This window comes from Triturus cristatus, chromosome 10 (genome assembly GCF_964204655.1).
Source record: "Triturus cristatus chromosome 10, aTriCri1.1, whole genome shotgun sequence".
In the NCBI taxonomy this organism is placed as follows: domain Eukaryota; kingdom Metazoa; phylum Chordata; class Amphibia; order Caudata; family Salamandridae; genus Triturus; species Triturus cristatus.
In genome coordinates, this window is record NC_140593.1 from 1050468914 (window position 1) to 1050613092 (window position 144179).

A 144179-nucleotide genomic window follows, 5' to 3' on the forward strand; every position below is an offset into this window, starting at 1 on the left:
TTCTGCATGGTACAACATCCCTATCTTTATAATGCAATATTGTTCAAGCCACAGCCTGCTCTGATAGCGGTATCCCAATCTCATTCCTTTGATACCTGGGCCTCAATAAAGGCCTGAGGCATCTGGTTTCATTCTTGTAGACCTCTTTTCATCTACACAATTACCATCATTCTCTTCTTTTCTGCCAGTGCTCATTGATTCACATCTACCACAGGTCTGTCCAGTAGCGGATCACTCTTTTGCAGCTAGGGTATTATGGGACACCTCTTTGCCAGTAATAAGCACATTTTCACAACTTTGGGCCTAATTACAATGTCGGTCGGAGTGGCCTCCGACCAACACCATTTCGTGGAAGGAACCGACCGACCATGCAATTAGGATGCTTCTCTTTTTCAATGGGAGCTTGTGGGGCGGGCTGAAACCGCCACAGCCCAAGCTCCCATTGAAAAATTGAAGTTTTTAAACATCCCTGTATCGTGTGGCAGGCACCTCACAGTGCAGGGATGTTGTGCCCACTAGGGACAAATGTGGAGGGCCAGGGGAAAAGGGGGCCCTGCTAGGGGCCCACATAGTCAGTTTCTGACAGCCAATCCATATCGGAAAGGCCGACATGGATTGGCTGTCGAAAACCGACATTATAATCCCAACGGCGGAAACACAGTCCTTAAGGGATAATGAGGGTTTTTCCGACTGGCCGACGGGCTCCTTGAACCCGTCGGAACCACATCGGATTCCCCAGGTGGTTTAAACTCCGACCGCCGTCATCATAATAAGGCGGTCAGACTTTAAACCTACCATGAGGGTCGGGAAGCCTTCCGACCGACAGCAGAACAAGGCCCTATTTGTATATTTTTTTTTACGCTTGGGGTGAAGTTCTAGGGACAGCTTTTTAGGCTCTAAATTCCCCACAGTCCTTTTCAATTTATTGATCACCTCAGACCAGTAGTGTAAAAGAATTTACATTGGATGCACATACTGGATAATTCAGTTGTGTACAGCAAAGTTGTATTCCAAGAGAAGAGTGGTGTGTAAATGGTAGATATTGGTCTGCGAGCCTCTGTCAGCCTCACTAGGCCCATAAGCAATTCGGATGACTTCAAGGGTCTAACCGAGAAGCCCATCCACAGCACCTTAATCTTCCTCATAAATCTATCACAGAATAAGGATTGTCCTGTCTAGACCCCAAATGCCTCTCTCCCCTCCTCAATGTCATCTGTTGGTCATCCCTCTACAGTTACCATAGCCTTGTGCACCCACCTTGAACCCAACCCTCCCATTATGAGGGTTGGTGTTTTTGTGCCCAAAGGGCTTGATGTACAAAGCCATTTTGCAATCGCCAACATTATGATTCATAAACTCACTGCTGTTGTGACTACAAAATAGCTTCTCTCTAGTTACTAAGTACAGTTTGAAAATAAGTTTATGATCCTTTCCAAATCAAACTTAGAAGGAGGCATCAAAGGGACATGTCTCCCCAACTGCGAGTTACAACGGTAAGTACCAAGAGTTTGAAAAGCATGTGTGGTCGCAAACCATTGGTAAGTTACTGACATCTCAAGGGTCGTGGTGACTGATTCACTAAATGGAAGGTGTCCGTGGTGAATCCTGTGTGCGATTCTGAGGGCAGGAGGCCTTGGGCACTGCTTCAGGGTATCATTGGTTGCTCTTTCCGATTTAATACCAAATGTCAATCATGTTTTTTAAAAGCAGTGCCGTTTACTTTACGGAGCGCAGGCTGCTTTTCAAAAAATTAAAAATTAAAATGCTTTCCGGTTTGGGAATGCTAAAACAGGGATAGTGATCAGCTGTGCCTTTCATGTCACCATGCCTGTGTTTGTAGCCATTTGTAGGGGGTCGCAAATAACACCCAGGCCAAATTAATATTCATTAGATGAGTCATTCTGCGGCACCCCTCCGCCTGGAGATTTTGCATAGTGATCGAATAGTACATAGGTAATATCATAAAGTCAGATAAAGGTTGTAAAATGTTGGTGCAAAATTTGAGATTACCTTTTGCATTTTGTGTCATAGTACATCGGGCCCTTAGACCTGGATAGCTCCATAGGGACATGTCACAATGAAATGGTGTGCATCTCAGTATTCTGGCTGTGAAACAATTCCAAGCATCCATCTTTTGTTGCATCAAATGTAAACATTTGATCTAGCGGCTCCTACAGTGGCATCAGGAGCACCTCCTCTGTTATGGCGTAGTAGCGTCACCCCATTACTGAAAGCAGCAGATCAAAACGTAAATAAAACGATAATAAAGCAATTATTAAAACAGCTTTATTATCATTTTATTTTCCCTGTAGGAGCCAGAGCCATCATCCAAGTCTTGGGGGAGGGGCCATCAGCAGCAGAAGTGGTGGGCACTGGGCACAGCAGTCAGTGCTCATGTTGGTTTGGCCGGCCGTCTCTGGACGGCCAAACCGACATGCACACTGACATCTCCCCAGCCAGAGCTGCATTGCCGGGTGGAGAGAACAGCAGGTGCAGACTTCCAGTCCCTTTAGAGCGGAAAACAGGCCCGCTCAGGCCAACCCCAGAAAAGAAGCACTGGGATTGGCCAAAGGGGAGTCTACACCACGCCCCGTGCAGGAATTGGAGCAACGTCACCAAAGAGCACCTCAACCCTACTCTCAACCATGCTCCCCCTCCCGCCACGACCTATGTCAGCTCTGCAGCCAATGAACTCCACAGATGGATCACCGACTGCACAGACAAGTTCACCCCCCTCCGCCCCACGATAGCCACCTGGTTCAGCACTGCCCTCTGAGAATCCAGATGCACCTGCAGACGTCTCGAGAAAGTATGGAGAAACAGCAAAACCCCGGAAGCACGGACCAGCTACAAAAACGCCATGATAGAACACCACCAACGCATCAAATCCACTAAAAAGAACTTCATCCAGGACAAGATCCTCGCCAACTCCAGCAACTCAAAGAGCTCTTCAGCATAATATGGGAATTCACCAAACCCTCCAGTGACGCCTCGGATGTCATGCTCTCCCAGGACCTCTGCAACAAACTCGGCTCCTACTTCCATCTCAAGATCAAGTCCCTCTACGACAACTTCAAAGAACACATAGGCACCAAAGCCACACCTACCTCCAGCAACGCCAGCCAGCCTACCATCTCCGCCTAGACCCGGTCACTAATGAAGACACCACCACAACCATGAAGAGCATTCACTTAGGAGTCCTCACGGACCCCTGCCCGCCACACATCTTACACAGAGCTGCTGCCACCATAGCACCCAAACTACGACGCACCATCAACGCCATCTTCGAAACTGGCACATTCCCCGATGGCTGGAAACACGCAGAAGTCAAGCCCCTCCTGAAGAAGCCCTCCGCAGACCCGAGGGACCTAAAAAACTACAGACCCATCCCGCTCCTCCCCTTCGCAGCCAAAGTCACTGAGAAGATGGTCAACATCCAGCTCACGAACTTCATCGAAGCGAACTCCATCCTCGACTCCTCCCAATCCGGATTCCGCAGCAACCACAGCACCGAGACCGCCATCCTAGTTGCCACAGACGACATCCGCACTCTACTGGACCAGAGCCACACGGTGGCTCTCATCCTACTAGACCTTGCTGCAGCCTTCAACAACGTCTCCCACCACACACTCACCTCCAGACTCCACAACGCTGGCATTCAGGGTGCCGCCCTCGACTGGATCCGCTCTTTCCTCACCGGCCAAACCCAAAGAATCAGACTCCCGCCCTTCCTCTCCGAACCCACAGAGATCAGCTGCGGAGTACCCCAAGCATCATCATTCAGCCCCACGCTCTTCAACATCTACCTGGCCCCCCTCGCCCCCATCGTCAGACCGCATGGACTCAGCATAGTATCCTAGGCCAACGACACCCAGTTTATTTTATTTATTTTTTATTTATTTTATGTAGTTTGTAGAGCGCACAGCTACCCCCGAAGGGGTGTCCCGGCGCTAGAACCTGAACCTCCAAAGGAGAGGAGAGGAGCAAGAAGGGGAAGTAGCGTAATAAATCAGAGTCCAGAGAAGAGCCAGGTTTTGAGTCTGGCCCGGAAGATGGATACAGAGGGACAGAATCTAAGATCGACTGGCAGTGCGTTCCATAGTTTAGCCGCAATTACACTGAACCCTCTGCCACCCATTCTGGATAGTCTGAAACGGGGAGAGATCAGAAGGCGTAGGTCATTGGATCTCAAGGATCTAATGGAACGGGATATTAAGACACGTTTTTTCAGGTAGTTAGGTCCGCGATCGTTGATGGCTCGGTAAGTGAGAGTGAGGACCTTGAACTGGATACGGCTGGCCACAGGTAGCCAGTGCAGTTCCTTACGATATGCGGTTACTGATTGACGGTAGGGAATATTGCCAATCAGTCTGGCTGCCGCATTCTGAATAATCTGCAACCGGTCAATCAGGTATTGGGGAGCACCCGCATAGAGGCTATTGGCATAGTCCAGGTGGGACGTGATGAGGGCATGGGTAACTGTACGGCGGGAGTCCAGAGGGAGATAGGGAAGTATTTTTCTAATCATGCGCAACTTCAGGAAGCAGGCAGAGGTCACTTTATTAATCTGAGTCTTGCATGAGAGGGAGTCATCAAACTGGAAACCCAGGTTGCGGGCCGAGTGGACGGGAGAGGGAGCGGGATCAAGTGCCGCGGGCCACCACCAGGAGGATGGGATGGAGTTTTTCTGGTTAAAAAACAGCACCTCTGTCTTGTCTGCATTGAGTCTAAGATGGTTTTCAGACATCCAGCCACTGATGTTGTTGAGGCACTGGCGAAAGTTGGAGAACGCGGAGTCAGAGTGGTCTCTAAAGGAAAACACAAGCTGGGTATCATCAGCATAGGAGACCACCCTGACTCCGTAGGACTCCACCAGGCCGGCCAGTGGGGCAAGATAGATGTTAAAAAACAGAGGGCTGAGGGCAGAGCCCTGTGGCACACCGCAAGACAGGGGTTTTTCCTCCGATTGAAAAGGCCGCAACAATACCCTCTGACTTCTTCCTGAGAGGAAGGACTTAATCCAGCCAAAGGCAGTGCCGCCAATGCCAATCTGTTTTAGTCGGTCAAGGAGGATGGGGTGAGAGACTGTATCGAATGCAGCGGACAGGTCGAGGAGGACTAGCATGGCCTCCTCGCCCCTGTCCACGCACTCCCGGATTGTCTCCGATACTTCCAGCAGAGCCGTCTCTGTGCTGTATCCCGCCCGAAAACCAGATTGTGAGTCGTGCAGTAATGAGTTGCTTTCCAAGTACTCCGTGAGTTGCAACTGCACGGCTTTTTCCAAGACCTTTGCGGGTTTGGGGAGAAGGGAAATGGGGCGGTAGTTGGAGAAGACAGCAGGATCAGCATCTGCCTTTTTTAGAATGGGGATCACCAAGGCTTCCTTCCAAGTGGTAGGGAAAAAGCCATGGTGGAGGGAGGCGTTCCAGATGGTGAGGAAAGAATCGGCTAACGAGGGGGCCAGCTCACCCATGAGTTTGGCAGGGACAGGGTCAGAGGGTGCGCCAGAGTTACAATGAATGAGTAGTCTGATGGCATCCTCCTGGGTGAGTTTATTAAAAGCGAGAAAGGGCAGTAAAACCGGGGGACTAGTGGACGGAGGCCGGGATATTGGCCCTTTAGGGAAAGAGATGCATAGCTTGTTGATTTTTTCAAGGAAAAAGTCCGACAGTCCTTCGCACAGGGTCTGACTAGCTGAATTCTGAGTGGCCCTAGCCGGAGGATTGATGAAATCTTTAACGATGGTGAAGAGGGTTTTTGAAGAGTTTTTGGCCTTGGCAATTTGAAGCGAGAAATAATCTTTCATGGTGATTTTTTTGTGTTTAAGAAATGTTTTCAGGGCATCTTTGTAGGCAAGCTTAGCTTCAGGGTCGTAATTTAGTCTCCACTTCCGTTCAAGTGCTTTGCATCTACTTTTTTCCTCACGGAGAGAGGTGGAGAACCAAGGAGCAGAGGGGCGAGATCTAGTAGAGGCAATGATTTTCAGTGGAGCAATGTGGTCGATGGCATTGATGAGGGCGGTGTTAAGCCTGGTGATATTTCCGTCGATATCAGAGGATAGATGATCCGTCTGGAAGTGGAATACCGGGTCCAGGGTGGCGCATGTTACTTTGTGCCACTTCCTTCCCAGCTCCTTCCTGGGTGCAGGAGGAACAGATTTCCGATCTAAGGCCACAGAAAAGGGGATGAGGTAGTGGTCGGACCACGTAAGGGGGAGGGGGGGGAAGACAGTGATAGTGGAAAAGTTGGCGAAAATAAGATCTAAGGTGTGACCAGCCACGTGAGTAGGGCCGGTGACTAGTTGAGTGAGGTTAAGACTACCCATGATTTCCAGCAGATTATTCGCTTTCGCGCAGAGAGGGTTGTCAGCGTGAAGGTTAAAATCACCTAAAACTAGAAAGCATTGATGTTTAAGAGATAGGTCGGCCAGCTGGTGGATAAGAGCGGTAAGGGAAAGGGAAGCAGCAGTGGGGGGGTTATAGATTAGTGAACCAGCCAGTATAACTGCTGCAGAATCGGATACAGAGAAGTATAGGGCTTCAATTATACCAATGTTGGTGAGTTTGGTAGTGGTCAGCTGAAGACAAGATTTGAAAATTACTGCTAGTCCGCCTCCCGATTTACCTCCAGCCCGGTTAATACATTTTATGTCATAGCCTGAAGGAATGGCCAGATAGATGTCCGGAGAGGAGGAATCAGTTATCCAGGACTCAGTGAGAAATAAAATATCCCACTCGTCGGAGGAGATCGACAGCCAGATGTCGTTGGCATGACGGGGGAGAGACCGGCAGTTGACCAAGCCTGCTTTCAGCATCCGGTGGTTAGGTGCGGGGAGCTGCGGCGTGGGATGAGAGAGAGAATGAAGAGGATAGGGAGGGAGAGTGAAGTTGCATTGAGGGCAGTGAAAAGGAGCGGATTCTAAGTGGATAGGGTTGCAGGGGGTTGTGGCCGCGCAGTGTAAGGGATTGAGTGAATGCAGTTGGGAATTAGTCCAGGACGTGCGAGCGGAATCAGCGGAACAGACAGGGGGACTAGCCCTGGGCCCGGTCCAGGCCCGGACGGGCCCAGACGGGCTTGCCTTTGGCGCGCCTTCGGCGCGCTGACGGCGCGCCCGCTGCGCCCGTCCGCTGCGCTTCCTAGCGAGGCACATAGTTTATGCCTGAGTGGGGGGGCGTCACGGGGGCGTGGCCAGCTGAGGTGGGCGTGTCAGGAAGCGCCTCGCCCTCAGTAATGGCGATGGTAGGGATCGTTGCAGCGCTGAAAACGCTGTTCGTGACCAGGAGGTGAGTGGATAAGTTTTTAAAAACAGAGAAATACACAAACAATTTTAAAAGATTAAGGCTCACTCCCGGCTTCCGCCTCAGGAGACTCGTGGTTCTGTTGTGTCGCGCTATCAGCTGCGCGCACTTTATAGCCGGTATCAAGGGGCGTGGCCAGCTGAGGTGGGCGTGTCAGGAAGCGCCTCGCCCTCAGTAATGGCGATGGTAGGGATCGTTGCAGCGCTGAAAACGCTGTTCGTGACCAGGAGGTGAGTGGATAAGTTTTTAAAAACAGAGAAATACACAAACAATTTTAAAAGATTAAGGCTCACTCCCGGCTTCCGCCTCAGGAGACTCGTGGTTCTGTTGTGTCGCGCTATCAGCTGCGCGCACTTTATAGCCGGTATCAAGGGGCGTGGCCAGCTGAGGTGGGCGTGTCAGGAAGCGCCTCGCCCTCAGTAATGGCGATGGTAGGGATCGTTGCAGCGCTGAAAACGCTGTTCGTGACCAGGAGGTGAGTGGATAAGTTTTTAAAAACAGAGAAATACACAAACAATTTTAAAAGATTAAGGCTCACTCCCGGCTTCCGCCTCAGGAGACTCGTGGTTCTGTTGTGTCGCGCTATCAGCTGCGCGCACTTTATAGCCGGTATCAAGGGGCGTGGCCAGCTGAGGTGGGCGTGTCAGGAAGCGCCTCGCCCTCAGTAATGGCGATGGTAGGGATCGTTGCAGCGCTGAAAACGCTGTTCGTGACCAGGAGGTGAGTGGATAAGTTTTTAAAAACAGAGAAATACACAAACAATTTTAAAAGATTAAGGCTCACTCCCGGCTTCCGCCTCAGGAGACTCGTGGTTCTGTTGATCCTCTCCCTCACAAAGGAACCTGACACCACCAGACTCAGCTTCCAGGAAGGAATGAAAGACGGTGCATCCTAAATGAGCAGCAGCTGCCCTGAAGCTCAACTCGGAGAAGACAGAAGTCCTCGTCCTCGGGCCCACCCCCTCCACATTGGACAACACCTGGTGGCTCAATGCCCTCAGCAACCCCCCACACACGCGGACTATGCCCGCAACCTCGGCATCATACTCGACTCTTTCCTCAACATGACCTAACAGATCAACGCCTTCTCCTCCAAGTGCTTCAACATCCTCTGCATCCTCCGCAAGACCTTCAAATGGATCCCTGCCTGAATCCAGAAAGACCGTCACCCATGCACTCATAACCAGCAGATTGGACTAAGGTAACGCCCTCTACAGTGGAATCAACAAATCCTTGCTCCAAAAACTCCAGACCATCCAGAACACCGCTGCCAGACTTGTCCTCGGCATCCCACGACAAGACCACATCACCCAGCACCTACGAGACCTCCACTGGCTCCCCGTCGAGAAGAGAGTGACCTTCAAGCTACTCACTCACGCCTACAAATCCCTCCACAACACCGGACATCCATGCCTCAACAAAAGAGTCTCCTTCTACGCACCCAAGCGAAACCTCTGCTCCGCCGATCTTGCCCTTGCCGAAACCCCATGCATCCGCAGAGCAGGACGGGTGGAAAAACATACTCCTACATTGCGGCAAAGACCTGGACCGAACTCCCTCTCAGCATCAGACGTTCACCCACCTTGTAAGCCTTCAGGAAGAGCCTCAAGACCTGGCTCTTTGGGTGAGACGGAGCTGCAAGATTTTCCCCGAGCCTTGAGACACTCACGGGTGAGTAGCGCGCTCCACAAATACCTGATTGATTGGCATGCTGTGCTCATGGGAACTGCAGTTCCTGGAGCAGAAGAGTACCGAGGCACAGGAGAAGAGGATCATAGAGGCGGCGGCCGGCAGCAGCAATGTAGGTTTTTCTAAAAAAAACAATTCCCCCTCGCTGCCCCTGCACTGGCCCCCCACTTGGTATCTCTATCTATGCTGAGGTGCCCCCTTTAACGTAAATCTAAGTCTGGGAGGAGGGCAAAAACAACCGTAAAGTAACAAGATGCTCCCACATGACCTATAGTGGTTTCATTGCGGCTAACACAAGCTCTAATAGGCTCCCTGAATTATACAGGTCAAAATCTGCTACCAAGTTTCATTTGAACATTTTATTCAAAACATATTTCTTTTCCCATTTGAGTATTTTGTTCAGAACATATTTTTTCTTTTTTAATCAAATGAATATTTTTACTTTAAAGTGCACTTTTTTTAGTAGATATAATACATAGTAAAACATCATTTTTATGAGTATAGTGAAAAAACTATATTTTTACATATATACAATTAAAACATGACAGATATGTGAACAACACATTTCATGATTCAAATTACAATGTACATAAATATACTTTTACTAATGTAATGATTCTGTCTTATCCACAAGAAGTGTGGTAAATAAAATACCGGACTGAATTTCATACGGAATCCTAAAATAAAGTAAAATAGCTCAAAATAACAAGAGGCAGAATCCGTGGTATAAGAGGTTTTCTAAATGGGCTTTATTCCATTCAAAATGGCCGACTCGAGTCGCGGCCTTCAGGTTCCGTCACCACGAGGGTTCAGGAAGTGAAGTACAATAATTTATTGACAGACATGTATTTTTATAATAAGTGCATTACAATGAAACGAATGTAGAAGGCGTAACATTTGATAAGAAGAGTGACAAGACAGGTACGTAATCGAAACTAGGCGTAATAAGGAATAAAAGAAACATGATTGGTTTGCATTATCAGACATAGGTGGATCTATAAGATAATACTTGGCATAGATGCGCGCGCAGCAGCATGACGTGTAATTGACGTGCAACTAGGGGGTGAAGGGGACTTGACATTTAGCTCTACATGTGGAGACGAGAAGTCTGGGGGGTCAAGTCAACCTAATCCCAAATCATATCTACCATCCTATGTTTGGAGAACTATGTTATCCACAAGGAAGGACTCTCGGACAGAATCTATTCTATACTAACTGTGTGTGCGTGTACAAGCGTCTAAGTGTCTATATGAGATGCGAGGGGCAGAAAACTTTCCATGGCAGCAGGGCTATGAATCACTTGCAGGAGGACGGAAAGGCTGAGTCCTTGCTTGTGAGCTAAAGGAAATGTTTACCTAAATCACTTGACAGGAATGCATCGGCTGAAGAGCAAAATAGATAATTCGAAGGTGAAATACAACTTCTTGGCAGGCAGGCGAAAACTGGCCGAGGCAGACATTGTTAGCTGCACAGGGAGTAGGACAAAGTTCATGGATACAGATGCGAGCTCAAGCTGAAGCTGTCAGAGACAGAGAGCAGGGAAAGGCTTTGAGGACAGAATCGGGCCTACTTGCCTGAACTGTAAAAATGGAGTAACTTAGCCATATAAAGTCGGTGGCCTTTCATACTTAGGAATCGAATATCCAGCCCATTGATGGCGGATCTGACAGAGAACATGTCGACGGAAGACACACATATGTTTGCGTCTTAGAAACTGGAACTGGAGGGAACATACATGTACTTGTAACATGCATATAGAACCGTTGGGGTCCAAGATAGGGGACATAACTGATCAGGAAAATCCACATTTCCACATTCCCTCCTTGTCCCCTTCTTGCCCTTCAAGAGACATCAATCTTCATCATTCCATCGATTTGCTCATGGAGCATCATTTCTTCTTCCTTCTTCTTCCGGCATTCTGAACGAGACCTTGGTGGTGGAATACACGATGTGGCACACAGACCACAAATCGCTGGTCCACATTGTAGACATAGACAGCAGCTGAATAGTATGAGAAGGCCAATACCTAGGAAGGATAGAACTCTCCATCCCCAGGCTGATATCACACTCCAAAACCACCCGGACCACGTCCAAGTGCCTGGATTCTCGTGTATCTGGCTTACAATTTGATATAGTACCTATATAGGGAAAGATACCTTTATTGAAATCTACATATTTGTCCCATGCTGTCTCAGTATAATCGACAACTGGGAGATCTCTTCGCTCTCTATTGTGTACTAAATGAACATTTCGATAATAATCAGGGGGAGCTAGGAAAACAGGTGGCAAAAGGAATGCTATGTAACAGGTACCATCCCAATCTAGAGGCAGACGCATATATGCCGTTTGGCCACATATGAAGTAAGAATGGCGAGAAGCTCTAAATGAAGATTTACCTTGATCACTATATTCTACTATAGTAACGCATTGGCTATGGCCCATATGTATGGAACCAACTTTTCTCACACATAATTCACCCTTAACTGGAAATACTGACATAGTGGGCAGAATTAGTTCAACTTCGGATTTGACATTCAAAATCATAAGATTAGGCGTAAAATTACCTAATTTATACACTTCATTTTCTAAATCAGTTCCTGTTCTACTGGGGTGACCCTCCTTATTAGGGTGACAGACTTTGAATAAAACTAGATTCAAATTTCCCCATATCCAGTGTTGTTGATAAACTGCTGTGTCTGGGTCTATGGAATTTAATAAACTAAACCATGCTCCACAGGAGCCATTGTGTGTGAACGGATGTGGAAAGAAAGGCAGAACTCCTTTGGTATTCTGATAGGGAGGGAGTCGGCCACACACCCAACAATTGGTGGCATTACTAGTCTGATGGAAATGATGTAACATACTAATGAATGTGTTATTACGCAGCGCAAGTCTATAGGACAACTCATGTGGGGGTAAGTCACTAAAAGAATGTTCATCAGTTATATTGAAAGCACGTTTAGAAACAGGATAATACATATGCAACAATATACTTGCAGTAACTATTAAAAAACTCAAGAAAAACAAAATTAATAAAGTCACAATACAGTGGCTACGCAGTGATTTACAATAAGCATGTCGTTTCATTATGATTCTGGACTCTACATGATTCAGACCTAAGGGATACATGTCGGGACAGATTCAACCGCTTCACCTTGGAGAGGACTTAAACAATCAAATCGTCCGACAGTTTAGATCTGGACCTGAGTTTCTGTTTATAGAGTTCGGTGCTACTGGCCTCAGCCAAAGGTAGCTTTGAGTCAATGGGGGAAGACACACGGGGAGTACTGTTTGTGTCAGGAGGAAGTCCATGAAATTTTTTTATATGGCTGGAGTGCACCCAGCCTTTCCTCCCTTCGATCTTCACAGCTGTTCTGGTCGTCAGCAGGACCAACTTAGGAAGCCTCCACCTTGGCTCCAGTTGGGTTTTCCGATCAAAATTCCTGACGAGAACATAATCGCCGGGAATTACGTCATGAGGTTTCACCTCGGTGTTGTCAGGAAAAGCTGCGACTACCTGTGAACGACAAGATTGTAGTGCAGACATCAAGGAAGCCAGGTAATCTGTCAGCATATTACAGTCAACATCAGTTATTTTACGGGGTATAGGCGTCCCCCACATATTCGGTGGCCTACCAAAGATCACCTCATAAGGCGATAGCCCTGTTCGAGAGTGTGCTACCATCCTCATGTAAAATAGCGCAACTGGTAAGGCTACTATCCAGTCCACACCCTTTTCCTGACATATTTTAGACAATCTGATTTTTAAAAGTTGATTATGTCGTTCCACGAGACCTGCTGCCTCGGGGTGTCGGACACAGTGGAATTTCCACTGATATCCCATGTTTCATTAATTCGGATGAGAAAGGCTGACCGTTATCTGAATATACAACACGTGGTAAACCGTACCGTGGGAAGAATTCTCTAATTAGCTGCTTGGCAGTAGTCGGGGCAGTGTAATCTGATACGGGATACGCCTCTGTCCAACGGGAGAGAGCGCAGACAACTACGAGAACATATTTGAATCCTCGACAACGTTCCATCTGAATATAATCCATCTGGAGGACTTCAAAAGGATGGTCAGGAGGCTGAAATCCACCCTGCTCTACGGGAACACTCTTTCCTGGATTAAACTGACAACATATCATACAGGTACGAACTTTTTGTTTAGCTGCTGCTCGTAAATGTTTATTGAACCAAATGTGCTGAATGCTGTCTAGCATAGCCTTCTCTCCTAAATGTGCTGGACTGTGAACTGTAGCTATAATGGCTTGAACCATGGAATCAGGGAGAAACCATACAGATTTCTCCTTCGTCATCCATCCTTGATCTGTCTGGATCCCTCCTAGTTCAGTCCACTTCTTTATTTCTTCTGCTGTGGCATGTGTCTGTATGTCAATTACGTCAAGTGCGGGGTCCTTAATTGTCATACACTGTGTTGGTGTCTGAACTATTGGCTTTGTCATGTCTAAGGTGCGATTCTGAGCAGTCTGTTTAGCTGTTTTGTCAGCTAAATCATTGCCTTGAGAAATGGTATCAGTAACCTTCGTGTGTGCTTTACATTTCATAATCGATATAGCAGTGGGTAGATGTATTGCGTCTAACAAAGCATGAATGAGGGGTCCGTGCTGAATGTGGGCACCATGGGAGGTTAAATAACCTCTCTCTCGCCACAGCACGCCGAAGTCGTGTACAACTCCGAATGCATAACGTGAGTCAGTGTATACATTAACTTTCTTATTTGTGGCTTGAATACAGGCTTGTGTTAGAGCAATAAGTTCTGCTGCTTGGGCTGACAAAGTATCTATACAATTTGTTTCAATAACTTCAGTGTCTGTTGTGACTGCATACGCGGCCACTAAATCTCCTGTACTTGTTCTCATGCACGATCCGTCTACATACAACGTCAGGTCTGGATCTAACAATGGAACGTCTGTCAAGTCTTGTCTAGGTTTCGTCTTTATTTCAATGATTTCAACACAATCATGAGCTAGTGGGTCTGTTCCAATTACAGGTAATAGTGTAGCAGGATTCAATGTATTACACCGTCGGATCTCTATGTGTGGTTGAAACAATGTCAGTTCATAACCGGTAAGTCTTGCTATGGTCAAGTGTTGTGTTTGTGTTCGGTTCACAAGAACCTCTACTGCATGTGGTACTTGTACTGTCAATGGGTGTCCTAATACTATGGCATCGCTTTGTCTGATTGCTAAAGCTGTCGCTGCCACTGATTTCAGGCATGCAGGCAAAGCCTGAGCTACGGGATCTAATGTACTGGAAAAATAAGCACATGGCTTGCATGATCCTGCTTGATCCTGAGTGAGTACTGACAAGGCAGTACCTTCGCGTTCTGTAACAAAAAGTGTAAAATGTTTGCTATAACATGGCGTTGCTAAAACAGGTGCTTGACATAAAGCTTCCTTTAGGCTTTCAAAAGCTTGTGTATGTTCCTGAGTCCAAGGGAGAACAGTCGATGTGGCTGCCTCCTGTGTGGTTAACTGAATGAGTGGTTTTGCTAGAAATGCGTACTGAGGGATCCACTGCCTACAATATGAAGTGAGGCCTATGAAAGCCCGCACCTCCTTCTGTGTCTGGGGTATTGACATGTTAGCAATTAACTGGATGCGATCTGGTGTAAGCTGCCTTCCCTCCTTGGACAGCGAGTGACCAAGATAAATAACTCGCTGAACACAGAATTGCAGCTTAGAAGGGGACACCTTGTGCCCCTTGTCGGCTAGGAAATGTAAAACTGTCAGAGAAGCCTTTTCACATTCTGGCTCGCTTCTTGCGGTGATCAGCAGATCATCGACATATTGAAGCAGTGCAGTATTGACTGGCATGTGGATACTGTCAAGTTCTCGTTTCAGTGCTTGGCTATAGATGCTGGGGCTTTCTGTGAATCCTTGGGGAGCGCGTGAGAATTTAAAGCTGCGCCCATTTAAACTGAATCCGAACAAGTATTGGCTTTCCGGATCTATTGGGACGCTGAAAAAAGCATTCTTGAGATCAATTACAGTAAAGAATGTTGCTTCGGAATCAATTGCTGTCAACAATGATGATATATCAGGGACCACAGGGAATTGTGGTACAATACACTTGTTTAGTTCACGCAAATCAATAACCAATCGGTATACTGGTGGGGCAGTAGGGTCAGTTCGTTTAAGAATCGGAATTATCGGTGAATTACATATATTGGAGTCTGTTTCTATAACTACTCCCTGGGCAATCAGCTCATCAATGATTTTCAGCAAAGCCACTACAGCATCATGCGGTAACTTGTATTGTCGCATTCGTGGTAGTACCACTCCTGCTTTCAATGTAACTCGATAGGGTGTAATGTTCATGCAGCCAACATCCGTAGGGCCTTGTGCCCATAGATGTACTGGTAAAGTCTGTAGTCGGGGATCCATGTCTCTAGACACATAGTGACCTTTAAAATCCCGCAAAAACAACCTTACTCCTTCCGGAGAACAACATATTATGGCTCCTAGTGCTTTCAGAGTTTTAATTCCTAACAGATTTTCTGGGCATGATTTAGTAAGCAATAAATCTGTAGTTCGTGTCAAAGGTCCTATCGTAAGTGGTAGAGGCTGTGATACTTCATTAACAATAGGTTTTCCCGAAAAACCAAGGGAAACATTTTGAGAGCCTGAGAGGGGTGCCCCTGGAACTTCACTACGTTTTATAGTTGTTCGACTTGCCCCTGTATCGAGTAAGAATTTTCTATCTTGACCTAATAATTCACTATGTACATAAGGTCCTTCTTGATCTACAGGAATCTCGATAAGCGGTAAGTCAACTTCCCTCTCTAGGCTGGTTCATGCGTAATGCTGATATTCAGGGTATTCATACTGTGCAGTCTGATACATTTGTCGTGTTGTTGTTTGTGTGGCAGGAGCAGGCAACGGTGGTGCAGCTGGCACAAACTGTATGGGTTGCTGTGAGGCTGGCATGGACTGTTGCTGAACTGGCATGGACTGTCCATGCTGCATAGCTCCTTGTTCATTCTGATCTTGTCTAACTAATCGTGGTCTCTCTTTTGCAATACCCGTAGCTATATTACGTTTCAGGACTGGACAATCATGTACATAATGGCCTAGTTGTTTACAGTAATTGCAGGTTCCTTTTACAGGAACTGCAGAATCACCAGAATGTGTCACACCCTTTTTGTGACCATCTGCTGGTACTGTCTGAGAAACTAGCATTTTCATTTTTGTATCCTTCATGCGTCTATGCTCGTGTTCTTGTTCATCCCTAATTCTATTGTGATGATACTGTAACATTTGTAGCATTTGCGACGGAGTGTTACTTTGCCAGGTACTCTCGAATTTCAATATTCTATTCTTCACTGGAGGCAATGCATTTTCCACCAATTTTGTCACAAATAAATGTGGATATGAGTCACTACTTGCTTTTATACCACTATTTATACCAAAACATTTTTCAAATCGAGCATAATAATCGCTTGTGTCTTCATCTTGCTTTTGTTTGCAGGCTGTGATTGCACCCCAATCTTCCTTTTTTGTAGTTAATAAACGTGGCAGTACCTGTACTAGTAAACCTGGTAACAGTTTAACTTTATCCCCGAGCCCCGAACCTGCAGTTCGGCTCCTTTCTTCCTCTGCTAATGCTGTCCAGTCTATCTTTTGGTCTCCTACTTCCCACTCTTTTTCTTTCAGTTTTTCATAAATGCCAGCAGGCAAAAGCACCTTTAATATCGTCATAATATCAGGAAAGGTGTACTCTCCCATCAGTAACATGTCTTTAATTTCTCGGTGGAAACCCGCTGGGTCTTTGTCATGACTAGGTACTACTTTCTTCATTTCTAATAATTCCATTTTTGATATGGGTGTGTAAACAAATACACGGTGAAACTCATTGTCTTCGCCTTTTATTGGGTGCACTTCTCGTAAAGGATTTTGTCTATCCATATAGTACGGCGTTCTTTCTCTGTGGGGCAGCGAGAGAGAATCCGGACTTACAAAAAGGACATACTGTTTACGTGACACTAATATCTCTTTAATTAGCTTATTACTAGAACCTCTCCATCTGTTTGTGAGTAGTTCCGTTAATATATCAGGTAAAGGACCAGGGTCAGCATGTTGGCACTTATATAATATGAGGAGTTGCTGAATCATATAGATTCCAGCTAAGCGTTGTTCATCTGTACTGAGATTGAGAAACGTGTGTGCTACGGTCTCATCACCGTATTTTTCAGGACTGTCAATCCAGTGAACGGCTGATCTGGCTAATTCTTGCTCATCCATGGAATCGAGGAGGTGGTAACCCCTTCGTTCTCGTAGTATCTTATCTGCGGCTTGAAACGAATGTTCAGGAGACTTCAGATTTATTACAGGCGTCGGATACGTTCTGCTGTTTTTTGGGCATACAGAATGTATTGGGTCAGGAAAACATCTAGTATTTTCACAGGATCTTCCTCTGCCTACATAGGCTATGGTCTCTGACTGTCTTGCGGAATTCCCTGATTCGGACACTTCATCTTGCTCAAACTCGTCTGTTCCCAATCTTTCTTCATGAATACGCTCTATTTCTTTACGTATTTTTCGGCACATGGCTATTATACAATTTTGCTTATCGTGTCTCCCTTCTGATATATTCTGACTCCATCTTGTAAGAATAAGCATTGCATTCGGGTCTACCCCCGGACGATCTTGATTTCTGATCATACAGTTTATGAGGAAACGTAACAGTTCCCCCTGTATCTCTACTTTCTGGAATTCCATAGCTCTGTTAATACATCCTGGATCTCGTCCTGTTTGAACAAAATGATATATGTTATCCAGATGCGTAGTCATCCCTGGTAACCTCGCTAAATACTCTGCGGCTCGCCTGATACGTAATGATGCCAGGACCATTTCGTCCTCTTTACCAACCACCGGGTCATATCTACAATTTACAAGGAGTTCCTTAAGCGTACGTTCACTTACGAATTTAGGTGTACGTGAATGTGCTGACTCTTGAAAGACAAGTTTATTTATTCTAGGTGGTGTAAAAGTACTGCTAGCACCTCCCGTGGCCCTATCTGGGGCGTCGGGTGTGAATGGGTTCGTTGAACGTGACACAGCAACTATGGGTGTCGATACCTCTGTAGAGTCGACTGCGGAGACAGATGCGGAAACAGATGTGCTTGCCGACGCTTGTGTCGGAACTTGCTGTTGCACGGGGACAGATACCTGATCCTGACGTTGAACCCCTCCGCCAGACGGTCTATGTGGTGCGGCGTTAGCATACTCGGGAGCTGCGTCATCTAGATATGAGGAAAGAAAAACATCTTCTGCGGTTCTGGGAAGCCCCTTTGGATGTACCTTAATTGGAAATAATGGGGGTGGCAAGTCTTTTGGTATCTCTGGAGCAGCCTTAGGTAATCCTTCGGCTAGTAGGGGATACATACCATTCATAAGAGCATTTCTTTGTCTATTTACTTGTTCTGATCTCACTCGGATACCTTCCTCAATTAATAGATTTTCTTGAACTTTATTTGAACTTTCTTTACTCCTCTCTTCTTGTCTACGTGCTTTTTCTGTTCGTCTATGAGATTCTTTACGCCATAACTCAACAGCGTCTTTCTGTGACTGTCTGACCTTTCTTTTCCATAACTCTTCCTCCACTTTCATGATGCACTCTGCATCCCAGGTTCCCGCTATGGGCCACCTTTGACTTTCCGGTAATCCCTTGGTATAATCTACCCATAGATCAAGAAATAATATGGCATCTAAGCCATGTTTATGGTACATAAAATGCCCTGGAGTGTCCCTAGGAGGAATAGGAACTGCTTCTTCAAGCACCCCTTTTCTGGTAGTAATCTGTCTTAACTTCGAGAAGAGCGGCATATTTACAACTGATCTGATACTTACTCTTGAATTTTCTTAATACGAAAAACACAATAAATGAACAGTGAACAATGAACAGTCATTCATACTACAATATTTTGAACACTTTAAACATTTAAACATTAAACATTGTAACAATGATCGACAATGATGACAGTCTGCCTAACTAATCACCACGCTGAATTCTTGACAATAACTGAATTCTTCGGAATACTTGATATACTGCTAAACAGTACATATACACTGCTAAACAGTGCAGACCGGATTTGTGTACCCAAATCCGTCTTGACCGGCACAACCTATGTGCGCGTCAACACGCCTCCCCGGCGATGGTACTCACCGAGTAGCTCCTTGAAACGGAAGGCCTCAGAGAATGGACAGGACTCGATGACTGCGGACAGCGGACCCTCTGGACATCGGGATTTCGGAAAACCTGGTGGGCCTCTGTATACCTCGGATCTTGCTCTCTCAGCTAGGCTCTGGTCGGGATACTTCGCACTTCTCACCGCCTCGTCTGGGTTGATCGCAGCCTCAGTCGCCCCCGCTTGACCGGAGGGAGCTTACAGGAAATCCTGCTGGTACGCGTTTATGGTCCGTCCAGCTGTGGCAGGAGACCGGGCCTGCAACGCACCGCCGGCGCGTGAGATGAGAAAGTGTCCCTGTTCGGGCGCCATTATGTGGTAAATAAAATACCGGACTGAATTTCATACGGAATCCTAAAATAAAGTAAAATAGCTCAAAATAACAAGAGGCAGAATCCGTGGTATAAGAGGTTTTCTAAATGGGCTTTATTCCATTCAAAATGGCCGACTCGAGTCGCGGCCTTCAGGTTCCGTCACCACGAGGGTTCAGGAAGTGAAGTACAATAATTTATTGACAGACATGTATTTTTATAATAAGTGCATTACAATGAAACGAATGTAGAAGGCGTAACATTTGATAAGAAGAGTGACAAGACAGGTACGTAATCGAAACTAGGCGTAATAAGGAATAAAAGAAACATGATTGGTTTGCATTATCAGACATAGGTGGATCTATAAGATAATACTTGGCATAGATGCGCGCGCAGCAGCATGACGTGTAATTGACGTGCAACTAGGGGGTGAAGGGGACTTGACATTTAGCTCTACATGTGGAGACGAGAAGTCTGGGGGGTCAAGTCAACCTAATCCCAAATCATATCTACCATCCTATGTTTGGAGAACTATGTTATCCACAAGGAAGGACTCTCGGACAGAATCTATTCTATACTAACTGTGTGTGCGTGTACAAGCGTCTAAGTGTCTATATGAGATGCGAGGGGCAGAAAACTTTCCATGGCAGCAGGGCTATGAATCACTTGCAGGAGGACGGAAAGGCTGAGTCCTTGCTTGTGAGCTAAAGGAAATGTTTACCTAAATCACTTGACAGGAATGCATCGGCTGAAGAGCAAAATAGATAATTCGAAGGTGAAATACAACTTCTTGGCAGGCAGGCGAAAACTGGCCGAGGCAGACATTGTTAGCTGCACAGGGAGTAGGACAAAGTTCATGGATACAGATGCGAGCTCAAGCTGAAGCTGTCAGAGACAGAGAGCAGGGAAAGGCTTTGAGGACAGAATCGGGCCTACTTGCCTGAACTGTAAAAATGGAGTAACTTAGCCATATAAAGTCGGTGGCCTTTCATACTTAGGAATCGAATATCCAGCCCATTGATGGCGGATCTGACAGAGAACATGTCGACGGAAGACACACATATGTTTGCGTCTTAGAAACTGGAACTGGAGGGAACATACATGTACTTGTAACATGCATATAGAACCGTTGGGGTCCAAGATAGGGGACATAACTGATCAGGAAAATCCACATTTCCACAGAAGAGAGAGAAAACAAACAATTATATAAAAGAATCAAATCATACCGCACCTCTCACTCCATTCTACCGTCATTCATACTAAACATGCATACACACTTTCACCCTATCTGTTACCACCAGGCTTTAAAAGACGTGCTACAACACTACATGGCAGAAGTCCTATTTATCCATCCATGGCGTGGCCTTCAGCCGGGGATGTATATAGCCAATGTACATTTCGGTGGGTTCAATTAGTTAGTGTCCACCTTCCTCAGGGCCATCCACTTTCTATTCTTACTCTCACTAGTGGAGGTGCGTTGAGAGAATCCTAATAGGGTGATCACAAAGTTTTCTTTTCCTGCAGTCCGCTGTATTTGTGCCAGCCAGGAATCGTACCCTAGTATGTTTGCCTCTTATTAGTTAGATAATTAATTTGCACAGATAACATGATTTTTCCTGTATCTCCGCACTATATGGTTGAGATGTCCTGGACTTTTATGAAGGGTAAGTCTTATGAGATGATATCATCCAGAGTGGTACAAATTAGGCCTTGGAAACAGGCTCCAGGTTCGATCGATCAGGCCGCATTAATTTCTTTGGACGGTCCTTCTGCGTCGCATCTGGTGATTCTGTATACCCACTTGGTATCGGCAGCAGCCGCCACTGCGTGGCATCAACTCAGTAGCTGTTTTTCTTTTAATGAAAAAAACAGCTGGTGTAGCTGTGTTGCTGGACATTAGTTTTCTAAGTCTGGTAGCGCTAGACCCAATTTATCAAAGGGAATTTCCAGAGTCCCTAGTCTGAATCTAGGCCTCTTTGCATTCCATATAAGGGAGTTAAACATACTAACCCATTCCTTAAAAAACCTTTTGAGTTGTTTTCAGAATCTTCCCTGGATGACAAACATGCATTTGTGTAGTGCTTTCCCCCCACCCCCGCAAGGACCGTGTGCCAGTACATCCTCAGGGCTCCAAGCCACTGTTATGCCTAGATATCTGAAGCCAATCAGCTGTGATTATGATCCCAGATCAGGGAGGTACATGTTTATATGTATGCCAGAAACTAACTCAAATTTGGCCATAACACATAGTATGTGAAGTGGATTTATAAATATATAAGGGTTTTCTCTGCTTTTAATGACACAACATGTATTGTGTCCCAGACCTCAATTCCCCATCTCGACATGTCCCAACATAACATCTCTGCCAGGGGGTCCATGGCCAGAACAATGAGAAGCAGTGACAAAGGTCATCCTTGCCAGTTGCAGCAAGACCTGCTTCTCCTAGACAACCCTTACAATTCTAACTCTCAACATGGGGCATTACTTACAAGTTTTTTCCAGTTAGTGAATGTAGGACCAAAGTTTAATTCATCCAGAACTACAAGTTAGTACTCCTAGCCGACTGCATCAAATGCCTTCTCAATATCCAAGTCTGCAGCTGTATACATCTGATCATTCAATCTGCTGTATGTATGCCAGTCCTCTACATTTCCTCACATATTTCTGTGTGGAATAAAGTCTGACTGGTTAGGATGGATCAGGCGAGGACCCCCAGCACCCAGTTAGTCAGGGTCTTACTCTGTATTTTTACATCTACATTGAGCAGTGACAGGAATTAGTAAAATATACACTTAGATGGGTCGTCATGTTTTGAGGCACTGTCTTTTCGATCCTGCCTCACAGAAGGGAGCGTTTCTCAAGAACCTACACGATGACCTTGTGTTGTGGGTCTAACAAGATATGTTAATTAGGTTTAGATTATTCGAGGGGATACTGACCAGTCCAAGGGACTTTGCCTCTTTCATGGTCTAGAGGACCCTGAGTAGCTCCTGCATCTTCAAAGGCACCCCCAAGTGCAGTCCTTGGTCATCAGGGAGCCTGGGAAGTTCCATGCCTCTCAATAATTTTGGGATCCGTTGGGTCTTTGGGCACTGGGTTGTAAATTCTGTATTGTATTGAGTATTGTATTCATATAGTGCTTATTACCCATGACAAGACACTGAAGTGCATTGCGGTGAGTAGCATCCTACTCCGGAACCAAGAGCTAAGTTAAATAGTTAGTAGATAAGTAATATGTGCTTCCTTTTTTCCTTGTATATTAGTTGTGGTAAGTTTGTTAAGTTTGTGCGTCAAGTTCTAATGCATTTAATAGTGTTTTGAGTAGAGATAGAATAATGGAAATCGATTGGAAAAAGGAAGTTATGAGTTGTTTCTAGGAATAGTGGACATGTGCACCTGTTAGTTGGGTGAATTGGATGAAAGGATGGAAAAGTTTGAAAAGGCTGTTTGGGAGTTCATAGTGGTCAGAAAAGATTGAGATGAGTTTGAGAGAGGAGAGATAGGATAAAGGTTGAAGGAATCGACATTTTTATTTATTTTTCTCTAAAAAACAAAGTGATGTTATGGTTAGCTGAATATATCAGTGGCAACATTAACCTTTTGAACAAAAAAACCATACAGTAATTCACCAGTTATAGTTGGCAGAGCGAACTATAACTTGTACCAAAGCCATACACTGATTATGACCTCACATATTACATCACTCATAACAAGTTCTATGGCATCATTTATAGCATCAATGACAACTCAAATGACATTATTGATGTCACTTTAACCTTTGGTTTTTCAGTGATTTCTTTTTACGTAAGTAATATTTTATAACCATATGTAAAGGTAAACCCTCGCTGCACATGTACAGATTAATTTTTATTATATATATATATATATTCACTTAAAAAAGCATAGGTTTCACACATGTTATAGTTAGCTGGACATTTCACTCGTGAAAAACCATTGAAATTCCCCCGTTATAGTTAGTGAAGGCAACTATAACTCACGCGACCGCAATCCTCTGCTGATGACGTCAGATATTACATCACTGTATTTAGACACTTATTTACCCATGTCTTCTTCCATTAATTTTTAGCTATACATATATTATAAATATTTTTTTTTCAGAAAGACACATATGTCATCAGTGATGTAATATCTGACGTCATCAGCAGAGGATTGCGGTCGCGTGAGTTATAGTTGCCTGCACTAACTATAACGGGGGAATTTCAATGGTTTTTCACGAGTGAAATGTCCAGCTAACTATAACATGTGTGAAACCTATGGTTTTTTAAGTGAATTTGCAAGGTTTTTTAAATGCTAATTCCTAACTATAAAGTGTGTGAAACCTATGGTTTTTTCAGTGAATTTGTACGGTTTTTTAAATGCTAAGTTATATATTTATTTATTTTTTTAAGGTTTTTCACCGTGCGCGGAATTTTTCCGTTTCTACCGTATGCGCACGCTACGCGTACTCCGCGATTTTTCGTAAAAAAATTAAAAGAAATTTTGGCCCTTGGGGGTCCTTCTGGGACCCCCTGACAAAGGCTAGGGGGGTCAGGAACTGTCCACCCTGCCCCCTTTTCACGTTCTCCACGTTTGTTTTTCACCCCCTCAGACTGCGAGAGACAAAATGGCGGCCGACACTTCCTGGTTTCGACCGATTCAAATGTTTACTAAGATCTAACAACCAATCAGAATCACGCTCGCGCACGGCAGCGTGCACGCACGGTAAGTTTTACCGTACGCGCACGGAGCGCGCCTATAGATATATATATGCTTTTAAATGCTATTTTCTCAGGAAATACTGAACAGATTTACACCAGACCTGCAAAAGGCACATCCCTGACCTGAGGACTACCTCTCTGCCAAATTTCAAGTAATTCTGTTCAGCCGTTCGGGCTGTAGCTTGGACTAAAGGTCCTATGGAAAAATGCATGGGGAAAACGTGTTTTGGAACCCCCCCTTTTTCTCAGCCCCCGCTTGACGAATCCCCCCGAGACTTTCAGGGAAGGAGCGGAGCGGAGCGGAGCGGAGCGCCCCACCTATTTTGAAAATTTCGCAAGGATTCGTCAATCGGCGCCAAAGTTATTCCAAATAGAATGTTGCGGATTTCCTATGGAAACACGATCCTAAATATAACTATCAATTATACCTATTGATAACAGTGTCATCCCTACACAAAGTATAGATCCGTATGTCTCAGTTTATGCAAATACATATAACGATGCCTCAATAGATAAATGTCCATATATGCGTGTAAGGATATAACTACGCATATTGTATATACACATGCACACACCCATATTGCTTAAGTATATATTACACAAACACACACATGCTGGAATTTTGAGATGGGTGCATTCTAGGGTGTAGGTTCCTTTGTTATATGGATTTGGTGATTTTCTTCCTGATGAAAATGGTCCTTTGTTATGTATTGCTTTTTGGGTGATACAAAGCAGCTTGAATGAGGATCTTCTGACAACTGGAAACCAGTGTAGGGCCCTCAAGGCAGTGGAAATGTGTGCTTAGACGTAGGAGCATTCTAGCAGTGGAGATCTGAGTTCTGTGTAATCTTATCTTGGTTGATAAAGGTGATCCGTGACATAGAACATTAGTGTAATCAAGTTTTGATCTATAACTGCAGAGCTGCTTAAAACTTCCTGCTTACTGAAAACCATAAACTGTGTATCTATCTCTCACACCTCATTATCCACCACACTGCTGAGCTTTGTATCCCAGAACACGATAACTGCAACTGAGTTGTAATCACGCACAACATGCAAACACTTCCCGTATAGGATCACAAAACAAAGACAGTCCCCATCCAACCACACACCCTAGATGGCCTAGCTTGCTGCCCATGTAGGCAAGTGCTACAATGCCCCACATAAGCATTGGTGGCCGCCACATAACAAAAGTGGGGGCGGGGGGCGGTAGGGGAAGGGGAGAGGACAGGGAGATTGAGGGTAAAAATAAAATATAAAAAAAACTTACCTCTCACTAACCCGACGCCGACGGCCGTCTCGGTGCTTCATTCCCGGCAGTCTCTGGGAAGGCACAGGCTGCCCAGTCAATCCAGACGCTGCTCTCATCCTATGAGAGCAGCGTCTCGATTGACTGGGCAGCCTGTGCCTTCCCAGAGACTCATCCTATGAGAGCAGCTCTAGGATTGGTTAGAGTGGCCTGGACTGCTGCTCTGACACAGCCTCTGAGCCTGTGGCTTTTCTCCAACCCGGTTGTGAACACAGCTGGGTTGGAGAAATTAAAGTGCGCATGTCTGTCTGGCTGGCCTTAGCCATCCGGCCAAACTTACATGCGCACTTCTAAGTGTCCACCACTCCTACCACGAACCGCCCGACCCCGGATGCAAGCACCATCAGCCAGAGCCCCTCACAAAAAAATATAATTATATTATTGTTTTAATGTCATTTTATTATTCTGTGACGGACTCTGACCAGTAGGACGGCACTCCTCCGCCATTAAGGAGGAGCCGCCCCTGCATATAAGGATTGTAAGCCCTAAAAACATGCAACAATTCAATACAATGCAAGTGATGGCAGCAAGCCTGCCTTCCTCAAGAGCTAAAATGCTATAGTTTCTGAAGAGGTACTCAAGAAGTATTCCAGTAATTACATAACTAAATCAATTTAGCAGCATTTATGTCTCAAAGGGTCAGGGGGTTGTCATCTTGTCCAGAAACAATATTGAGCTATTTTCAAAAGCAGAACAGAAAAACATTGCAGTTAACAATAAAAGTAAATAATACCTCAAACAACAGAAGCAACACATGACTCCTAATTCTAATTATGAACTGTCACTCAGGATGTGTGTGCCCTAAGTTCAGGTGTTAAGAATTGGACCATATTATTTACCTTTCCTAAATCACACCTTTTTCTATGCCCGTGCCTGTCTGAAAAAAAAAAACCAAATAGTTACGTCATCACTAAATAGTCATTCCTTACCCTGTATATGTGGCTCAATATCACTAATGAATGCATTGATTAGTATCAGTCCAATGCATTTGCCTGAGTGTCACATCTTTAAAATGGATCTCAACCTGTTGTACCACTTTGGGTCTTGTCACAAGGCTGATCAAGTCCATCTGTCATAACCTACTCCTTCAATGTGCAGTGATGAATCAATAACACTTATCTGCCATGGGCATTTGCTGGTTAATCAAAGCTGTACTGGTTTGCACAACAGTATGCCAAGTTTGGGGAATATGCTATAGCCGAGAGCCTTTATGGAGTACGAAGGCCTTTTACAGCCGATATAGCCCACGGCAGACTGGATGTAATGCTATTGGAACATTTGGACACATTAAGAGTGGCATGTTCTGAATTAAACAAAGAAAAACAGAAGGACACACATTGGAAAGCTGGTGATGAAAGTCTATAGCTGCCACCATCCACCATTGGCCTCTCCATTATCTTCACAGGAACTCTCAACATTCCAATGTTACAATGAGGTGCAGGAAACCACAGCCATTATTTACCCACCACTGGGGTTATGATCCCCAACCTGCCCATTGTGTTTTTATATCTTGCCCTTTCCAAGTAGATTTTCATGAATATTATCCGACTGATAATCTACTTGGAAAACACATAAGGGGGCAAAAATGAAAAGAAGTTAAAGGTCTAAGGGAAGGAGAACTCTACATAAACGTTGAACTTGAATGGAAGGCTTTGTGAAATTAAATATCTAGATTGCTCCCATTGCCTGTAAATCCTATCACATATTAGACGACGTGGTGATAAACCAAATCTGTGCAATGCACTTGAACCTCTTTTTAGGTTTGACCTGTCTGGCGCTTGAGCCATTCAAGGCAAATATATTGGGCCCGATTCACAAAGGTAAAATGAGACGAAAGTCTACCTTGACGACTTTCGGTATTCACAAAGGGTATTTACTACTCGTAAATGCCCTTTGTGAATACCAAAAGTTGTAAAGTTTAACTTTTGGTATTCACAAAGGGCAATACCGAAAGTCGTAAAATTATACGTTCGTCACATTTGACCTTTGTGAATCGGGCACCTTGTTTTTTAGCCAGCCCTTGAAGGACTCCTCAACCCTTGGCTTGCTCGACTCCGAAAGCATCTGCCAATGGCTTCAGATACTGTCAATCACATGTGCCATCTTCCCACTTCAGTTATTTAGTCTTAAGACCTGATTTAGTGTTTGCAGACATGTACTCTGTCACAAACATATATCACGCCCACCTTACTTCAAGTGTATCGTATCCTAATGCACGTGTAATAAGCCGGAGGGGATATCTGTCACGTTTTTGACGGAGTATCCATCTGCCAGACTCTAAATTAGACACCTATTGGTTTTATTGGCTATTTGGGTGTGTCCTTGCCCTTCACTGTAATGCGCAAAGGACTACTTTACATCCAAAGTCAGTTAGTGAGTTACCAGCAGTGCCCTGGAGCAAATGCTGCCAAAAGCATCTGAAAAATCGATGTTACAGAAAATAATGTAGCTTTTTTCTGCAGCATCCGTTTCCTAGCTGCTTTAGGTTTGACATTTTTATGGCTTGTACACACTTATGGGCATATGTACAAGCCCCTATCGCCACCACAACTTTTACCGACGTTGTGGTGGCAATAGGGGCTGCGCCTCATGTACAAGGCAGCGTTAGGCCACTTAACGTGGCTTAAAGCTGCCTTGTATAAAGGCCCCCTTTTATGCTATGGTTAGTGTGAAAGGGGTTTGCAGTGGGTGTGGCGTTGGGCGTTCCACCGCAACACCCATTTATTTTGACGCTGCCCTCTATGTACAAGGGTGGCGTACAAAGGAGGCAGCGCCAAAATTAAGACCAGGTAAATCCTGGTCTTAAGTTGGCGAAACGAGGAGAAATGCATTATTTCTCTTCGTTTTTGCTTTTTTCCATGTGTGCTGCCTTGTGCAGCACACATGGAAAAAGCAAAATGCCATGGTTTGTTTATGTACAGGAAGGTGTCCCTTCCTGTACATAAACAAACCTTTTTAAAAAATGCCATTTTGTCACTTTCATGTGTTCTGTATAAAGCAACACACATGAAAGTTACAAAATGGCATTTAAGAATTGTGTATGTGTAGGAAGAAACACCTTCCTACACATTAACAATCCTCCTCTGCACGCAGATACCCTTGCACTATGGTGCAAGGGTGCCTGCAAAGGCGCTAAGTTCCTAAATGTAGCTCCATCGCAGGGGGAAATGCAAGGCTGCACCACATTCTTGTAAATATGGTGCAGCCCTGCGTTTCAAAAGTGGCAATGCGCGGCGTTAAGCCAAGGAGGCTAACGAGCGCTCCACAACTTCCTTGTACATATCCTCCTGAATCCGAACACCGTTACCTACAAACTTTGCCAATGTTTGCCCAAAATGTTCTAGTATGATAGAAGGGTGGAGAATTTCACCCCACACTGCACAGATGCACCAGTCCCATGTGGACGGCCTGGCTCTCACAGTAGGCCCGTGAGCATTTTAAGTTTTTCTTAGACCATTTTCAAAACTGCCTCTAAAACCTTTGTCCCTTATGCGCGCTGCTTGCTCGACTTTTAGTAAGGGGCTTCAGAAAGCTCCCCAAACTCACCTCGTGCATGTGTTTTTTTTCTTCCTCACAGGCTAATGGGCTTTGCGTGCGTCTTTCAAATAAAGACAGCACGCAATTGGGCAAAGGCAGGTGCATGTCCCGCCTTTGCTCCGCCCACGGCCTATTGCTTGCGGTTACCCGCACAGGCCACGTCTGTTTTCAATTATCGTGCCCAGACACGGGCGTGATAATTGAAAACAGATCGCTCGCTGTGGAGCACACACCACTCTTTACATGAGCACCAGTTGAATACTTCCGTGATTCTGTTCTGAATGAGTCTTGTTTAGATTTCTGTATTTCGATGCTTCGGACAGGGAAATGATAAACTAAAAACTCCGCCACAACTGAGTCACACTACAAACTTTCACCACTAACTCACCCACCTATGTACAAGCGTGAAGAATTTATATGCACGAGGTCAAAATGCGATGCTTTACACAGCATAAAATAATTAAATATTGTGTTTTCATTATGAACACTGTGTTTTCAGCGGATGTTGTTTTCCTATAGGGCTTTCTGCGTTCTGCGCACTGATTCTGTTCTGTTTCTTGGATTATGTTGTTAAAAACTAGCAACCAATGCACGGTTACACGTTGTTATGGCTGGAAATACCGCTTGGAATCAGAGCTAATCGTGCGTCTTTTTCGTGTTTCTTCACTGCGCATGCCCTGTGACGGTGCAGATGTAAATTGCTTACCAGAAATTAGCCTCTACTTTCTGAGAATACGCATGCCCAGTAGCTGCACGATGTCTGCGCATATGCTGTGGTGTGACATTTTTTATTTACGCAAGCTCTGTTAGTGCCATATATCATGCATAAAGTTTTCACTGTGCGCGTGCACTGTACATTAGTGTCTCCCTGACATGTCCATGGTGTTCCGGGTTTTGTAAGAGATTGCAATTCACTGCTTCTTTGGCCTGCCGAGAAGCCAGAGGCAGCAAGCTACCAGGGAGTTGCGGGAGATGTTCAAGCAACAGGAAAGTCTCATGGGAAACAGGCATGGTAGACAAGAATCATTTTAAATGGCGGCTGCGCGTCTCGTTGCGGGTGTCTCACCAAACTCATTTTTCTTTTATTTACATGCTGAATGGCACCCGTGCATCTCTTTGCACGCGGCTCAGCCAACTTATTCTTTTTTTATTTTTTTTATTTGCTTGCTAAATAATGGCAGCCGCAAGACCAATGGCAGTGCAATACAGGGGATGCTGCCGGTAAGGGTGTGTGTGGGAAGCTGAAGTCAGCTGCGTGGTAACTAAAGGCAAGGAAGTTTATTTATACGCTTGCTGCAGTAGAAACCCTTCCTCTACTCCCTTCAGTTAAAGCAAGCATTTGCAATGCAATAAGTCTCACATTTACGAGAGTTTGAGCTATTGGCATTGTAAATGACAATTCCAATAGCTTGAACTCTCGCAAACGCGAGACCTATTGCATTGCAAATGTTTGTTTTATATGCATGGACAAAAATGTTTGCCCATAATTTATATATTCTTGTTTCTAACAAAATTGCCAGGCCTTTGAACTTTGTGCTGGCCTTTTTAGATTTTGGGCGTAAAAAGCAGTTGAATATATTCAGTTCTTCCCGTGACTGCAGACCGATGGTCAGTGGTCCTTTTCCAGAATCAACTCACTACTGGCCATGTAAACACTATGTAATAGATCCTGCTTTTGCATTTGAGCTTCTAAGCCACTCTGCAGATGCCCGGCCAGATTTACCAGTATCTCCCGCAGCACAGTGCGGCAGCCGCAAATGCTGCGCTGTGTGAGAAGGAGAGAGCAGGAGAGTGCCATATTTGCAAAAATATGGCACTCTCCTCCCCTTTCTATAGCGCCGGTGCTGAAATCAGCTGCCATGCGCCATGGAGACACCTTTGCACCATAGTGCAAATGTGTCTCTCTGAGTCCAACATTGGTTGTGCACTGAAAGGATACTGAGGGTTGACTAATTTTAAAAATGTTCCCACTTTGTATTTGTGCTGTACAGTGCAGCACACATATGACGTCGGAAAATAAAGGAGAAAAAAGTATTTCTCCTACATAGCGCCTTGTTCAAGTATGCACTATTTTTTTACACTAATCCCTGTCTACTTTTTTTTGTAAAGTAGGTTTAGCATCAGAAACCTTGGGCGGGGTGCAATGGAACGCCCATACACCACCCATGGTACGCCCCCTTGGCGCGACGTAATATAACATACTTTCACATTATTTCCAGCACTAAACAAGTTTAGCACTGGAGAGTAAATCAGAAAAGAAGATTTTGAGCTGATTTGCGTCATTTTTGTGTGTGATGCAAAGATGAAGTAAGATCTTAGTAAATCCGCCCTACAGTCTCTTACATTTTATGTCATTTCCTTAGAGTGATCAACGTGCTATGTAAGTAACTGAACGGGATGAATTTAAAGCAGGAATTACTGGGTATTCGGTGAGTGTTTGCCGAAAATTTGTTCCAGATGTTGTCATCCATTTCTCCTACCAAATCCATCTCCCACTTGGCTTTCAAACCACTCAGTGTGTCTTTTGTCATATTAAGGGGCACCTTGATAAACCTTGTTACTAATTGTGTGCCATCTTTATTGCATGCAGTAGTTACAGTACCTCAAGGAGATTTATAAATTCTTGACCAAGGATGACCATGGTTTAACTTTCTCAATTTATTTGGGAATTGAGACGTAAAACGCACCATTTAGATACATTTTCTTCTAACGTTGCTTAAGAGGAGCACACTGTGAACCTCAGAGTGGCAAAGACCCCGATCTATCACTAGACTTGCTCGGCTTTGGGCTAAATTATGTTCCATCGATTTAACAAGATCATCAGCTGCCTGGGCTCAAGATACCAGGGAGAATCGTTCAGTGGATCACAAATGGGACCAAATGTATGAAACACTGGTTGTAAAACACTGTTTGCACATTTCAGCCACTATGTTTTTCAACTAGTGTTGAGTTTTGCAAACCGACGTGTGTACTAATAGGTCAGTTCACAAAATTCCGAATGGTAGTGAGTTGCAGTCTAACCTACCGTGTCCATCTTCATCAGCTAGGTCACAGATTGCTTCTCTCTACGATTGGTAGCCATCCCAGGAATGGTGGTCTGTGGGGTTAGCAGACCACAATGTCTGTGGCTGCTTTTTAACCCATTTTTTGATGTTGGCTCTGTTCCAAAAAGAAAGCCGGTCTGTTTACGAGTAGACAGAGTGCACCTTCCAAACAGGAATTCCTTGTCCATTTCTAACCCATTTTAGGACTCGGAAAAAAGCTACCAACTCCGAAAATGAGTTTAGTACATAGCAAAAAGCCTTTGTGCAGTGGCAAGCTTTTGAGGCCATGACATGTTTGGCACATCTGGTCCTAAGTGTCTCAACTTGTAAATTGCAGCTTCAATAGAATGTGAGGTACCAGTGACAGGAATTTGGTTTAGTTTTTGCAGTTTTCTTTCTAAGAGGCATTGTGGAACTGATGCTGTGAAGCAGAAGGAAAAATGTGGACTTATGCAAGGGATGGAGGGGAGAGAGGGCTTGATGTCAGCGTGATTTAATGTGACTGCCCTTTACCGTTAAGGCAGCAGAATTTAAATCAGGCCTGGGTCGCAGGCTAAAAGGTTAATTGTGCACTAGTCTGCATCGTAAAATCTGCATGCGAGTTAGCATAATTCTGCGCCATTAGCATTTTCTGGTCAAAAGAGTTACAACCTAGAGTAGCACAGGAGAGGACGGGTCAAAGCTGAGCCAATTCTGCATTTCCTAGCAATGTACCCAACTTCCAGACAGGTCTGTGTCACACTTCATTGCACAAGTTGTTGTTATGGTTATTTTAAAACATAAAACACCCAGAATTTAAACATGCATGTGCACTACTATTGGGCCACTTACGAATGTTATATGTGTGTCCATGATTGGTATTCATTAGGGGTGGGCAGAACTTGCAGAGTTTCATTCTGTGAAATTCCACGAAGCTAGATAAAAACTCTGCGAGATGTCGCAGAGTTTCGTGAACAGCGCAATTCAGCTCGTTGTGAAGCTCGTGCTGATTTTTAGCAACAGGAGCTTTTTCCGCGCTGTAAAATCAGCGCGAACAGCACTACATGGTGCTGTTTGTGGTGCAGATTATGTATGCGGCTCAAGTAGATTTTCTGCTTCAGTGGCAGCTTTCTCAACACGAATGGTAGCGACCTGCCGCAACTGTCCCTGTTGAGAAATCTCACCTGGAGGTGTTTCTAGTGTTTGATTTTCTTGCTTGCGATCACCAGCTTAACGTGCGAGAAAAACTTCAGCCACGCAGCAGTTGGCAGAATTCTTCCGGAACTCCACGCTCAAAGCGTAGCACAGAGGGGGCAAAACTCTGTGAACTCTGCCGCCGGAGCAGATTTTATTGCCCTATCCTAGTTTTCACACCGGTGGAAACAATGGATTTGTGCATAGTGCAGCAAATTATGAAATTAGCAGATATCCTTTACAGCACTTTCAGGCACATGCATCAAAGGGAAACCGGTCGCAAACGTGCAGATTCTCAGAATCTGGCCCTTTGTGACTGGTATTTTTGCATTTGGGATGCATCATCCCAAATGCAAAAATCGCAATTTATGGAATCTCTAAATGGCGATTACTTAAATTGCGATTGCATTTAAGGAATCCCAAATTGAGATTCCTTAAATGCAATGCATTAAAGTAAAAAAAAAATAGCGATTTCGCTAATAGTGGGAGCAAATTACCATGAAATTGAACTTCATGGTAATTTGCAAAAACTTTGAAAAATGCACTTTTGTGCATTTTTCAAAGTTTCATGTTGCGCACACACATGCCCTTAAGGCATGTGTGTGTGCAACATATTTGCACAGATCAATTTCAGGGGTGCAAAAGGGTGTCATTTTGACACCCTTGCACCCTTGAAATTGCATGAGCAATTTGCGAGTACCTACTGGTACTCGCTAATTGCTCATGCAATCTCCAATTCATTCCTATGGGCCTGGAGGCCCATAGGAATGAATGGGACAGCATTCCTTAATTGCAACTCGCAATTAAGGAATGTGTAGGAATCGCTATTTTTATAGCGATTCCTACATGCATAGGCTTTTGCAATTCCTTAATTGCGATTCCTTAATAATCGCAATTAAGGAATCGCAAAAGCCTACGTTGATGCATGTGCCAGATAGTTTATTAATTCAAACATTTTTGTTGGATTCTCTTAGTAGTGCCCTAATAGTGAAGTGCATCAGTGAGAGGACAAGTCGGTCAGGTGAGCACTTCGGCCTGCTCTAACACCAGAACCGTTTATATATTTTTGCCTCTTTGAAAACATGCTTCAGTCTCTGCAACCCTTACAGGACCCTCAGCTCTGCTTAAGCAGAGTTCCCATGCATGCCTAAAATTTGCAAGGTGTGACAGAGTGGTTTCGCCTTTTTCTTCTTGATCATTTAGCCTTGGAACTTGTTATGTTTTGATAACTTGAAATAAAGAATGCCACCAAGAGCAGGGAGTAGGAGAGTATCACCACAGATTTGAATCCAGATATTCTAAATAAGACTCAACACATTCAATAATGATACTCTTGGAAGAAGGGCGGTATAAGTGAACCTGGGAAACAGGAACCTCTGTTAATTAAATGAATACAATCAAGTGACATAACTTAACATAAAATATACTTTACACATTGTCATGTTGATATATTAAAAGAACCACAACAATATCAGATAAACCCAAAACAATGAAAATGTTCAGAAAATGATAAAGAACAGATAAACCATCATAAATATGTCATTAAACATGTGAAATGTATAATGCAGACTGGGTATTCCCACGCATGATCTCGTGCACACTCCAGCACTCCTCCTTCACCCTATGGCATTCCTAACACTCGGACAAACAGCAGGCCCCTCCAAGCTACCACCATGGCCAATGGAGATCTGAAACCTCAACCAGGAGGCATGGCAATTACCGCCTGATTCGTGTTCCAGATGCTCCCATCATTGGTCGTCACCACACTTCATAACAACTTGCTCACCTTCAAGGCCCCTATATACTTAGAATATTACTCACAATGAACTGGAGCCTTTACCCAGTCATAGACACTGATCTCAGAGTCCTTTACTCTTCTCCTCTTATCAAAACATTCCCTTCTCTTGATTTGCATCTCATTTTCTCTCACTCTCCATTCATCTATTCTGTTGAGCCTTACCCCTTTCCTCTATGCTGTTCACCTGGGCCTCATATTGGTGCATTAGAATATCCCTTGAGCAGGTAGAACAGTGATTGTCATGTGGAAGTGTGAGGAGACAAGAGATATTCAGTGATGTGCACCTGCAACACCTTCCTCCTGTCCAAATCATTGTCACTCACTAGTTGGATAACTTCCTTTAAAGTCCTATTTGTCTGCTCCACATCCCATTGGTCTCAGGATGATAAACAGAGCTCTTTTTCTTTTGAACACCAGATGACATCAATTAACCCTCCATAACACTTAAACAATAATGAGTGCCATTGTTTGACAACATGCTTTTGGGATAGCTCGCCATTTTTTCACATTTTGACAAAGAATATCTCCTACATACAATTTCTACACTGATCTGGAATATAGATCCATTAAGACAATCACCTCTCAATGGTCCAACCAAATCTGTCACCACTTCCCAGAATGTCACCTTTGTTGCTGTTGAGGATGATATGAGGGAGACATAGATATTACTTTCACCTCCTTGTTCTAAATAAAATCTCTGGCAGTAGTTATAGTATAGGACTCTTCCGGGGGCGAAGGAGCTCATACTCTCTCTTTCCAATGTGCTGCCACCTTCCTTTCCATTGTTTTTGCCCCTTCAGCCACTATAAACTGGGAGTGACAATGTGAAAGTCAATCTTGTCACCCACCCAAAGATAACAGTCCACATCACAACTAATGAGCAGCTTACCTCTGAAAAGGAACAAAAGCTATCCCCAGACAGGTTTTGGACTTGTTGGGCATCATCAGTGAGGTTCAACTTCTGTGCCCTAGCACGGTGCAGGACAGGACCCTTTTCTTGGCGATAACCTGTTTGAACACTAAGAGAAAACTTTGTGCAAACTACTTAATAATGTTGCTCCTTTCTTTCTTTTAACAATGCCCATGCGCCCTTCATGAAAAAACCCAATATTTTTTCCCTAAAACCCCATTGGGGAGTCAGCCTGGTGCCTCTCAACAGAATACGTTTATCCACAGAAAACTCACCTCTGTTGCTCCCCTTGATACAGAAAAAAACAGACATAATATAAAATTTGTTACTCAAGGTATTTGAACTTTTAAAAAAGCAAGTTTTTTGTTTCTAAGAAGAGGCAGGAAATCCCCACCATCTCTCTCAAACTACTCCCAAAATCAGAGCACACACTAACACATGTTCTGAAGACCAAACCAGACTTTTCAAATCACCGATTGGGCTTATAAAGAACAGATCTAGAAACCTTTTCGTTCCTAAAATAGGCATGAACCATGTCTGATATCTATTATGTTCCAGAATGCTGATGATAAGGATTAGTCACTTTCTACCAAAATAAAATCTTAGCAATTGAACAAGGCATCATCCTAGATGGCTCATTTTCATCCTGCCCTCCTACGCCAAGAAAGGTTACACCCTTATAAGCAGATTTTGAACACCTCTCAGACTTTGCTCTGGAGATCACAACTAACATACAACCTTCCAGTTACTCACCAGAATGGAAATAATAAACTCACTAAAACAGACTACATTCCAGATTGCAAAAATACTGACTTTGTATAACCACATCTCAAGAAAAATTGCATCATCTGTGAACAAAAGAGAAAATGTTCACCCTATCACAGGATTAAACTTCATAGCTAAACTACTGGAAAATTATGTAGCAGCTCAGTTGTAAACATTCTTTGTATGTGTCACAACCTTCTTAGTTAACACTAAACCAGCTTCTAAACCGGAAACTGCTAAACAGATGATGTACTCTATATTTTAATGACAAAGAGAACTGCCTCCTAATTAGGCCTGAGCAGAATGTCTATCATGTCGAGTAATCATAGTAATTTTTGTCATTCCGCGTTGCTCTCTAACGCAGAATTACCAATAATTACGTGGTTACTGCTGCTTACGTAATTAACAGTAATTTGGGGGGGAAAATCCTATAGCAAGAGCACATTTAGTAAGCGCGAGTGGCCTCTTGTTATTCGTGTTCTCTTGCATTTATTGCTGTTTCTAGGTGCAAAATCGTGAGGCTGCATTTTGCGCTAAGAAAATAGCCCTTAATGCTGGTGGTAAGTTGAGCGACAACCATACCCTGAGAGCACATTTAACAAGCTTGAGCGGCTGCTCGCGCTTGCTATTCATGTTCTGTTGCATTTAGCACTATTTCTTAGTGCAAAATGCATCTTTGCATCCACTTTGAATATGAGGGGACATTGATGGGCTAAGAAATAGTGCTAAATGCAGATTTACTCTGCTGGTGTAATTCAAGTGTAATCTTCAGGAATTCCAAGGTAATTCCGCGTGATTCTGCTACACGGAATTACACAAATTATGCCCACCCCTACTCTTAATCCTACCCCCTACTCTTAATCCTACTTGACATATCCTTGGCATTTGACAATATCATTCATGATATTGTCATACGGACTGTAAATGAAAGAACCGTCTACAGATAGTTTTAGTACTTGGTCTCAAACATTGCTCAATGTCTAGAAATAGAGACTTCAAAAAAAGGCTGCACTGACTGTGAGCCCCTCAAGACTCAGGAATGGCCTCTGAGCACTTTAATGTCTATGTTGAGAGTCTGAGTAAGGTCAAGACTGTGCATATAGTAAAATCATACAATACACAGATGGTAAACAACTGTACATCAACGTCTGCCAAGATACTAAGCTGGAAATACTAATGACCTTTCTTGCCAAAATCTAATAGTGGATGAGAATCATGTATTCTAAACTAAAAAATAGCGAAATTGAACTTCTCTTCCTCTTTTTCAGTGAAAACAATCCAGCTGACCAACAGCTGTTTGCATACCTTATTAGAAAGAGGCTTTACTCTCAAAATAATCAACTCAGCTAAATATTTATATTTTACGTTTGTTAAGAACCTAAACCTGGAATCTCATGTTAGAAAAGCCACCTTCAATCCCTTACGCATACAGAGACAATGCAGACATTCATTTCTGTGGGTGACCAGAAATCTGTGTTGCAACCCCTGCTACTGTCATGCAAAAATGATGGAGGTGGACTTTTAATGCATCTCTCCAAAAAACACAGACAACACCCCTTAAGAAAGTGCTACACATAGCAGCACACTCAGCCCCGAATTTAGAGTTTGGCGGATGGGTCACTCTGCCACAAATGTAATGGATATCACACCCACTTTATGGGATAAAGTACCCCCTCCCATACATTATAAGACTATTGCAAGTCACCGAGGAGTTCCATAACCATATAAAGGAACAAGACCGAAAGACAAGTTCCTTTATAAGGGCATGAAACTCCGAGGTGATTTGCAATATCCTTATCATGTACGCCGGGGGTACTTTATCCCCTATGATACATATTCACACCATCACCTTTCCCACAAACCGCTTAAAACCTTGGTGCGTACCTCATTCATATGAAAGAGAGACCATGTTTGCAAACATGAAGAATAAAAATAGAACCTCTAGTGCAAAATTAAACACATCAAAAACCTGTTAGATATTTGTTGCTAAAAGATATTAGAAACAGTGGGAAAAAAGCTGCAGTAGCTCCAAATGTGTAAAATCATGCAGCGAGATTCAAACCTTTCTATAACTCACTGTAAGTTAGATAAATAGAGCAGAAGAAAGAAAAGCAACCTTTAATTTTGGTTGCTTTACACGGATGTTCAGTGACCTGACCCGCCTTTCACCTCGGCTGCTGGCTCTGGCAACAGGCATTGTGATATTAGAACTTGACTGTGATAAGTTATTACTTTTATTAAAGACTTTTGACAGCTCTTCTTTATAATCGCGACTGGGTGCGTCACATGCCACCGATTATAAAGAACTTAGAGTCAGGTTTTATACAGGGATTGCAGAACCACATGTATAATAAGTGTATTATTTCCTACGGTACTTGTGATAAGATTAGAAGATAAGGATGGTTATGACAGTGTACCGCCTGCCAAACTCTAAGTTAGGTCCCTACTATTGAACAAGAGTAAATTTGATCATATCACCCGCTGCACATATCACAAAAGAGGTGAACACTGGAAGCAAATTGCTCCTTCATAACGGGATACCTGACCTGGCTGAAGAGCTCATTATAAGGGCGAAACCGCTCCTTGTTTGTTGTATTCTGGTTCAGAGAAGACCTTAGCAAGTCCGGATGGACTGTCGCATTGGAGCAGGGTCAAGACTGATTTGCATATGCCTGGAGCCAAACTGAGGTGGCATGGTGCACGAAAAGCGATGGATTGGCATGCGCCCATGAAAGATTGCCAGTGGCTGCGATTAATTAAAACTTTCCATCCATCACCTTGTTGTTGTTGCAGTTGACTGACAAAGCTGTCTATTTCATGTGCCCACATACCTCGCCTAAAACTGCAGACCAGTGGCGGCTCTCAGAAGCAAAGGTAACCTCAGGCTATCAATTCCTTGATTCAAGGAAGAAAAACAAACACATCAGAACCTTCCTTGGAAATGTTCCAAAATATGGGACTTCTTACCCACATATATAAGGTTTGCACCTTCCCTGTGCCTTATGAAGTACTTTCTAACAGATGACCTCCTTATCAAACAGTTGGGTATGACTAAACCCTGATCTGCTTAGCTTTCCCTTCTTACTGTTTGCTGATCATTGGTGTTTGTTCTTATTTCTTTTTTATTATTTATGTGCCAAATCTCTAGTTCTCTTCTTCCTGGCCATCGCAATCACCCAGGGCTGCCCTCTTTCCCTTGCATCCCATTGCCACTCTCCTTTGCCAATCCTCTTCAAATCAGTATGTACATCGCCAATGTGATTCCTATTATGTCATCTCCCTGGTGGTGTATACCTTTTTAGACCTTGCAACAAAATGCATTTTGCTCATACGCTCTCACTCATTCATCTCCTAACAATGGAGTCGATTTTTCTTGTTTTCTGTACAGTGGTCTGCTGCCTCTCTTCATTTTGGGCACAGTTGTGCTTTGAAACAACCTAAAATAAAAATATTAATAAAAGGATCCAGGGGAAATCTCAGCCCTTCAATTTCTTAACCACTCACCACACCCTGGCACTAACCAAAAGGGAGAGTTCAGCCAAAACTACTCGGCCATGCTGCATCTTCAAGGAACCTCTGTCAACCTCAGGCATGCTTTGGCATTGCTGGGCTGCATCAGGGAGTTGCGGCTTGCATCCTATGGTACAGCGAGCTGCAGGGCCCATATCTTTGAACACTTGTTATCCTTAGGGCATAACATGGAGAGCCGACACATTATAAAATCCAATAAAAAGGTTTTACAAAAAAAATGGAGAGCCGACACATCAGTATGATATGCATAAGCATAGTATGCACTCCACCGCTTTGGAACGCTATTATATGTACAAATCTCTTTACATCTGCACCCAGTCATGTTTGTATATTGTTAGATACCATATACGGACTGCTTTTACAAGTTGGCCCGGGTTCATAGTGGATTCATAGCTACTTTTTATATTTCATTGTACCGCTACAGTCTTGAGTGTATGAAGTCCCATAATTGTTTACTTGGAATTGTATATCAGCTACTTCACATTATTGTATTGAAGGTCTACCTTATACTTGCATCGCAATAATATCTGATTGTTTGTTTTTCTTATTCAATAAAATACTTTGAACACAGTAAAAAAAAAGGGCATAGCATGGAGAACAGAAATGATAAATATTCAGATTCACCAGCAAGATCTTCCTTTATTTGCCCATTGTGGCCCTACAGACAAGAAAGTGCCATATATATGCAGATCAGTCTTGACCCTGCCCCAAAATGGGCAGCTCAATCTTAATTGCTAGGCCGCAGAGTATCTTTCCCATCTCCAGGCATAGCCTCCAGGGTGAGCTGAGGGTCCTCTTGCAGACCAGAGCAATAGATCTTGGTCATAGTGCAGGTCAGTGCTTAATTTGAGCCGGTGGTTGCAGGTGGGGCTCACCTGCATTTATTTTGGGGACCAACACTTATTTTTCATTAGCAAACTTTGATCCAGATCAAAGAGAAAAACACAAAAGGGGGAAATGAGGAGGACGACAAAGACAGAGCAACAGTGACAAAGAGAGACAGCAGGGATGAACAAGAATCTGCAAGCATGAGGAAGTGTCTAGCGGTGGACGAAAGAGGCATGAGGTTAAATCAAGACTATGCAGCCTTCGTATTGGGCACCTTGGAGTTCAATAGCGTCAGCTGTGTTATTCTGCACTTATTCTTTCACAAATTAAGCACTGGTACAAATAAAGTAGGAGAGCACAGTAGCAATGAAGAGCAGGGATAGGAGACAAGCAATAAGGTATGATGTTTCACATTTTAAAGTCATGAATTAGCATAAAGATGCCACTATTGGGAAACTCATCACACAGTGTTTAGTCCAATGGTTACATCAGAATAAATCACTTTTTATGGCATAGGATCTGGATCACCAAAAGGGCCATGTGACGTAACGGACCATCATGAGGAATACATATGAAAGGAGTGACCTTTGTGCACTGTTACTGTTAACCTTGCTGACACATGTCTCCAGCAACAAACAAAGCATTGTGGTATGGGGATTTAGGTAAACCCAGGAATGACTGAGAAGCAGGAATTTCAGAACATGTCAGGGCTTCCAGAGCCTTGCTGCTGTCCCCCTTCCTGCTCAGGCAAGCGCTTCAGATTCTTCTTGTTCAGGTGCAGTCTCTTCTGCTGACGTGCAGTCTCATCCTGCCCAGGTTCAATCTGTCCATGTTCAGATACAATATTTTCCTGCTCTCATCCAGCCTCATCCTTTTCATATTCATTCTCTTCCTGCACAGGGTCAATTTGTTCCTTCTCAGATACAATCTCTTTCTAATCAGACTCAATTTCTTACTAACCAGGTCCAATCTCCTGCTGTTGAGGTGATATCTCTTCCTGCTCAGGTGCCATCACCTCCTTCTCAGGTTCAAGCTCTTCCTACTGGAGCCTTTTCTCTTCCTGCTCAAGTTCAATCTCTTCCTGGCCAGGTCCAATCTCTGTAGTTGAGGTCCCAGATTTTCCTGTTCAGGTTCAAATACTTCCTGCTCAGGTACAGTCTCTTTCTGCTTAATCTCTTACTGCTCAGATGCACTCTCTTCCTGCTCAGGAGTAATGTCTCATCAGTCTTCTACTGCCTTCCTGCTCTCTTCCCAGGCAGGTTCAATACGCGGTTTTCCCAAAAGCACTGGGATGGCCATGAGAAAGCTGGAGGGTGAAGTTTTCCTGAAAAAGCAGTCGCCTCTCCTCTGAATACGCAGGGCTGGTGAGTATGCAGAATGACTTTGAACGACTTCATTTTGTACTTGGAACTCTTCCTAATTAAGGGCTGACTTCCCCGGGCTCTTATTAGTATCCTACAAAATATACATTACAAAATATAATCCCAATGCAGCAGCAATTCCCATATTTCATCCATGAGAACCCCTCCACCCGAGTGTATCCAGCACCAACCTTGGGGAGCCAGTGATAAAAGAAGAAAGCGATTCTGATAAGAGTCGGGCAAACCAACCTTGACATACATAATTTGAGCCGGTGGTTTCCAGTGCTCAGCACCGGTGCTTTTCATGACACATTTATTTAAGGTGACATTAAGTGATTGGCCTAGAATCACAGGATATTGAGCTGAGACTCGAAGCTGGTTCCCCAGCTCCGAGGTCGACAGCTTTGGCCATTATGCCACATCCTCTCCCCACTTTCAGGATTAGTAGTTAATTGTTTTAGGCAGCGCTAACATGAGAATTGGGCTGAGGCAAGCTGCCTCCTGACGAGAGCACCGGCACTCATTTGTTTTACAAATTAACCAATGAATGTCACCCTTTCCTTTCTCTTGCCTTCTTCTGCCGCCTTGTTTCCCTTGTATTGTTGCTACCTTCCCCTTCCTTTCGTCAATTGTTTCTATCTTTCCTGTCTTTCATACACAGACTTCTTCTTTCATTATATTTTTCTTGCTCTAGCCTTTTCTTTCTTGTTTCCTTACTTTTTCGTTTCCTTCTTTATCTCTTTTTCGCTGCTTTTTAAAAAAATCTTTTTCCTTCTTTTACCTGTATTTTTATTCCCTCTTACAATCTTTTGTATTTTCTTCCTTTCTCTTTTCTTTCTTTCTCTCTCGTTCCTCCCCCCTCTTTACCTAAATTCCATGTCACATCTGCCCGACGTCTCACCTTTAATGTTTCTGTTTTTTCCTGTTGTCCTCAATCTTCACCTTTTCCTATCTTCATCGGCTTTTCGATCTACCCTTCCCCATTTCCTTCTTTCGTGCCTTTTCGAACTTCCCTTCCTTTCCTATTTCATTTAATAGTTTCCTCCATTTCTCCATCTCTTTCTTATTTTCTCCTCTCCTTTTCATCTCCTTTAATCCGCTGCTTTCTTCCTTTCGTCCTTGTTCTTCTCTCTGTTGTAGTTACCACCCGTGCATCTTAATGTCCCGTCGCTATCCTTTCACCTTCATACACCCTTCTGAATGTCTTTGGGGAAAGACGCTCGAACAAAGGCAGGCATAATGCAATCAGACAACTTTGTATCCTTACCTGCTTCGGTAATTTTTCTTTCTTTTGACACATGAGTTTGGCATGCTAATGTTTTTCTACGCTGATTGACAAGACTGCGCCTATAATGTAGCAAGACATCCGAGCAGATGAGCTCAAGAGCGGCGACCACCATTTCAGCTGTTTTTTTGACGAGTAGACGATAGAAAAATGTTTAGAAATTGACATGTGTGGGGGGGAAAGGTTTTTATACAGTATTTCTTCTTCTCATACATCATGTATATTCTCTGCAATCAAAACCGCATTTAAAAACGTCAGGTGGATCTTCCCATAGTGATATACACAACACCACCCAAAACAAATTGTCCTCGATATTAAATGCCCTGTTATTCCCCAGTCCCAGAATTACTGTTACTGAGCCCACCAGAATGTGTGGGCCACTTGTAATTAAGGCCATAGTTGCTCTGCACCACAACCTTACACAGACCAATGCTCGAAAAAAGCAGCAAACACAGTATGCAGCCCATGCATACACCTACTCAAAACAGAAGACATAATCCATAAATCTGGACAAGTGATGGTGCCACAAAAGAGCAACCACTCCCTCACCCTGGGCAACCTTCCTGCACAAAGCCAAAAGAAGAGTCAGACCAGCCAGCAGTCACATGTGCGCAACACAGCATCAAAGCCATGTAGCTGGCCACTCAATGGTTCCCCACCATACAACACACTTCTCGCACATACCAATCCCTCAGTGATAATGGAAGAACTTACACCCATCTCACGTGTGCACAACCCAACACCATAGCGATATAGTTAGAGAGCAGTGTCACCTCAGAAACACATCACACTACTTACACAACCATTCCTTACAGAGACAACACCTACCTTAGTCAGAATACCTGCCACACACACACACGCACACGCACAACCAAAGCTGTATAGTTGGCAATTAGATGGGGCTTAACAACCAAACCAATACTGCTGGCCACGCAATGGACAACAATTTACTTTTGTGGATTTAGATGGATGACAAACTTCCATGCTTCAACCCTCCACACAAAAAACACCCAAATGTGGGGCCGATTCCGATGTCGGACGGACTCAGGTCCGTCCGACATCGGTCAGGAGCCGTAACCAACCGGCCTGCCGTCGTCGGTTACGGCCCTGCAAGTACGATGCAACCGAACAGGGTTCAGTCGCATTCGTATACTTCACAATGCAAGCATGCATTCCGAGCGGAATGCATGCTTGCATTGTGAAAAGCAGGGGGGCAGTTCATCCCTGCACCCTGTGGCCGGCACCCCAAGGTGCCTGCCACCGGGTGCAGGGATCCACAGAGGGGCACCATAGGTGCCCCCAGGCAGCCATTCGACAGCCTCGCACCCATGGGGGACCCACTGGGGGCCCTACTGGGGGCCCCCAAATACAGTTTACGACTGCCTTTTTGTGCCGGAAAGACCGGCACGAAACGGCAGTGAAAAACTGCCATCGTACTCCCTCGGTCGTAAAGAGGCGGCCGGGGGAGTACTGAGGGATTTCTGGACGGCGGACGGGCTCTCCGAGCCTGTCGTCCGCCATCCGCAAATCCGAGTCAGATTCCTCGGAAAGGAATCTGGCCGACACGTTCCGATTCGGTCGGAAGGGCTCCGACCATCGTTCTGAGCCCTTCCGGCCGAAATCGGAATCGGCCCCTAAAAGTTGACACCCAAACTCAGACACAGAACAAGAATGTGATGACCCATAACCCCAACGAGAACCATCACTGAGCACCATAAAGAACAGATTCAGATTTGCAAAGACCAGAAAAATTATATGTGAGCTCTGTGATTCCATTAGTGAGAAATCTAAGAAGCATGCATAACGGTGCGCCATAGACAGTAAGTGTTAGAAATTGGGTTATTAGTTGAGGGGGTTGGCAGTCCCACTCAAATAATAAACACAATTCTAGTTAGGGAGAAGCACAAAACTCACTGAACTGTTCTTTAATCCCTGGTAGCTTGGCATGAAGGTAGTCAGCCGTAACTTAGAGGCACTGTGTAAAGTATTTATGCAGCACTCAAATAGTAATAAAGTGATAACAACACAAGAAAAACCCCAAATCAATTTAGAAAAATAAAGTACATTTTGCTGAATACAATTACACCAAAATGACAAAAATCCAATAAATTGAACCTGAGTTCTGAATAATTTAGGTGAAAATAACGCCAAGAAGCACAATGCTTCAGCACTGTGCACTGTGGTTACCACGATGGAGTACGAGTCAGATACAGGGACCAGATTAGTCCCGCTAAAGAGTTACCTCAATGCGAGGAGCTGCTGTTCACATTAGCAGGGCAGCAGAAGAGGCAAGAAGCAGGTCTGGCATTGGAATAACAGCCGGTTGTTGCTGTCGGAGTGAAGCGCAGGTCGCCCACCAGCCTTTCATTGGTGAATGCCGTGGATGGTTGCTGTCAGCATGAAGTGCAGGTCCTGGTGGAGCTTTGCATTAGCAGTCGTCACAGGCGGTCGTTTCTTGCCATGAAGAGGTTACTTTGCAGTCAGACAGAGCCCAAAACTTCTGAATCTTCACTTTTTCTTAAGGAGGGAGTAGACTGTGAAGTCAGACAAGGGTCCAGGACCATGGGGGCACCTGTCACGGGGATTGGGACTCACTCCACCAGAGTCTAGCAGTAGGGCTCAGGCAGGTGCGGGCAGGTCCAGTTGGTGCTGGTCAGCTGAGCAGTTGCAGGGATGCCTCTGGAAGCTTGTTGTGTCCCTGAAGTTCAAATAGGAGATCAGCCAACTGACCCTTGGAGTCATTTCTGGGGAGCCTGGGTTTGAGTAACGGTAGTCTAATCTTCCTTCTTCGGATGCAGGACAGTCCTTCTTCTGAATGTTCCACAGGTCCAGGAGTGTTCTGATGAGAGGTTCTGAAGATGCCACTTTTATACTTGGTGCCAGCTTTGTGTGGGACAATTTCCTGGCCTACCCACAAAACGAGTTATGGCCAGTTCTTCACTTTCCCCTGGGTTTGGCTCCAAAATGTGTAGGGTGACAAGGGCAGGCCTGCTGTCAGGTTCCATTGGGTGTGCTACAGAGAGGATATATTGAAGTGTAATCAGGTCATAGCACAACTCCTCCCCAGCCACCATACCTAGGCCCCTTTTGGCTCTATATCTTGAAGCAATACTCAAAACAGCACAGGAGCGACTTTCACGGTTATGTGAACCGGGACACTGGCAGAAATGCATATTTGATTTAGGGCAGAAAAATGCCAACTTTCTAAAAGTGGTATTTTCAGAATAGTAACTTAAAATCCGACTTTGCCATTAAGGAGGCTTTTAAATTACAATTTATTTGAGTGAAACCTGATTTCTCTATCCACTCCCAAGTAGAAGTTATCACTTATTAAGTGTAATAAAGTAACCCCAGGTTAGTCTATGGGGGAGACAGCCTTACAACAGTGAAAAATGACTTCATGAGTTTTCACTAAGGGTGGGCGTAGTGCTCCGCTCCGCCCACGGAGTGTGCGTAGTGCTGCCTGCTCCGTGGGCCATGAAGTAGGCGTAGCAGGCAGAGCTACGCACACGCCACTGCGGTGCAGAGTTGGTCGTCACCCGCCTCCCGCCCGCCCTCATTTTACAATAACTTAAAGTATTGAAAAGTAAGAAAATGTCTTACCTGAGGTGTGGCGTCCCGGGGCTCCCTCTTCCTCCTTCAGCAGCAACTTCTTCCTCACAAATGCGCATGCGCAGACGCCCGCGCATGCGCATTTGTGAGGAAGAAGTTGCCGCTGAAGGAGGAAGAGGGAGCCCCTGGACGCCGCACCTCAGGTAAGACATTTTCTTACTATTCAATACTTTAAGTTATTTTAAAATAAGGGCGGGCGGGAGGCGGGTGGCGCGTAGTGGGGCTACGCAGAGCGTGCGAGTGTGCGTAGATTTGGCCACACTACGCGATGCTCCACGTAGCCCCAGTACGCCCACTACGCCCAGGTGTCAGGACATGTAAAACCTAAGTACACATGTCCCACTTTTTAAATACCATGCACTCTAACCCCATAACTGGTTAGGGCCTACCTTAAGGGTGACTTCAAAATATTAAAAAGGAAGGTTTAGGCCTTGTAAAAGGTTTATTTTGTCAGATTTAAAACTGCACTAGTAGCATTCCATTTGCAGGTCCTGGGTACATATAGTACCATTTACTAGAAAGGTATGAGTAAATTACATGTGTTGTAAATTAAGGCAGAATGTGATTAAGCATGTACTGAAAACATTAATGCTTTCCCTTGCGATCATGTTTTCTTCGTTATGTTGACCGAAGTCCGGACTCCATTTCGTATTGACATGCTGCCGTGTGTTCGTCACGAGGAGAGTCCGACCTCTGTGTTAGTTGCTCTTGTAATCTGCCTAGCAACAGTTTATAAATAGCTCCCTCTTGTTCATCTGGCGCATGCCCAGACTTGACCACATCTGTTATAATTAGCTTTGCTTGACCATGTGTTTTCGCGGGCCCAAAGAGTATGTTAGCTCCGCCCATGTATTGATTCAGTATCGAGAATGACCATAAATGGTAATGTTCTTCGGCTTTACGTTGTATCCACCCACTATGAGCCCCTCTGTTGTGTATAAAAGGGGACTGTGTACGAATGTTCTTTGTGCTACTCCAGGCAATACTGAAGAGTGTTGTGTGGATTGTAGGACCACCCTTAAGGGTTAATAAACGTTGTCTTTGTACTTTGCAGTTTCCGTGCCAACTTCCTTATAGATTCCGTTACAGGAGAGCGAACCCTTGTTCTTGCGGGCCTAGCTGGGGCCTGTATTCATCAATTGGCGCCCAACGTGGGGCTCATCGGCGACTCGGATGCTCGAAGGACTGGTCGCGACGAAGGTGAGGAGTTTGGCCGGGGACGTGATCACTGCCAGCGGCGTCTTAGCCCTGGCATCCCGAGGTTTTTCTTCCTTCCCTTCCGAGCTGACCGTCTGGGTGGCGCCGGTCGACGACTGAGACCTCTTCTGTCGGTCCTGCCGTGAGAGCCGTTTGGGCGATTGTGGAGCTTGGCAGTTGGAACCTGGACTCTTGATTGGTAAGAACCGTTGTACGGTACTTGCTCCGAGTTTTTGTAGCCTGGGATGGCTATTTGAGTTTGATTGATGATGACTAGTCATATTTTGAATTTGTCTTTGTGAAAATATATGCGTTGCAACACATATAGGCAGGTAATGTGGAGAAATTTCTCCAGGAGCTGTGTAAACTCTGAACGGCGCAACGATTAAGTGCCATTTTCTTTATAATATTGCATATTTTGCATTATTCCTAGCATGCCTGCTTTTAGCGCACTCCGTAAGTGGTGCTGCTGTTTTGGAAACCGGTTGAACCTCGAGGAATCTGCTCCAGCTCCCCCAGAGGGGACTCCTAATAGGGATATGTATGTGAAGCATGGTCTTTCTTCCATAATGTACAGCACGCTATGGAGGAAATACACGAGGAAGGATCCTGAGTTGCGATGGCCTTTGTATGGATCGTTTGATATACGTAAGATTGAGTATGTGGAACAGTGTATGTGTAAGCGGCGTGCTCGTCAGGATATGTTTGAATGTGTGCGATTATGGGTGAAGGAAGTGCGTGAGCGAGAGAAGCGTGAGAAAGCGCTGTTTGATAAAGAACAACGGAAGAATGATCATGTGCGAGCGCAGGAAGCGAAGCGTCGGGAGGACAAAGAGCACACGGACAGACAAGAGAAAGAGCGTAGGCTACAGGTTTCGGGTCAATATGTTGTTCGTCAGCCACTTTATCCTGTCCTTAATAATTCTGATGATGATTTTTATTTGCTAGATCGCTCTCCGCCCCCTTATGTTGGCGCATCTGCTCCACGGCCGCAAGATTCTGACCCGGTTTCGGGTAAGGTAGACACACGGTCCATGCTGTCGGCCGAGCAAATGGCTGAGCTTCGGACACTTTCCTTCCGTGCGCTTAAAGGCAAGGTATCCATGGAGGACTTATTTCAGACTTGGGGGCAGTGGCAGGAGAGAGATAAAGTGTATTTTCTGGGTCATTTCGCGGAGGAAGTGATTACTGCTTTCCGAAAATATTCTCATGTTCTTGAGCCTGACGAAGTGTCTTCGGACGCTAGAGCAATACGTAACGGTGCTTTTTCTCCCTCTAAGGCTCCTGAGGCGGCTCGGCGGCTGTTCGCCTTGCGGGACGAGGTGCTGGCCCTTCGAGAGAAAGCACGTCAACAAACGGAGGAGGAGAAGCAGTCGGATTCGTCTGCAGCAGGGGGCCATCCATCCGCCTCCCAGTCAGATAAGGATGACATAGTGCATGCTAAACCAATGCGAGAGGCGGCGCCTTTGTATGTTCCTCCTAAGGGAGCAGGGACTAGCCCGGATATTAACTCCGCCGATGCAAGGGGATATTTCGTATATAATTGGGTTTACACTCCATGGCATAGGGCCGATGTTATGGCACTAAAGAATGCGTTGCCTGACCCCCGCAAGAATCCAGCGGCCTTCTATGAAGAAGTCGAGGGGGCCTTGAATTCTTGCATTATGACCTTAGCGGATATAGACCTGTTCTTTGGCCTTATCCTACCGCCGGATACGTGGCGCTCTGTCCGAAAGGTAGATGATGCGGTTGCCTTCAAGGCCCGGTGGTCTGACCTTGAGGATGAGGATAGGGAACGGAAGCCCGCACAGAAACCACCCCAGAATATTTTAGATCTCCCTGCGGCTATTGTGGCTAAGTTGAAGACGATTATCCCCCCTAAAAAAATTGACTGGAATATGTTAACTGCATGTAAGCAGAAAGTTGACGAGTCAGTTGCGGACTTCTTTACGCGCTTTGAGGAGACGTTTCATGATTTTAGTGGCCAGTCGCTTACTGACGACACGGGCCGCCACCTTTTCGCGGACAAATATGTGGCTAATCTGCTACCGGCAGTTGCGGCCCGGTTAAAAGCGAGTGAAAGTTCTTGGTCCTCCGCGACACCGACGGCCCTTCTGACTATCGCTCAGTATTATGAGCGTCAGGAGCACGAGGCGAAGGGCCACGAGGAGAAGAAATCGAAAGATCTCAAAACCAAGGTGATGTTAGCACAAGTATATGGCCCGCCCCGACGGGGTAATAATAATAGAGGAAGGGGCGGATCTTATGGTCCCCCTTCGGGCCGATCTGATTTGAATAGGAACCAGTGTGCGTACTGCAAGCAGTTGGGCCATTGGGCCAGGGATTGCCCAGCGTTGCGTGCTTCGCGTCAGGGGCACACCCCGGGTGGCCCGAGAGGTAGAGGGGGCTTCTCGAACTTTAGAGGGAATTCTAACGATAATGTCCGTTTCGATACTGCCGGGCGGCACCGAGATGGCTCAAATGTTTTTGATCGCCAGCACCAGTATCATGTATCGGACATCGATCAATGGGGATATCATGATTCTCAGCATGCATAGGAATGCGTTGGATGGGGGTCCGAATCAGTTGAGGTGCCGGTCGATCAGACGGGTCCTTATGTATCGGCTGAGGTTTTAGGTTCTACTGATCAGTTCCTAGTGGATACAGGAGCGACACGTAGTGCATTGTCTAGGTACTTGGTTCCGGGGGCTCCCCCATCCGGCTCAATAGTTACATCGGTAGGGTTTGACGGTACACTCTCCCGCAGCCCTCTTTCACAGCCCCTTGCATTTAAAGTTGATTGTTTTTCTGCGCCCTGTCCGTTTTTGCTTGCTCCGTATACACCGGATAACATTATGGGCCTTGATATGTTAAAGTATTTTAGGGCTACAATCCGCTGCTCCCCTGAGGGTGTGAGGGTGATCTTAAATGACAACTACCCCAGGTCTGGGCGGATGTGTACGATATCAGAGGATGCATTGTTGGCTACCCTCCCCCGCGCTTTATGGGCGACTTCGGACACAGATGTGGGACAAATGGTGATTCCTCCGGTCCACATTAGTGTCCAGGAGGGGGCGGTGCTACCACGCCTCCCGCAGTATCGTATTTCCCAGGAGGGCGAGGAGGCTCTCATACAGATTGTGCAAGACTTGATAGCAGTAGGGGTAGTGGAAGAAGTTCCCTATAATATCTGTAACAGTCCGATTCTCCCAATTTTGAAAAAGGACACGGATGCGAAGGTCTATCGGTTCATAATTGATTTGAGGGAGGTAAACAAGATCGTGATACCTCAGTACCCGGTGGTTTCTGATATCACGACGTTGCTTACCTTGGTCCCGCCTACGGCAACCATGTTCTCAGTGATTGATTTGAAAAATGCCTTCTTTTCCATTCCCATTCACCCTGATAGCCGATTTCTTTTTGGGTTCACATTAAACAATAGATCTTATCGTTTTTGTAGAATTCCCCAAGGCTATACAGAAAGCCCTAGTATTTACAGTCAGGCTTTGAAACGACAGTTGGATTCCTTTGTTTTACTCGAGGGGGTCGCCCTCATTCAATATGTCGATGACATCCTGTTGGCGGCTGACACCCTGGAGTTGTGTGAGAAAAGCACGTTATCCTTACTTTCCTTTTTAGCATCCCACAATCACAAGGTCTCTAGGAAGAAATTGCAATTCTGTAGACCAAAGGTGACTTATTTAGGTCACCTTTTGTCTAAGGAGGGGCGTGCACTCACACCAGATCGTATCCAAGTAATTTTGGACACACCGAGACCATCCACGCAGAAGGATGTGCGTGCATTTTTGGGTCTTGTTTCTTTTTGTAGACAGTGGATATTGGGGTTTTCACACATAGCTAAGCCATTACTAGCTCTTTTGACAAAAGACACGCCTATCCCAATCCCTTGGTCAGATGAGTGTGATGCTGCTTTTCAGCAACTGCGACAGGCCCTTTGTTCAGCACCAGTGTTAGGGACCCCTGATTATACAAAACCCTTTTCGTTGTATGTGCATGAGAAAGATGGATGTGCATTGTCAGTTTTAGTACAGATGCACGGCGACAAGCAGCGCCCTTGTGCATACTTTTCGGCTGTGCTTGATCCTGTCGCCCGAGCATTACCAGGGTGTTTTCGCTCGGTAGCGGCGACAGCTGTGTCAATACGCCAAAGTGAAGGAATTGTGTTGTCCCATAAATTGTTGGTGTTAGTTCCCCATGCTGTGGACGCCCTGCTTAATCAAACAAAGACGCAGCATTTGACCAGTGCCCGTTTAACGGGATATGAGCTGACGCTTTTGGCTCCTCATATTACGTTGAAAAGGTGCGTGACATTAAACCCGGCCACATTGTTGCCATACCCCGAGACCCAGCCTGAGGCGCAGAAAGCGCATGATTGTATTCTTGTGACTGAGGAACAAACAAAGGGTCGTATTGATCTCCAGGATACGCCCTTTTCAGAGGTAGATGGAGAGTTGTGGGTAGACGGATCATGCCTGAAGCTACCAGATGGTACGACTTCAGCAGCATATGCAATTACCACGTTACAGACGATAGTGGAGACAGCACGCATACCGCAGAAATCAGCTCAAGCAGCGGAACTGATAGCCTTAACACGAGCATGTGAGCTCAGTACAGGATTGTGTGTGAATGTTTACACAGATAGCCGCTATGCCTTCGGAGTAGCGCACGATTTCGGCCTACTCTGGAAGGAGAGAGGGTTCTTAACGTCGCATGGGGTACAGATAATGCATGGGGAGTTAGTCCACAATCTCTTAACCGCATTGACATACCCGAAGAAAATTGCCATTGTTAAGTGTAGTGCCCATAGGAAAGTAGTTGATAAAGTTGGAGAAGGGAATGCGTTAGCGGATCGAGTAGCACGGGAGACCGCGATGCAGCCTGGCGCTACTGCCATGTATGTAGTAAAGTCACAGGTGGAAAGATGGCGAGATGCGAAGGAAGAAGTGCGAGAAATACAGAGGACCGCTTCTGATAAAGAGCGGGAGCAATGGGCTAGCGAGGGAGAGTTGGATGATGAGGGCTGTTGGAGAAATAAACAGATGGATAGATGGAAGTTACCCACGGCTTTTGTACAACCTATGGTTCAGATGGCACATGGGCTAGCACATGTTGGAGCTTCCGCAATTGTGAAATTGCTTACCCAAGTCTGGGAGCATCCAGAGATTGCTAGCACAGCAAAGAGGGTGGTGCAGACCTGTATGATCTGCCTGAGGTATAACCCAGGGAAAGGCACTCGAACTCCAGCAGGAGGATTTGCGACGCCCACTGCACCCTTTGAGGTTCTGCAGATGGACTACATCCAGCTTGAGCGCTGTAACAATTTGAAGTATGTTCTAGTAGTGGTCTGCGCCTTCAGTAAATGGGTTGAGGCGTACCCTACGAAAGACAATACTGCAATGACTACAGCGAAGCTATTGCTGAAAGAGTTTTTCCCTCGATACGGCGTCTGTAGACTTCTGTGGAGTGATAATGGCCCTCACTTTGTAGCGGATGTTATAAAATATGTCTTGAAGGGCCTAGGCATCACCCAGAAGTTCCACGCCGTATTCCACCCCCAGTCTGCAGGACTAGTCGAGAAGTATAATGGTACACTGAAGCTTAAGATCGCCAAAATCCAAGCTTCAACATCTTTGACTTGGCCAGACGCCCTGCCACTGGCGTTATTGTCAATTAGGTCGGTGCCACACTCTCGAACTGGCCTTACGCCATATGAAGTTGTATTTGGACGCCCAATGAATATTTGGGGTCCACCAAGGCCTAAGGCTGTGTATGATGTACCTTGTGTAATGATGAGCGATTATCTGGCACAGTTAACGGATAATTTGGTTTCTATTCATCAACAGGTCCGAGAGGCGCTCCCTGATCGGTCTACCGGCGAAGGACATGGTCTCCGGCCTGGGGATCATGTCATGGTGAAGGTCTTCGACAGAACGAACAGTTTGGAGCCGAGATGGGTCGGACCTGAGCAAGTTCTCCTTGCAACAAGGACGGCAGTGCGAGTCTCGAACAGGAAGAATTGGATCCATTCCTTACACTGTCGAAAGGTACCGCCCGGATTGGTGGAGTCTGCCGTGCTGACCGATCAACGAGAAATCCTAGCAGCAGAGACAGGCCGTGCTGCGGAGCCAAACGACACTGAGGAGCTCTTTCCGGACCACGCGACTTCTGGAGGAAGGCGATATCATCTGCGACCAAGGAAGTGAGGTTTCCAGTACCGGGACATACTGTCAGAACGGCCCTTGGGTTAGTGAAACGGAGAGCCGATGAGGCAAGGGGGGGGATCAGCCCTGCATTAGTGTAGCGACACCCGTCTTGGCCCGCTGGTGAAGAAATCAACCGCTGCCCAAGGGGAAGAGTTCTGACAGACTTTTTAGTTTCAGGAAGATATCAGGGTATTGTTTCTTTTGACATGGAGAAGAAGAAAATCCTTTGTGCGTTGGGGTTCATGCTAACAGTAGCTATCGTTGGTATAACCACATGGTTTGTGGAGGAGGCAACTCCGGCTCGAAAGACACTTGTGTTGACGACTCCAGTGCCTGCGGAGCACTACTTTTATACATTGCCATATCAAGAGTTGAAGCATCGACAATCCTATTTGAATAACACTTTCATTCAGATGCTGCATCACACCCACGTTGCTACGAACTGTTGGATATGTGGGATGATGCCAGCCCATCAGAAGAAAGGAGGTACGCCATTCATACCACTTCCTTTCTCTCATAATGGCTCTTGTAGAGCATGGTACACTTTGCTGTTTGCCACTCGGAAACCGACAGTGGGACGATTGCTTTTCAGACTCAATAAAGAATGTCATCAAGATAAAAATGGATATCCACAAGCAAATGGGACAATTTGGGAATGGGAAGAGTACCGACCGGACAATGAATCCATTCCCTATATCTTCACGAACACAAGAGACACTGTGGGGAAGGACAAATTCGTAATCCAAGTAGCACAAGCTCAAGCGGACCTGTGTGTCCAGAGTGTGGGTTTTATCCCTGTTGGTGTCAGTGATTGCATAACCGTACTAAACATTGACGGGTTAAGTAATAGTACCTTCCTAGCATCCCATAATACCTACTTTGTATGTGGAAATAAAGGCTATTATCGCTTGCCGGCCGGGTGGTCTGGGGTATGCTATGTATCCTTCCTATTACCTCCTGTATTCTTAGCACCTGCGTCATATCATAAGGATTTGAAACTGTTGAATAATGTGACTGTAAATAGATATAAACGTACTCTATCAATTGATGATGTGGATCAGACCGATACCAGCTTGCAACAGTATATTGATTTTAACTTAGGACTGTTTTTCTTTGTTGGAGCTGCTTTGAATAGTAGGAAGATCCGAAGATTGACAAGAGTGGTAGAAGCTGTGACAAATCAGACTGCTGCCGCTCTTGGGAATCTTACGGAAGAGTTACAAATAACTAGGATTGTTGCGTTGCAGAATCGTATGGTATTAGATGTAATGCTAGCTGATCGAGGGGGAGCCTGTAAAATTATTGGAAGTAGCTGCTGTGTGTTCATCCCTGATCATACGCCATCCGTCTATAATGCCATTAACAAGCTGCATAAAATAGCAGCTGAAATCCACACAGAAAACGGCACTTGGTCCTTTTCCGGATGGTTTTGGGCGTTGGTTACTGCCTGGGGATGGAAGGTCCTAACTGGTCTCTGCATTATTATAGCAGTTCTGTTCCTTTTCTGTATGTGTATTCAATGTGGACCATTGTGCTGTTCCGTATGCATTTCATTCTGCATTCCAGATAAGAAAGCTATTGCCGATGTTGCTCGCCAGAAGGGTCTAGCTAACGAGGTTAAGGGAATGATGATAATTGATATATATGATGATTATTCTTGGAAACCGGATGTCTTCATGTTAAATGGTAGCGGCAGTTTCAGTCGATAATCTTTCAAGGATTTGCCCGGCGGTAATCGCCTCTCATACCACTCGATGATTTACCAATAAAAGAGGCAGGCGCCGGAGACTGGAAGGCAGGAAACAAAGTTTTATTCCGTCGGAGCAGAACACATCAGATCAGACAGCAAGGTATCGTCACGAGGTGCTCTAACTGCATCTCTGAGACCTGGTCTCTTATACACTGGTTTATTGCTTTATTACATATAGTACATTCTTGAGATTCCCTTGATGTGCGGGGAAATATCCCCTGAAGCCCCGGCTCAGATCCGATCCCACACATGGTTACAGTAGAGGTTCCCACCCTACCCGCAGTGGGAGATGGCTATCGCGCAGCAGGGAATTCCGCTAATTCCCGGGGGTGTGTGCAACCGGCCGGGTCTCAGGGGGTAGGGGCTTTGATTCTACTGTAATCCCTTTGATGTGGGGTGTTTCCCTTACAGTAGGGGCAATAAACTGCATCCGCAGGGCTAGGCGATGGCCTGGGACCAGTTCAGACAATGGGGCGCAGAGGAAGGGGGGGGTTATCAAAGGAGAGGCATGACCATGTATGGGTTGTCGGTTGGAAGTGGTTCCGTAGCAGGGTCGCGCAGAAGGAGAGGGTTTATGGCCTGTATGAGAGAGCGGGGGTGGCCGGCGCGCGGGGGATGCTTGCAGCGCCAAGGGAAAACGCTGGCGGTCGAGAGTGAGCGGGGAGAGAGTGGGGTGCCTAAAATGGCGGCCGTGCATTCGCTGTGCGTGGCGCTGGGGAGAGGCAAGATGGCGCAGATAATGTTCAGTTTGCACGCTAAATTTCCACAGTCCTCCCTTTTAACATGTCTCGCCAGCTTGCCTAGTTTGGATCTATCCCCATAATACCCCGTACCTCCACCTCGTTCAGAGCTTTCATCCGCTCAGTTTCAAAGTCCAAAGTCTTAGGGCAGATGCAGTTCATAAAAAGTGAACATAAAGGTGGCAGACACTGAATTCCCAAGCAACATCCACATAGTAACACAATCGGTATCAGGATAAATGAAAACAGTCTCCATCCCCAACCTTTAATAGTGTCCCAAAACCAACTCCCCAGTGACCATTCTTCTTGTTCTTGATGAACCTCTGCGGACAGTCTGTGGAGATGTTCAATTGCTTTGTAGACTGAGGGTGAGTTATCCGGTACGTAGGTACAACAGCTGGACCCAATGATGCGGCATGCTCCTCCACGATCTGCCAGAACCACGTCTAGAACAAGGCGGTTCTGGAGAGCCACCAGGCGGACGGCCTGAAGCTCAGCGGTGTTGTTGGCGAGGGCGCCAGCTGTAATGTTCATTGCCGTTTCGACTGCCTGGGTTAAGTGGCGGATGGCACGGCTGTTTGCCATCGGACCCCAGAGTGGAACAAGGCCTTTGACTGCGTCCATGAACTGTGCTCCGGTGGAGTCGGCCTGCACAATGTCCTTGGCCCGTTTCTGTCGGTGATGGTTTGCTGGAGCCACATACGTCGGAGGAAGGACAAAGGCGATGTAGCAGGAGCCTCCCCAACCTTTCGGAAGCCAGGTGTAGGCCTTAGTACCACAGATGAAGTACATATTCGGGGAGGCAACAAAGGAGGGTGGGTCAACTGAGTCCAATGTTCGGGTGATGAGGCAGGAGCTGTGGCCCACCAGCTGTGCCCCCAGGCCTTCGAGGCATACAGACCCAGTGATGTTGATGACGGACAGGGCCACTGTTAGGGTGGCGGCCGTCCGTTTCCGGAGGTAAGAGAAGGTGGGTCTGGCTGGATTGTTGAACACTTGCATTTCAACTCGTTCTTTGGCAGGGATGTCCATGTGAAAGGAAGTGTTCGATCTCAGAGGGCAGAAGAGGGCAGAAGTTCTTCCAGTTTTGTTCAGCCAGAACCCATGGTAAAAGTGTGACATGGTTCTGCCGGAAGTGGCATTGTCCTTGTAGCTTTCTTGCAGGAGGATTAGCCAGGCGAGGCAGGAACCATGGACAGAAAAAGGTGAAGGGATGAAAGGGATAGAGTGTCCAGTGGCGTGTGGTAGCAGTCCACAGATCCAGCAATTAGTGGCGTTGGTAGCAAGATTGTGTTGGTGGAGCAACTGCACAAAAGAGTTATTCCAGAACTCCTTACGCCTTTCTCGGAGTTGGGGTGAAAGCGAGATCAGATGATGTTCTTTCGTGGTGGTAGGTTGAACGGTGGTCAGTAATGTCTTATGAGCGGGTGTGCTCTCCTCCATGATCCAGAAGGTGACCATGAGGAGAAGGCAAAAGAGAAGGGTAATGAAAAGTGCAATAGTCTTTAAGCTGTGCATTCGGTCAGTCTTTGGGTTTCTGTAGTGGATCTTCGGACGTCCGGTTGCTTCCATCATCTTCATGTCGGGCGCTTCCATCACCTTCAAGAGACTCGGTAGCGGGCAGAACCACAGACTTTGTTTTAGTTTCTCTCCTGGTGGCCTTTTAGGTGACTAGGCTACCGTTCTGAGATTTCCACTTAGCCTGTGGTCTGCTTAGCCGAAGTTCTCTCCTTTCGTCGCAAGTTATACCCTTCTTTGGATGGCACAGTGGGATCGGGATATTCAATCAACTCAAGTGTCTCTGTATCCGGGCCGCGGTTCAGGGATGGTCGGTCTTTGTCCAGTAGTTCCTCTTGGGTGGTGATGTTGTCCGTGGTTGTCAGGGTCGGTGATACCTTCTTGCAGTGGTGTGCATGCAGCCAATTGCGTTTCCCCTCCACTCGAAGAGCTGTTCGGGTGGTGATCAGGACTTGTAGGGGGCCCGTCCACCGGGGCTCCAGACTCTTGGTGCGCTGGAAGTTACGCACTAAGACGAAGTCACCGGGTTGGATGTCGTGTCCCGGGCCCCTGGAAACATCGGGAATGGCGTGCAGCACCTGCTGGTGGATAACAGACAATGTCTTAGTGAGGTTATACAAATAGTCAGACATGAGGACGTCCGGGACGTCGTGGATGGATGATGGTTTTGGTGCAGTCCAAAGGTTCATGGGCCGCCCAAAGACGACCTCGTAGGGGGTTAAGTGGTGTTTGGTGGGGGTGGAACGCATTGATAGCAATGCTAGTGGGAGAGCGTCTGGCCATCTTAGTCCTGTGGTGGCGACTATTTTTGCTATCTTAAGCTTCAATGTGGCATTGTGTCGCTCAACCAGGCCTGCAGATTGGGGATGGAAGACCGCATGGAACTTCTGTTTTACACCCAACCCTTTTAAGATGAGTTGGATAACTTCGGCTACGAAGTGGGGGCCATTGTCGCTCCACAAAATTCGACAAAGGCCGTATCGGGGGAAGAATTCCTTCAGTAGTACTTTTGCGGTAGTCATAGCGGTGTTATCATGGGTCGGGTAGGCTTCCACCCACTTGCTGAAGGCACATACAACGACAAGCACATACTTTAAACCTTGGCACCTTTCTAGCTGGACGTAGTCCATTTGTAGGACTTCAAAGGGGTGATTGGGGACCCCAAACCCTCCCCGGGGTACAGCAGTTCCTTTCCCAGGGTTGTGTTGGAGGCATACTAGGCATTGTTGGACCAGACGTTTGGCTGAGTCCGGTATTCTGTCGTTGTGCCAGACTTTGGAGATGAGTTCGATCATGGGGGCAGACCCTATGTGTGCGGGGGAGTGTGCCATGGTCAGCATGGGGGTCAAGTATGAGTCGGGTAGCAGCCATTTGTTCGAGTCTTTAGTTCGCCAACAACCGTCATCGTCCTTCAATCCTACCCGGGCCCATTCAGTTAATTCGTGTGGTGTGCTGGCTAGTTGGATATCCCTAATCGTTTCCCTAGCATCCTTCCATTTCTCAGTTTGTGACCTGGTCACGTACATACGGGTCGTGGACCTATTCTCGGCTGTGGTTCGGGCAGTAATGTCAGCTAGTGCATTTCCCTGACCTATAATGTCTGTCACCTTCTTGTGTGCCTGGCATTTGATCACAGCTAACCGTGTGGGGAGGAGGACTGCTTCGGTCAGGGCAGAGACTAGGTCTCCATGCAGGATGGGTGTGCCATGAGAAGTCAAGAATCCCCTCTCTTTCCATAAGAGCCCAAAGTGGTGAACTACCCCAAAGGCATACTGACTGTCTGTGTAAATGTTTGCGGTTGTCCCTGCTGCCAGGATGCAGGCTCGTGTGAGGGCAATTAGTTCAGCCGCCTGTGCGGATCGCTGTGTGATGCGGGCCGTCTCAACAACTGTTCGAGCTGTGGTGACTGCATAGGCAGCCGAGGTGGTGCCATCAGGGAGCTTGATGCATGAGCCATCCACCCACAGTTCTCCGTCAGGGTTCGGGAAGGCAGTATCCCGGAGGTCAACCCTACTCTTGGTCTGTTCGTCGGTGAGGGTCACGCAGTCATGTATAGGGGACGCATTGGGGTCAGTGTCAGGGAGAGGTAGTAGAGTGGCTGGATTCAGAGTGGTGCATCGTTTCAATGTGATGTGGGGTGCAAGCAGAGTCAGTTCGTACCCAGTCAGTCGTGCGCTAGTCAGGTGTTGAGTTTTGGTTTGGTTCAGGAGGGTATCAACAGCATGGGGCACCAATACAGTGAGGGGGTTCGAGAGCACGATCCCCTCACTTTGTCGGATAGAGACAGCAGCGGCGGCTACTGCTCGAAGGCAGGCAGGCAAGGCTCTGGCTACGGGGTCGAGAGTGGCAGAGAAGTAGGCACAAGGGCGTTGTTTAGGGCCTATGGACTGGGTTAGGACAGACAATGCGCATCCCTCCCTTTCGTGGGTGTAGAGGGAGAAAGGTTTAGTGTAGTTTGGGGTTCCTAGGACTGGGGCTGAGCAGAGGGCATCCCGTAATTCTTTGAAGGAGGATTGGCATTCGGGTGTCCAGGGGAGGGGGAAGGGGGTATCTTTAGCCAGCAGGGAAAGCAGAGGTTTTACGATAAGACTGAAATTTGGCAACCACTGACGACAGAAGGAGGTGAGGCCCACTAGGGACCGCACTTGCTTCTGAGTTTTGGGAACAGGGGTTTCTAGGATGGTTTGAATTCGGTCAGGGGTAAGTTTCCTCCCGTCTTTGGATAGTAGGTGGCCTAGATACGTTACTTGGGGCTGGCAGAATTGCAATTTCTTTCTGGAGACCTTGTGACCGTTCTCCGCAAGGAAGCGGAGGAGGTGAATGGTGGCTGTGACGGCAAGTGGAGTGGTGTCGGCCGCTAAAAGAATGTCATCGACGTACTGTATCAACGCCACTCCATCGGGTAGTTGGACTGCATCTAGTTGCCTCTTGAGGGCCTGGCTGTAAATACTGGGACTCTCAGTGTAACCTTGGGGTGCCCTACAGAATCTGTACGAACGGGCTTTTAAAGTGAAGCCGAACAGGTAGCGGCTGTCTGGGTGGATGGGGATGGAAAAGAATGCGTTCTTGAGGTCAATGACAGTAAAGATGGTGGCGGTGGATGGAATCAGGGTGAGGATGGTGGTGATGTCTGAGACTACGGGGTACTGGGGTATGACTACTTTGTTAACCTCTCGCAAGTCAACAATGAAACGGTAGGCTTTCTCATCCCCCTCGCCTTGCTTCTTTACAATGGGTAGGATAGGGCTGTTGCAAACATTACTCGCTACTTCTTCTACCACTCCTGCCTCGACCAGGGACTCGATGATTTCCACCAATGCCTTCTCGCCTTCGGGGGATATCCGATACTGAGGAAGCTTTGGGAGCACTGCGTCCGGTCGGACGGTTATGTGTACCGGGTCGATCACCATGCGCCCTACATCTGAGTCGGTTTTAGCCCATAGATGTGAAGGTAATGTGTCGAGTAGGGACATATCGGCATCGGTTATAGAGAGCATACGCCGAGTGTGACAGGGTCTGGACAGATCTGGGTTATCGTGTAGGATGACTCGAACTCCGTCTGGGGAGCATCTGATAGTGGCTCGAAAATGTTTTAGCAAATCAAGTCCCATAATAGCATCGGGGGTGTTGGAGGAGAGCAGAAAGGTCGTGTCAGTGGTGTTATCTTCTAAATCAAAGGGGATTGGTGCTGATAAGGGGTTAGTGGAGGGCGTTCCGTCAAAGCCTATTGAGGTTACGTGTGAGCCAGACAAGGGTGCCCTAGGAATCAGTCGTTTAGATAACGCACTACGTGTCGCCCCAGTATCTACCAGGAATGGAGATTTTGTGCCCAAGACCTTAGCGGTGACGTAAGGACCTTGCTGGTCAACACGGAGTTCGACTGGATCCCTCCCTTGCCCCTGGCGGTCCTATGCGAAGTCATGAGTGCTTTCATAGTCGGACTGCTGACACTGGTTTTGTCGGGGGCGATCAAAGGTGTTTGATCTGCCTGGCCTGTCGTTGATGGCGTCGTTCGTGTGCCCTCGTTCCCGTCCTCTATTTCTGTGGTCATATGCTGTGTCTCTGGGGTTCCTATTTTTATTCATTTCCAGAAGGACCGGGCACTGGGATTTCCAGTGTCCGAACCCTCTACAGAACGCACATTGGTTCCCATCTAAGTCTCTCCGTCCGTTGTAGGGCGTAGGTGTATGGTCTCTAGGGGGTAGCTTTCTAGGGGCGGTTGGTTGGTAATTCTCTTTTGGGGGTTCCCTTCCTATGGTCACCCCCTGCAACTGTGCTATCATCACCCTCTCCTTTAATTCCTTTTTCTTCTTCTCTGACGCCCTATCGTTCTCGTTCTTCTGGTTTTCGTAGTATTGGGCCATCTGGAGAATTGCTGCGGGTTTGGAGGCTGCCCAACTACTCTCGCTGGTCTGTAACTTCTGGGAAACTTCTGGCGACAGACCCTTTACATAATTCTGGACAAAGAGGTGGTGTCCGGTTGCGGTGGTCATGTCTTGGCCACTGTAATCGGAAAACACAGTCTCGAATCGGGAGAAGTATTCAGACACATCTTCCTGGGGTTTCTGGCGGCAAGCTGTCACTATCGACCAGTCTACCTTTCTTTCTGGGATTAGAGTCTTCAGTTTTTGTACAATCTTGTCTGGGAGCTCTAAGATGGCTTTCGGGGGTTTCTGTCCTGGCTCTCGCTGTTTATCTATGGTATCGAGTTGTACCCAGGTATATCCGAACGGCTCAGCGTGGTCAACCTTCCGGATTTGTTTCCACACATCAGCCGGCAAACATAGCCCAAAGAACAAGTCGATATCTGCTAACGTCATTATCGTTGAGCCTAAGGCTGTGCCTAATTCAGTGTAGAAGGCAGTCGGGTTCTTTCTCAAGTCGGGTAGGGTCTTTCTAAAGGTCAAAATATCTTGCCGGTCCCACGGCTGGTAGACCCAGTTATATACAACCCTTCCCTTCGCATCTTGGTGGTTGATGTCGTCGTGTGTTCCCTGACCCCGTGGGGGGACCCAGTAGGGGGCAGCTTCTTTAATGGGCATCATGGCATCGGCCCTTCCTCCCTGGGGCTTAGTTGCCATGGGGGTTTCCGTTGTGGTTGTCTGTCCATGTTCTTTAAGGTGTCGGTAGACCTCGAGTGTACGAGTGAAGAGGTTCGTTACATCGCCCTCTCTTTCTTCCCCAATGTCTACCTTCCTATATAGGGCCGCTAGGCCTTCGGGACCTTTATCGTGGTACCTATTCTCATATGTATTCAGGGTGCGATAACAGAGCCGTACGACGAAGTGTCGTCTGCGGCTGTCGGCATACGATTTATACACGTCCGTTATATACTCCTCACTTTCTTTTCGCTCCACCAGCGTCCCTACTATCTTGTCAATTCCTGCTCGTTCATCTTTAGTTAACCGATTCATTCTGGTGGACTCTTTCTTTCCTATCTCATGGTCGTCTAACGTTGTAGTCGACGTTAGGTTCAGTACAAGAGGCTCAGCCGGCGCGGAGGCCGTGAGGGCTGAGGCCCCTGTACTGCTTTCGTTCGTGTTCGGGGGTTGTGGGTGTTGCACTACCGATTGGGAGGGTGCATACGGAGGGGGCATGTAAATGGTCGGGGGACCTAACAGTAATTCGTCATTCGTTTGCTGCTTGGAGGACAATACAGGGTAGAGCAGAGAAGGGGTCCTAACAGCGTACTGGCCTGAGGTTTCGGGCTCCTGTCTTAGTTTAGTTTCCCTTCTCTCTTTTATGTCTTCTTCTAACTTTTTAGCGGCAAGGTGAGCTGCCTTTCGTAATTCCTTTTCTGCTTTTACTTCTTCCCTCTTTTTCCGTTGCGTTGCTTCTTTGCGCCACATGCCGATACTGTCAAGCATAGTAGGCGTCGTCTTATTGCTACGCAGAGCTATTTCTAGTGCTTCTATCTTATGGTCGTCGAAGGATCCCATCAGTGGCCACTGACTTTCGGGGTCCTTCTTGGTATATTTATGCCACAGCTTGCTATAAGCTACGGCGACTAGTCCATATTTAGTGAACATGTCCTTATTAGGGGTGCCCTCCAGTGGAGCCGGATGGTTCACCTCTAATAAGCGGTCCGGGCAGAACCAACTACCAATCAGTGGGGAGAAGATAGGCATGACGGGTTTCAACGGGGACAAAAGTCAGCACTACCTATCTTTTCACTGCTTGCAAAGACTAGACAGAATATCTCTATTCTTCGTTATTTGTAAGCAGAGAATACCTCCAAAGAACCAATATCGAACAACTAGTGTTCGGACAATCAATCAATCAATCAATGGGGAGATAAAGATAGGCACGACGGGTTTCAACGGGGACAAAAGTCTGCGTTACCTACCCTTCACTATTTGCAAAGACTAGACAGAATATTCCTATTCTACGTTATTTGCAAACAGAGAATATCTCAAAAGCACTATTCTTCAAAACAATCAATGTACGGACAATCAATCAATGGGGAGATAAAGATAGGCACGACGGGTTTCAACGGGGACAAAAGTCTGCGTTACCTACCCTTCACTATCTGCAAAGGGAGAGAGAGAGAGTATTCCTACTCCTCCCCGTTTGTAGACAGCGAATATCTCAAAAAGAACAATCAATGAGCAATACTAGTATCCAAACAATCAATCAATTATTTCGCACTTTTGTCGTATTTCACGACCTTACCCGGACCGCATGGACAGTTTCTTGTCTTCCGCCTCCAGCGCCCGATCGTCCTCTATTCTCCGTATTTGCCGCGGCACTCCTGATGGTTCCCAGTCAGGACCGTAGATCACTCGAGAGAGGTCTGCTCGGAACCAGTGAAGTTCGGATGATCGGCTGCCAGACGAGGGTCTATTGGGCAGGAGCTCTCCCGATCGTTGCAGTCGTTCACTCTGTCGTCGGGACCTCTCCCACTGGATCCACGTGTCGCTGATGGGCCCCACGTTGGGCGCCAATTGTTAAATGGTAGCGGCAGTTTCAGTCGATAATCTTTCAAGGATTTGCCCGGCGGTAATCGCCTCTCATACCACTCGATGATTTACCAATAAAAGAGGCAGGCGCCGGAGACTGGAAGGCAGGAAACAAAGTTTTATTCCGTCGGAGCAGAACACATCAGATCAGACAGCAAGGTATCGTCACGAGGTGCTCTAACTGCATCTCTGAGACCTGGTCTCTTATACACTGGTTTATTGCTTTATTACATATAGTACATTCTTGAGATTCCCTTGATGTGCGGGGAAATATCCCCTGAAGCCCCGGCTCAGATCCGATCCCACACATGGTTACAGTAGAGGTTCCCACCCTACCCGCAGTGGGAGATGGCTATCGCGCAGCAGGGAATTCCGCTAATTCCCGGGGGTGTGTGCAACCGGCCGGGTCTCAGGGGGTAGGGGCTTTGATTCTACTGTAATCCCTTTGATGTGGGGTGTTTCCCTTACAGTAGGGGCAATAAACTGCATCCGCAGGGCTAGGCGATGGCCTGGGACCAGTTCAGACAATGGGGCGCAGAGGAAGGGGGGGGTTATCAAAGGAGAGGCATGACCATGTATGGGTTGTCGGTTGGAAGTGGTTCCGTAGCAGGGTCGCGCAGAAGGAGAGGGTTTATGGCCTGTATGAGAGAGCGGGGGTGGCCGGCGCGCGGGGGATGCTTGCAGCGCCAAGGGAAAACGCTGGCGGTCGAGAGTGAGCGGGGAGAGAGTGGGGTGCCTAAAATGGCGGCCGTGCATTCGCTGTGCGTGGCGCTGGGGAGAGGCAAGATGGCGCAGATAATGTTCAGTTTGCACGCTAAATTTCCACATTCAGTAAATGCTGAAAGGGTCGTCTGTTGTAAATTAAGGCAGAATGTGATTAAGCATTTACTGAAAACATTAATGCTTTCCCTTGCGATCATGTTTTCTTCGTTATGTTGACCGAAGTCCGGACTCCATTTCGTATTGACATGCTGCCGTGTGTTCGTCACGAGGAGAGTCCGACCTCTGTGTTAGTTGCTCTTGTAATCTGCCTAGCAACAGTTTATAAATAGCTCCCTCTTGTTCATCTGGCGCATGCCCAGACTTGACCACATCTGTTATAATTAGCTTTGCTTGACCATGTGTTTTCGTGGGCCCAAAGAGTATGTTAGCTCCGCCCATGTATTGATTCAGTATCGAGAATGACCATAAATGGTAATGTTCTTCGGCCTTACGTTGTATCCACCCACTATGAGCCCCTCTGTTGTGTATAAAAGGGGACTGTGTACGAATGTTCTTTGTGCTACTCCAGGCAATACTGAAGAGTGTTGTGTGGATTGTAGGACCACCCTTAAGGGTTAATAAACGTTGTCTTTGTACTTTGCAGTTTCCGTGCCAACTTCCTTATAGATTCCGTTACAGGAGAGCGAACCCTTGTTCTTGCGGGCCTAGCTGGGGCCTGTATTCATCACATGTACCAATCATGTGTAGGCCAATGTTATCCTGTTTTGTAGAACAAACACAAGCACTTCTCCACTGAACAGCAGGCATAATGTACAAAGAGTCGTAATAAACAACAAAACTGGGTTCAGCAAATGAAGGCAAAAATCTGGGGTCACCCTGCAGAAAGGGTTAGGCCCAACAGTAAGTACAGCTACAAGGCCATACAAAGGCTGAAATGTCTTATTACCTGATATGATATAACATAACATGCTGTACAAAAGCATGCAATTATTAACCACATAAGGTACATAAGGCTTGAAATATAATGCCTCGTTTGTGTTTCAAGGGTAAGTGGTTTTACCTGCTGTACAATGCAAAGCATCTTGGTTTGAACATTTCTGGGAATTCAGAGCTACATAGTTCCTTGGAGATGTTGTAAAAAGATTGCAGTGGTCAACTGATCAGTTATTTGCACACTAACCTTTGGCCAAATAGGTCATTTTCTTTGATTTCACCTGGGTGCTGGAATTGGAAAAATTTGTGAAGCTAATCAGGGCTGTGCGACGTCTGCCAAAAACAGCAGATGTCCCACCCCCTCTATTTGGAATGCACATTGTTTCCATGCATGCTAATTAGGGCGTACGGAATATCTGCTTTTTGGCAGATCCCCCACATCCACCAAATTCTAAATTAGGCCCTCAGTCTCACTGATGCCAATGTCAGATTCCTAAACTGCTGGTACGTTCCTACTACCAAGTATTTCTTTCTCCCTCCAGCTGCCCCCTGTTTCCTGCAAAGGCCCGCTACCGTGGTGGAGATCTCTCCACAGACAAGATAGGAGTGGAGGAGGTCTTCTCCCATAGGTTAATGACTATCCTTTTGCAGTATGTAGGTTAGGTAGTACAAAATGCAGTTTGTGAATCGGGGTGGATCGGTTTTATCCCCTCACAAAATGTGTGCCCGGTCCGTGCAGCTAACAGCGGTAGGGCGGTGGGGCCGGGTAAGGGGGGATTTCAAGGGACGATGCCAAGGGAAAATCAATTATTTACTTTAATTTCCCCTCTGCATCGTCCCTCGAAATCCCCCCGTTCCCTGCCCCACTGGATGATTTCACACTTTTATTTCTACGTTCCTTAAAACGGTTCTAGGTGCTGATTGCAAAAAAACAACAATAATAAAAACATTATGAAAGTCTGGATTCTGAGGGGGGGTAAATTCCATTCCCAACCAATCACGAGACTGAGCGGGGATCTGAATTCTGAGCAGTGCATTTTTTAACAGCCAGATTTAAGTCACAAACATGTGGGTCCTGATAATGAGCTGAGGCGTTATTTATTGCCCCTGATAAATAGCGATAATACAGGGTGTGTTATTTATAGGGCGTGATAAATAATACGTCTTACGAGTTCATGGGGATTAATATGCAGATTTTGTTGTTTAACTCACCAAAATTTGCATGGCAACACAAATACCGTATATTTTCCCCTGTTAAATTTCGGCAGGTTTGACCTGCCACAATGAAATGAAAGCTGAGTTATTTAACACATCCGATAACAATCAGATGAGTTAAATACCTTCATACTCGTAATTCCAACCCACGCGTAAACAGGAGTTTACACGTGTCAGAATATTACGAGGAATTCAGGTCCTAGGTGACAGACTCTGTTACAAAAACTTTGGGGCATATTATCAAGAAACGGCGTTAAAATTATTGCCGCGTTAGCGGCAGAAAACTGCTGCTAAAGCGGCGATAATGGGCTTGATAATATGCCGCAGAGAATTCCAATAGAAGCCCATGTTCTGGTGTCAACATGGGCTTCTATTGGAATTCTCACGGGCATATTATCAAGCCCATTATCGCCGCTTTAGCCAGCCGCAGTCCGTGCAGGTAACAACGGTGGGGCAGTGGGGCTGGGAAAGGGGGGATTTCGAGGGACGATGCAGAGGGGAAATTAAATAAATAATTGATTTTCCCTTGGCATCGTCCCTTGAAATCCCCCCTTATCCAGCCCCACTGCCACACCGCTGTTAGCTGCACGGACCGCGGTTGACTTTAGCGGCAGTTTTCTGCCGCTAAAGCGGTGATAATTTTATCGCCGTGCTAGATAATATGCCCCTTTATTGGGTGGAAACGGTCAGAAAAAAGGCAAAACGTGAACTAGACCAGGAGTCCCCGTTATTACCTATGAGTCATTGGAGGCCAGTTTTTAAGGAAGGGGCCAACCACTGGCTCCTCTGCCACTTTTTCCAAGTAATTACAGAAGCACACAGTGGCTCCTGGGGAGAAAGAAAAGAAAGAGAGAGAGGAGAGAGAGATGAAAGAGAGACAGATATAAGAGAGAGAGAGAGAGAGAGAGAGAGCAGCGACGGTCCGTATAGGGCGTGTTAATGGGGCGGTGACGTGGGGCAGAGGAGGGGCAGGGTGGGGGGTTACAAAATGCGGCATACGGCCGATTGCAGGTAAGTTACGGGAAAAAAAACGAATTTCGTTGCGCGCGCAGCATCGCCAAATGCGATGCAGCGCGCACAACAACATTTTTTTCTTTATTTTTTTCGTAACTTACCTGCAATCGGCCGTATGCTGCAATTTGCAACCCCCCACCTGCCCCTCCTCTGCCCCACGTCACCGCCCCGGTAACACGCCCTATACGGGCCCTCGCTGAGAGAGAAATGAGAGAGAGAAATGAGAGATGAGGAAGAGGCCAGTGCTGGTTTGAAAAAAACTTCCATGGCTGCTTTTGGTTCCTACTCCAGCCCTGGAATCAGGTGCAGGAAACACTGTTCCTCATATAATGTCTTATCCCTGCCTGGAAAACTTTGAGTAGGAGGTATTTAGGGCATCTGCCAAATACCGCATCCCAGGAAACGGTGTTTAACATATGAGATACATACCACCTCCATTCCCCACCACTCATAATCTCTTCAGTGCTAACACTCAAAGCCTCAGGTTGGTCATCAGTCGGTCCTACACCTTGCAAACACAGTGGAGCAAGACAATGTCTTGTAGCTCTCTGAGTTACTTTTGATGCATGTGTTATACTTTGCAGCAAAAAGCAATCGCTTTCAGAGTGCTTTAAGCAGGCCCTGTGTGCATTGCTGAAGGTCACAGGAAGGGCATTGACTTCTAGCCAGGAAGGGCACCTCGGTAGAACATTGAGCTGGGAGTTTAGCAGGTGGCTGGCTTCCCTCCTGTGATGGGTGGTATTGATTGTGCTCATATAGCACTGTCACCAAAGTGACAGGCAAAATTTATGCCATCATCGGAAGCCTTCTCCCAGCAGAACGTGCAAATGGTATGTGACGGTCACTGGAGATCTTGGCGGCGGGTACTGTACAAACACCTAGGACTTAAAAAGCTGCTACCCGCAGAGATTTATGTTTTCTCATTTAGATCCGAATTATGGGTGGCCATCATTTATTATTTTAATGCAGTCTCTCTATTTCATTCTGTTTCTTCCTTTATTGACCTTTTTTTATGTTTCCACGTTGTCAAATCTACATATGTTCCTATTGCTTATGAAATATACTTTAAAAAGCTATATTTTTCAACAGCAAGGCTTACATTAAAAACAAATCAACATGCCCGTACTTTCTTCACTTGATTATTCCTCTATTGTGCACTGACTGCAAATTCCTTAATTTTATTTGACCTGTTTTACTAACAAAATGTAGACAAGCAGGGTCTGCAGAAAAATCTGGCAGATGTCTTTAACTTGGCATTGAGGACAGAATTTCATTGTGACAAGACAGGGAGGGGTTCCCGCAAGAGAGGCTTCCTGACGGGGAAGGTAAGGCTGTACCAACCCACGAGAGGGGTGAGATGCTGAAGGTAAGTCTACACCAATCCGCAAGAGGGGTGAGATGCTGGAGGTAAGGTTGTACCAGTCCACGAGAGGGCTGAGATGTTGAAGGTAAGGCTATACCAATCCGCGAGAGGGGTGAGATGCTGGAGGTAAGGCTGTACCAATCAGCGAGAGGGGTGAGATGCTGAAGGTAAGGCTATACCAATCCGCGAGACGGGTGAGATGCTGGAGGTAAGGCTTCACCAATCCGCGATAGGGGTGAGATGCTGAAGGTAAGGCGGTACCAATCCACGAGAGAGGTGAGATGCTGAAGGTAAGGCTGTAACAATTTGTGAGAGGGGCGAGATGCTGGAAGTAAGGCTGTACCAATCCGTGAGAGGGGTGAGATGCTGAAGGTAAGGCTGTACCAATCCACGAGAGGGCTGAGATGCTGAAGGTAAGGCTATACCAATCCGCGAGAGAGGTGAGATGCTGAAGGTAAGTATGTACCAATCAGCGAGAGGGGTGAGATGCTGAAGGTAAGGCTATACCAATCCTCGAGATGGGTGAGATGCTGGAGGTAAGGCTTCACCAATCCGCGATAGGGGTGAGATGCTGAAGGTAAGGCGGTACCAATCCACGAGAGAGGTGAGATGCTGAAGGTAAGGCTGTAACAATTTGTGAGAGGGGTGAGATGCTGGAAGTAAGGCTCTACCCATCCGCGAGAGGGGTGAGCTGCTGAAGGTAAGGCTGCACCAATCCACGAGAGGGGTGAGATGCTGGAGATGAGGCTGTACCAATCCGCGAGAAGGGTGAGATGCTGGAGGTAAGGCTGTACCAATCCGCGAGAAGGGTGGGATGCTGGAGGTCACGCTAAATAAAAAAGCACGCAAAGTTTTCTTCCTTAAATTACTCTGTCCTGTGTAGAAACCGTCTGCTATATAGTGCGCTATATATGAGCCCTTGCTCACCCGCTCACAATAAATGGCAAACGGGGTAGGGCAAAAAAGACTACAGGAAAACAGTTGACACATTGTCTTCCAGAGAACTCATGGGTTTGCCGGAAGTTGTCCCAAGATGGTGTGGTAGCAGAATAATATCCTCAGAATATTGTCCGATATAAAAGTAGTGTCCTAAAGACCATCTACAATCTTTCGCCCCATTGGATATACTAATAGAAAATGTGACCAGTATTTTCAATTTAATTCCCCCACGATATGTGCACCTTCGTAGTTCAATGAGGCACAAAGTGGGCTAAATAATAGACAAATTCAATAGCCACGTATACCAACAGTAAATTAAATTATAAAAAATATTTTAGTAAAATAACATTTCCTAGATTATCGTGCCAGTACAGTCCTTCCATAATATTATCATTTTATAAGTCACCTTGCCCAAGCGGCCAATTGTTAGAGAACACACCCTGTTACACTGCTCATATCTAAGATTCACAATATTTTCAAACTGTTAATCAAAAATAGTATCTCAAACCATCATCAAAGTAAGACTTCTTCCTAACAATTCAGATTTCACTCCTACGAGAGAATCGATGTCCTCTCCTGCCACGTGTGCATTAACACAAAACAAAACAAAGTTAAAATGAATTTGTGTCAACATTCCGTAATTACCATAAGATTTTAACAGCAACAGTTAATTAATTTAATTCCTCCCAAATGTATTTCCACTTCCTCCTCACTATTCAAGTCCAAATCCAAAATACAGCAGGATTCCAGCTCATGGACATCATTTAGGGGTCGCTGCTGTGACCCCTGGCATGCCCCTTGAGACCTCTGGCACTACCTTTGGGATCCCTAGTGTCAGCAGTGGCAACATCAGTGCCAGGAACTGAAGCAGCTCGTCCTTATGAAAGTCGGTGGGGCCTTCACTCACCTTGTTTTTTGTCATTTTTTATTATACGAATAGTGAACAATATTACATTATTCACTATTAGTTTAATAAAATAATGGAGTACAAATAGCTGCAATGACTTTTCCTAGCAGCTGAGGTAAGTAAAAAATGTTTTTAAATGCATGTATGTTGTGTGGATGCTTGTAATTTTGAGTGTGTTTATGTAAGAGTGTATGTGTGAATGTGTGTGTGTATGTGTAGGCAAAGTGTGTGCGAGTGTGTCTGTATGTGTGAATACATGTGTATGTGTAAGCATGTGTATGTGTCAGTATGTGTGAGTGAAAGTGAAGGTCAAAGGGCATATGAAGTCACTTCCGCAATTTGACGTCCATGTTCTAGTTGTCTGAGTGTGAGTTCCTGGTCAACTCCACGTTTATTTGGTGGAATTCTGTCAATGGCAAAAAAATACAACATCCTTTGAATGCGAGGATGCATGATATGAAAAACCCAGAACTTAAACACTGAATTCAGTTCATTACAAGAGTCATTCACTGAGCATCCAGAGGTTTGTCTCTCTTGCTTGTACATTCATATATGTAGCACAGCATGTAATCAGAAAAAAAGTAGTGCATTTGTCAGACAGTCTTGTCAGCACCCACAGGCAATTTGTATTTCTTGACAGAAGAATGTGCTTGGAAACCAGATCCTCTCCAGAGGTTCTTCCAGCAATGACACAAAACTCTCCATTACAATTGAGTATTGTGTAAGGAACCTGGATGACTCCAGTGTGGCTCTTACTGGAGGTACCTGGTGGGCTAGTCGGCCCCCAGGGACCATCAAAATGAGTGTGTTAGGCTGAAATATACTCTTCAAGTAGTCCTTGGGCTGACCCTAAATTTACAAGGTACTGGTCCATGTAGAGCATGATACGCTTCACACATCATCTTACTATAAAGTAACGCAACAAAGAAAAAATAACCATCTCCTTGGTCCACATAGCACAGATCTCCAGGAGATATATGTCATTGAGAGGGAAGTTATGGCATGAGCCTGTTCACTTTTATCGGTCTTGAACATAAAATCCAGGTGTTTGTAATGTGAATAATTACACTTAAAGATGGTGCCAAGTATGCAATCACCTGTATTGTACCAGTCTGTTGGCAATGTTTGCCATTTACATGGTGCACACCATAATCACAACTTTCGTCCATGAACAAAGCTGTGCTGAAATGCATTGGCAAGCTCGAATGGAAAAACTGCCATTAGGTGTGACCACAATTCATCACCGTGACAAATTGACCTTGGCTGTAACTTACCGTAAATGGGATTATCACGCACACACATATATACAAACACCTGTGTGTGTGTGTGTGTGTGTTTGTGTGTGTTTGTGTGAGTGTGTGCTTGTGCGCCTTGGCAGTGAAAATAATTCTGGCCCAATAACACATTTTATTTAGAGCAATGTACTAATAAATGCACATTCACGCAATTGTTGCTACAGTGCAAAGCTCAAATTCGAGTTTCTACAACAGTGCACCAAAACAGACATTTGAAAAGCATTGCTGCCTCACAGATCGCCTGTGACAATTACTACACACAAGGATGGGATTAGTCATGAGGCCTCTTCAATGTGATTTTATGTTACGCTACAAATTTAACCCCTAGAATCTTGTTTTTGGGAAAATGCCATTTGGTACAAAAAATATACCCAAAAATATTCTGTGACATAAACCATTTATGCAGATGTGCACAGTACATTGTATTGTTTACTACCATTATTAAGAAAGGAAATGTGCATCTTGACGCACTTGAAGCTTTGCCTCTTGTGAGTCATGGCTGCTCCCCACACTCTACAATGGTAATAAATTGCATATTGCCCTCTGCACACTCAGGTGCCTATTTACAAGCCTCTTGCGCCACCGGTGCATCACTTTTAATAGGGGGAAAAGTAACGTACCAGCGGTGCAGGAACTTGTAAATAAGTATCTATCTATCTATCTATCTATCTATCTATCTATCTATCTATCTATCTATCTATCTATCTATCTATCTATCTATCTATCTATCTATCTATCTATCTATCTATCTATCTATCTATCTATCTATCTATCTATCTATCTATCTATCTATCTATCTATCTATCTATCTATCTATCTATCTATCTATCATATCTATCTATCTATCTGTCTGTCTGTCTGTCTGTCTGTTGTTATAAAATGGATTCAGACTCCTTTTGAAGATTGTAGATGTTAAGATTTATTTCAATACAGCAACACCCACGACCAGACGCTCCCGCTGCGCACCAGGACCCCAGGCAACTGAATTAACGTTGTCGGAACCTGGAACGCATCGAGCAGCGTCCGATCACGGAACAACCTTCGAACAAGGCATAGCCTCGTGACACATCCTCGCGCTACACTCCAGCACGAGGATGAAGAACAACACATTATAACTTCTCCCTCTTCACCACAAAGCGAAGCAACAACTTATGCAAATAAGGACAATTAAAATGTGACAAAAAATAACGGAAGAAGTAAAACAAGAGAAATGCAAAAACATTAAATAACATGTGAAATCATGACAAGACATAATCATTCAATTTGGTAGGTAATTTCCTACTGCGAATGCCTAATTCTGGCGGTAAAGAGTATGTGTCAGCATTAACCACAACAGTGTCAGAAGTGGATGGACCAGACAAGTTGGAACTTGTACCTGAAGTACTTGATGTGGCATGCGTAGTTGGAATGCAAGATGAGGAAGAATTAGCAAATTCAGATGTTGGAGTTTTTAACCAAAAAGACCAGTCACAATTCTCAAACTCCTTTTTGGTCAATTTAAGTAAGGAGCGAGCCTGTGATACAGAGAGGTGTACTAATGATCTTTTGTTCCACCATCCTTTGACACCAAGTAAGGCTGAGCCTTTGCTGACACCGGTAACCTGTACTGGCGAGAAAAATTTCGACAAACCCTTAGTCACTTTTTTAGGATTTTTGATGAGAACCCAATCATCAATTTTTAATTCAAGTGAACCAATTTTTTTTTTTTTAATCAAACATTGACTTCATTAGATCTTGTTTTTTCAAAACTTTGGCAGCCAATTCTTGATTTGCAACATTCCCCTTGTTGTTCCTACTAAGTAACCAATTGGGACATAAGTTGGTGTGAGCAGTCCTGTTTCTCAAAAGTGAAAACGGAGAAACACCTGTGGTACAATGTGGAGAAATGTTATAAGACCACAACTTAGTTTCAAGAAAATCTTCTACATCTTGATGAGAAGAAATGGCCGCTTGAATGGCATCTTTAACCAACCTGTTCGCTCTTTCTACTAAACCATTTGAGGTCGGTGAATATAGAGCAACTTTAAAGTGTTTAACATCTCGTTCAGCCAAAAATGAACAAAATTTCTCAGAAATGAAATGAGTGCCATTATCTGTAACAATGATGGAAGGTGAGCCTTCTACCAAGAATATTTTTTTTAGAAACCTAACAGCATTAGTGGAATTTGCTGAATCACAGAACATATGGTAAACCCACTTGGAATGATAGTCAATCAGCAAGATGAGATATCTTAGGTCATGGGGAAGAACCTCATAAGGACCAGAGAAGTCTAGGCCGACTTTCTCCCAAGGTTTATCAGGAAAAGGAACAGGATGTAAGGGCGTGTTCATGACTCTCCACTTTTTGTCAGATAATAGACACTCAGGGCACGAGTCAATATGAAACCTGACCTGAGATTCAAGGGATGGCCACCAATAGTGAGACTTAATAAGTTGTGCAGTCTTTGAGATCCCAAGATGACCATGATGTGCAAATTGAATAATATCATTTCTGAGACTGGAGGGAGGTACAAAAGAATCATGTCTCATTACTAAACCATTAACCAATTATAATTCTGATGCAACCATGGCAAATGCTCTCAACTCATTAGATAGCTTCCTATTTTCTGGCCAACCCTTTACAATATATTTGTTTACTAATTTCAAATTCTCATCCTGATTATGAGCTTCAAACCAGGACTGTTCAGAAATGCAGGGGCATAATTTGGTTGCATCAATAGCAGCAACAACACATTCAACATCCTCAATAGCTTCAACTTCCAAAGGAACCTGAAACGCCATGCGTGAAAGGCAATCCACCCTGAAATTCTTTCCCCCTGAAATGTGTTTAATAGAAAAATGAAATTCATGCAATTTTGACAGAAGTCTGATCCATATGGCTGAAGCTTTTCCAAGCCCATTAACATTAAGCAATTGTGTGAGGGGTTTATGAGCCGTGAATAAATCAAACTCACGTCGCCAAATATAATTTCTGAATTTATCGATAGCCCAAACACATGCAAGTGACTCGCGTTCAATGGTGCTATAATGTGTTTCAGACGGTTTGAGCATTCTGGAGGAAAAAGCTATGGTGTGCTCTTTTCCTGAAACCCATTGGCCCAAGACAGCCCCCAAACCCGTGAGAATGGCATCAACCATTATGAAACATCTAGAGGAGTCATGAAAGGGATGTGAAGCCGGCGCTTCAATTATGATTTTTTTGACCTTATCAAATGAAGACGCAATTTCTTCAGACCAAACAAACTTGGAGCCTTTTCGTAAAAGGGCACGTAATGGTTCAACTGTTTGAGCATAACCTTTAACAAATCGGGCATAGTACTCTGCTAGGCCTAAGAAGGATCGAAGTGAATCTTTATCTTTAGGAGGGGTAGCATGACTAATGGCCTTGATGAGGGATACTTTGGGCTTAATCCCTTCCGGGGACAAGGTATGACCCAAATAGTCCAACGATTGTGTGCCAAACTTGCACTTGTCAGCTCTGATGGTCATACCTGCCTCCTCTAATTTGGATAAGACTGAAGATAACTTTGATAAATGTGACTCCCATCCATCTGAAAAAACCAAAATGTCATCTTGGTAGGCCTGGACTCCGGGCATGTTCTGAAAAATTTTGTCCGTGATCTTTTGGAAAACACTGGCTGCGGAGGCCAGACCAAAGGGAAGCTTGAGATATTTGAAAACCCCAAAAGGTGTAATAAATGTGGTGAATTCTTGTGAATCCTTTGTTAATGGTACTTGGTGGTAGGCTGAGCGCAAGTCAATAATTGAAAAATTTTTTGCTCCTCCCAGGTTGGCAAGAAGTTCGTGAATTTTAGGGAGGGGATGGCGGTCAACCAAAATGTTCTTATTCAATGTGCGCAAGTGCACTCATAACATGACCTCTCCAGATTATTTACGTACGATAACGATGGGAGAAACCAACTCTGAAGAGTCAGAAGGTGCAATAACACCATCATTGCACAGGGAATTAAGAACTGACTTGAGTTCATCCTTCGCACTAAGAGGAACAGGACGCACCTTGTGAACGACAGGTTGAGCCTGTGGTTTGAGTCTGATCTGGTGTTGAAAACCCTTAACAGTCCCCAATTTATCTGAAAATAGATTGGGAAATTTGACCAAAATCTTTCTAATGTCAGAAGTGTGGGTGGTGAGACTTAAACAGTCAGTTATTGGATGTGGAACATTTCTAAGGCCAGCAGGCGAATAACCTTGTGGTGGTTCGCCAAGGGCGATTGGGTTTTCTGAACCTGGAATTAAATAAAGACCCATTTTTGCAAGGTCTTGCCAGCCAATGATGTTGCGTCCTTTGACTGCAACATATACTTTTGTGAAAATGGACCTTCCTAAACATTCTAGCCTAGAATTAAAGTAGTCCAGCATGTCAATGTCAAACTCACCAAATGCTTTTGGGTTGACATCCGTTTGAAATAAGGATACTGATCCTTGCCATTTTTCTACAATTATAACATCTGACAATATAGTAATTGGGGATCCAGAATCAGCCATGATGGAAATCTCTATATCGCCAAAGAATGCTGTACCTAAAGGTCCTTTTACAAAATGTGTAGTGGAAATAAAATTACACTCAATTGAGACCACCATATCTTGGAAATTGTCTATACAATCATCGACAGTACCTGAGTATTCAATGCTATTGATACCAGTAGGTTTTTAAACAGATTTACATGAGGTCTGAAAATGACCTATTTTCTTACACAATACACATCTCTTTCCAATGGCAGGACACATGGGACTATTACCCAGGTGTGATTTAGATCCGCATCTATAACAGGCAATATTAGTTTTTCTAAACCCTTGCTTAAAAGGTTTGTTAGCACTAACAGCATTAATAGAATTAGTAACATCTGAAATGGCGTTTTAAAAGAGCTGGAAGATTGATCACTTTGGAGCACTCTGGAAGTAGTAATAGACCTCTCAATGCTCTTGGCAATGGCTATAGTTTCTTGAAGTGTAGGTTTTCTACAATTCAATAATCATTCTTGAATTTTCTTTGAGTGGCAAGCAAAGACAAATTGATCACGTATGTAAATGTCTGGATTTGCTTCAAATTCGCAAGTTGAAGCTAATACTCTCAATTGTGCGATATATTCTTCGACTGTCTCATCTTCATGTTGCGAAGGAACTTGTAAATAAGTCTCTATCTATCTATCTATCTATCTATCTATCTATCTATCTATCTATCTATCTATCTATCTATCTATCTATCTATCTATCTATCTATCTATCTATCTATCTATCTATCTATCTATCTATCTATCTATCTATCTATCTATCTATCTATCTGTCTCTCTGTCTCTCTGTCTGTCTATCTGTCTGTCTGTCTGTCTGTCTGTCTGTCTTTGTATCTTAATACAGGTTAAAGTGATATTAAAGTTAGATCTGGTAATAAAATAAAACCAAAACTCACAAATTGACTGGAACAACTAAAGTTTAAAGTGAAGTTGTAGTTAGGTGAAAATATCAGTTAAAACGTAGAGTGAAATTCACCAGTTATACTGAACTGTAGTAAGTATAACTCATGCCCTCACCATGCACAGTATTGTCATAATTGATGTCATTTCCATTGTCATCAGTGATGTTATCAATGATATCATAGAACATGAGAGTTGTAATATGTGCGGTCATAAGCAGTGCATGACGAGGGCATGAGTTATAGCTGTTTTTGTTTCTGTTCTCCCCGGGTGAGTGAAAAGCTATCTTCCCTGCCCAGTAGAATGTGGGCAGGGAGTATAATCCTCTCCTGGGCAGGGAAAAAGACAGTGTCCAGAGAGATGGGGTCGCTGGACACTGTTCCTCATTGGGCCTGGAGATGGGGTGCCCGAGGCCTTTGTGTGGCTTGGGGGGGGGGGGTCCATGCCTCCTACCCCATAAAAATCAAAATGGGCCTGGGATCCCCGCGGCCATGAAATGGCTCAGGAAGGCTTGGCCGCATGACCTTCCTCGTAAAAATTATATCTGCAACAGGAGATGTGATCCTTTGGGCCTTGAAATTGCTCAGGGAAGGGGGCGCATGCCCTCCTCCCCTTAAGAATATTATCTGCACCGGGGGATGCGGTTCTCGTGCATTGAAATTGCTCGAGGAGGGGGCCACACTCCCATCTCCCCATAAAAATATTATAGTCCCCGGGATATGGGGTCCCCCCAGGGGCCTTGAAATGGCTTGTGGATGGTGGCCGCATGCCCCCTCCTCAACAATTAAGAATGCTCTAACCCCCCCCGGGGCCCTGGCTTACATTTTTTGTTTTAAATTTTCCTATGGGGATTCACAGTAAATAATTTTTTTGTTAGGTTTTTTGACTGAGAGGGGGCTCTTTGGGAACCCTCACCAGGCCAAAGCTGTCAGGATATGCCTACCCCACCCCATATGTGTTTTTAAAAAACACAACTGTGCAGGATACTGGGACTGGGACCCAGAGTCCTTAAAATGGCTGCAAACATCTTTGTTGATGTGAGGGAGCCATTTAAATGTAATGTTTTGATCTCCCATAGCAGCAGTACTACTGTGTCTTCTATATAGATATACATTTTGAAACTTAATTTCTCAAAAACTACGCAACAGATTTACACCAATTCACAAAAAGCATGCTCTCTGGGTAAAGATCTATCTTTCTGCCAGATTTACGGTAATTGAATTCAGCAGTTTTTTCATTATCACTGATTTTCGAATGAATAATTGCATGTGGAAAACATGTTTTGGAATCCCCCCGCCCTTTTTCTCAGACCCAGCTTGACAGATCACCCCAAAACTTTCCAGGAAGTAGCTGAGGTGGATGAATCTGTTTTTTTGGGGGGAAGTTTCATGAAGATATGTCAAACTGCGTCAAAGTTCTAAGCAAAATAAAGAAAATCCATTTCCTTTGGAAACATGGTCCTAGCTATAACTGCATAGTGGCAACATGAACATACACATACACACACACACACACACACACATCTATCTATCTATCTATTTATCTATCTATCTACGTACAGATCAATTTAACTATATAAGAAGCTCCACTGCAATGAATCCTGTGTTTATTGTTAGTGACAACGACGATGTGTTTCGGCCATAAGAGCCTTCCTGTTCACACTAAGAATAAGCACAAGATTCACTGCAGTGTGGGTGAAGCCTCAAGTGCATTATGATGCGCATCCCCATACTCAATCATTTATATTATAATTCCTGAATTATATTGTATATGTACTATTAACATTATATTATTGTGTAAGAATAATATATTATTACATATACCAATAAACACATTTTCTCTCTCTCTTTTTTGTTTCCCTGTCTCTTTTCTCTTTCCTTCTCTCATTTTCTCTCTCACTTTCTTTCTCTCGTTCCCCTTCTCTGCCATTCTGTCTTGTTCACTCTCTATCTCTATGTCTTTCATAGATAAATTCTCCTCTGACTACCACTTATTCTTCTCTCTGCTCTTACTGTGCTTCTCCCTTTTCTTTCATTGCCCTGCCTTTTCCGCTTTCTCCTCTATGTCTCCCTGACGGCACTTCTTTATTCTCCATTGCTTCACGGTGTCCCATTGATGTTCTGCTCCCCAAACTAATCAATAAACACATTTTCAAGTATAGCAAAAAGGAAATCAGTTCAGGAGCCCATTGCTGCTGTTACAGACAGCTGATGCCAACCCATGTCCATGTTGCTAAGGAGAAGTAGCGCCATGGGGCTTGACTCACAAAAGGCCTCCGCGCTCGTAATGCACAAAGAGCCTCCGCACAGTCAGAATTCTCATTGCCGAGATACCGCCCCGAGTGCGCGACTCCCCCACGACTGCGGGGCCTCCGCCACGAGTGCAGCGGCCCTTTGTGAATCAGGTCCATGGTGTTTAGGGTTAAAGGTGTTCAACATTGCAATGGAGTTTCGGTTCAGTTTTATCGCTATCGGCAAACACTGTTGGTTTCTCAACTACGACCTTTCTTCCCATGATGCTTAGCAATATTTTCAGTATAGTGTATATGATTTGCAGAAACCATGCAGTGTTTTAGTTGAAACACATGAGCATATAGAAAACGCAAAGCTTTTCAGGACCTCAGAATCTCTCACGATTTCCCCTGTGCCCAGTCAGCCCTCAGTGTCAGGAACAGTGATGGGCTGTTTGTAAAAAAAATGTTTGTGTGACCTTGTTTATCACTTTGCTTATCCCCACCCACGAAGTTTCACAATTCGCTTTGTTTTTTGGGGGCTTGGAGGGCTTATTTGGATTTGGGCACATTGAATACTCTGCTATTTATGTAGCAGACTGCCCTTTGTGCCAAACTTCCTATTCGCCTGGTGGAATATTGGGCAGCCGCGGTCGGTAGTAGGAGTAACTGCAAGGCGGAGGGGGAGGGGGAGGGGCAGGGTGGGGGGTAGTAAACTATGGATTACGGAGGTTTACAGGTCAATTAACATATAAATTAACAAAATGAATTTCGTTGCGTGCACTGCATCGCATTTGGGGATGCAGTGCACGCAACAAAATTCGTTTTGTTAATATATATGTTAACTTACCTGTAAACCTCCGTAATCCATAGTTTCCTACCTCCCACCCTGCCCCTCCCCCTCCCCACGTCACCGCCCTGCAGTTACTCCTACTACCGACCGCGGCTGATATTGGGCCGTCAGTCTAAGTACCTCAGACTGTCTTCCATATTTACGATAGAAGTTCCGACCTCCTCCAGCGCGTCGGGCACATTTACTTTTTGTTTATAACAAGCAAACTTCCACTTTCAGAGTTTTGTTTTTGAAAAACAAAAAAGTTTGCTGAGCGGCTGCATTAAACATGGCGGCTATTCCACAAAGCTGAAAAAAGCAGCCAAACTGTGGTGCCTTTGGAGGAGCCAGCCACAATCTCAATAAGCCCCAGTATTTGAGAACAGACTAGTGAGTGCTAAGGCTTATGAGGACCAAAACAGTGCCATACAATCAGGGCTTTAAGTGGGATGAAAAACCTCAAAGGGGAGTGGCCAATGTAATTAAGGGCGTGACTTAAAACATGTAAGGTAAAAATCTGTGCTTAGCATAGTGTGCTTCCCGACTTGTATTTTGCTGTTTCTGTCATTGCATCCAGATATATGATACAACAAGTAAAATCATACCTACAAGAAGTTAGGACTATTGGCTTTGTCAATGGTTGTTAGTTGCATAAGATAAAGAACCAGCAACAATGGCTTGTATATAATATTGAAAAAGCTTCCACTTAAAGCCCTAGTGACACCACGACAATGTTGCAGCTCCTGAGTTGCAAAAAGAGAAGGGAAATCCAGATAGAAAATTACTCTTTAAAGGATTTCCCTTCCCTTGCAACACTCATCTGGCATGACGTCATGCCGTAACTTCTCCACTAGTGCGAAGTGGGCAGTGTGAGCATGCGCACATCGATGTGCCTGCTGTCACTGCAGTCTGAGGAAAAATGGACCGCGTGTGCCAGGGCACAAAACAGAGCCCGATAAAGACACACTTCGAGGCGTCCTCTAAAAAACGTCCGGTGCTCAGCACCGGTGAGACCCGGCCCACTTAAAGCCCTGCATGCAGTATAATTAGCACACAAGCCATGCAGCACTCACAGGCCAAAGTCAGACTGCGTTCCTCCTTTGCTCATTTTATGAGCTCTTATACGCGCATTGTCAATATGCAGCATGTTGGGAAAGACCATGGTCTCTCTTAAATACGCAGACACCTGCCCGGGTTAGCAGCATCCCTAATAAACTCTGGTATAAAATAATTCCCCCAATAGAATTAAACTATTGTCTTGAACTAGAGCAAAATATAGTCAGAATAGTACTTGAGCAGGGCCAGTTGCTGGGTACCTGACTCCAGATTGTATCCTGAGGACTGGTCCCAGAGACTACAAACCACAGTTGGGTGTTGTTCTTGTTGAGACCTTTGGGCCTCAGTGTCCTCTCTTTCCCAGTCATTGTCTATTCAGTCAAGGCTTAGGCAATTTCTGGAAGTATGGCCCTCGGTTGTGTCCAGGTGGACTCCAAGGAGCCTGCATCATGGCTGCCTGTAGTACAATGCAATTTACTACGAGACAGAGACAGCGCAGAAGCAAGAGCAGAAGACAAAGTTGAGTCAGGTCAGGAGTCAAACCTATGAAGACTAGAGCAGGAGTCACCCTTCTCTTGAAGCTTTTAAGACAGAACTGTTCGGAACTAGAGCAGAAAAGCTTCTCAGAGCTGGATCCTGGGGTAGAACTGCACCAAGATAGATTATGAGACTGATCTACCGAGAGCTGGAACAGGTGACACAGCTGTAGTGGACCTAGATGACAGGATGGCTGCGGAAAGCCAGATCAAGAGGCAGAGCAGTAGAGAACTGGAGCATGAGTCAACACAGCTGTAATTTAATGTAAAGTACATGTGTTCTGTCTCTCACTCAGCTCCAGTAGCGGTCCGTGGAGGGAGTTCTGTGGGGCGGTGAGGCGGGGTGGGGGAGGGGCAGGGTGGGGAAATGTAAACACCGGAATATGGATGAACGGAGGTAAGTACACATTTAAATTAAAAAAACGAATTTTGTTGCGCGCGCTGCATCGCATTTTGCGATGCAGCGCCCACAAAGGAATTCGTTTTATTAATTTAAATGTGTACTTACCTCCGTTCATCCATATTCCGGTGTTTACATTTCCCCACCCTGCCCCTCCCCCGCCCCGCCTCACCGCCCCACGGAACTCCGTCCACGGACCGCTACTGCTCAGCTCCCATCTGTTAAACGCTTATGTGATGCGATCTAAGTCAGGATAGGAGCATCAATCTGGTCACTCACTCAGTGGCGGCCACCACAACACAAAGGTTGGGGGGTGGGGGATGGATGGACGGGCGGGGCAACAGGGAAGAGAAAATAATAATTTAAAAAACTTTACCTTTTGCCGCAGCCTCCGACATCGATGGCCGCCTCAGAGCTCTCCCAGCAGTCTCTGGGAAGGCAGAGGCTGCTCAGCCAATCCTGGCACTGCTCCCCTGCTGGGAGAGCAGCACCAGGATTGGTCTGAGCGGCCTGCTCTACCGCCCAGACACTGCTGTGCAGCCTGTGGCTTTTCTCCAACCCGGCTGTGAACACAGCTGGTTTGGAGAAATAGCAGTGTGCATGTATGTTACATGCGCATTTCTAAGTGCCCACCACCTGCCTGTCATTGCCCGGCCTGGCCCTGCACAAACGTCAGAACCATTAACAGGAAGAAAAAAAAATTATATTGTTTCATTATCATTTTATTTTTCTGTGACCGACTCTGACGATTGGGGCGACGCTCCTTGCCCATTACGGGGAAGCCGCCCCTGCACTCGCTCACAACACCAAAACTCTTCCCGCACAAGCCACACAGCACCCTAACAATAGTCAACCAAGCACTCAATCGCAGGCCTGGCATGCCATCCCTTTGCCGATGCACATCAGCGCTATCATCTAATCCCTCCTTCCAGCGGAAAGCACTCGCGTGCCCTACTAGTCAGTCTTGGAGGTCTGGCAACAGACGCTGACTGAGAATGTGTAGTAGTTTCTGCTGGCAGGTTCCAAAACCCTGTAAGAAACTATAGATGGAGCACACAACCCATGTCTATTCTCCAGCCCTCAGGCAGGCCTCATCTCGGTCCTCAGTTTCTGCTCTCTGTGCAGTGTAGCACACTTGGAGACCATAGGTAGCACAAATTATAGCATGGTATTTAATATGAGAATTTTATTTTAATTTCATGCCTGCTTCATCGGTTTACAGATATGTTGAGCCAAAACTCACAGCAAGGGCAAGGAAGGTACTCCGCCCGCCCTCTCCCTATACACACACCCAAGTGGACCCGTAACTTCTAAACCGCCTGCAGATTACAGCAGTAAGCACTGATGCCCAAAAATTTCGATCCTGAAAAAAACACTTGCCCCACCAGATGTGTGGCATTGATGTTTTGAAGCCCATGGTTTAGCAATGGTGCTGTTGGTTCGAATGCAAACAGGTTTAAAGTGCCCACACTCTTCTGTTTGGGTGTAAAAGTCTGCCAGAATTGTGTGCAGCGGGCCTCCCCCACAGATGGGACCCGGAACCTTCTGCACTAATGGTAGTTAAACCCCCGACTGACAACTCTACTCCCTGTAATTCCACATTATTTCTATCCTAAAGTCACCTACAGTGAGTTTCTTTCTCAGGAGCATTGTGGCCAAATGTAAGCACAACTTTCTGTAAAAACAGAGGGACTCCAATGAAATATGAGGTTGACTGAGTGTTCTATGACATATTTATTTAAATAAAGTCCTGTATCTGTTGGTTTAAATTCTTTTTGCAGATTATCCCCAGGAACCCTGGAGCAATTGTGGATCAGGCCAGAATGTACTTCCTCTCAGGGTCGTCGAGTTTGTCCTTGGCGGGGCCTTCTGGAGGACATTCACAGCGTCGGACAGCAATTGAGATATTTCCAAGGCCGGAGACAATCACTGACCCTCATGTTTGAAAGCTTTGCTCTCAGACAAAATAAATTATGTTCCATGGTTGGAGGCAATCTTACTCTGTTTTCTCACAAAGTGTCTCAAGTTGTTTTGCCAACTTTTCGATTTGATAAAATTGTGCCTCTACGGAATATGTTTGTCTATGTGAGCATGAGAACTGGATGAAAAGTTGTACTTGAGAAGATCTTAGATTCTAAGGGGGAGGTTCACAAATGAAGGCCAAAAAGCTGAACTAACGCACTCACAGGGTACACTATGTCTATGCAGCCCTGTGAGTTGGAACATTTTTCTAATTTACACACTGGAAAGTTGAGCTGATGCATAATGTATGCAGTGGGTAAACTACATGTTGCGCTGTAGTACATGCACTTACATTGGTGAATTAACTCTTTTACGAGTGTAGATTATGGTCTGCTAGGAGAGCAGCCTTGAGCATGTAAAGGCTGACGAAAAAAACCTAAATCTAACCATATCTTCATTCGTTTACCCTTATATGACTAGTCCTTACATACAACCCTTTTCTTCCGACACATGTTTTTGAAAATGGTACTTGGATTTGCACACTTTACTACATTGTGAGTAGTCCACATTTCACACCTCCCCAGCAGTACCCCAACGCAACCCTCTGTAATGTGCCAAAATTGTGTCTACAAATAAAATAACTTCGCAATGCGTGGCATTCTGTCACAAACATAGATTTTTTAAATAAATGAGTCTTTTTGGCAGTGAAATGAAGTAAAGCATCAGATAAAATGGCTAAATATTCCTCTCCTGTGTTTTGCTGCATGTATTACGAATCAAGGAAATACTGATAGTTGATTGGTGGTATTTATCAAGTGTGGTATTACCACATCAGTCTAAACTCCACACCTGAGAACGGGCATTTTGAAAAAAATACCACAGGTTTGTCCATGCTGGCAGGAGGGAATCACAGAATATTGCAATTTTTCCTGACACAAATGTTGCCAGGTTTTTTGATGGTGCAAATTGTGTGCTGTAAAACTTGCAGGGCGCAGTAATTCCTACACGCCTTTAAATCCCAGTTTGTGTGCGAACTTTGGTTTACATCTGAATCCGAATTCCTGCATGACAGAAATCGCAGTGGCGGCTTCTCTGCTATGGCTGTGGAGCGTCGCCCCACCTGCTACCAGCCCAAGAAAATACAAATAAAACGATAATAAATCCTTGTTTATTATTGTTTTACTTTTGCTCTGGAGCCGAGGCTTGGGGGCGGGGCCAGGAGCGTGACAGGCTGGTGGAGGAGTGCTTTGCAATGCCATTCAGTGCGCATGATGGTCTGGCCGGCTGTTTCAGGTCGGCCAAACCGTTACGCGCACCGAAGCTCTCTCCAACCCGAGATACATTGTCGGGTTGGAGGGAGCAGGCACAGACTCCCAGTCTAACTGGGAGAGCAAATCATTGGCGCTCAGCCCAATCCTGACGCTGCTTTCAGCAACATGATAGGAGCATCAGGATTGGCTGCCGTGCACTCTGGAAGCCTGGGCCTTGAGAAGAGAGGGGTGCTATGCGGCAATATGGCGATGTGTGGCAGGTAAGTGTATAGTTTTTTTTTTATACGTTTCTGTCATTCGTCCGTCCCCCCCGACCCCTCTGGCCTCTCCACTCCATCCACACAACAGCCGCTACAGTCTTTACTGTTAGAAATACATCAACCTTCTAACTTGTCATTAACACATGTGATCTCCACATACAGGTGTCAAAAAACAAACCTCATATAGGATCCGTGCCATCCACCAGCTGCTGTGTTGCCAACTGTACCAGCTGGATCGAGTTGCAGTGCTGAATAATAATTAGGTAAGTCAGATTGCAGCTCAATTCGATTCAGAATTTTGCCAACTGGTCTATTAGTACATAGGTTGGTTCACAAAATTCCACACTGGCCGCAAATTAGGACCACTTTTTGCACCAAATGTAGTAGTCCATCTGACCGCTTGTCTTTTTAGCAAACAGAAGAATATCTGAGTAAAAGGTAACACCCATTTAAAAAAATACATATATTTTTGATATTGTTACCCATCACATACTCTCAATCTATTTCCTTGTGAGTGAACTAGTGTTTTGCACTAAATTTTTTCTACGTTATATAGGTGCAAGGGACTTAGGGGCTCATTTATGAGCCCCTGCGTCACTTTTGCGCCGCCGGTGCGTCACTTTTTGTGACGCACCAGTGGCATAAAACATGCGCCATGTTGCGCCATATTTACAAAGTGACGCATCTAGGTAGATGCGTCACTTTGTAAACCCCTGCGCCACATTATACCTGCGCCAGGTATAATGTATGCAAGGGGGGCGTTTTGACGCAACAAAGGGTCGTAGAAGTGACGCAGTGAAATCTACGAGATTTCACTGCGCCACTTCTAGTGTGCAAATGCGTCAATTTCTTGCGCCTGCCTCACAGCAGGCGTAAGACTGACGCAGGCCCTTTCACATGGGGCTTGCCCCATGTGAAAGGACACATTGCTGGAGTTGCGTCACTTTTGTGACACACTCCAGCGATGCGTCACTTTTGCGCCTACAGATACGTCAGCAATACTGACGTATCTGTGACTCCTTGTGACATGATGCGTCATATTGTAAATATGACGCATCACTGGAGTCGCAGGGAGGGCGCAGTGAAAAGTGGCGCATCACTGTTTTCACGCATGATGCGTCACTTTTCATAAATGAGGCCCTTAAAATCTAACCCTCTAAATTAAGTAACACCCATAAATGCCTATTTTCATGTCTGACTACTAATTTAACTATTAATAATTAGAATGAATAATTCTACGTCATTGTAACAAGGCTGAATAACTCTGCCCAACTCACGGTTCCCTCAAAGAGTCCATTGAGGCGGGTATCCTTTCCTCACTCCTCACAGGAGGCTGGCACGTCACTGGCTGCTCGCGCATATCTAGCAAGATGCATTAGCACCAGGGATTGTATATCTTGTGCAGGCATAAAGCAGCCCTGGGGAGCGTCTCCATCTCGGCCTCCAGGTCATCTTTCCTGGGGCTACGGGGATCTGCCAGGGAGCCGGACTGCATTGCATCTGTCGATAGCCCTGGCATGAAACATTGCGGTTAAATCTGATCTCATGAGAAATGGGCTGCTTAATAGGTACTTGCATCTGCATTTCGTGCTCTTCATCCACAACATCAAACATCCATTTCTGAGTCCAGTGACAGGGAAATCTCCACTATTCCAGCATTTTTCTTCAGGGGGCTCTCTCTCCTCAGTGCGTTTTTGGATTGCTTACAAAAGCCCCAATGCTCAGTAGGCAGTAGGCAGCAAGCGGCATGCCACCCGTATATATGCTGATTTTGTTGCCAGATTGCCTTATCTGCCACTCCCAGAATGCAAGCTGTGTTTTGGTACCTGTAACACTGACCGTGATCCATCTTGGATCTGTTCATGTGGCCGTCTGCCGCTCACGTTGAAATCAGTACCTGTCACACAGACTATGGTTCCTGTTGGATTCAGTACCTGTCACACAGACTATGGTTCCTGTTGAATTCAGTACCTGTAACACAGACTGGGGTTGATGTGGGGTCAAGTCCTAGTAACACAGACTGTGGTTCATGTTGGATCCAGTATCTGTAACAAAGGCTGGGTTTTACATGCTGGTTCAGAACCTGTAACACAGACTGTGCTTCATGTGGGATCAGGTACCTGTAACACAGACTAAGGTTTATGTTGAACCCAGTACCTTTAGCAAAGAATCTGTTTTCCATGCTAGATCAGTACCTGTAACACAGACTATGGTTCATGCTGGATCCAGTACATGTAACACAGACTGTGGTTCATGTTGGATTTCAGTACCTGTAACACGGATTGCGGTTCATGTTGAAACCAATACCTGTAGCATAGACTGTGGTTCATGCTGGATCCAGTGCCTGTAACACAGATTGTGGTTCATGTTGTGTTCAGTACCTGTAACACATACTATAGTGCAGTGGTCCTGATCAAAGCCAACAATGACACCCAAACCCTCCTCAACTGAGGAGAAACAGCAACTTTAATCCTCCTCGACCTCTTAGCAGCATTCAACACCATATCCCACCACACACTGATCGAAATACTCCACCACATCCGCATCCAAAGGGACGCATTTAGATGGATTACCTTCTTCCTTACCGAAAGAACCCAGAGGACCCACCTCCCACCTTTCACCTCTGAACCCAAGGAGATCACCTGGGTGTCCCCCAGGGCTCAGCCCCACGCTCTTCTACACCTATATGACCCCGCTGGCCAACATCATCAGATCCCACGGTCTCAACGTAATTTCCTATGCAGACGACACACAACTCATCCTCTCACTCACTGACGACCGCACCACCACCAGAACCAACTTCCACAGCTGCATGACAAATGTTGCCAACTAGATGAAGAACAACTGCCTGCAGCTGAAAACAGACAAGACAGAAGTACTGATCTTTGGCAACAGGAGCAACACATGGAATGACTCCTGGTCGTCATCAGACCTAGGATCCTCATCAACCTCCTCCAACCACACCAGAAACCTCAGAATCATCACTGACAAAAAGCTCATCATGAAATCACAGATCAACACCATCTCCTCCGCATGCTTCCTCACTTTGCGCATGCTGCATAAGATCTTTAAGTGGTTATCCCTACACACGAGACACATCGTGACACAAGCCCTCATTCCCAGCCAACTGTACTATGGCAATGCCCTTTATGTAGGTATCACCACACACCTCCTACAGAGAATTCAGACCTTACAGAACACCGAAACCAGACTCATCCTCAGCCTTCCCCGACGAACCCACATCACACCCCACCTCAGGAAACTCCACTGCCTCACCGTGCAGAAGAGATGCCAATGCAAGCTGCTGACCTGAGGACACAGGGCTCTACTCAACCAAGGACCCCCTTACATTAACCACCGCCTGAACTTCCACCGACCATCGAGAAAACTACCCTTCACCTCCCTTTCACTTGACCATACTCCCCACATCTACTGAAGTAGAAATGGAGGATGCTCCTTCTCCTACAACGCAGCAAAGACCTGGAACAGCCTCCCCACACACCTCTGGACCATCACCTCACTTCCAGAAATCCGAATGGCCTTCAAAACCTGGCTGTTCGAAAAATTCTCTAGGGCCTGCAAACGCCTGGGTATCCTATTGGGTGATTAGCCACGCTTTATAAATCATGATCGATTGATTGATTGGTTCATGCTGGATCCAGTACCTGTAACACAGACCGTGGTACATGATGATCCAGTACCTGTAACAAAGACTGTGGTTCATGTTGAAACCAGTACCTGTAACACAGACTGTGGTTCATGTTGCATCCAGTACCTGTAACACAGACTGCGGTTCATGTTGAAATGAGTACCTTGTAGCACAGACTGTGGTTCATGTTGGATTGTTCACAGACAGAATATCGGCACCTACAATATTCCCATACCATAATATAGGGGCCGATTCCAATCCTGGAAAAAGGCTGTACAAATCCTTGTACGGAGCGTTTTTCCCGTACAACTCGTACCCGGTAAACTTTTCTTACAACCTAGGAAGTACGATTCGTACAGAAAGCCTTTTTCCGTACGAATCGTACAAAAGACCATACGGCTAAAATAAACCAACGATTCTGATCCGGCACAGCTTGTACGCGACGTCCGTACGTATTTAAGCAGCGGTTTTCGGGCCAGCAAGTACGATTCGTCCCTACGGCACTCCATACGGCTCTTTTCTTACGGGAGCAAAAAACAGCCATAAAAGCAGAGTCCCCAGGGGTACGAGTCATACAGGCATACACCCCGTGTGTTGTGTATGTACGGTGTGTACCCCAGTGCGCATGTACTGTGCGTACCCCCAACATCGCGTACCCCAACATCGCGTACCCCAACATCACATACCCTCAACATCACGTATGTACGTATGTACGGTGCATACCCCCAGTGTGCATGTACTGTGCGTACCCCCAACTTCGCGTACCCCAACATCGCGTATGTACGCGCCGTACATACGCGATGTTGGGGTACGCGATCTTGGGGGTACGCACAGTACATGCGCACTGGGGGTACGCACAGTACATACACAACACACGGGGGTGTATGCCTGTACTACTCGTAACCCTGTACGACTCGCACCCCGGGAACAACTTTTCCCGGGATACGAGTCGTACAAAGTTCCCTTCGTAGCGGGTAATGGCATTTCCCGTGTATGGGACGTTTTCCGTACAAATCATAAATCGGAAAGCCGGTCCGGATCGTACTAGTACGGTCGGACTGCATTTTTAGGATTTGTACGGAAAAGTGTCCGGGTCCGTCTCGTACAACTTTTCCCGATCCGATTTGTACGGATCGGGCCGATCCGTATATATTTTTCCCATACGAATCGTACTTCACGGGTTGGATGGGACTTGTACGATTTGTATGGAAAAATTTACGGATACGAGTCGTACGGGAAAAAAAATACAGGATCGGAATCGGCCCCTTAGTGGTTATGCCACACCGACTCACTATTTAGCTACTCGCAAAATAAGGAATCGGTAAAAAAATTCGCAAACCTATGTACATAAAATCGCTATTACCGAATCCTTAAGAAATCGCAAATTAAAAGTCGTGATTTACCATGGACTCAAATCAGGTGGTAACCAGGTGCACAGCATATAAACAGCCCCAGAATGCATCGTCGTGGACACAATGGCGGCCCTCTACGTCATTGCAAGGCGGTTAAGGATACGAGCTGCAGCACAAAGGATATGGAGGCGACAGGAACACGTCTACAGATTGCGCATCACCTTATTCCAACTCACAGAGACTGAAGTCCATGAGAGGTACAGGCTACACCCAAACACCATCCTGGACCTGATACGGGACCTGCACCCATTCCTGGAGCACCAGACACCAAGGGCGCACGCAATAGCCACTCATGTACAGGTACTCCGTTGCCTGCACCTCCTGGCATCTGGCAGTTACCAAGGAGTAATAGCTGCGGCAGGTGGAGTCTCACAGAGTTGCCTGTCGTGTTTTCTCAATACATTCCTGGACGCCATGTTGCAAGGGATGCCACACTACATCCAATTCCCCAGCACACAGGCAGAACTGCAGAAGACCAAGATGGACTTTTACCAGAAGGCCCAGTTCCCACACGTCATAGGTTGCATTGACGGGACACATAAACCAATCTGCCCCCCCTTCTGCGACAGAGTACATCTACCGCAATCGCAAATCCACACATTCAATCAATGTACACGTTATATGTGATGCCTCTTCCATCATCACCGACATAGTTTCAAAATTCCCAGGGAGCACGCATGATTCATACATATTCAGGAACAGTGGGATCTTTACCCATCTCGTTGCGGGTGAATTTGGAGAAGGCTACCTGCTAGGTAAATACATGTGACACCCCCTGAAGTATACACCTGTTGCTACGATTGTTGACTGTGAATAACTTACTTTCTTCTCACACTTAGGTGACAGCACCTATGCCGTGCGATCCTGACTCCGTACCTGCACCCATCCACCCCATGTGAAAGGCGATATAATGTTGCACATAGATCTACGCGCAATGTGGTTGAGAGAACATTTGGACTCCTCAAAGCAGGTTCTGCTGCCTCCACAAAAGTGGAGGTGCACGGCAGTACTGGCCCGTGGTCTGCTGCAAAATCATAGCTGCATGTGCCATGCTGCATAACCTTGCCAGTAAGAGGGGGACACCCGTGGAAATCAGTGACTCTGAGGAGGAGGAGGATGAGGAAGGTACACAGCCACAGCACAGCACAGCAGGCGGCGCAGCTGCAGCAGATGGGAGACAGAGATGGACAGAGATCACACAGAATTATTTCTGAGTAAGCAATGAGACAAAGCCAGTTAATGCAATTGTGTCAGGGTGTTTAATTGACCTTACATCAGGCAATTGTTCTGCACACCGTAACACCAATGATGGCCTCACAGTGCCTGATCAAGCACAAGATGGCATAGTCACTCCCCCATGCAAAATCACTAGTCCCATCATTGTGTCCAATGGGTTACGTCACCCACCACACAATGGAATGTGATGGCAGTGCTTATCTCCTGCACACACGCGCACCACTGCTGCGTTCAGCAGGAACACTGTTCTCACCAGTGCTGTGTCCTGCAGCAGAACCATGCCTGACACTGCGCCTCCTGTTCTCTGGCAAGGGGGGTGTTATGCTGCTGCGACTGGTTGCCTCCTCACTCTCAGCCCCATCCCCTGTACCGGTGGCAGCAATTTGGTTTGTCTGAAGCACCTGTAAAGCACTGGTGACTGTTACCAGGCCCTGAGTGACTTCACGGCTGCACTTTGCCATTTCCAGTTGCATGGCCACTGAGCGATGACTGAGCACATGGGTTGCATTTCACAGTCTGTTGACAGACTTGGAAAACTCTTCAAGTTTCTGCCTGTCTCTGCGCCTTGCAGCACGGTCACTGTCAATTCTGCTGCATAACAGCCTCACTGCATCCGACATCTCCTTCATGCCCTCTGCCACAGTATTGTTGAGGCAGTATATTGCCTCCTTAATGTTGTCAATCTTCCTGTTGTTTGCCACCATCTGACACTGAATGGCCCTCATCGTCTTTCCCTGCAGGCACTGCACTTTGAGCATCTGCCCCTCCAGACCAGAGAAGACACTGGACTCATCAGCGTCATGACTCTGTGCCCTTTGTACCGTCTACGGGCACCTGTGTTGCCATCCTCCACGGGGGCCTGTGTCAAAGATGCCTGTGTTTCATTGTCCGGCGTGGTCTGTTGTGCTCCCTGGATGGTATCCTCTGTGCCATCTATCTCCTGGAGGCTAGCCACTGTATACCTCCTTGATCGTGCTGGTGGTGGTGGTGGTGGTGGGGATGGTGGTGTGGTGTCAGCAGGTGATATGTCTTCCTCCTCAATAGTGTTTTCCTCCCTGGAAGCCTCGCAAGTCTCCCCCTCTGCAGCCTGGGGCGCTGTTCCACCTGTGGATACAGAATGTACTATTACTCACTTGTCTGCCAGCATATTTCTGCAAATAAATTTCATAACTGACAATCTAGCTGTCTGTCCTCCGCTAGCTCATCTCTTGATGTGTGTGACATGCCTATGCTTTTTGGGGACTGACTGATTTGCTAATAGTTGATAGGGACTACATCTCCCATGATGCATTGCTGATTTTAGACAAAACATGTTCTGGAGTGGGATTCTTGCAGGGGGATTGGGTTTAGGGAGGGTATACAGCATGCTGTGCATGCATCTTACCATGTCTGTTGGATGCTGTTGCTGAGCTGTCCACGTCCCCGATGCCACTGATGCTCTCCGGCTGGAGGGTGGACTCAACCATTTGCTCTAGGGCAGTTGGAGCAGGCGTAGATGAGGTTCCCCCGCCTGTCTTCCTGTTTTGTTTCAGCCGGTCAACCACCCTCTCCTTTGCACGTTTCCTCAGATCATACCATCGCTTCTTAAGCTCATCTGTTGAGCGATGTGTGACGCCAATCACATTGATCTTCTGCTGGATCCCCAGCCAAATCCTCCTTTTTTGTGCCTCAGGGACGTGAAGAGATTTCTTGCCAAAGAGATGATCGTGATCGTTGACTACCTTCTCTATGAGGGTCTCCAACTCCCTCTCACTAAACTTGTGCTTGCGCTTTCTTTCGCCAGCATCCTTCCCCTTCTCCTGTGAGGCCATGGTGCAGTTCATCTGTGTTTGCTAGGTGGTAGCTGTGCAGCCCCTGTGCTCTTGCTCCTGCTCCCTGCCTCTCCAACAGCTTCAGGATCAGTGCAGCTGCATGGGTGTGGCCACTTCCTGGTTGTGATGTCATCAGGAGGCACAGGATTGGCTGAATCTTGTAATTGCGATTTTTCAAATTCCCGGAATCGCTAATTACCGAATCGGTATTACCGATTCGGTAATACAGATTCGGTAATGCGGATTCGGTATTTCTAATAGCAATTTTTACCAAATCGGTGATTTTTACTGAATTTTTACCTACATCGGAAATAGCGAGTTCTTAATAGCGATTCAGTAAAAATTGCTATTAAGGACTCGGTGTTTCGGGTTTACCTACATAGGGCCCTTCATATTTTAATAATTTTAAAATCATATACATTTTTCGCAAATAAATATATACATATGCCAATATCATACAATCTATGAAAAAACATTCTAGTATAAATTAAAACATTAAACTATTTAAACTTCTTTAAACTTACATTTCCTACTCCAGTCAGTGCAACAGTAGAGAAACTGTTGGATAGCGGAGGGGTAGAAATTACTATTCCCACTCCAATGAGTGCAACAGCAAGGAAAGTGTTGGAGAGCAGAGGGTTAAAAATTACTATTCCCACTCTAGTGAGTGCAACAGTAGGGAAAGGGTTGGATAGCAGAGGGATAACATTTACTACTCCCACTCCAGTCAGTGCAATAGTAGGAAAAGTGTTAGATAGCGGAGGGGTAAAAATTACTATTCCCGCTCCAGTGAGTGCAACAGTAGGGAAAGTGTTGGATAGTAGAGGGATAAAATTTACTATTTCCACTCCAGTCAGTGCTACAGTAGGGAAAGTGTTTGATTGCGGATGGGTGAAATTTACTATTCCCACTCCAGTCAGTTCAAAATTAAAAACAAACAAAATGTCAAAAAACTAAAAAAATATTTTAAAAACAAAATAAATAAAAATAGAAATACAGATGTTAAAAATTAACATACAATGTATTTAATATTATAAATTAAGAAAAAGAAAAATGTATTATAATGTTAAATACATATCACAAATACCTAAAAATATTAAATTGAATAAAACAAGAAAATATTTTCAAACAAATAAATATTTTTATTTAGAAATTATTTATGAACAAAAACATAAATTATTACATAAATGTAGTTTATTTACTTCCTACCCTATAACACCACACACTTCACAACCCTTATCTAAATTTTTTAAAAATTTACTTCCATAATTAACATAATTATCAATTAAAGAAATATTATTAATTAAAAGACAAATTAAAACACATAAAAATGACTTACCTTCCCACCCTTTACCCCTATAATCTCCACAACCCACACCTAAAATATCAAATTGTAAAAACATTTATTACACAATTAAAATTGTTTCTCAATTGAAAAACTAATAGTTTTTAATAATTAATTATAAAGTAAGTAAAATCAATTTACTTCTCACCCTTTACCCCTATAAAACCAAAACCCATGCACAGAAAAATTAAACAATGACCCCAATTAATTATCAATTAGTTAAAATTAATTATCATCTAATTTTTAATTAATTAAAAATAAATTACTTCCCACTCCTCTAAACCCCACAACCCACTCCTACAATTAATTACACAATTTCCATATTTAATTTTCAATTAAATAATTAACAACTAATTATTAATTAATTTAAAATAAATAACTTCCCACCAATTAATAATTAATTAAAAATAAATTAATTCCCACCTTACACCCCTATAAACCCCACAACCTACACATAACATTTACAAAAAAATAAAAATAAAAACACAATTAACACTATAAAATTTCAATTAAATAAATATTAATAAATAAAACATAATAATTAATTTATTATTATTAAATTACTTCCCACCCTATTCCCCTATAAACCCACAACCCGCTAGGGAACTTAAAAATGCTAAATTTTATTAAAATAAAATTGATAACTGCTAAAAATAAAACACATATATTAATCCTTTCGATGCGCATGACGGAGCGGTTCCGTCATGCGTGTCGGTTGCGCTGTGCGCATGACGAACCGCTCCGTCATGGCCCCGCCCGCGCACAGAACCTTCAGCACAGCGCGGAAATCCGCGCCGCGCTGAAGGGGTTAAAAAACAGAATCAATACTTATTCAATAAAATACACCGCATACATTTAAAATATATGCTAAAAAACATAACACTAATTAAAAAGTCTATATTTTAAACAACTATATTTTTGCAAATAATATTAATTACTTCCATATTTTTGAAAACAATATTTTTACCTTAAATTGGATATTCTTGAACACAATATTCTTGCTGTCGATATTTCTCTGTCACGATACTTACAACTCGATATTTGTGTATGTCTACATTTCCAACTCAATATTTTGTCTAAATACCTGTTGGATCCAGTTGCTGTAACACAGACTGATTCGTGTTGGAACCAGTACATGTAACACAGACTGTGGTTCATGTTGGATCCAGTACCTGTAACACAGACTCTGGTTTATCTTGGAACCAGTACCTTTGGCAAAGACTAGGTTGCTTACTGGATCAGTACTTGTAACAAAGACTACGGCTTATTGTGGATCCAGTATATGTAACACTGACCCAGTTCCACATTGGATCCAGTACCTTTGACGCAGACTGGATACAATTGCATGGGATTAGGTTCCACTGCGCGGTGCCTTCTCCTATATCCGCCTCTCCGCACCAGCCTGCCACCCGGTGGCCAATAGATAAATAACTGCCACTTAACACAGCAACTATGCATTGATTTTTTAATGCCATCCTCAGTTTTAACCTCTTCACTGCGGCGCAAATTCCGCCGCAGCGCTACTGCAGTGCTGATCTTCCAATCGCGGGCGTGATCATGACGTCTCCCGGCCGTCGTCCGCACATGCCCATCGTGACTCATGACGGCCGGGAGACGTCATGAGCATGGAAGAGGTTAAGATATGAGCTCACTGTAAGAAGAACAGCAGCATAGACCTAAGGGAATTGATTTATGTACATTTGCAGGAGCTCAGGCAGCTAAAAAAAACGTATTTTCTTAGAGAGCTTAAAATATTAAAAACAATTACTTTCTACTTCCAGTCCCCCTTGGCTTTGTCCTAAAAATATCCATTATCCTTTGAGGAAAATACAACTAGACAATGTACATATTAATAAGTTTACAGAAAATCCATCCAGTGTCCAACTAGACTGAGCTCAGTTCTTCCAGACGAATACCATGTTAACAGGAAATGGCCCTTGGGATTACAGGGCTAAACAAAGCCAATGTTTGATTAAACATTTTTCTAAGTGCTCGAAGGATTTTCTATCTTGTTTGCAGAGGGTGGCTTACAGGAGAATTCACAGAGGTCTTCCCAAGGCATTTTGCGGAGTAGATAAATCTACAATTTTGCACCCAATAAGTTTTTGGGTACTCGTGTTGCCACACCTCTAGCACAGGGCACAAAAGGAGACAGAACACTTGTGTGGCCTATGCACAGAAATGGTAATGGGAAACAGGGGTAAGAAAGACGATTGTGGAGCATAATGTTGTTTTTGGAAGCTTTATCCACCAGCATGTAATGTAGATCTGACCAAGGACCAATCAGACTCAGAGAAAAGCTGTGAGGCAACAGTAGGAGGCCAATGGGAGAACTTGGTCTAAGATTTGGAGCTTGGTTGCTGATACACTCTGGATAAGCTTGAGTATGGGGAGGGATTTTCTCTAACGAAAGCCCATATGCATATCTGACACAGCCAGAGGCTTATTTTCATGTACACATAAATTGTTGTGAGACTCACATGAGCAAATGTGATAAAATATCATATCACTCTCTGAAGCACCAATCCTAAGTGGAGTATGGCTGGTGTTTACTTTACCCATTGGTCGTAGAACTGACAGCCGTTTCCTAGTACGGGTGCTAAAAAAGAACAATTCATGAATTGAATTATTGATTAAGGGAAGCCTGACTTTGGGTAGAGAACTACAGTAGAGTTACACACTGGGTCCTTGTTGACTTCAGAGTCCCAATGTATTATCTTCATTGGTATCCACAGGCTCTTGACTCATGTAAGGACATTTCCATTATGCCTCTTTCAATTTATGCTCAAAACTTGGTATATCTAGGGATGTGAAGCCTCTGCAGATCCCGACAGATCTCAAGCTGAGATCTGATTGGCTGCCACCATCACTTCAACCAGGAAGACATCTTAGGTCTCAGGACACAGTCCTGAGTCCTAATAAAAGTGAAATACCAGACATAAAGGGGCAGGGCAGGGATACCCTAACCCCCAGGCCTGGTGGTACGGTCCCAGAGGGACTCAGCCTGGAGCCGAAAAAATTTTTTGTTTTTAATTTTGCTGCAGTATCACAGAGAATACGCAAACCCGCTACAGTTTTTTTTTAAAAACAAGTACGGGCTCCCATGCTTGTTTTTTAACCCCCTACCCCAGGGTGCGCCAGGACCCAGGGAGGGGCAAGAATTTATTTTTGAGGGGAGGGGGATGCATGTGTCCCCGTACCCAGGCTGATTAGAGCCCTAGGGACCCCATTCCCTGGGACCCAACATTCTTTTAGGGGTAGGGGGGAAGCGATCACCCTCCCCTGCCTTATTTTGACCCCGGGGACCCCATCCCCAGGTGCCCGGCATATTTTTCAGGAAGACGACGCACACGGCTATCCTCCCATGTCCATTTTCATCCCTAGTGATCCCACTCCCCAGCGTCCCATGTACTTTTGAGGGGGAGGGGGCATGTGACCCCCTCCCCAATCTGTTTGACCCCCCCCCCCGGGTCCGGACGTATTTTTTAAGGGAAAGGGGCGACCCTCTCCCCTAGCCTCTGAAGGCCCCCATTGCCCAGGCCAGCTAAACTTGAAAAGGGAGGGGGCTGCACGGCCACCCACCCTGGGCCACTAATGGCCCCGGGGATCCCATCCCCTGGGGCATGCTGACTTGCTATGCCCCGGCGAGCCCACCCTGGGACATAACGGCTTCCATGCCTGCACCGGCGTGGGCAGGTAAACAAGTGCTTGGCGGGAGCATTTTATAAACTGCCATGCAGGAGCAAACACAAAGTCTGCTCCCAGCAAGCAGGAACTTTGAAAATGCTCCTGTTGGCTCGGAGCAGACTTTTGATCGGTTTCCCTGCCAGCACTGATGCGGACAGGGAAACAGATCAAAATATTGCTCCCGCCCGGAAGGAGCGGAATTAGTAACTACTACCTCCGGGTGTCAGCAATGCCGGCTCCCTCTGCATGTGAGGAACCAGCTGGGATAGCGGGGGACCTTGGGGCTTCCTCCTGCAGACCCCAACGAATATTCGGCGGCTGCCCTGAGTGGGCACTAGAACACCCACCTTTACGTAGTGAGTGTCCTGGGAGAAATAAGGCCCTGGGAGATGGGTCTCTCAGGGCCTAGTGAGATGAGGGTGCGTGTTATAGTTACCTAAGAGCACGATTTATTGTTACGTGAGATAACTATAATTATAACTGGTGAATATCAGCGGTTTTTAGAGTTTAAAAGCTATGTTAGTACTTTTCATTTTACCTGACTATAAAATTACCTTAACATAATTTTTCAGTAAATATGTATATAAAATAGTACAGCTACTCCCCTTACTACCTATTTATCCAATAAACATAAAGTTGATGTTAGCACAGCAGTGGTAAATCATTTTCACTTCCCTGTTGGAAATTCATGTTGTTTTTTACTGACCGAGTTTCTGGCCTTTAAGTGTGGAATATGTATTGGACTGCAATGGAGAAAATTGCTGTAGACTCCAGGTGCACTTGAAATTAGTATTTTTGTTGTTGTTTCCTAATTGTGTTTGTTTTGTTTTAGTGGGCTTACTTAAATGTCTGGCACTTGCTTTTCCCACCAGCCAAATGTAGCACGCCCAAGAAGACATAAACCCAGAGACGCTTTAAGGCATGGGCAAAGTGGGCATTTGCTCAGGGCCTTCACCTTCCAAGGGGTCCTGGGGTAAGAAAATGTTCTCATCATAAGACGTTTAAATGTCCCAATCTCCCCTATTAAAATACAAGTACTTCTTTATTTTGGGGGGGGGGGGGGGAGGGGGGGGGCGGAGAGGGCATTTGTGACTTTAATTAGCAGGAAATGGGTGATCAAATTCAGAGTTGTTCCAAACAGTGGTACCCAAAAATACCAAAATATGCCTGGCTGTGGAAGGTGGGGGGGAAACATCTTTAGGAACACAGTGCATACGCTGCAGCTGTATCCACTGTGACCTATTAACTGGTTATTTTAACAGTGTTTAGAGGTTGAGAAAGGGTTTCGTCTTCAGGAGTTTTTATTCTACTTTAACGGGCATTTATATTTTTATTTCTTTTAATGTCTTTTTTGACTCCATATTGCGGTAATAACTCTTTTGTTTCAGATTGCGTGCACATTATAATATTAATTACATGAGAAAATATAATCAAATATTGAATCTCAAAACCATTCTAAATTTTTAATTGTGCTTCTGAATTTTCCCCGAGAAGCAGCTGCGCAGAGCAGCTCAGCTGCCTTCAGGAAAACACAGCCCTTGATTTAAATGCAGGCGCGGACTCGCTGTGACATTTAACGGCAACACACGCAAAAGATATTAAATGAAATAGTTGAAAAGGCCATTAAAAACAAAGCTTGGCTTGTCTGTTCGTGTTTGCTCTTTCTGGCGGCTTCGCGGATGCGGCTGGCTTTAGAGATAAGACGCCATGTTAGGTTTACACTGTGGGTGACCGGTAGGTGTCAGTATAACCCGTGGAAACGGCTGCACGTCTGTTTTACATTTCAGCACTAAATACATCACACTGGACGGATCTGCTCAATAGGAAACCTCCCAATAGATAGAGAGCATAAAAACAAATGGCGGCTTCGGGTTAGGGTGACCAACTGGCATGGGTGCAAATTCAGGACGGTGAGTGTAAAAATTCAGGACAAAGGGTCAAAATTCAGGACACAAATTCAGGACAGAAGCTCAAAATTCAGGACAAAAGGTACGTTTTACAGAAACATCCGAGGAGGCCGCACAATAGTATAGAAGTAAATAGACAACCAACATAAGTACAAGTCAAAAAAAGTTTATATTATGTTGAGCCAATCATGCACTTCATGTTTTTTTGGTATGCGCGCAGCTTTCAGCAACTCTGCAGGTCTTTTTGTGGTATTTCATATGATCATAATTTATTTATTTGCTAACTGCACTGGGTTCTCCAGTCTGATATTTTGTTTACAATTCATGGTCCTCAGCAGGCATGTTTGGTAAAAGAAGTGGTCTGGAAGATCTGCTCGGATTGACTTCGCTACCAGCATCTCATATCTGAGTGCCATTTTGAGATGGAAAGCAGCAGGCATAGAATGTAGCTGTAGACCTGCAGTGCCGGACCAGAGTACTTTCCTCCGAGTGGACAGCTTTATTTGTCAGATCGCTTCACCTATTCCATGTCTGTTCAGCTGGTAATGACTGGTTTAGGGCTTGTAGAAAACTGAGTGATGAATAGCAGACAGGCCTGGTGTGAGGGTGGGAGCATGAAGCAGGAAAGGGAGTTCTTAACCAGCCTGCATGAGCCATAATTGGCTGCAGACTGCTGGGTATTATGTCATTATTGTGGGCCAGAGCGGTTAGAAAAGAGTTGACATTACTACATAATGCCCTGGCTAGCCTATTTCAGCCCTCCTTATTTGACCTGTATATGGGAAATAGTATACTGATTGGGCCATTTCAATTGTGTGAGCTGTAAACTGCAGATTATCATTGATGCACAGAAGTGAGCTACAGACTGGAAAACTGTAAACGCTGTTGAGGCATTATTGAAGGGCAGAAGGAGGCACTGTTTTTTACATACAGAACATTTTCCAGTGCATGGAAGCAAAAGACAACGTGCAGTTTTACTGATAAAACTATATAGCGCACAAATGATAATGTGCGGAAATATGGTTTCAGCAAATAAGTGTGCCCCTGGCGGAGCCAGCTTTACTGCTGGTTCCATCCAGTGTGACAATTTTGTTGGTCCCCCCCCCCTCCAACACCAAATTCTCCAAGAATTCCCTCAGTACCACCATTCAACAGTGTCTCTCTTTTCTCCACATATCCTCTACCATGTGTATTTTTTTTTATAGTGGTACTCATCACAATGTGGTGTCAAGAGGGCTTCACATCACACACATTTTATTCATAAGAGTGCAAGTCAATGTAGAGGAAATGTTACTTAAGACAATGAGGGCTGCAAGATGTAGGAGTTACATGTCATTCATACAGGTACGCATTATACGCCGGGCCACCGGAATTATGCAAAAGGGTTGACTAAATTATACAGCAAGTAAAAGCAAATTATGCAGCATAATGCGGCACATATTTTTTTGTATTACTTTTTATTTAGTTATTTTAATACATGGTAAATTGGAAATACTGTCTTAGCAAAGATTTCCCCTCATCAGTACCTGCTTAACAACTAAATACATAAATAAGCAACGGAAAGGTGACCATTGAAGGGCCTTCCACTACGCCTGAACATAATTTGCCACTCTTTTAGTAACTTTTGATCCATTTGAGCTAATAACTTTTTTTTGGTTTAAATCTGACCATTATGCAACAGATAATGGGTTATATGGTAAATGCGACAAATCAATAATTATGAGAAAAAAACTGCAGCCGCAACAGTGCATAATTGCAGTTGCCCCAATTATATGTTAAGAATGCTTGCTCTGGAGAGATACAAACTCAGGGTTTAAAACATAACATAGTGGTTGGGGGTTGTTCTTACTAATACATATTTATTATTATCCAAATGAACCCCTTCAACTATCTACATAAAAACAATTTTTTTAACTGCATGTTACACTTTGTGCCTTGCAAGAGACACATTATTCCTCTACTGTACTTTAAAACTGGGATCAGTCAAAGCTCAGATATCTCTCAATGAAATACATTAATCACCAGAGTTACATTGACATTTTTATGGTGGCATATTAATTGCAGGCTGGCACAGAAACTTAGAAGTCTTTGCCATTAGCCCTGACATTTATTTGAAAATGCAGGGCACTGGGAACCCCAAAGCATGGCTCGTGATTCAGCTGCACTTAAGTTGAACTTAGTTTGTTATTTATTCGTCCTTCTGAACAGCGGACAGAATTTTACTATTAAGTATGTTAGCAAGAACGCTTCTAATATGCGTGGCTCCGCAAGCTTATGGATTCCACCATAGTTGTAACTGATGTTTTTACACGCAGATTGCAACACAGACACACCACATGCTGTAACTTCAGCATGGCCCATTGTCATTCTGTATGAGAGAATCGCCACAGCCAGAATGACAATGGGGCTAATTGACACTCTGCAAGGTCTGGGAGGGGCTGTTGAAGCCTCTTTCTTGACTTCAAAGAAACACAAGCTGTCCCCCAACAGTGAGCGCGGTAAAACCCCTGAGGCTTCTCAAAGGGGGAATCGCAGATTCCTGCAAACCCCAGAATTACGGACAAACTGCGTCCGTAAAAAGAATTATGACGGACAACGGACTTTGCAGTGAAATGACAGAGTGTCTGTGAAATTTATGGACGGTTGGTCACCCTAATTCGGGTAAAACGCGCAGGACTCCTTGGTAAAACCCTACGTTGTTGCTTATCTAATAGGCGCGGACTAAGAGCTGAGGTACAAAGAGTTGAACTGGAATAGAAAGGTAGTCTGGGAACCAAAATAAAAGTCCCAGCCATTAATCAATCAATGGCCATCATTCAAATTGGGGCAGATTTGAACTTATGAAGATACAATGCACAAGTGTTTTTCATGGTATGGGAGATTTGAAGTAATTGTGCTTGCTGCAGGCATTGCTTGTGGCCGGGCTGGTTTTTGGCATGGGCGAGCTGGGCCCAGGGCGCCAGTTTTCAGAGGGGCGTAAGGAGCTGTCGGCATTAAGGAGAAGCAGACAGCAGAATTCCTGTCACCTGGCTCCAGTTCTGCAGGCGCTGTTTTTAGCACCCCATAAGCCTCCTTTCCTGCCTTACCATGCTTACCAGCTCTTAAAAATATTTTTGCATACATTCACAAAGGGGTCTTCTGGGGACCCCTTACCTTTTGCGACTGACTTACTGCATACTTGAAGTAGGTGGTAAACTGCGATTGTTTTGCGACAGTATTTACTTTTGCAAAACAATCCTACATCCCAATGCAACTCGCTATTAAGAAGGGACGCCCATGGCACGCACGCCCCTTCCTAATAACGGCTCGCGAGCCCTATTTTGCGAGTCGGGAATAGGTTACTGACTTGCAAAATAGGGTTTGTACATGCTACAAACCTTTTTAGCAGTTGCAAACAGCCAGATTTTCCATTTGCGACCGTTGAAACTGTTGTACATCTCGTCCCTATTCACATACATAGAGTGGGGCTTTTGCTCCACACCACAACAGTATAATCCTCTCACCTCATACTACTGGCTGTTCTGTGTCTCATTCCGCTTCCTACAGAGTGATTGCATTGCAATGAATGAAGTGCAAAATGTACACTGAAAAGTCTTATAGTAAGTTATTTCCCTCATAGATGTATTGTATGCAGAAAACAGACTTTTTTTTTTCAATGCCGCAGGCTTTTATAAATTATTTTAGTGAGGACTCAGAATGCAAAGCAAACATATTGACTTTGCCAACGCATGTTTTTTGCATTCACGTAGCTAAAACCCTACTCAATGTTTTAGTATTGCTGCCCCCAAATGGGGCTGCCCATAGTCCAGCTTATGTGACCTGTGCATGGAAATGGCCCTGCTGTTAATGTCTTAGCCTCCATTTTTAACTGCAGTAAGGCTATAACAAGGGACTGGGAGCGAGTCCCAATAAGGTGGAGTGTTCCAGAGGGGCTGAAGTCGTGTCTGTGTTACATAGTCTTCACTCTCTGTGATTCCTGACCCTTCTCTGCATGCAGTGCATTCAATAGTGATGTACTCATCTATAGGCTACAAAAGCCTGTTGTTGTGACCGTGGTGAAGAATGGGAGCGGTGCAGCTGGTTCTTTTGAACATAGACACTGAAGAAAGACTGCTTGACACCTTCTGACAGTAAAAACCATTTCTAAAAATGGGTTGTCCCTATATGTGCATAATGGAATGTGTGCTGGTTGTTTAGGAGAACAAAGGAGTAAGGAGAATCCTTCAGAGATGGGGAGAGTTGAGAAAACAGGAATTGATGTACAAGAGAGGCGTGGCAAAATAGAAAGAGATAGAGAAAGAGAGGATTGAGAGAGAGAGAGAGAGTGTGAGAGAGAGATAGAGAGAGAGAGAGAGAGAGAGAGAGAGAGAGAGAGAGAGAGAGAGAGAATGAGTGTGAAAACCTGAGGGGAGATTTGAAGCAGTCTGAGGTGATAACTGTCTGTCATCAGATGAGAAAGAGGAATTGTAGCCGCGCATGCTTGCAGACCGGTTGATAATTGCCAGAAAAGTTAAAGTGTAAGCTGTTAAAGTGTAAGCTTGCTGTAACATGTTTTTGAGTTAAAAGTTCAGTCTACTGCTAACCTTTTAAATTAAAAAAAAAGCAAAGGTTCAGTTTTTAAACAGTTAGCATAAAATTAAATTGATACGTTAATTGTTTAACTAATTAGGTTTATGGAGCAGGGAAAGGGCTAGGATTTGGAAAAGGTTTGTGGTAATGTGGATTATGAGACTGTGTTATGGTTGGGGTAAGGTATGGGTTACGATAAGGGGTGTAGTAAGGGCTAGGAGAGGAGATGGATTTAGGTTTTGGGTAAGAGGTGGAGTTAGGGTGTGGTTTTGGATCAGGGTTAGGGATAGGTTACATTTAGGGATTGGTTTTTGGATTAAAGGTGGCGTTAGTTTAAGAGCTAGGGTAAGGGTTACAATGTGATCAGGTACTTTGGAGGTACATTTCCATTTTTTACCACTACATTTTTAGCAAAAATCCGTTTAAAACACAGCTTTGTCCTAACCTTCATAAGTCAATATTTTTGTATCCTACATGGTTTTCATGAGATTTTCTTTTACATACAACTCAATAAAGAGTAAGAGTATACTCTCTTTTCTTTGGAAGGAGGTGTGGTTTGGTGCTAAAAGCTGTGTGCGCAGACTCAGTAGACTCACGGCTAAACTAATTTTCCTGAATGGACTATATATATTTTGTGATCCTTCTCCTTACACCCCTAGTGAGTGAAATCTCTTCAGTGGCAAATCTGGGAGCATAGAGATATGGTTTAAATGTTGGTATACAAATTGCAGATAAGAAAGTGGACATTTATGATACGTTGTTGTATCTAATATGTGTATGGCGTGCAAGCCATTGGTGTGGTAATTGATGTGTAACACTACTGAAATTGATTATAAACTGGAGCCTGCCTGTGTGATTGGCAGGGTATATGTGTGGAGGGGTCCATTGTAGGAAGAGTTGGTGTCGTGCATGAGGGCCAGAAATGTGCTCCGATTGTGCCAAATTGGACTTGTCGTCAAAGCTAAGTAGCCATTTGACCAAACAGATATTTAGGTTTGTTACAAGTTACATCAATTTCATGCACACCATAGTATGGCAGGGCACTCACACTTGGTGCATTGACTGAAAGTTGATGCCAGAGTTGCTTGTCAGGTTAAGATACTCTAGTCACTTCCTCCCAGATGTGAGATGTTGAGGTGGCTGATCCATCTTCATACCTTAATAACAAAGGTTGTATTGATCCAGATCTGATATTTACTCTGGCATTAAAGCCCACTTTTAGTTTCACCCACATTGGGAATGCAGAGGAAGCTGAGAATGGCTGTTTCCTTAAATACACTGTTAGGATCACCAAAATCTGAGGAGCAGAGGTGACTAAGAATTACTCAGGTGTTCGGATTCTCAGCCATGTATCCTGAGGTATGTGAAGATTTGGACCAGAAAACTGCTTGGACAAAAAAATACTCCTGTCGGCCCACCCATTCAATATTGCGTGGTCGTAGTGCAATGGGTCAGGCATTCCTATAGATGGTACTAACGGGAGTGATAGCAATACTTTTGACCCACACGCACACAGTGGTAATGTCAGCATTTACTCTAAGGGCCTAATTATGAGATTGGTGGTCCTCGGACCGCCAGACTCGTGGTGAGGCAGTGGTAGCGGTCTTACGACCGCCATATTAAAACCCTAGGCATTATGCCGCCCTGGGACCGCTGACACCGACAGGTAACCGCCGTTCACTAGCGGTGGTCCAGAGGCATCCATAGGCTTGGCGGAACCACCATGTTCCCGCCATGCATATTCTGAGTTTCCTCTCTGCCAGGATTTTCATGGCGGTTCTTCCTCCATGAAAACCCTGACGGAGAGGATACAAAGGGGGTTCTACAGGGCCCCCCTGTGCCTCACACCCTGTGGATGCACACATGGGGGCACAACATGTGCCCCCCTGTGTGCAGTCACAGAAGATCCAGCATGGGATGGACTTTTCAGTCCATGCTGTGCTGGAACTGTTTTTGATGTTCCCATTGCAGTGCCTATTTGATAGGCACCGCAGTGGGAATGCCAAATCAATTGTCCGCCAATGACTAAAAAAGTAATTATACGGCAGGCGGTTCTCAGGCGGGTTTGGTGGTGCGTATCTTCAAACTCGTAATCGTCCCCAAAGTCGAGACTCCTTGAGTGAAAGGTTTATTTGACTATCCCTGGTGTAGCATTACAAAGACCACTCACCAGCTCAAACGAGGGAACCATTACAAGATAAATTATCGAACTAATGATTAGGTAATTTGAACACTAGAAAATAGCCCCAAAATACAAATAATTCTTGCAGAACCTCCTAAAACATGGGTTTTGATGTTGCTATGTTCATTTGGGCGGTTATAGTTGTATTGTATTTAGTTCTATTGTGTGGGTTTTGAAGTGTGCTCTGCTGGTGACTTGTGCATTAATGTATTGTTTGTGTGTTAAGACCCAACGCCTCTGTTATTAAATATCTGTGCCCAGACTTGCACAGATTTTTATAGAGGTTGTGTCATTTTTTTGATGCAGGCCCAAAGTAAATTGCATTTCGGTATTTACAAAGCAAAGCAAATGGCAATTTGCGTTGTTTAAAAAAACAGAAGTAACACAATGGAGAGCATTGCTCTGCCTTGTGTTACTTTGGGCCAGAGATGCATTCCATAGGTGGTACAAGGGTGTTCCCGTACATCCACTCATTGATTTTGGCGAAAACCCATATTGACAAAGAGTTTTAAACATGGGTTTGCAACAAAATTGTGTGCCTGCTTCAACTTGGCGTAACAAGGAGAAATATCTTCATTTCTCCTAGTTATTTCCTCTTTGTATGTGTGTTGCATTCTGCAGTATACATACAAAAAAGAAAAAGCCTCAAAGAACAGTTGTTTTGCAGGAAGGTACTCCTTCCTGCACAAAATCTATTCTGAGCACAACGCAGGTTCCTTTCCACTACTGTGGAAGGGGGACTGCATTAGCACTAGGCAGCACAAACTGCCCAAGCACATGGAAAAGGCAGTACAGCACCATTCATTTGTATATATGGCGCAGTTCTGCTCTCTCCAGTTCACTCAATATTGCGTATGAACTTTGCTTGCTGCCCTGCATTGTGTCAACTCTCAGTATGTATGGGCCCTAATGCAGAATTATTATTCTTAATTTTAATTCGGGAAGATAGTGGAATATCAGACCATTTAGTGGATATAAATAATGTAGAACCTTCGTTTCCTCTTGGGCAGGTGGAGACAATTGGTGTGTTTGTTTACAAGATGGCACCCATTCCAGAACCTCACAGCACTCTTGACACAATAATGCAACAGGAGGTCCTCTTTGCATCACCTTCACAATTACATGGCTTGCCTGGGGGAACACAAGTTTCTAACCATCATACACCTAAAGATGCTGGTATGAGTGATGCCCTGTTGCTTCCCATGCACTAAATATACTGTTATAGTCCTTATTTTTTAGAATATTTTGGAAGCTAAGAGCTCTGTCCCATTTCTAAATGTGTTTAACTTTGACTTTTTGTATTATTTTTGGCTAATTGGTTACTTATTTTATTGACAATGCGACAACAAGTATTATGATTGGATTTTCTGCAGTAGCTTGTTTGTTATTGTTAAAGAATTCAGGCTTTGGTTCCAATGTAGCACTGTCTGGTGCTCTCCCCGTTTGATACCCTCCCACCAATCAATCAGTCAGCCTCATACATATGTTAATTCTCTCCAGAGAGTTACACCCTAGATGGCTACTTGATTGGACTAACAGAATCCATTGTTGTAGAGAGTCACAGCTTGGCACATCAATGTCCTGGAGGCATAGGCTGAATATTAATATAGCTCTTCTAGATTAGCGACATCTCTAAAATGTTTAGGGGGCACAAAGAGACCGTCTCTAATGGGAAAACTTGCAATGGGTAAATATATATGTATTATTGTGGATGGAACGTTTTGGGGTGATCCATCAAGCGCGGACCGAGAAAAAGAAGGGTAAATAAAATTGTGTTTCCCATGTTAATTTCCATAGGGATTTTAGACACGACTATAGCCCGAACCGCTGAACGGAATTATGCAAATTTGGCAGAAAGCTAGATCTTGGTCCAGAATGCGTGTTTTTTTATGATTTTGTGTAAATCTGTTCAGTAGTTTTTGCGACATTAAAGGAAAAACAGGTTTGTATATCTAGAAGCACGAAACCTTCTCAAATATGTGCGCCAACAGGAATGCTGTGATTGGCTGGCTGCAACCTGTGTAGAAAGTTGCAGCTGCCATTTTATATAATGGGACATGGTCCTGGGGGGCTCAAAATATAGACTGAAAGTTATATAAGGAGTCAAAGTAGAGGAACCCTGATCCAATTGGTGTAATAAAGGGGTCTTTGAAGGACCCTTATGTGTACAACCCGTGGAAAAACTGTTTTCTATCCATGTGTGATATTCTTCAAGGTGCTCAGCGATTCTCAGGGTGTCACCCATTTAACGTCGTGACATATTCTCGGACATTGGTGCAAAGAAAAATTAAGATGCTCACTCAGACATTAATGTACTCCCTCAGATATACACTCAGACTGTTACACTCACTCACACACCCACTTAGAGACTACCACACTCATTCAGACCCACTCAGGCACTCATACACCGACTCATAGACACACTTGGACATTTATGCACCTACTGACAGACCCATTCAGGTACTCATGTGTTCACTCGCAGACCCACTAAGAGACTCGTGCACCCACTCACAGACCCACTTAGACACTCATGCCCCCACACACAGACCCTCTTGGAGACTCACACACCCACTCACAGACCCACTCAGACACTCATGCACCCACTCACAAACTGACTCAGAGGTTTATGCACCCACTCACAGACCCACTCAGACACTCATGCACCCACTCACTGACCCCCTGAGACACTCACACACTCACTCAGATACTCATGTACCCACTCACAGACCCACTCAGAGACTCACACACCCACTCACAAACCCGCTCAGAGACCACGCACCCACTCACAGACCCACTAAGACATGGTCTCGTGGACCTCAAAATGTAGATTTAAGATATATAAGGGATCAGAGTAGAGGTACCCTGATCGCTATGGGTGTGATTAAGGGGTCTTTGAGGAACCCCATATGTGTACTGCATGTGGAAAAACTGTTTTTACCCCACATGCAATATTCAGGATTTTTTTGCGTGCTCAGTGTGTTCTCCATGTAACGACACAATGTATTCACATTTATCACCACAAAAGAAGCAAAACATTCAGATACTCACTCAGACACTAATACACTCACTCAGAGACCCACTCACGGTGTTACACACATACACTCAGAGACTCCCGCACTCACTCATAGACCCACTCAGACACTCATGCACCCAATCACAGGCCCACTCAGACACTCATGCACCTACTCACAGACCTTCTCAGAGGCTCATGCACTCACTCACAGACCTACTCAGACACTCATGCACACACTCACAGACTCACTCAGAGACTCATGCATCCACTGACAGACCTACTCAGGCACTCATGCACCTACACACAGACTTGCAGAGACTCATGCACCCACTCACAGACCCACTCAGACACTCACACACTAATTCACAGGCCCATTTAGAGATACACACAAACTCACAGACCCACTCAGACACTCACACACCTATTTACAGACTTACTTACACACTCATGTGTCCACTCACTGACCCAATGAGAAACTCACACACCCACTCACAGAATTTGAATTTGAATGTAATTTATAAAGCACGAAACTCTTTCCACCCCACAAAGTCTTCCTAAAACTGGAGACGATCAGGTTCTTGGCAGTGCCTGAACGGAGAGTCCTTCCTGCGATACACCATGTAAGCTTGTCCTTGAGGCAATCCGGTCCCGACCCATACAATGATTTGTAGGCCAAACAGAGGGCCTTGAACTTACACCGTTTTCTGACTGGAAGCCAATGAAGTTTCCTGATGGCTTCTTTAGCCGAGTCATATTTTGGTATTTTGAAAAGAAAGTGTGAAGCTGTATTCTGCGGAGACTGGAGATTCTTCATAGGACCTACCTCAAGATTAAGATAGAGACTGTTGCAGTAGTCAATCCTCAATAGTACCAGAGTGATGATCACAATTGTTAGGAGCTCTAGACGTGTATTTTTTTGTATTTTTCTTACCATTCTCAGGGAACAGAAAGAGGCAGAAGTAATTCTGTTTACCTGCTCTTTGAGCTTCATCTCATTATCTAGGAGCAAGCTGAGATTCTTCACTTTATTGGTGGATTCAGGAACAGGGCCCAACTCTGGTGGCCACCAATCCGTCGTCCAAAATGAGTGATTATTGCCGAAGATAATGACCTCCATTTTTGTGGCATTCAATTTCAGACAGTTTTTTCCATCCAGTTGCTGACATTGCTCATGCACACCCTGAAGGCAGAGCTTGTCTCCTCTTCGGCATTTGTTAGTGACACCACGATTTGGGTATCATCCGCATATGAAGCCAACATTTTTAATGAGAGTCGCTAATGGTGTAACATAAGGATTGAATAGTGTTGAGCTCAGGGCTGAGCCCTGTGGAACTCCGCAGGATAAGGAAAAAGTCTTGATGTAAAATTGCCCAGTGACACGTTTTGTTGTCTACTTACCAGAAACGATTGGAGAAGCTGTAGTGCCATAGCATTTATCCCTAATCTACGCATACGGCTAACCAAGATCTCATGGTTGTCCGTATCAAGTGCCGCGGAGAGATCCAACAGGATGAAGGCAGCTGTTCCTCCATTGTCCAGCTTTTCTCAGATATCCTCTGTAGGTACTATCAGAGCAGATTCTGTACTCCGATGTTTTCTAAACCCATGCTGTGTGTCATTCAAAAGAGAATTATCCTCAATTTATTCTGTGAGTTGTTCATTCATCACTTTCTCTGCCAGTTTGGCAGCGAAGGGGAGTCTAGATATATGGAGATAGTTGTTTCGATCCAATACATTCAAATTATCCTTCTTTAGCAAAGGCAGAACGGAGGCAACTTTCCATTGAGAAATACCCTCGCTGAACATTTTATTAAGCATTTGTCCCAAGTTTTGTACCACTTGTGCAGAGATCTGGTGCATTACCTTGGGCGGGCAAGGATCTTGCAGGGCACCAGATTTGGTTGAAGGGATTAGGTTTATAAGTTGTTCTTCTGATGTGGCCCTAAAGTGGGAGAAATTGGCTTGCAGAGATGTGGGAGTTGAGGGCTGCCCTTCTCATTGGATGGTGATCTTCCCTAAGTTGAAATAATTAAAGATGTTAATAACATTTTTTTTAAAAAGATGGCCAAAGTGTCACAGAAATTTTTATTGCAGTGTCCGGGCTCACTGGTGTCACAAGTTTTTTTATTACTTAAAAAAGAGTTTTATTAGCATTATGAGCTGATTTAATTTGCTCAGAATAATAAGCGGATTTTGCAGCTATAATGCATATTTTGGTGCCGATTACGATCCTGTAAAAAATTTCCCCGTACGACTCGTATCCGGTCTTTTTACCGTACGAATCGTACAAGTGCCGTACAAACTGCCAAGTACGATTCGCATGGGAAAAAGTCCATACGAATCGCATTGGGAATAATTCCCCACACGTCCTCGGGTCGGAAAATGTGGCCGACACGTCCCCGGACGATTTACCGTACTAATGTGAAAAGTGAAGTCCGACCGCGCAAGTACGATCCATCCCGTGCGTCCGATGTTACAACCGTATGGAAAAAACACCGTCCGCACTGAACTCCCATAGCAACCATGGAGACATGTGCCCGCATACGCGCCCAGCACTCCCCCCAGCCCTCCTATGTACGAGTCGAATCCCCACCCGTGTATGTACACCCGTGTATGTACGAGACGTACCCCCACCCCAACCGTGTATGTACGACCCGTACCCTCACCTGCGTATGCATGGAGCGTACCCCCACCCCAACCATGTATGTACGACCCGTACCCTCACCCGCGTACGTATGGAGCGTACCCCCACCCCAACGGTGTATGTACGACCCGTACCCCCACCCCAACCGTGTATGTACGACCCGTACCCTCAACCGCGTATGTATGGAGCGTACCCCCACCCCAACCGTGTATGTACGGACCGTACCCTCACCCGCGTATGTATGGAGCTTACCCCCACCCCAACCGTGTATGTACGGACCGTACCCCCACCCCAACTGTGTATGTACGACCCGTACCCTCACCCGCGTATGCATGGAGCGTACCCCCTCCCCAACCGTGTATGTACGACCCGTACCCTCACGCGCGTACGTATGGAGCGTACCCCCACCCCAACAGTGTATGTACGACCCGTACCCTCACCTGCGTACGTATGGAGCGTACCCCCGCCCCAACAGTGTATGTACGACCAGTACCGCCACCCCAACCGTGTATGTACGACCCTTACCCTCACCCGCGTATGTATGGAGCGTACCCCCACCCCAACAGTGTATGTACGACCCGTACCCTCACCCGCGTACGTATGGAGCGTACCCCCACCCCAACCGTGTATGTACGGACCGTACTCCCACCCCAACCGTGTATGTACGACCCGTACCCTCACCCGCGTATGCATGGAGCGTACCCCCACCCCAACCGTGTATGTACGACCCGTACCCTCACCCGCGTATGTATGGAGCATACCCCCACCCCAACCGTGTATGTACGACCCGTACCCCCACCCCAACTGTGTATGTACGACCCGTACCCTCACCCGCGTATGTATGGAGCGTACCCCCACCCCAACAGTGTATGTACGACCCGTACCCTCACCCGCGTATGTATGGAGCGTACCCCCACCCCAACAGTGTATGTACGACCCGTACCCTCACCTGCGTACGTATGGATCGTACCCCCACCCCAACAGTGTATGTACGACCCGTACCCTCACCCGCGTACGTATGGAGCGTACCCCCACCCCAACCGTGTAGGTACGACCCGTACCCCCACCCCAACCGTGTATGTACGACCCGTACCCTCACCCGCGTATGTATGGAGCGTACCCCCACCCCAACAGTGTATGTACGACCCGTACCCTCACCCGCGTACGTATGGAGCGTACCCCCACCCCAACAGTGTATGTACAACCCGTACCCTCACCTGCATACGTATGGAGCGTACCCCCACCCCAACAGTGTATGTACGACCCGTACCCCCACCCCAACTGTGTATGTACGACCCTTACCCTCACCCGCATATGTATGGAGCATACCCCCACCCCAACAGTGTATGTACGACCCGTACCCTCACCCGCGTACGGATGGAGCGTACCCCCACCCCAACCATGTATGTACGACCCGTACCCTCACCCGCGTACGTATGGAGCGTACCCCCACCCCAACATTCTAAGTACGGAGCGCACCCCAGGCCCCAACACCAGCACCTTCACCCAACATCGCGCATGTACGAGTCGTACCAAGCCAGACACAAGGACAGCACTGTACAACTAAATTCCCGAAGTACACACTGTACACACGCTAAAAACGCACGTACACAACCAGGACAAAGCAAAACAACACAAGAATACACCATTCGAATGGCACAAAGCAACAAAACATGTCCAACAAGCACAAAAACAACACATTCACTGACCTGCAACTGCCAAAATCCCAAACAGAGGCCCAAAACCCAACCACTCCTTATAACACACCCACCCAAAGTTCAAACACAGCCACACCCACCAATGGACCAATAAAAAGGGCCCACAGACACAAACCATGAGCCTTTGCAACAGACTCACTGCTGCCAGACCCCACAGACAACCTACAGCACCATACTTGAACCTTTACTACACCTTACACTTGCACACCTTCACACACCCACCTTCACAAACACCCCCTGATCACATTCACACACACACCTGCACAACCACACCCACACACCCACAACCATCCACACCCACACCCCCCACAACCATCCACACCCACACCCCTCACCATGCCCACTAACAAGAATCCAAAGTTCACTAGCCAAGAGTTGGAGGTCCTTGTCGACGAAATCCTCAGAGTCGAGCCACACCTCTTTGGAACATTGGTCAGACAGACCTGCATGTCCGAAAAAACAGCCATGTGGCAGAGGATTGTCGATGCTGTGAATGCTGTTGCGTCCACCAGAAGGACCAGGCATGAATGCCAAGCCAGGTGGTACGATCTGCGGAGGAGGGTCCGAGCCAAAATGACCGACGACCACAACCAGGCCAACGTCACTGGAGGAGGGCCGCCCCGCAGACCCGTACAATACCATCCCTGGGAGGAGAGGGTGATGGCCATACTGCCGGTGGTGTCAGTGGACGGATTAGAAGGACTCCGAGACCTGGGTGAGTACACAAACAACTCACCTCACATGGGGGGAACGTCATCCACAACCAAACTCACAATCAGGCACGCAACCCCCCCAAGCTATCGCATGACTCAACCACACTCCATGAACACGCACATGCCACTGGCGCCACCATGCCCCATGCACCCAGCTGGACAATGCAAAGTCACAGGCCACAGAAAACACCAACACAAGACACGGTAAGCCGGATGGCGGGAGTGTGGGCCCCAAAAATCACATAGTGCAACTCAGAAGCAGACAACAATGCCCTCTGCCCATATGGCCTAGGTCACAGCCAGACAAACAGTGTGTCCCCACACAGGAAGACTTGCCAGCAAATGGCGGACGCCTTGCATTAAGACATGGGGGTGACGGCACGTTTTTGCACATGACAGCAGCTAATGAACAGCCAACACTGTGAAAGAGTGGCAGCACACACCACCACAGCAGCAGCGCAGACACTACACCCAATGGGTGCCTGGAGATCAGAAACAAACTCACATCAACAAGCCAAGGGCCATTCAAAGAACTGCAAAAAGTGTGTGCCTAGGAAGCTGGGCTGAGGTGACAGAGGGTGACACACAGAGGGAGGGAGAGGGGGACAAAGAGGGAGTGAGAAAGGGACACACAGGGAGACCAATTCAGCCTTGGGGGGTGTGGGAATGTCTGCTCGTCAGCAGGTGGACTGCGTGCATGTAGACAAGGGTGGCCAGTGCCTGAATCCCCCTCTCTTCTCCATGGCAAAACACTGGGCCATGTCTCAACCTGTGCACGAGCACAACGACAGCTACCTGCATTATATAAGTGTGTGGAACAACTCCATGTGCCCACGTACAGTGCAACACGGAAGGCGCCAATGCATGGCTCGCCACACCTGCCCACTCCACTGCTGACTGCAGTCACAATTGACGCAGCAAGTAAGACTGTGCCACACATAGGTAAAGTCGCAAAAGCTGTGGCCAAGGGACATACCCATGCACAAGTGCACTGTGGATGGAATGCAAGACATATCCAAATTCCCAGAGGAAATGTGCCAACTTAGAAACGAATGAAACATGGATGTTGCATGGAACAAAATTAACATTGTCTCTCTCACACACAGGTCAACGTCGTGGATCACCCCCCAACACTGGGGGAGAAGACTCACAGGACCCGGCTCGGCGGGATGACGGACCCACCGGCAGCGGCAACTCTCACCACTCTGTGGACGACCCCGACCAACCTGGCCCCTCTGGTGTCCAACCACCTGCAGCACCTGCGTCAGGTACAATTGGGCCAACCACCACCCCCACTCCTGCCACATCCCAGGAGACACCCAGGATCCCTGCCCCACCACCACAATGCAGCCAGGCTGGCCAGGAGGGACACGGTGTACCGGGCACCCAGGAGGAGGCAGGCGACAGCGCCAATGCCACCCCTCAGGGGTCCCGGAGACCCGATGGTCCCACAAGGGCAGGCCAGGTGCAAGTGGGCAGGGGTGGTGGGAGTGGAGGACGGCGGAGGCACGAGCCTGACCAGTTGGCTGCGGAACCGGTATATTCCCATGTCAGAAACATCCTGGACACATACCGGCAGGACACCACGGGCATGGCCCAGGTTGTGTCCATCCTCGAGGAGATCAAGACCAAGCAGGCCCAGCAACATGCGGAGCAACATGCCTGTCTACTGCGACACCAAGGGCGGATGGAGGACAGACAGGCTGAGCTCGTGACGGTGTTCACGGGAATTCACCGTACACTCCGTCAGATAGCTGACAACATGGGCAACCCTCCCTGTGCCACCAGGCGTAGAACATCACCACCCACAGGGAGGGATCAGCAGGAGGAGGAGACATCCGACGGAGCATCCCAAACATCGTCACGGCCTGCTTCTGAGGGTCCCCGCAGGAGGGCGGGTCGTCCACGGAAAAGACCGTGAGGGTCAGCGCAACAGCACCATCTCCCAGGACACCTGGCCTGGCACCTGGCCCACTGGACCAACAGCAGCACAGCAGCAAAAGACATACTCTGCCACATGGACTTGCTGGTCACTGTCTGACCAATGTTGACAAAGACTGTGGCATGGACTCTGAGGATTTCCAATGGCAAGGACACCAACTCCCCTAGTGAACTTTAGATTCCACACAGCCGGAAAGCCCCTCATGTCATACCCGCCCACCCACGTACCCCAACCAAAATAAAAAGTTACACGATAAAGAGATGATGCCTACATTTTGCATTATTACCTTACATGTGTCTTGTAAAGTCTAACCATGCCTGAGTTCTCATTTGACTTCAACCATCCACACCCTGGGGCCTGAGTCTGGCACAGGACACACATGGGTCACAATGTATTAGGCAAGACAGACATGGAGCACCATACACACCCGTGATGGGCCCAACCAGCTGAGGGGGTGGCCGCACAACCGTGCCGACAGACATATTGAGTACAGCGACAGCCATGCGCAGAGGTCAGGGATCATGTGGAGTGTCCTGGGGGGCACCCAGGTATGTGTGGACAGGTGGCAGAACCATGTCTTGCAAGCTTGAGTCAGGTGGATGCAGAGAATGGTGGCCTGGCCAACGTTGGATGCATGGGGATGGCACATGTCACAATACCCACACAGTCATGGACATCATGCACAATACACAGTCTAATCCCACACAAACAGCTTGCATCTTGCTACTCGACACATAGACACATAGCCACTATCACGGAAAACCATGCTAGACATGCCGGATGCACCGTGGCAACACACCAGCATTGACTGAGAATAGGCACCTTGGAGGCATAGGGACACCTTTATTATTCATGTATTCGGGAATGCAGAGGCAACTCGGAGTACACATAAACAGGTCATGTGGAGTAACATGTGGGTCCAACACTGGAACCCCCCTTCTGCAGCACAAATGCGTGATAGCCATGGAACTGGCACACAAGTGTCGGCTAACAGCTAAACACCCCCTGCTGCTCACGGAGAGGCTGCCATACACCATTGATCCTCTGATGTGGAAGTCCCACACCATGTCAAGCCAATGCAAACCGTATGTGTCCGAGGGCAGTGTTACACACATTGATGCCATCATCACAATCCACTATCCCATCACAGATGACTGTCAACAAGTCTGACCATCTATTCAGGTGTACCCAGCTACATGTCATGTGTCCCATGGTGATGCGACATGTCTGCAGAGGAACCAAACATCGACAGGGGCAGTGTGCACACATCGTAAACAACTGCTACACTCAATACACCCCTGATGCATCCCTTACCCTAAGGAGACTTCCAAACTTGTCCGTGCGTGTAACGCTGAGTCAGCACACAATGACGTGTCCATGAGGAATAGCAGTGCCACAACAATGCAACCAGCAGACGGCATGCGCAAGTACCTGGGGATGAGAGACACACAAGAAGTCAGCCACAAAAAGCACAGCCACTTGCATGTGCATGTACTCGACACATGTAAGGATGACAACATGCTAGGTCACAATTATGACTGGGGAAATACACTCATCACTGGCACCATCACTCCAGTGACACATCCACACACACCTCTGACTCACGTGGCATACATGCAGATAGACACACACATCGCAACACATGCCACACGGGGACCAATGCATGCACACACAGACACTGGTACTCACCACTAAGCAAAGAAGTCGCGTATGAGCCGACTCCGGATGTCCTCTTCCGGAACCACATCCTCCACATCACTAGCCCCATTGCCAAGCCCTTCGTCCTCCACGGGTGGATGGTCCTGATCATCTTGATCCAGGATGAGTGGCACAGCTTTCTCAACTGCCATGTTGTGCAGCATGCAGCAGACCATGAAGATTTTGCAGACATTCGCCGGGGCATATGGGAGGGCGCCGCCGGTCTTGTGGAGGCATCTGAATCGGCTCTTCAGGAGGCCAAATGTCCTCTCTATCACTCGCCTTGTCCGGCCATGGGCGGTGTTGTAGCGGAGCTGGGCCGGCGTGATGGGGTTGCGGAGAGGTGTGATCAGCCATGGCATGTTGGGATAGCCAGCGTCCCCTACATGGAAAGCACATGGACATAAGTAGGACAGAAGAAGCGGTCGTGCTGGAAGTCTACGCAAAATACAGGACAGACAGAGTGTACCCACCAACAACACATGCTCGTTCGTTGCGCAGCTGCGTCATCATTTCAGGCACCCTGCTACGCCTCATGATGTAGGCATCGTGGGCTGATCCTGGAAAACGAGCACAGACTTGTGAAATCACCATGTTGGACAGACACACCACAAGGGCATTGATGGAGTGGTAGTGCTTGCGATTCCTGTACGCTACCTCCTGTGCCTGTGGTGGTACCAAAGCCACATGTGTCCCATCTATGGACCCAATGACATGGGGCATCCCTCCCAGGGCATAGAATCCACGCTTGACCCCAGTCAACAGTTCAGGAGTTGGGAAATGGATGAACTCATCCAGGTGAAGCAACATGGCCTCTAAGAAATCATGCAGCACACGGCTGAACATGCTCTGGGACATGCCACCAACATGAGCTATGGTATATTGAAAGGTACCCGTGGCAAGAAAATGTAGGGCTGCCATTACCTTCAGCTTGGGTGTCAGTGCCGTAGGATACCTGTGCAGCGGTTGCAGGTGTGGTGCCAGCCTTGCCGTCAACTCCTCAATCAATGGTTGGGGGAAGCGGTAGCACCGTATACAGTCATTCTCCCGCATGTCAGCCAAGTCCGGAATTGGTCGGGGAAGAGGCGGCGCTCTGCAGTAATTTGGAAGTGACAAGGAAGAGCGAGTGCACTACAACAACAATTTATTTGTACTGAGCACATGTTAATCTGTCAATACACATATGCTACATACGGAGTCAGGTATGTGCCACATGCCCTGGACACGTATGGCTGCCAGGTGACACTCCTACCAAGACCCAGCTACACACGGAGATTGTGAACCTCCACATGCTATGGCATGGGATTAGCTGTGTCCCAGTGTAAGTGAACAGCCAGACGCAACACAGGAGTGACATACATCAACACATCAGCAGAAGAAGGATGTCGATTTCAGAGACAGGTAGCGGAACACTAGAGCCACAGGTCACATGACATTACACTAGGACAGCCCACACACCTTGCCAATAAGGTGTACATGTAATGACTCACCAAACATTCATTGAGAGGATGCAGACATGTCCTTGTTACGCTACTCCGTGTCCCATGCATACATACGCACCTCACATCCGATACCACATGTGGCCTGGTGTGCGTAACAGTGTGCCATGTCCATCTACACACAGACACATGTTGGTTGCTGCAACAGCTGATGCTTTTGAGGGAGCACCAACATCAAGCTAATGGGAAAACCCCACACATACATGACATAGACACATCGTGCACCGTGGGTAGTCACATGTCTGGTGACACTTGCGTGTGTTGTTGACTGTGCCATGCCAGTGACGCTCATCCCAAGTGTGCAGTACGACATGCACACATGTCAAAGGAGTTAAGGGCATGCCTGGCACACATTGCACCGTCACACATAACATCTGTACACATCTCATCATACATCTGTTGCCTTCTCGACTCAGGAGTAATGTGCCACATCACAGCCTTTCACACCTGTGCCCCACACATGCAGTACTGCCCAGACAATGCCTTGATGTCCATCCATGGACAAGTATGTCAGCTCTATTCCTTCCTGTGTGCTGCCTGTCACCACTGTGATGTGTGAAAGGCACCGTACATTCGCTCAGAGGGCCTGTGTACGTTCCCTATCACTATGGGAGTGCTGCCGTATGCGTACCCATAGTGATAGTGAGCGTACGCACGCGTGTACGGTCCGTATCACTATGGGTACGCATACGCGAGCACACCCATAGTGATAGTGAGTGTACAGGCGTGTGTACGGTCCGTATCACTATGGGTACGCATACGCGAGAACACCCATAGTGATAGTGAGCGTACAGGCGTGTGTACGGTCCATATCACTATGGGTACGCATACGCGAGCACACCCATAGTGATAGTGAGCGTACAGGCGTGTGTACGGTCCGTATCACTATGGGTACGCATACGCGAGCACACCCATAGTGATACGGACCGTACACACGCCTGTACGCTCACTATCACTATGGGTACGCATACGCGAGCACACCCATAGTGATAGTGAGCGTACAGGCGTGTGTACGGTCCGTATCACTATGGGTACGCATACACGAGCACACCCATAGTGATAGTGAGCATACAGGCATGTGTACGGTCCATATCACTATGGGTACGCATACGCGAGCACACCCATAGTGATAGTGAGCGTACAGGCGTGTGTACGGTCCGTATCACTATGGGTACGCATACGCGAACACACCCATAGTGATACAGACCGTACACATGCCTGTACGCTCACTATCACTATGGGTACGCATACGCGAGCACACCCATAGTGATACGGACCGTACACACGCCTGTACGCTCACTATCACTATGGGTGTGCTCGCGTATGTGTACTCATAGTGATACGGACCGTACACACGCCTGTACGGGCCGTTGCTATGCATTTGGGGTGCCCTAGGGCCCCGGTACGCACCGTACCTGTGTGTGAAACTCCAAATTACATAGGGGACACATGAGGGACAAGTATAAAGGCCTACATGCATGCTGGTTGTCATGGTGCACAGCAGAAGTCAGTTTGAATGAACCTACTTTGTTGCAATGTGGTTCTGGAGTTGACATCATGCTCAAGAAAAAAAACAATAAAAACCCACTGACTGTGCTAGGTTTGAAGGGATTGGAGGAAACATAGGAAACATAGGATGCAAATGTGAGTGACCAATCACTCTGTACTCCTGTGCATGAAACAGGCCAGCAAGGCAGATATAAGGCAGCCAGGTCCCATGAGGGAGCACTTGCATGCACATCTTTGGATTCTACGACCCAGCTGCTGTTCCTGATTCCCTGGAACCATGTCAAGGTCTGTGGAGAGGGCACAGCCTTTCACCCTGGAGGAGAACCTGACATTGCTGGATGTGATCCTCCCACAGTACCCCCTGCTGTATGGGCGACCAGGGTATCAGGTGAGTGCAGAGTCTAATAGCACAGACTGTGTCCCTTTTTTGTGACTGTGACTTCTGGTGTTGTGTCCAGGTGTGACACACATGCTATGTACTGTAGGGGGGGCCCCAGGGGGGGGAATGCCTGATGTCTCCCAGCCAGTGGTGCATGTCTGTCGTCCTCACTTGCATTGTGTTTACTGTGACAATCACTGCATGGTGCATGCCACATTCTGCCTGTCTTGTCCTCCTGGGAATGTAGCCTCTACAGTCCTCATTTGATTATGTGGTCAGCCCAGTGTGACAGGTGACTGTACCCACAGATGTGTGTTAGTTCTGTGTACCTGTGCTGAGAGTGTCCACATGATGTGTTCGTACCCTGGATATGGGTGTGTGTGTAAGTCCCCTGTCATCTGGGTGGGTGCATATGTGGAGTGTAGCACCCAGGCTGCATGAGGGATGGATATACCCTGCCCATCTGATGTGAGCAGGGAGCAGTGCTGTGTGTCTGAAGTGCAGAGCCAGCCCCACACCTGTGAACCCCCCCCCCGTCTAGTGGCACAGAGTGAGGTTTGTCGCTGCATTTGGCAATGGCAGGTGAATGTCCTGTGCCTGTGTGGGTCTGTGTACTCTGCTGAGGTAGCGTCAGTGGCCTGTGGCATGTGACTGCTTAGAGGTGCTGCACATAATCCTGGTGTAGCTTGTGATGCACAGTGTGAGCCTGGATCATTGATTGTGTCGTTGCCCTCATTCCACCTGTGTACTTTCAATGGCACGTACTGCTTTTGCCCTTCCCCAGAGGATCATGTCCCTATGACAAAGGTGCAATGCGTTGGATGCATACTATGCCTTGTTGTAAACAGCAAATTTGTTCTAATATGTGTCTCTGTGACATGTGCCAGGTGTATTGATGTAGTGTCACTTGTTCATCCTCACAGGTAGGCGCCTCTGCCAAGAAGCAGATCTGGATGAACGCCGTCAGTGCCGTGAGGAGGACGGAGGGTCGCAAGCGGCGCCTGGCCCAGGTGAGAAAACGCTGGCAGGATATCCGGTGCTGGACGCGGAGGATCGCACGGGTCCTGCTGGGGGACTCACCTGAGACCCATAAGAACCGTGGGCGCCGCCGTCTGACCCACATCCACAAGCGTGTGCTGGCGGTGGTCTTTCCAGACTTGGACAGGCGCTTACAGGAGAAGCAGCAGCAGGAAGGGGGTAGGTATCTGTGTGTTTGTTGTGTGTCACCAGCATTTGTAAGTGCACAGTTGCATGGATACACTGCCAGGGTTTAAAGGTGCTGTGCAGATCCTGTTACCCACAGTATAGCGGTGCTCTCCTGCCTCCCTTCCCCTCCTTGCAATGTGTTCCCTGGTCTGTGTGTAGTCCTCCTTCACAAGGTTATCTAGGCTGGCACTTTATCCACGTGAACAATGCCTGTAGCATCATGAGTGGGGGTGGTGTGTAACAGGTTTTGGGACCTTGCCTGTGCCCTGTCCAGTTCAGTACTTGTGGGTTCCATGTCAGTTGGCACTGATGCTGAGTCCAGACATGGGAGTTAGTCTCTCAAGTGTCATGCCTTACAGCATGCATGTCCTATGTTGTGGCCTGTGACATGATGTGCATGAGTGTGCGATACGCATGGTGCAGGGATGGTGGCGTGTGTTGCAGTCATTCCCATTCAGGACCATGGAGTTGTGTGGCCACTACTGTCCCCTGGGGCATATTTTCATAGGTGTCATGTGTGTCATCACAAAATGTGGACACTCTCAGTGTCCACAGCATAGGTTGTGCTCTGTGCCATTGTCCCCTGGCACCATGTATATTGACGTAAAATGTAATACAAGTGTCCACTGTACAGCCTGACCTGATTTTCCTTGTTCATACTCACGGTGGCCAGTGCCTGTGTGTCTTGTTATAATCATCTGATGATGACCATTTGTACATGATTATTTGGACAGGCGCACTTTGGGTATTTGGTGTGCAATCTTGCATTTATGCAGCCCATGTGTATTTCACCCAGACTAAGAGATGTAAGTGCTTCCTGTGTCTCAACTAATTGTTTCATGTAGGGGGTGGTTGGTGCGGGCAAAGCCTACATGTCAAAACCTGATATCTCCTTGCTAGGTCTGGCCAGTGTGTGATGTTTGTCTGGACATACACTCAAGGTGCAGTGAGCCAGTCATGGTGGGCATGTTTTCAGTATTACCTATGCAGCATGTGCCTCAAGTTCATGGATATGGTCCCTGCTCATCCCTATTTTCGGTGACGCTGTGTGGTGCAGATGCAGTGCTGGATTGTCCCCAGGGCCTGGCTCCTCTGTCAAAATCCATTTCATGTCATTTGCTATTGTGTCATGCTCTCCATAGTTTTTCAGTGGCATGGTGGGTCAACCAACTGTGTGTTGCATGCCCTACATATGTACCTTGTTTTGTAGATGTTACTCATCTTTCTTTTCAGGCTATGCACTGTAACCTATGTAGATTGGACTCATGTGACATATGTATACACGTGTATGATTAATTGCTGTCTCTTCACCTTGCCCACAGCATCGTCGGGGGACACGGAGGGAGACATCAGCACAGACGGAGCGGAGGAACCGAGCACCAGTGCCAGCGGTGACATCGTGCCTGGCACATCGAGTGGAACTGAGGTGGAGGAGAGTGAGGCCGAGGACCTGTCCACTGCCACCACAGAATATGAAGCTGACTGGTCCGAGGATGATCTCTCCGAGTGGGCGGAGGCTGCACCAGCAGCTGACAGCGGCACAACATCTCTCCCCGCCCCCTCCATTGCCATCAGCCGCCTCCCACTTGCTCGTGTCCCTTCCCAGCGTGCCCAGTCACCGCATGTCTCCTTCCTGCCAGGCACCGCACCCCCTGCCCCTGTCTCCACTGCTGCCACCAATACCGAGTCTGTGGACATCCAGCGGCAGTTGCAGGTTGGTCAGGCTGCGATGCTTAATGTCCTCCATGGCCACAGCCAAGTGCTGAACAACATGGAGGCATACTTGGAGGGCATTTTCTCATCGCAGGCTGACCAACGCAACATGCTGAGGTCCATTGACTCGACACTGACTGCAGCAGTGGGTCTCCTGCAGCTCTTCGTCCAACCCCCTACCCCTGACCCATCCACACTTCCCACTCTCATGCCTGTCCCACGTACACCCAGACGTCAGCATGCACCCACCACAACAGACACAGGCACCACACCAGCAGGGAAGGTCAAACGCACACCTCCTGGCACGCACACACAGGGTGAAGTAGGCACACCCACTGGGTCGGGGGGCAAACGTAAGACACGCAGCCAGAGTGGGAGTCCGCATTCCACCCAATCCACTCCCTCCAAATCCCCTCCCCTCAACTCTCCTGGCCACATATCCGGCAAAGACTCCTTCATGGCCGCTCTGTCCCTGAGCCCCACAGTGACACCACCCCGCAAGCGGTCAAGGGAGTCCCCGGTCAGGGTGGTTGAGGCCCCCCCCTGTCCACACCCTCCCCCAGTGGCGCTGCGACCCATCCCTCTGACCCCCCCCCTCCTTGGGGCCTGTGGTTCCTTCGGGTGCAGGGGAGTCGCTGGAGGACCTTGCTAAGGTGTGCAGCGCCATCCTGGCCTCCGCCTTTGGCTCTGCCCCACCCCCTGTGGTGGAGTCCTCCATCCCTGCACCCACGACGCCTACCCTTCGCCCTCATGTCCCTGCGGTGCCTGGTCCTTCCCCCCCACATGATACCCTCCCCCCTCTGGAAGACGAAGGAGTCTGACTGTGCAGGCAAGCTAGGGGACACGCGTTCCACTGTGTCCCCCACCTGGATTTGAACTTTGGATTGCCCTATGGGCATTGTACATTTTGAACTTGCAAGGGACAAACAGATTTTTGGATGCTGAATAAAGCAATTTATTTTTCCTTAGTACACTACTGTCTGTCTGGTATTGCTGTTGGTGGACCTGCCCCATTATTTTGGGTGGTGATTATGTGTTGGGTGTGTGGGAATTGTAGTCTTGTGCTGGTCATAGGGTGGATCCTGGTATCTGTGTGCCATCACAAGCTGTTGGCTACATAACTTTGTTCATGTAAGCAGTTACTGCATGGTGACATCGTCCCAAGGTGTGTTCCTTCCTCTGTGTAACCTGACATCTTCCCTGCATGGTCTTTCCAATATGTGGTGCTGAGCTGTGTCTACATTGGCTGGGTGTGTGACGGACTCGTTAGACTTGGGCCATGCATGCTGAGCGATGTCTCCACCTGCATCATTCGTGGCATCCTTGGTGGTCACTGTACTTGTGTATGTAGACTGTTGTCATGACTTCATGTGGACATGTTTTCTTTTCGGCGCTATGCATGTGTATACTCCCAGCCTCGCACATATGTGGTACATGTACTGCAGGATCTTTGTGCACCTGACTGACATTTGTGGGCATTGGATCTGTGGGTACTCCAGCCTTTTCTTTGCAGGGGCACTGCTGTGAGTGTTAGGCACCCACCCCTCCTGTGTCTGGGCACTGCTGGGAGTGTTAGGCACCCACGCCTTCTGTGTCTGGGCACTTCTGGAATGACTCTGCACCCACCCCTCCTGTGTCTGGGCACTGCTGGGAGGACTCTGCACCCACCCCTCCTGTGTCTGGGCACTGCTGGGAGGACTCTGCACCCACCCCTCCTGTGTCTGGGCACTGCTGGGAGGCCTCTGCACACTCCCCTCCTGTGTCTGGGCACTGCTGGGAGGACTCTGCACCCACCCCTCCTGTGTCTGGGCACTGCTGGGAGGACTCTGCACCCACCCCTCCTGTGTCTGGGCACTGCTGGGAGGCCTCTGCACACACCCCTCCTGTGTCTGGGCACTGCTGGGAGGACTCTGCACCCACCCCTCCTGTGTCTGGGCACTGCTGGGAGGCCTCTGCACACACCCCTCCTGTGTCTGGGCACTGCTGGGAGGCCTCTGCACCCACCCCTCCTGTGTCTGGGCACTGCTGGGAGGACTCTGCACCCACCCCTCCTGTGTCTGGGCACTGCTGGGAGGCCTCTGCACACACCCCTCCTGTGTCTGGGCACTGCTGGGAGTGTTAGGCACCCACCCCTCCTGTGTCTGGGCACTGCTGGGAGGACTCTGCACACACCCCTCCTGTGTCTGGGCACTGCTGGGAGTGTTAGGCACCCACCCCTCCTGTGTCTGGGCACTGCTGGAAGGACTCTGCACACACCCCTCCTGTGTCTGGGCACTGCTGGGAGTGTTAGGCACCCACCCCTCCTGTGTCTGGGCACTGCTGGGAGGACTCTGCACACACCCCTCCTGTGTCTGGGCACTGCTGGGAGTGTTAGGCACCCACCCCTCCTGTGTCTGGGCACTGCTGGGAGTGTTAGGCACCCACCCCTCCTGTGTCTGGGCACTGCTGGGAGGACTCTGCACACACCCCTCCTGTGTCTGGGCACTGCTGGGAGTGTTAGGCACCCACCCCTCCTGTGTCTGGGCACTGCTGGGAGGACTCTGCACACACCCCTCTTATGACTGGGCACTGCTGGGAGGACTCTGCACCCAACCCTCCTATTTCAAGATATGTACGCTTAGGACATACACGGGTGTGGGTTCGCTCCATGCATACGCGGGTGAGGGTACGGGTCGTACATACACGGTTGGGGTGGGGGTACGCTCCATGCATACGCGGGTGAGGGTACGGGTCGTACATACACGGTTGGGGTGGAGGTACGCTCCATGCATACGCGGGTGAGGGTACGGGTCGTACATACACGGTTGAGGTGGGGGTACGCTCCATGCATACGGGGTGGGGGTACGGTCCGTATGTACACTGTTGGCATGGGGGGTACGCTCCATACGTACGCGGGTGAGGGTACGGGTCGTACATACACGGTTGGGGTGGGGGTACGCTCCATGCATACGGGGTGGGGGTACGGTCCATACGTACACTGTTGGCATGGGGGGTACGCTCCATACGTACGCGGGTGAGGGTATGGGTCGTACATACACGGTTGGGGTGGGGGTTCGCTCCATGCATACGGGGTGGGGGTACGGTCCGTACGTACACTGTTGGCATGGGGGTACGCTCCATACATACGCGGGTGAGGGTACAGGTCATACATACACGGTTGGCGTGGAGGTACGCTCCATGCATACGCGGGTGAGGGTACGGGTTGTACATACACGGTTGGGGTGGAGGTACGCTCCATGCATACGCGGGTGAGGGTATGGGTCGTACATACACGGTTGGGGTGGGGGTACGCTCCATGCATACGGGGTGGGGGTACGGTCCGTACGTACACTGTTGGCATAGGGGTACGCTCCATACGTACGCGGGTGAGGGTACGGGTCATACATACACGGTTGGGGTGGAGGTACGCTCCATGCATACGTGAGTGAGGGTACGGGTCGTACATACACGGTTGGGGTGGGGGTACGCTCCATGCATACGGGGTGGGGGTACGGTCCGTACGTACACTGTTGGCATGGGGGGTACGCTCCATACGTACGCGGGTGAGGGTACGGGTCGTACATACACGGTTGGGGTGGGGGTATGCTCCATACATACGCGGGTGAGGGTACGGGTCGTACTTACACTGTTGGGGTGGGGGGTACACTCCATGCATACGGGGGTGGTGGTACGGTCCGTACATATCCTATCCGTGCCCACGCTGTGGAATGCTTGTGCGGGCCGTACCCAGGCCTTTGCCACGTGGGTACAGCCGTCCCGCCATTGTTGGGGTGACGTAGGTGTGGGCATGGTACGACTCGTACCCACGCTCTTAAGGCGTGGGTACGGGACGTACCTGTATTGTTGTGTTGCCGGTTCGCGTCGTCAACCACTTCCTTTGTGGCGGACGCTGGCTTTGCTGGACACGCCCCCACCCCCTCGTAGTGACCAGGGCCTGGGGGTCAGGTATGTCCAGGGCATGTGTGCTGTGTGACTTTGGTGGGGGTTTTGTGACCTGCCCCTGCTCCTGCCCCCCCCCCCTTCCCCCCTCCCTTTGTTGTTCTGACCTTCTGCGGCGTCTGCGTCGTAACCTGTAGAGGAGGTCGACTGCTATGAGGGCCGGGATGACACGTAGGTTCGGGTCCATGTCTGTCCGTCACGTGCAGGTACTCCTTGTTCGCGTCGTCCTGATTTCCCGGCAGTTTTTGGCTGCCGGAAAATATTCTCCGTGCGGGATGACGTCGGTGCGAATCGTACTTCCTGGTTCGTGAATGGCAGGCTGCGTGCGTCCTGACGTCATGTCGGCGCTTTCCCGGATCACATTTGTATGTTTATTTTCGTCGGTCGAGGATTTGTACGATTCGTACGGAAATAGTATTTCCGTGCGAATCGTACTTCCATGTTTGTATATTTTTACGACCGGGTACGCGTCGGACGGAGAATATGCTCCGTCCGACGGTTCGTACCCGGTTTTTACAGGATCGTAATCGGCACCTTTATGTTCTGCTAATTTATTCTTATAGATAATTATCTCCTCCTCTTCATTTTTTTCTCCATTTCTGTTCCTGCCTACGGCAGTCTTGCCTCGAATTCCTGGGGGTTTCATTATACCAGGGTTGGGAGACTTCCCTTTTAGTTATGGTTCTTTGTTGAACAGGGGCAACAATATCTAGCACCGGGTTTAGCCATAACGAGAGGTTTTCAACACTCTGCTCCAGGTTATCAGCTGAGTGCCAGGGAACTGAGGTAAGGCTAACATTCAGTTCAGCCAGCTGTATCTTGTGCCAGGTTCTGCTAGGGGTTTGTTGGACTATATCTCTGTGCCTAGACACTTTCTCCATCTTAACCTGCTAGTTAACTGCCCAATGATCTGTCCAGGTAAGAGGAAGAGATGGAAGTAGATTAATGTTTGGGTGGCTTGAATAAATCCCATCAAGCATATGTCCAGCCTTATGAGTTGGACCTATAGAGAGTGGAGATAGCCCTAATGCATTCAATGCATCAATTAGTTTACAGGAGTCAGCGTTAGTTTCATTTTCCAAATAGAAATTGTAATCACCTTTCACAGAGAAGTTAGCATTAAGAATATGTGATTCAAGAGTCATACTTAGTTCATCAGCAAAGCTATTTCTTGGTCCCGGAGGATGGTAAATTAAGATTCCCCTAAACGGCTGCAAATCTAGCCGATGTTTCGAGAATACTATAGCCTCAAAGCCCGATGTAGCTAATGGCTCACAGGTGGGTTTAAGGTAAGAACGAAAAATAACAGCTAGGCCCGCCTTTTTTATTTGCCTGTCTAATCGATAAATGGAGTAACCTGGTGGAGTGGCAGCAACCATTTCTGGGCCCGAACCACAGTCAGCCCATGTTTCAGTCATGAAAGCAATATCCACTAGAAGCGCTTGAACCATGTCTGCAAACTCTAAATGGTGCTTTACTAAAGACCTGGGGGTCGATTAGGATGTAGGTTGAATCGCCACCGCCCACATGGCAGTGGCGATCCACCCTACAACACACCCTGCCTGCCACCCATTTCCCCCACCTTATTAGTATGGCGGGGGGGACCCCAGCGGACGGAAAGACCATCCGCTGGTTTTCTGCCGGTCACATAGGTGACCGGGTGGAAAAGGGGCCTGATATGGTGGCGGTGTCTGCTAGACACCGCCATCCATATTAGGAAGGCAGCGGGGAGCAGCCTTTCGGAAAGGCATGCGGATTGTGCTTATGGGGGCCCGTTGCGGGCCCCCTCGCGATTGGGGGGTGGGGGGTGCACATGGGGGTACCTATGGTACCCCCCTACATTGTCATGGACAAGGTGGCAGGCACCACGTGGTGCCTGTCACCTTGTGCATGACAATGCACACAGTGCATTCCCAGCATTGTGACGGGCGGTGCTGTGAGCACCCCCGCCACAATGCTGGGAATGGAGGATGCCACCGCCACGGTAGCAGTGGCATCCTAATTGCAGGTGCGGGGCCGCCACAACACTGGCGGCCGGTCTGAGCACCACTAGGGTGCCTAATCGGCTCCCTGCTGTTTAGTATAATACATACAATAGTAGCAGGTGTTAGCTTACGGTCATTCTGTGTTGCTGATCTGTTTTTACTGAGTTGTTGGGTGAAATCAGAATGGGACCCCTAGAATGTCTATTGCAGGAGGGATGGAGGAGAGTTGGGAAACAGATGTTAAGGTTGAAGTCAGAGTGGCCTTCACCCTTTGGTCTTAACGCCAGAAGGGCATCCCAAGAGTACTTAATGTTCCCTGCAGGGTCTGGGGACAACCAGCCAGTGGGACGGGCACTGGGAGCGGTCCAGGCATGGATGGGTGCAGACGGGCTTGCCTTTGGCACACCATTGGTGCTCAGACACTCATGCACTCACTCACAGACCCAGTTAGAGACTCATGCACCCACTCACATACCTACTTACAGACCCACTGAGACATTCATAAACCCACTCACTGACCCACTCAGAGGTTGATACACCCATTCACAGACCCACTGAGACACTCATGCACCCACTGACAGATCCACTCAGAGACTCACACTCACCTACAGACCCACTCAAACACTCACTCACACACCCACTGACAGACCCACTCAGACACTCATGCATGCACTCACAGACCCCCTGAGAGACTTGTGTATCCACTCACAGACCAACTCAGACACACAAACCCACTCACATACCTACTCAGAGACTCACACACCCACTCATAGACCCACTCAGACACTCCCACACCACTCAAAGATCCACTCAGACACTCACTCAGACACTCCCACACCCACTCAAAGACCCATGCAGAGATTCACACATCTACTCACAGACACACTCAGAGACTCACACACCCACTCAGACACTCATGCCCCCCTCACAGACCCACTCAGGGACTCACGCTCCCACTCACAGACCCATGCAGTCACTCACACCCACAAATCCCTCTCATGCCCACTCACAGACCCACTCAGACACTCACACACACACTCACGGACCCACTTAGAGACTCATGCACCCACTCACAGACCCACTCAGAGACTCACAAACCTACTCACAGAGCAACCCAGAGACTCACACAACCACTCATAGACACACTCATGCAAACCTCACAGACCCATTAAGACACTCCCACTCCCACTCACAGACCCATGCAGACACTCACACCCACAAACCACTCACAGACCTATACAGCCACTCACAAACCCACTCACAAACTTATACAGTCACTCACACATACACCCTTAAGGGTTACAGGGTATGGTTAGGAAATATAATTAAAAACATCTTCAAAATTCAATTAAAAAAAAGAACGTTACAAGAATGTTATAGTTAGAAAATAACATTAAAAATCTAGAAGAATTTACTGAAAAAACCAAAGGTTAAGGGACCATTAGAATAGAATTTAAAAAAAACATAGAAAGTCACTGAAAAAACTAAAGGTTACATAGACGTTATAGTTAGGCTCAGATTTCACACGTACAAAACTGTAGAAATTCAGCAGTTATAGTTACCTCAACTAACTATAACTTGCACCCCTGCAATGCGTTACTTATGACATCACATATTACATCACTCATGACTTGGTCAGTGACATCACTAATGACATCTCAAATGATATCACTGATGACATCACTGATGAAATCACCACAGAAACACTCATACTCCCACTCATACCCCATACAACCTCTCATACGCCCACTCATGTACCCACACATCCACTCACATACCCATTCACAGACACATACCAGTACTCATGCACCCTCTCACTCATTCATAGAGGCACTCACATACCCATTCACTAATTCATACATCCATTCACACAACCACTCACCCATACAACTACTCACACATCCACTTATATACCTATAGAGTCACTCACACAGCCATACACTCACCCATACAACTACTCATACTCTCACTTATTCTCTCATTCAACCACTGACAGAGCCACTCACACACCCATACACCCACTCACACCCCCACTCACTCATCAATACAGCCACTCACAAACCCAGTCATTCAGACATACAGCCGTTCAGACACAGTCACTCACCCATACAGCTACTCACACATCCACTTACTTACCCATACAGCCACTACAATATATATATTACCAACTGGCGGTTGCCAGCAAGAGGTTATAGGTAGCTCCTAGATTCCATAGGAATTTTTTTTGTTTTTGTTTTGCTGTTAGCTTTGATGCAGTTGCACAAATCTTCACAAAATGTTCTAAGCTAATTTGCCAGTCACTCCAGCTGCTGTCTGGAAGGTTTCAGGGTGCTTTGTCTAGCAGGGGCTGAAAAAAACGGGGGAGGGGGTCCCAATGTATGTTTTACCCATGGAATGTCCCATAGGCATTTTAGAAACCATTACAGCCCGAACCGCTGAATGGAATAACCTCAAATTTGGCAGAAAGCTAGATCTTGGTCCAGAAATAGTGCTTTTTGTAATTTGGTGCAAATCTGTTTAGTAGTTTGGGAGTTATTAACCCCTTTGATGCTGCGCAGATTCCGCCGCTGTGCTGACGGAATCTTGCGCGGGCGTGGTCATGACGGAATGGTTCCGTCATGAGCACAGCTCAACCGTGGGTCATGACGGAACCATTCCGTCATGAGCACCGAAGGGGTTAAAGTAAAATAATGTACCTATATCTAGAGACGCGGATCCGATCCAGGAATCTGGGTGGATCGGCAGATCCACGCGCTAACAGCAATGCCGTGATTGGCTGGCCGCAACCTGAGAGGAAAGTTGCGGCTGCCAGTTTGTGCATTGGGACATGGTTCCCAGGGGGAAAAATAAAATGTAAAAGTGATAGAAGGGGTTAGGGTAGAGGTACCCTGACCCCATGGAACAGATAGAGGGGTCTGTGAGGGACCCCTTATAGACAAGAAATTGTCCCAATATGTTTTTTTACAGTACAAGGATCTGTGAATCTATCTGGATCCTCATGGATCTGGGTGGATTCCTGGATCCAGACCCCAATAAAAAGACACATATACCCACTCACAGACCCACACACCTACTTATACACTCACTCACACACCCATATAGCCACTCACACAGCCACTCACAGACTAAAAAAGTTGCTCACACACCCACTCACAGACCCACACAGTTACTCAAATACCTACTCACACAACCACTTACACAGCCATGAAACCACTCACACATCCACTCACTCACCATCTAACAGATCAACAAAACTGCTCACATACCCACTCACAGACCCACACAGCTACTCACCCACTGACTCCCAAAGACACACACCCACACAACCACTCACATACCTGCTCTCACACACATACAGCCACTCACATGCCCCCTCACAGAGCCACAAAACTACTCACACACCACACAGCCACTCATAAACTTACTCACACACTCACACAGCCACTCCCACACCCACGCACACAGCCATTCACACATCCATATAGTCACTCATGCACCCACACAGTCACTCACGCAGTCACTCACACACTGACAAACAGGCAGTGATACAGTTATATAAATTACCATAGCATATATTTGTATTTATCCCATATAAAAACATATAGACCCACTCACAGGCTCACACACTTACTTACATATTCACACACCCACTTACATACCCACACAGCCACTCACACACCCATACAGTCACTCACACCCCCACGTATGCACCCACAAAACATCAAGCTTGCACTTACACACCCACTTACACACTCACACACCCACACAGTAACACACACACCAAATCACATACCTACTCACACACTTAGAAACTACTTACACACCCATACAACCACTCACAGACCAATAAAACCACTCACACATCCATTCACAGACCCATACAGCCACTTACACAGCCAGTCACACAGCTCTGCACACACCCACACACACATATACACAACTCTCACACCCATAGAGCAATTCGCACATACTCTCACAGACCCTCAAAACCACTCACAGACCCACACAACCACTCACACACCTACTCACACATCCATACAGTCACTCTCAAACACACTTAAACCCCCCAGAGCCACTCACATACCCATATAGCCACTAACACACCCACATAGTCACTCACACAGCCACTCACACACCCACACACAGACAGTGATACACTGACAGAAATTGCAATAGCATGTTGGGATTAAATGTGATGCTGCTTTCATATTGAACATGTGCAATATAGCCAGCAGACTCCTTATATGTCCTAGGATTCACAACGGGTCTGCAGATCCATACAATGAATTTAAAATAAGAAAGACTTTTGATGCATTGCATTTATAGAAAGACTACATAAGTTATCTTACCGTATTTTTTTAAATTTAATATTAAAAATATATATAATAAGAATGAATGTGCAAATAAAATGTATTTATAAATTGAACTTATGGGTCAAATCGTAGTACAAGTTATATAAAATGAAACAGTGAAATAAAAAAAAACCAAGGGTTACAGGGACATTATAGTTAGGAAATAGAATAAAAAAATGTAGAAATTGACTGAAAAAAACAAAGGCTACAGGGACGTTATAGTTAGGAAATAGGATTTTTTTTAAACTTAGAAATTCAATGGAAAAAAACAAGCGTTACAGGGACGTTATAGTTAGGTTCAGATTTTTAACAAATAAAACCATATGAATTTAGCAGGTATAGTTATATTTATTTCAAGTAATTATAACTCACGGCCTCACCATGCACTGCTAATTACTTCACATATTACATCACTCATGACATCTTCTATGATATCTTTGATAATATCACTGCAAAATTTGCAGTGAAATTATTGATGAAAAAACTATGCATGGCATGAGCGGGAGTTAGGTACCTAGGGCCTGAGTTATAGTTACTTGAGATAACTATAACTATAATTGCTGAATTTCTATTGTTAGTGTGTGTGAAATTTGAACCTAACTATAACTAACAACCCTGTATCCTTTGGCTTTTATCAGTGAATTTGTAAGTTTTAAAAAAAATCCTATTTCCTAACTATAATGTCCCTGTAACCTACCTTTGTTTTTTTAGTTAATATACATACATTACAGGAAAATTATGTTTGTGGTTGCCTATTTATACCATAATGTATCGTTCTTTACTCGGATAGTCTGCCTTTTCGCAAGTGCCGCTGGTATACAGGATATCAGTTCTGGTGAAAGAAATTGTATTAGATGCTTGCAGTCGAGTCCATCTTTCTCTATGAGTATCGGAGAAGTGCAGTATATATATGTTAGAAGGTGGATCTGACACTATGGGCCGCCCGGATTTTTCGCTTTTTGAGCACCTAATTGTGGAGCTTATACTGTGGGGGAGCCTCATAAGTTGGGACTCACCCACAGTTAACTCAGGATGTAAGAGACTGCATGGGGATTTTACTGGTGTTCTCCTGGCTTGATCAGGCCACTGTTCAGCAGCTGGAGTAAGGGACACCGGGCTGGTTACATGCAGACACATGTGTACATGCGTGTGCACACGTGTACGGGCTGCGCAGGGGAGATTCCTAGCGTGCGCAGTCCAGGAGCAGCTACAAAGTGAATGGTGTGGCAGGACTTATGCAGTATTGGGTTGTGACATGGAATAGCCTTTATACCCTGGAAAGAAACATGCCAGGGAAAGTCAGTGTGTCTTAATGTTTTTTCACTTCATTATTCCCCTATAGGAATGTGGAGCCAGGGGCTAGATTACCTTCCATAAGGCCTACAGATTCCAGACACGCACTTAAGTCCAATGTAGCAAATGTGAAAAGAAGTATTCTGCAGAGTCCAAAGTCATATTTGTACTGCTTTTGGGTCATCCAGAACTGTCATATTTCTCTGAGCCAGCCATGACCAGACCCAGGCTGAGGGCTGACCTCCGCTGGATGGATTGATAACCTTTCTTCCACAAGCTAGGGCCTCCTCTCCACGAAGACAAGATGGGAGGGGCTACAGGCCAATCCATCAACTGCTGTCAATGGGTGCTAGGCACCAGGCTGCACCAAGGAGGGAAGGCAGCGTGGGGGATGAGGCTTCAGACATGTGGCCAGAAACCCTGGAGGACACCATTTTGAACAAGCCCAGAGGCTGGACAAGAAGGAGGGAGCAGGGGCAGGGACGTGATGTGTCGCTGTTTGATAGGACCAACAGAGACTTCCTGCCAGCCCCCTACTCAACTTTTAAAAAGTGCCTGCACAGGAACAGAAGCTCTCTGGGGTGTGGTCTGCTGAGGGTGAAGGTGCTGGAGCCTGGCGCAATGGGCAGTTGGAAGGAGAGACCCCCTGACTGCCCCCAGGACCCTATCAGCACCAGAAGAAGAGCCCAGGACTGGTGCACAGAAGCAGGGGCCTCTGCGCAGGGAGAAGAGAGGCCCAGAAGGAGAGGCTGGCGAAAGGCTGGCGCAGGGAGTCAGTGAAGACAGCACCCTGCTGAATCAGAGACCCTGAGGGTGGAGGAGAGTGTTCCCAGTGGCTGGGGCTGGTAAAGAGGAGCATGAAGCGCCCCATAATGCCTCGCCGGGCATTTGGAAATCTGCCGTTTTGGTGCTTTGTGGCCCCCAGATGGGGGTCACCCTCACTTGTGAAAAGGTGCTGGGGGAGCTGCTGGAGGAGCGCAGTCTTTCCCCCCCCCAAGCACGAAGAAATCTGCCATTTCGGTGCCTGATGGCCCCCAGAGGAGGGGGTCACCCTCATGTGTGAAAAGGGGTGCAGGGGGGATGCAGGAGCACAGCAGTCTCCCCCAGCATAAAGAAGAACAGTCCACCCCTAAGTTGCACGAGGCATCTGAAAGAATAACCCCTCAAGGGCTCAGCCAGCCTTTAACACCTTCTAGGCAGGAACTTATGTTCTACAGCTGAGGGTGTACTATGAAGTGCATCATGGAGTGAAGGGCTGAGTTGGGGATGTCTGGAGAAGGGCATCCCCTGGAGGTGAAGTGGTGTAATTGCACTGAAATGCATTTACTATTGGTTATTTCTTTTTAGGTGGACTGAAAGTCACATGTGTAAAGTGAAGTACCTGTGTAAGGTGATGTTAAGCTAAATGGAGTCATGTTGCTGGACCTTCCTGCTAGGGGGTCTGTCTGTATTTACGTAATCCCATGCTTTAACCTGTGATTCCTTTTAAAGTGAAGAGGCGCACTGTAGGAGAAGTGTAGTTGCCAGGAGTACTTATTTTGAAGGGACTGTAAGTCACATGTGTAAGGTGATGTTAAGCTAAATGGAGTTATGTTGCTGGACCTTCCTGCTAGGGGGTCTGGCTGTATTTTCGTAATCCCATGCTTTTACCTGTGATTTCTTTTAAAGTGAAGAGGCGCACTGCAGGAGAAGTGTAGTTGCCAGGAGTACTTCTTTTGAAGGGACTGTAAGTCTCATGTGTAAGGAGATGTCATAAGCCAAGTGGGGCTATGTTGCCAGACAGTCCTGCTAGGGTGTCTGGCTGTATATGCGCAATCCTGTGATTTAATCTGTGATGCCCTTAGGGGCTGTAATTGCAATGCATTCAAATGATCAACCAAGGTGATGAGTACTGTCATTCTAAAGTGTGCGTAAACATGGATTCTTGCTGCTGCGCTTAGGTGAAGACCCCAGACTGCTAGCCCTTAAGATATAGAGGTGCATACTTTATGGTCAGTAGGAGATGCTCAGTCAGGGTCATGTGTCACCAAGGCAGGTTTACCCCTTTTTAATGCTTGTTGAGGTAATGGGGTGGGTCGTCACTGGGATGGTGCCAGTGCGCAGGGCCCTCGCTCCAGGTTATGTTCAACTAACTGCATTGGGGGCAATTTGATGTGCATACATGGGAGTGGTGGTACTAGACCCAACCCCCCCTGCGGGAGGGGTGGAGATGTTATGCAATGTCACAAAGTAATTACAACAGCTTATGTATATTTGTAAATTGGTGCATAGTATTGAGTGGTGTGTGTGTTTAATAAATGTACTATTACTTTTATAAAGCAAAGGACAGACTGGACAATCAATTATCGAGTGTTATTTTTGTGCACCTGCAAATGGCGATTACCAGCCCACACCACCTCCCTTGAGTAAGCCTCAGACTGCTCTGCAACGCTACCCTCTGAGAGTCAGGCGCTACAATTGGGTGTTTGGTTCCCAGTGAAGGACAAATGTAGTCATGTTATTTGTGCAGGCCTCACAGATGCTGCCTCGTTTTCCAACAATATATATATATATATGTATATATATATATATATATAAATATATATATATATATATATATATATATATATATATATATGTGTGTGTGTAAGGAAATTTTTTCCGCTGAACGCCGCACACCTGCCCATTAGCGTCGGTGCCTGCCGTGGTAGCGGCAACCACAGGAATGAGTAAAGTTCGATCCACAGGTAGGAAAGAGGCGGCACACCGTCCTGGTGTTCAAGGTATATTTAATCGCTCACAAAAAACAACAACGCGTTTCAGCCGAAAGACGTCCGTTGTCAAGTTGTTCGTTTGTTCCACAATGCCGATTTTAAAGCAATACATGTCATCATAGACATAGAAAAAATACATCGTAAATCTCATAAATAATTCATTAGTTCTGAGATGAAATAATTGCTGATTTTAAACATCAAATCATGAATTGCAAAGATTAAATACAAAAATAAATTAAGGGAAGACCGAAATCAGAAAACAGTTAGTGCTATTATCTTGTGCTCCAAATGGAAACATTGCATGGAAATGAAAAGAAGACTATAGTTCATCATAGCGAAACACACCATCATGTATAAGTTTCGTTCAACAATTAAGAACATAAACTGATCAAAGGGTATAATTACCCGTTTTGAAGCCATGATTCAACATAAGGGTACAATTTGGCATTTTACTGTAATTAAGATTTCTCCACTTGAAACGGCATTGCAGACACACTGAGTTGTTAAATACAAATTAGTGAAGTGTGTGGTGGAACAAGGAAGAGAGAGGACTGATAAGTAAGGAAGGTATCCATTGTATAACAACTATTTCCATATCAAATCTCATTGGTAATCCGTGAAAGGACAATATGCATAATACGGTCCATTAACCCTAAATAGGGAAGGGATATAGGGAGATACCCTAAAATATAGGACAAGTGCCCAATAGTCTATTGTCACAGAGATCAGAAAAGATCACAACGAGCGTATTAAAATTATTTTTTGGTGGAATAATACAACCACAGATCAATATCTGTGCCAGCCCAAACATCAAATCAGTCACAAACATGTGCATACATTTTCAAAATCATACAAAATGTGAAAAATAAGAATAAATATAAATATAAGTCAATGTATTTACAAGGTACAATATATCTCAGAGTACCTATTCAGAATCACGAAGCAAGCGTGATACGTAAATGAAAACATATGTACACACAACAGACATATCATGGGTTGTAGAGGGTCTAGTTTGAATTAATGGCCAATGTGAGTATTAAGTTCCTCTTCCCTGTTCAATCCATACGGAGCCCTAGTGTTTAGTCAATTATGTATCTTGATTCCAAAATACGTAGATGTTTTTCTCTGTCTCCACCAAGATGGGAATCTGGCACTAGCTTGAGCTCTGACGTGGGATCTATGGACAGCACCAACTCACTTCCTACAGAAATAACGTCTTTTTCCGAGGAACTTCGCCTCATGCAAGAGGCAAACGAACACTCAATGAGAGGAAGAACGAGATTCCAAGGAAGAGGAAGAGGAAAGACTCAAGCAAAAAGAGGAGAAAGCGGCGCAAGGAAGAACAACAATACTGGCGTGGGAACCAAGGGTCAGAACCAAAGAGGAAAATAATGGATGAGTAAGAGCTAACGGTAATGAACTTATCTACCAGATCTTTGACCCCATTAGAAGAACAAGTTTTAAAATTAGGATTAAGTTTTTGTCCTGATTTTCCCCTTGACTACTCACAAACACGCATTGATTTGTATTGTTTTGTACGTAAGTTGAAATTATTTAAGATTCATCAACTCAAAGATAGCAGTACTAATTTACCAGCTATAACTGCACCCATCCCCTCCCCTGCCATTGAAGATACTGAGATTCTGAGAACATTGTTCAGTCTAAGTGAGGAACATTTGTTATCCAACTCCCAAACCTCCAATTTATTTGATGAAAGAATTGTTGAATCTGACATGGGGAGTGGAATAATATCCACATGTCCTCATATCAGAGACAATATACCTAGTACTCAAATGTCCACTAATCTTGATCTCGCTATTGAGGTTATCGAGCCTACCGAAGGTTCAGGGACAGATACAGGGATTATTACACCATTAAGGGGGCAATC